The sequence below is a fragment of the Tinamus guttatus genome, unplaced genomic scaffold, assembly GCF_059628265.1.
Source record: "Tinamus guttatus ecotype Peru unplaced genomic scaffold, ASM5962826v1 Tinamus_guttatus_pri_ptg000104l, whole genome shotgun sequence".
Lineage (NCBI taxonomy): Eukaryota > Metazoa > Chordata > Aves > Tinamiformes > Tinamidae > Tinamus > Tinamus guttatus.
The window spans coordinates 4454901-4591294 of NW_028288638.1; the positions used below are offsets into that span (position 1 = coordinate 4454901).

General features: G+C 39.0%; 4 protein-coding genes and 1 pseudogene across 4 annotated transcripts; 1 reads left to right on the top strand and 4 right to left on the bottom strand.

Annotated features, from left to right (window-relative positions):
- Positions 1–617: 617 nt before the first annotated feature.
- GLB1 (galactosidase beta 1) lies at positions 618–39353 on the bottom strand. Its single transcript, XM_088520852.1, has 16 exons — positions 39297–39353; positions 29306–29475; positions 23216–23366; positions 22855–22915; positions 21659–21753; positions 20389–20569; positions 19413–19471; positions 18360–18481; positions 18214–18254; positions 17655–17767; positions 14839–14913; positions 10021–10110; positions 8526–8639; positions 7724–7855; positions 4780–5019; positions 618–881 (listed from the first exon to the last, which is right to left on the bottom strand). Exons 1-16 carry the CDS (start codon positions 39348–39350, stop codon positions 618–620), a joined length of 1962 nt encoding a protein of 653 aa, XP_088376978.1. The 5' UTR covers positions 39351–39353.
- Positions 35551–39359, bottom strand: TMPPE (transmembrane protein with metallophosphoesterase domain). Its single transcript, XM_088520865.1, has 2 exons — positions 39297–39359; positions 35551–37174 (listed from the first exon to the last, which is right to left on the bottom strand). Exon 2 carries the CDS (start codon positions 37094–37096, stop codon positions 35777–35779), a length of 1320 nt encoding a protein of 439 aa, XP_088376991.1. The 5' UTR covers positions 37097–37174; positions 39297–39359; the 3' UTR covers positions 35551–35776.
- A 282-nt stretch (positions 39360–39641) lies between these two features.
- LOC148595416 (5S ribosomal RNA) lies at positions 39642–39759 on the bottom strand (annotated as a pseudogene).
- Positions 39760–41191: 1432 nt separating this feature from the next.
- Positions 41192–63153, top strand: CRTAP (cartilage associated protein). Its single transcript, XM_010211615.2, has 7 exons — positions 41192–41644; positions 44709–44858; positions 45504–45675; positions 47831–47959; positions 49298–49443; positions 52291–52374; positions 62460–63153. Exons 1-7 carry the CDS (start codon positions 41192–41194, stop codon positions 62517–62519), a joined length of 1194 nt encoding a protein of 397 aa, XP_010209917.2. The 3' UTR covers positions 62520–63153.
- A 7612-nt stretch (positions 63154–70765) lies between these two features.
- Positions 70766–112023, bottom strand: SUSD5 (sushi domain containing 5). Its single transcript, XM_010211611.2, has 5 exons — positions 111915–112023; positions 102834–103011; positions 90041–90159; positions 82975–83163; positions 70766–72086 (listed from the first exon to the last, which is right to left on the bottom strand). Exons 1-5 carry the CDS (start codon positions 112006–112008, stop codon positions 70807–70809), a joined length of 1860 nt encoding a protein of 619 aa, XP_010209913.2. The 5' UTR covers positions 112009–112023; the 3' UTR covers positions 70766–70806.
- Positions 112024–136394: the final 24371 nt, after the last annotated feature.

Below are 136394 nucleotides of genomic sequence, written 5' to 3' on the forward strand. Positions count from 1 at the left end.
CTCAGGAAGGGCTGCACAACTGTGACCACAGGCCCCAATATCCACATTGCTGCTGTTTAGACCAGCTTGCACGTGAGTGCTCTCCCCCTCAGAAGTAACTGACTCAAAATTTTCAATGGTCACTCGCACAGCAGCCCAAAAGAGATGAGATCCACTCAACATTAGCAGCAAGTCAGTGCAGACTAAAACAACACTGACACTAACCAGATATTAGAAGCTGTCTGAAAACACTGGCTGCTCTAAGGCTGCAGGCATGAGCAAACTGCAAGGTAGCGGGGCTGTGCACCTCTTAGTACACTGCTCTCCAGTGCCAAAACAGGATCAATAAAGTGTGATGCAAGCACAGTATACGGGGCTACATTTTTAATAGACCTTGATGCCAACATTATCTTTCACCTGGGTTCTGTTTCACATTCCAAGGTCAACTTTAAATCTACAGCTTCAAATTTTTTTTAAGAGAATTTCTGTATTTAACTCTTGCTAGTTTAAAAACAAGGGAAAAAAAGGAAGTCTTTTATGAGTTTTAAAACCTTCTTCAGTGCAACAACTTACTGATTAATGCTGACTTTTTTAAAAAAGGGAAGCCCAGTTGGGGAAAGACCAAGGAAATACTCGCATCATTCTAGATGGTTCTGCCCCGCGTCTCTCACGAAGAGCAGCGGGGCATCGCTGGCACGCGGCGTGGTTGCGTTGAGAACAGGCGTCTCTACAAACTCTATCTCGCACACCCGCGTGCTGCAGGGAGACCGCTCCAGCTCCAACACCGTTATGTTGTTTGGCTCCGAGGAAACAAGGATATTGCTTGGAACAAAAAGGGTTAACTGAGGACCACGGGCAGGCCAGTAGCGACCGAGATTAAAGCCATTGATCCAAATCTGCCCCTGTTAAAAGAAGAAAATAAAAACATAATCAAGTTTTAATAATTTGACAGTGATCTTTTGACCATATAGCTTTATCAAGTATAACACTCCTTGCAAAGTAACTGAATTTTCTTGATCTCTCAGTTTGACAGAAATAAACATCAGGCTCAAAAATACGTGCAAGAAAATAATACAAACCATCAAACAAATAAGAATTCTTTCATAAGCGAAAATCACTGTCAATATTTAGAACTGGCATGGCCAAATAAAGCAGTCATTTCAAATATGGCAATATTTAGGAAAATAAAATAGCAGGCTCCTGTCATTGAATTTTGCATTAAGTTTCAGAACAAACAAACCTGAACACTGTGGCAGCTTGAAGCTGATTGCTAAAAGAAGAAAGAAGACACAAAAACAGGGGCAAATCTTAAATCTGTGTTGTGTGGGGTTTTTTTTCTTTTTCTTTTTTGTAAAATTATAAGACCTCACTAGCTTGGTAGCCCCTTCCTATTTTACGACTTCATGAAAAAGATGCACTGCTTGTTGAAATGTGAAATGTGAATTTCAAGTGCTTATTGTAATCAGATGCTTGGACAACAAAAGAACTTGCAAAACTGCACTACAAGAGAGTACTGTATTTTGTTTTATTTACTTTTGGCTATTAAAATCCTGGGCTTTTCTGTCATGAATTTCAATAAAATTGTTGTTAACTTGAGATGCAAACTTTTAAAAATGACTTTTTATAATAGAGGTAGTGAGAATCTCTTAGTCCAAGACACTTATCAAACATTATAATAACATAGTTTAAAAATAAAGCAAAACTGGGCAAGTAAACAAACAAACAAAGTCATTTATAGACCAGAAAGTGGATACATTGAAGTGTCACAAGCATATACTTTCCCAACAGTCTTTAAACTGGTAACTGCAGGAATTTCGGAAGAAAATTGTAAATGAATTCATACCAAGTCAAGCTGAATCTTGGTTCATTAAACAAGGCTTAAGAGAGGATATATGGCTGGTTTGAACAAATAATTTGCTTATGCTCCTCACAAGCTTCCTTTCTACCACATGCCAGAAAGTTAAGATTTCATTAGACAAGTAAAGAGATGGGAACAAGAAAGTTCATCTATGTTTTCCTCTTGCTTTGTTCTTTAGTAATTCGATATAGAAGAAAAATAAACAAATTAGTGGCACTGACATACACTGGTACAGACGATAAAACTGTTTGAGTCACTGGAAAGTGAGAAATCTTACTGTATTCTTGATGACTTCTAAATTTGTCTAGGATAGCTAAAACTGCAATAATATTTTTAAGGACTTACAGAAGCACTGGTAGCATACTGAATATAACCTTTTAAGAGGTATGAAGGGCTTTTTTCTTGCCTTTTCAAGTATTTCAAAATACAAAATTTTAGGGAATTTGCAAGATAATTTTATAAAGAGTTGGTAAATTTGCAATGCAGGTGGTTATTATAGCTCTCTATCCACTTCCTTGCTGTAAGATCCTATCTTGCACAGTACACCAAGGTGTTAATAAACGTCAACCTCAAACTTTTTTGTAATCAAATTTATCTTGCTTTGTGGCTTGTTTTTGCAGGATTAAAAAGAAAAAAAGAACTGTTTATTCAACCTCACTATTCTGCACTAGTTTTAGGAGAAAAGATGACATTAATCCAAGATCCCTCCAACAAGTAAAATGAATAAGTGAGTGGACCATAAGTCCCAGCCCTACATAAAGTAGGAGTTTCGCATAGGAATTGGCTGTGTTACAGTTATAACGCAGGAGCCAAGATCAGTTAAGTGTCTACTTCTGATCTTAATCAGTCACTGGCTCATTTTTCTAAGAAAGCTATGAACTTAAATTCTCAAATCCAAACTGTCCTTACTGCAATTTCTAAACACTGCATACTTAAAAAATCACATGTCCAAAATCCAGCAAAACACATCCTACATACAGCCAATAAACCTACTTCAGACAACAACAAGAAGTTGTTTTCTTTATCAGGGTCTATCAAGATCAGCAAGTTAATCCATGATTCCAGAGGAGTCAAGAAAATAATAGTCAAAAATATCCAAAATAGTCAAAGAAAAAAAATCCAGTAAACCCAGCCAATAAACATAACTACACTTGCAAGGGCAGGCCCCCTTAAAGACACTGTGCTTCCTCAATGACAGTGGAAGACATTTTGTTAGTAATGAAGGCTTCAAAAACCCCTCATGTAAATAGTCTTCAACATAGCTCATGACTATTAATCCTGCACCCATGCTGTTGGCTCCAGCATATCACCTTCCTTGCCTTAACATGCTGAGGTAGGATCAACATTACAGCTGCACGTTTTTTTCTAATAAGTGTTGTTTCTTTACTTCTCCAAGTTCTCTGTTTTAACTCCAGTTAAGAGTTTCCTTCCTCACCTTGACATCAACAATTTATACAACAATTTATTCAATTTATACTCAAGGAATTAGGACCCAAATCCAATGGGATCTGAGTGGGATTTAAACTCTTACTGCCCTCTGGTTTACAGCTACTTATGCATTGGTGAAGTTATCTGGAAGTCTCATTTTCTGCTTGCCTCCCTGCCCTGTACCCAGCATCATGTCAGTCTTACCACTGTTGGGTATCTTGTTATTTAAAGTTGTGGTCCAGTCCACATCTCCATTATCTTTTAAGTCCTGAAGGATCACTCAGCAGTCTTACAGTATACCTGGAATCTCCTCACCTGGGCTTCTTTAGAGGGTCAGATAAAAGGTAAAATAGAGGTCATTATTTTCAACAGATCAAAGGAAGAGATTCCCATCTATACAGAAGACTTACTGGATTTATTTCCCCTTTCAAAGCAGACTTTGCCAGCAGGAAGGTATGCTCAATCTCTCCTGAAGGATGTCACTACTCAAAAAGAATTCGGGATTCACTGGATGAAATAATTTATTTCAGAAGTCCTAGATTCTGGTCTCTGTGCAAGGGACTATTTTTGGATTTTATTCAGTGACTGTATCAGATACGGGAACAAGGACCAAAACCTTCACTTCCTCATACTCACTGCTGGTAACACTGAATGCTAACAATGAATCAGGGTCTCCTTCATAATAGGAAGTGCTCTAAAGACTAGATATAGTTTATAGATCACCACCTCTTCCTTTGCCTCCTCTATTTTGATAACTATAAGCTGAAAAACTGCTTCAGAAAGGACTAGCTTAGCCCCGCAACTGCAACACAGGAACTTCCCTGAAGCCGAGAGCTGAATATCATTCCAAAAGGAGGGACACTTCAATGCATACGTTAGCCTCTCACAAACTAGTTGAGCTGGTTCAAACCTAGCACTGCAAAAACACACTCTCTCTTCTGCTCTAGTCATGCCAAAACTTTTTCAGAAGTTCCTACTAACAGAGATCTGCCTACAAGATTCTCATGACGAGCTTTTTGATGCTTTCAGTACACTTCTGGGTAACCTCCAGAAGAAAGGCAATAATATCTTCCAAACACTGCACCCACATTTAGAGGCACCACACTAGCACTTGTAGCTTAATTCTCCCTATGATTTGGAACAGGATCCATAGATCCTCATCCAGCCCTACCAATGTTTTCTTAATTACCTTTAAAAAACCTGCATAACCAGGAAAATGGCCTTTAGTATCTCACTTGTACCAGAATAAAAATTATTTTATCTTAAGACTAATCCTTGTGGCTCTCCCATTTCTAGATCAACACCATACACATTTCAAATGTATGTTTCCCTCTTAATGGATTATCTCCAGATTTACTTAAAACAAGTAACCCATTCTCCAGTCATTTAACTATTGTTGCACCTCAAAACTACAACCTGCTTCTGCTGATGCAAGAGGTATAGACTTCCACCCTTCACATGAGTTTCAGTAGCTTTTTGAGTGGAATTCATGTTTTTACCGCAAAAAGTTGTACCTTTGTCCAGCCAGGAAACTTGACGTAGGTATCTTGAGGCAAATCTGGAATCCCACCAGGAATTGAAAGTTTACCAGTGTAAAATGTGGGTGCTTCATAACTTGATGGATTACCAAGAGATCTCGGTAGTTGCTCAGACTGGCCATTGATGTCATGGTTCACTGCTCCATCTACGTCTAGAGGATAGATTTCCCATTCAACGAGTATATCTTGATCAAGAGTTAAATTTGAAACTAGACCCTAGGAGGAGGGGAAAAAGACACAAACAAATAAACAAAAAATAACTGTCCATCTGGGTATGAAAAACACAGAGCATCTGCTCTTCCCTAAAGTATAAAATTTGCTTAAGAAGGTAAGGTTTTATTTATTCTCTGTGAAAGATCTGCTCCTCTTCAAAGTTTCAGGTTTTTTGCTTATGTCCAAGTTTCTTTCTCAAACTTTTTTTTCTTATAGCTGTGAAGGTTTCTATTTTTCTTAAACCTGAAGACATGATACTAAAAGCTGAGGCTTAATAAAAAGCAGAAAAGACACTATATACCTTACGTCATGAGATACAATCAAAAGATTTGGTAATACTGAGTCACTAACCCAAGCCATTAACCTTCACAATAGCAGAGAAAGCAGCATTTACTTCCTAAAAATCTATTACAGCTAACACACAGTATCAAAAAATCAGGTCTTCAAGGCAAATACTTCATGGCTCAGATTAACCAAAATACTTTAAGTTTACAGTCAGTTGTAATTTTAGAGTCAGCCCACAGTCTTGTTTCATTTCTATGGAACTGTGTACACCCTTGAAGCACATCGGGGTACCCACACAGTGAGTTAAAGGCAAGATAAGGCCATGAACTAAAAATGAAAAAAAAAAACAAAAAGTCATTCTACAAGTAAGTGCAACAACAAGCAACATGTTTTCCATGGTCTTGGAGAGCTGACGCTGTGTCATACATCTCTCCTGTAACGTCTCATCCGAATTACACTGACTTCACGAGTCTGCTCAGCATGAGCTGGTGAGCGTGAGTGCTAACAGGAATTCTTCTTTTACCTAAATGCCCATTTCAAAGATAGGAACTTATTTTTCTTACATCAGATTGCAATATCTGCACAGAGTTTAAACAGTAAAATGTTCTTGCAGATCCTAAACTTCACTTTGCTTGGCAATCAGCTGAAGTAATGCAACCAAACTTTGACTAAAACTTGCTAACTCCCTCTCTATGCCTGTCTTTAAGAATGGCGTGATTTTCAAATGAGATCTCAAGTGCCTAATGACTATTCTTACTTGTATCTCTATCTGAATGCATGTTCAAAGGTGCCAATGCGGAGATGAATCTTCCAAATGACAGAAAGATACAGGTGGCAGTAAGTATGTTAAAAAGAAAAAAAAAAAAAGAATAAAAACCACATTCTTCCTTCCTTTGTGTCCCTCAACAACAAGACTTAGATCAGCAGTGTTTTAAAACCAAAAACCCTTTCAACATTCTTTCCCCAAAGCTAGATGGTCCATTTCAAACTTGAATAAAAAAGTGAGATAAAAAACAGTGAAAGAAAACCCAAACGAGCTATCATGCTTGATTAAGTAAGATACCAGCCCATACGAGCTTAAAAATGCAGCATTTCAAAAATAACTTTAGGGCAGAGTATCCTATCTTGCAAAGCTGCAACTTGTGTAAAAACTCTAAAAAACTAGTTATTTCTAGTTTCAAAGTCAACGCAAAGAATACCTGCCTTAAGGAAGAGCGCGAGACATTCAATGTAAAGGAGCCACACACATTTTCAGAAGCTACTTGAGAAAGACTCGCTCCTCTGTCTGCAGGGATCCTGCTTTAAGAGGGCTGTTCTCAGTGTGCACGAGCCTAACTAAACTTGCTTTCGTTCTTAATATTTACAGGCTGAATACTGGCGTAAGTGTGAATTTCAACTCAACCACAGCAACAACCAGCACCCACCTGATCCAACCTCGACCCTACTCATTTAGCACTCAGCACACATGTTTCCTTATCACCTGGGTGCTTCCTCCTACACATCACAAGATATATTTGAGCTGAATCTGAGGGCAAAATACTGCTGAACTAGGTGCACTCTCTCAACACTCAAGTAAAAGGCAAGGCTGTCTTGTAAAGACAGCACAGACAGCATCAGCATTAATGTTGTCCACTAGTTATATATGCCACAAGTACAGTGAAGACTCAGCTGCTGAGCAACTCATGAGCAGTGCTCCTCTTCCTCTTAAAAAAAAATACAGAGCACTCAGAATCCCAATATGTCTAAAATGAGCAAAATTTCCCTTTTGCCCCTGCCCTTCCCAGTGTTACTTTGCTGGCATTACCGCTTATGAGCATCGGTGACAGTTCCCAAGTGCAGTGTGGATTCAGAAGCGTCCAGAGGCTTCCTGTTAGCTATTCCTAATGTCTCAGCTAGGATCTTTGCACACTAGAGCACTTGTGAGACAGCCTGAAAATTTTGCAGGGGTACACTGCAGATAAATGAAATTGGATACAGAGGTATGTATGTTTGTGTATATGTGCATATACACAAACAAACAAATAAACCCCCAAGATTCACCCCCAAGCCTCAAAGTAAGGACAAGATATAAGTGGAGTTCCAGACTCTTTTTGAGTTTATTCTAGCAGCTTTGCACATCTTAAGATATTGGCTACATGTGCAATTCATCCTGAAAGTCTTGTGGGAGACACTCTGGCTGGCAGCACAAGCGAACCAACAAAAAGAAATTAGAAGACGTCTGTCTGTTTTTAATTCCACTTTGATTTCAGTGACTCAAATGAAACTAGTGAGTTGTTAGATATTGAAGTAAAGTTACAGCTGTGTAATCCTGATCCTTTTGCTCTTTCCATCCCAATACTTCCTTTTTAACCTGTCAAAGGAGAAAAGGAGGGCAGGGAGAGGCTGGGGAAAAGGTGTCTATGGCTTGACTGGCTTTACTTACCTTAAAGTCATTATTGAATCGACCAAAGTTCACTCGGCCCATATTCTCTACCAAGATGTCCAGATTGGCTCCAGCCTTCCCAGTGATATTTATCGTAAGTGATACACCCCTTTCAAGGACACCCTGAGGAACCTGAATGAATTATACCAAAAAGAAGAAAGCAGTAACCATTGAAAAATGACAACAACCTGCTCTTACTTTTCAACTTACATGAAGGTTTTACACACAGTTATGCAAATCTGCACAGATCAAAGAATAAAAGCTAGGCTATCAAAATCCGTGAACTGATACTGATTTTTATTAAGCAAGAACAAAACCTTGCTCAAGGAAAGAAAGGTAAAATTTCTTCTTTAATTTGTGGTCAGAAGCCAGTTTCATAAAGTAAGACGTAAGCTCAGGCTTCCACTTCCCCTTACTCTCAAAGGAAAAAAGAAAAAGAAAAAAAAAATCAATGGAAACATCGTAGAAAGTATCATAAACATATTTTATGAACCTGCAAGTAAGCCCTTCTTCTAGGTATTTTTCCACTGAAGTCACGAGCCTACATTAATATTCAAATATTTCAAAAGTGGAAACTATTACATTTTCCTTAGAAGTGATACATACTCTTATTTTCTGAAATACGTATTAACACGCTTAATATGACTCAGTTGTAGTTCCTTCATCTTTTTTAATGTGATCATTTAGTACAGCTATTTTGGTAAGCTGGAAAGAGGAGGAGAATCAAGAAAAAAAAGGCAGACTGCAACCATTTGGTGAAGACCGTCGGTGGCAGAAATGGATAGCAGAAGACAATGTTTACCCCATCCACAGAGATGTAGGCACGATCGTGGACTCCATTTAAAGGTGAAGCAAGTTGTGTTGGCTCTGTACAGTTTTTCGGAAGCACAGTTCTGTACAGTACAAACCCAAAATACTAGGAAAGAGGGTAAGAAATTAAAAAAAAAAAAAAAAAGAGAGAGAAGATTCATTAATCAGGTTAACCTGCAGCTTCAATTCAGGTCATGACTTAGAAATATTCTACATTCCTGCCTACATACTCTGACTGAAACATTAGCTTTCGTTCACTTCAGATAGCATTTATCAGAGATAGCAGTTTGAGATTAAATATTACTTTGACTTTTAGATGAGTGAAAATTTTCAAAAGTTCCATTTTTAAATCTTTCATCTGTACAACTACATGACCTTAAAAGATAAGGACATCGGCTAGGAAGGCATTTCCACAATGAAAGCAAAACAGTTAATTATCTGCAACACTGAGTTCTTCATTTAAAACATTGAAAGAAATACTTGGAAAATCCCTCCATAACTGAATTTATGTAATAAACTTAATAGTCACCCACTGCACCCAAACTGACATATTAGTCAGGTAGATTATCTCTTTTACAAACTAGCTGATTTACATCAGGAGAATTTTAGAAGATTTTTCACCAAGTTCCCCAGTAGGAAAAAAAAAAGATAAAAAGATAAAAAGATTTAGATTTGTTCTTATCACAAGTGAAACACAAATTAAAAACCAAGCAAAAAATGCACTGTCTCTTTCACCCAGTAGCCACAAAATCATTTATCTGTTAGATTTGGATTTTAGCATGGCCCTGACAGGAAGAAGTGAGAGTAAACTAGTTCCTGCCCTCTGTAATTACTAGCATCACTTGCAACAAGGTTCACGGAAAATGGAGGTGGGAGACAGTAGGGAGAAGGAAAAGTGCAAAGGTGCGGGAAGCTCCACTGGCTGCCCTCTTTTCTCAGGAGTTTTCCTACGCAAGATACTATAAAATGTGAAGGCCGCAGGATAACCAGTGAATTTTCTACTTGAAAAACACCTTGTAAAATATCTGGGGCATCAGCTCAACTGCTTCCCCCCTTTCTCCCTCCCCCAGCTACTGCCACTATCACGTCCCCTGGGAGTAGCTTATTTTAGCCACAGGCAAATAGCACCCATGCACCAGCCTGTGCTAAGCTGAGCACAGAGGTGGTCATGTGTCCTTAATGGAAAGAGTCACAGAGCCACAAAGGGAAGATCTTTCACTGCAAGGGAAGCTATTGAAAGTCACCACAACTGCCAAGAAATTGATGTGGAAAGAGAGGAGCAAAGACGGTAGAAGGGAATTCAGGGGAAGCCAGAGCAAAATGGAGAAAATGGCAAATGGAAAAAGTCCTGAAAACCTCCACAACACTATTACTACATGTGCAGAGATATGGTATGAGACACTGAACATGACAGGAGTCACACCATGGAGTGCTGTTCAAATGAACTTCACAAAATGACTGCAAAGGCCTACCCAAAGAATCCTTACCTGCTTTAGTTGAACAAAAGTCAACGGGTAAGTGCTTTTTACTGGTCCAGCAGATGAGAGTTTGTTAAGAACCTCCACCACAGTACCAACCTACAGCACAGAAAAAGCAGATGTGTAGGTCAGTAAACTCAGAAAGTAGCTTGCACATCAGGCCACCTGGACAGCTGGCTGTATTTGTCAAAAAGGAAAGCAAAGACAACTGAAGTCCTTAGGTCACCTTTATATACATTGAGATACTTCAATAATCTGCAATAATAATAGAGCACAGGGAACTGATGAAATCTGAAGAAAACATGCTGCCTATAGAGGAATGCTTTAAAAAACAAAACAAAACAAACCCAGATCTTTTAAGTTTGCTTTGCATTCATACATAATAAAGCATCACTTAATTTTTAATGAGAACAAACGCAGGAGTTTTTCACAAAAGTTCTACAAGAAAGCATTAGGAGCAATTAAGATAAAATAACTGTATTATCCAGATTCCACTCAGGCTACTTAAACCAAGCTAGTGAAAATTTCCATACTACTTTCACCTATTATATTTTCATCTGTTTCAGACTTCTTTATACTGTACTTAGATATATAAATATTTGGACTGGTTTTAGTGAGATGGACAGCATGATTTAGGCTATTTACAGGCTTAAATATCCTGCTGAATCAGGACTTACATATGGCTGTAAGAAGATTTCTCTTCACCTACAATTATTCCAGAAACTCAGTTATCAATTTTGTATGTTAATAAAGATGTGCACAATATGCACAGTACCCCCCAAGCTCAAAAATCAGCTGTATTTGTACTGTAAAACTTATTTAAGCTGTATTTTTCATGAAAGATCTTGATACTGCAAAACTTATTTAAACTGTATTTTTCATGAAAGATCTTGGCTTATTTCACAAAAAGTACTGCTGCTGCTCAGTGGTAATTACACAGGAGATGTTCAAAGTATCCCAAACCCAGACTGGCTTTTGAATACCTTCTTAGGAAAAAAACAAAGTAATAAAGAAGAAAACTATAGGCTTTTAAAAATAGCATAAAAACATATAATCCAAGAGCATTGTCAAACAAAATAACTTCCTCATCAGACTGCTTCAATAACGGAAGTATTGAGTTTTTGCACAACATACTCAAAAATGAGAAGTGCTGAAATATGAAGACAATCCCGTGTGAAATGCTTTCTATGGGTAACAGAAGCCATCAACAATCATCCATGTACACGCCATTTTTTCTTCAGCATGTACAAATAAAAGTCATGTTGTTTCTCTTGCAAGAGTATTATTTCAATAACTGTCCACTCTAAACAGAGAGCAAGGTACCGCATCATATCCACCAGAATCTCCTTTGCACAGCCTGCAAGCTCATGGAAGACCATGATAAACCCTTCCCTTCATCTACACAATTTTTTTTGAGCAAACATCCACTATATTCCACTACCAATATCCATGTAGCACTAGGTGGTCACTGTGCACCACCTGGTATAGTGGCCCACCTGTCCCCGAAACCCTTCCGTGATCAGGACAGGGCAGGACAGCATCCACTTACCGCCTGCTTCCATGGTACCAGGGGAAGAGCACACCCTTCCTTTCCCACAACAGCACTTATTTTGCCTCACCACCACGTGCAACTTTGCTCATCTGTCGTGCCGTTTGCAGATGTTGAGATCAACAGACCAAAACATGGCCCAGCATCTACCTCTCTTCCCATGCAGGATACCAAAGTCACTAAAAATTATTTGGGGTATTGGAAAAGCAGTAGGAAGTTCTTGGAGGAAACACAACCTACATTTTCAACGTAAGAACTACACGTAAAATAATTGCTTTTCAGAGAGTGAAATTTCCCAAGTGCTCTGGGCTGCTGCTCTGCTCCCTTCCTCATGCTCTGCTCCTCCAAAGGAGCTGGTAACGCTAAATTGCAGTGCAGGACTGCTAGCCCCTGGTAAGACCGAACTGCAGGGCCCTGTACTGCAGGCTGCAAAGCCAGAGATGAGCACCACAGACCCTGATGGAGCTTACCACTCTAAATTTGATAGCATGACTGACGTTTTTTCTTCATCATGTACATACAAAAAAAAAAAAAAAAAAAAAAGCACGCACACATCTCACATCTGTTCTTGCTGCAATTTCCTGTTTATTACTTAGTGGACAATTGTTATCACAACAAAAACCTTGCAGTAGATTTAAAAAATACAAATACAATAAAGAATTTTTCAAAACTATCTGTAAACAGCATGATCTGGTGACTACTTGCAAACAGTAACAAGGAAATCAAAGTATATGGTCCAGCCTCCTGTTTGCTGAAGCCCATTCTTGCCTCCACCTCTTCTTGCCCATATGGTTTCACAGATGAACATATGTCAAAATTGCCAGTCACTTGCTATTGCTGAAGCTCTCTACACCCCAAGAACTGATGACAGCTCCAGAATCTGCAGCTTACACTCATGATCAAGCAATCTTCAGGGTCCTCTAAGTGATGAGCTAAAACTACCACCTGGTCACAAGCCTGCACAGCCACATAAACATCCTGCAGACACCAAAACTCATTTGTTTGCCTCTGAAAAAGACGTTCCCTGCATTCTGGGCCTTAAACCCCATCCATTGTTCACATTTCTTGATCCAAACTATTGCTGTTCTGCCTTTGCCTGCCCCTTCAACACTTCTCTTTTGCATCTCTGCAACAAGATGCTTCCTTATGGCTTGCTTCCCTGGCCTCTGCTGGAGCAAGGTTAGTGTGCCTAGGCCAGTTTTAATGAATTCTCTCTCTTCCCCCTGCCACGCAGAGATTTCTCCTTTAAAATCATTCAATAACTCAAAATGAACCCCTGTTTGACCAGGGGACTGTTGTTTTTTTTTAACTATACTGGGTTCCCCAATTATACTCAAGTAGAGCGACTTGAGTTGGCCCCTGAGTGCACAGTGAAACTTCCTGGTACCTGTTATATACTATGTGCTATGGTAACTGTTATAGCCCTGTCACTGCAAATGTTACAGCTACGAAGATTATGATTACAGAAGGTGAGCTCTTGTAATATTTCCTCCCTAATATTCACTTACACACCTTTAGGTTTCTCCTAATAAAGTGCACAGGACAAACAAACGTTACCTTCTCACAACAGGGACCAAAATGCAATGTGGAGTTAGGAGAACTGTTCTGGCAGGAGCAGATAATACAAACCTCTGTGATTTTAGGTTACACTGCACTCATGATACAGAGCAATGAAGCAGAGCACCTGAAATAAACAACGGGTTCATAGAACAGAGAGCGGCTCTCTTCCCAGAAAATAATCTAGAGGCTTTTGGTGCAGATGGCAGTATCTGTACAGGCAAGGATAGGAAACTCACATCTGCCAGTATAGACAAGCCATCTCACTTGCTAAAGCTGCTGGGTACAGAGTAAAACATGTCCTCTCAAATAACAAGAAACCCTGCAGGAACAGGGTTTCCACTGTGATGACCACTCCAAAGCTGTTCTCACCTCTCCTTTCTGAAAAGCTTTCTGGGCCAGACATACTTCAGTTTTCATTTTTTGCAGGCATGAAGGTTCATCATTCCAGGGAAATGGCACAGCCCTATCTGAGAGGCATGAACTGCGAGAAAATGGAGAGTCAGAATCTGACTGCAAAGTCCCTGAGTGACTGCAACTCCCACCTGTGATAGCAGCAGAAACAGCAGGTGTACTGATAACGATGTATAATTAGTCACTACCAGATATAAACCAGTTCAGTGCAATTTCACACGGAAAGTTCTTGCCTGAAATGTCTGAAGGTCCTGAAGGATTGATGAAAATGATACAGATCTTTGTCATCTTCTGTGGTGAATCACCATTATGAAAAATTGATTCCTGCCCACCAGTTGAGTGGGATGGCTTAACGGCTGCAAAACCTTATCACTACCAAATTGTGCAACACTGGCTGCAGTGGCATGATAGATCAGATATACCACTGACTGAAAAGGTGGCTGGCTCAAAATGTAAAATACAACGTATAAATTAGAATACCCGGTACACTGCCTACAGCAATCCTCCACGTCAAGGCAACTCTGTGAGCAGCACGATGAATGAGGCTAAGTTCATACCAGCCTATCTCTTGCATCTCCTAAGCCTTCCTCTCTGCTCACTGCAATAATCTGGTTCTCAGCCATATATCACAGAAAACTCTCAATGGCCCTAAAATGACAGTGCTACAGACAGACCCCAGCTATTCATGTGCTGACCAGCTTATCTGACTGCTGCCAAACAGGCTGGATTCTGCATGCTTTTCCTTTCAGTAGGAAAGTCACTTAATTTCTCTCATCAGTTGCACATCTTCATAAATCCTGCAAGAAGCTACATCACTGAGACTTTATTTAAAATGATCCATATTCAAAACTTACAGCAGCTGGTACTATTTACTTAAAAGATACATGTCCTACGTGCCTTTTCCCTTTCAGAGGTACCACCAGCTACAGAAGCACTCTTTGCTCTTACCTCTTGTGCTAGAGTTCCCTGAGCTACATTATTTATACCTCAGTTACCTCAGTTATGCAAATGAATTTTAGCATTGTGAAAATACAGCATTTCCATTTAGTAAAACTTTGCAAACATACAGCATGTTGTAAAATTATCTTTTATTTCCAGATAACAAATATTTGCTTTTTTTCCATCATAGGCATGATCTTAGCTCTCAAACGCTATGGCCTCCTTCATGAACGTTTGCTTTCAAGCATTTCCCCTCTGTTTTGCGTGTCAGCTAGAGGCTGACACTACACCCTCAAATATTTCTTGCAAAAATCAAACATGCAACACTACAGAAAGATATGCCTATTAGATTACAAATGCTAATTTACCTTCTGCAAGCGAATCTTCCCATAAGCAAATTTGGGTGTTGTTGGAGGGATAAGGCCTTCTGGTAACTGGTTATACTAGAAAGGTAAGAAAGGAGAAAAAAAAAAAAACACGTGAAATAAATACAAACGTATTTGCAAATTCTCACTTTCTGCTTCACAACTTACAAAAGTTGAACTTTGGCTGAAAGTAGATACTCACACAATGTTAATCCGTTACACCAGTGCCTAGGCTCAGAAGCAGAGTGTAAGAAAGAAATCTGATTAGACTACATATGGTAAATGTAGATTTTAATAAATGCTTAACTCGAGTCCTTGGAGCCCTCCTGCGGCCGCAGTTTGCATTGCTGTCTGCCTGCAGCCTCCCAGCATCAGCCCTCAAGTCAGGGGAGCTTCAGCTCAACCACGCCAAGGGCAGGACTTCCATGTGACCCCCCCTACCCTGCCTTGGCCGCGCTTCCCTATGGGAATTATTAGCTTCTCATGCCTTCCTTCCCGGCCCAGGGCTACGGCTTGCTGCCTCCCCACAAAACCTGCTAATCCCTTGCTGCTGCCTAGGCTGGCTTCTTCTAGAAGCAGCTGGGAAAGCCTCCCAGTGAGGGGGAATAACTGAGGGGTGAAGGGTGTCCGTCAGCTCTTGGACACCTTCACGTTGAGTTTACGTAGGACCACCCTCGCTGAACTCCAAGCCCCTCATTCCCGAGCCTCCAACCTCCTTATCTTCTTGCCACACCAAACCCTCTCCTCTTTCCTCCCACTGCTGGTCCCCAGCTTTCAGCTCAGACTTCCCTTTGATCTTTCATTTCCTGCACATGGCCCTGTCTATGCACTATAGAGAAAAAGGTTTTGCAGGCAAGAAACCTATGTGATCGAGCTGTCTAAGGCTACTTTTGGATATATGTGCACAAGTGATCCCACCTGGTTATCTTAATCTGCACATTTGGTCACTTTAAATGATAAATTTGGTAATCCTTAAGGCTTTTTTTTTAATAAATTTGGGAGGTGCTGAAGGGCCATTTCTCTTGGGGGTTTTGTTGGACTTATCTGGCATAAAACTCATATTCAAAAGCTGCCTCTGCATCAGAAGATTTTTTTTTGGTTGGTTGGTTGGTTGGTTGGTCTCTATTTTATTTTTTAAACAGATTAGAGTAGTGCAATTTCCACTGCTTCTCTGTCAACTCTCAACCACAGGCTGAGAAAAACCTGATTCATATTTCTGGGTAACGAGTTCATTTGTATTTCTGCTTTTGAAAATACTCCATTTTTTGAAGAAGGCTTTAAAGAAAAAAAAGAAAAAGAAAAACTATATTCACCCAGTAGAAGAAATAAGAAGTAGAAAGTTTCAGCCCTCATAGTAGAAAACAGAAAATGCTGTGAGCACCTGAAAGAAGCTTTAGCCTGAAACTCTCCTTCTTCGTTATATTTATTAACTGAAAAAAGGAGAAAGCAGGATTATAACACATTAACCTTGTAGCAAAGCTAATATATTGAAAACAGTCATTAGCTACACGCCAACTTTACTTTCTTACAGCAGCTTCAGCTCAAACTGCATTTGAGTAGATAGATTATTATGGGTTTAGAACCCACAGCAGAGACAAGAAATCTTCACTGAGATCCTATGGATATGGAAGGTAAGAGATAAGCAAACCACACCATGAAAGCTGTACCATGGCCCAGCACACCTTAGTTGATGCAGAACATTTCAGATCTTATCAAGACTCCCTCAACTGCACCAGAACACTATTTAAAGTTCAGATAGGAATCTTGCCTTGAAGAAAACAACTTGAAAACAGGAAGTTTGGGAATTCATTTGGTGAGAAGCTCTGCGCCAAAATCATCGCATCCATACCAAGCTTTATTAGACAGGTGAGAAGATAACAGGCATACTTAATCCTAGAAACTGCATAATAAATTTCTGTGAGACCAACTCCCATCAAAAAGTGTCTTCTAGTGAAGAGTAATGTTTCTGGCATGCAACTGGATAGCGGGTACAGGCTTGAATCTTTGGTTTTCCAGGAAATTTGTCCTTAAGCCCAGTCTGAATGCCCTGAAATGTAAGCCCTGAAATATAAGCTTTTCAAAATCCTCACATAGATTCTGTACTTCAATCCAGTTTGTAGAGGTGCTACTCACTTCAATGCTTAAAAAAAATAAAAATAAATGAAACAAAGCAGCACCAATAGCCAAAGGCATGTGTGACGTGCACATGTGTGTGAGGCTCCACAGACCCAGAATGATAACATGGAGCTTAGCAGACAGGCTGTCAAATTTCCTAAGCTGCAGCACATATCAGGGTGAAGTGACCAGCCTGAACTGACTCAGTGGCTTCTCAGTGCTGAAAGGGGAAACCCCCTCCCCTGCTTCTCCCAGGCAAACCCCTCCTGCTCTCCCTCCGCTCCCCTCTTGCCAGGTCTGACTCTTGTTAGATGGAAGGAGTCAAGATGGGAGAAAACAAATCCAGGAAAAGAAAACAAACAAACAAACAAACAAAAACAGAACAACAACAACAAAACAGAAACAAAAAAAAAAGAAAAAAAAAACAGAGTTGAATCATCTCAGTGTGTCAGACCCACTCCCTTTTGAAAGGGAGTGACGGAGCCATCTACACAGTATGAGGGATAATTAGGGAGATGCAAGATCTTGCCCTTTTCGTAATAACAGGCAGTTCGATCGGCCTAATCACCTTGTTCACTTCCATTTTCTGCAGAGGACAAAAAGCCATGGAAGTAACTCACACCAACACAAAAGCAAGACGTACTTCAGCAAGCTAGCAGGGATGCTTCAGACAAGCATCCCAAACACCTCCAAGGGATACTCACCATACCAATGACTTCCCGCAAGGCAAAGTATTTTTCTGTGAGATCCCCTGCTTCGCTCAGTGGAGCATCGTAGTCATAACTAGTGGGCTGTGGCATATAGGGCATGTTAGCACCTAAGAGGCGTAGGAGGGTGAGGAGAAGGAACAGAAAATGTAAAGGAGTTGTTTCTTCCAAAGGGGAAAATTTTCAGATCTCTTTCCAATCACTGCCAGATTTTCAGGCTCTGGGATTTGGGATTAGGCACAGAGAAACTATTTTCTATAGAGGACATAGTCCTTCTAAGATCTCACTGCGCTATTATACAGTCTTCACAAAAATTCTGAAGAGAATCAGATTTACCCATGTTTCCAGTGTTTTACAGAACTGGGTGAAGTAAAGGCTGTACTTATTCCTCACCCTTTGCAAAGGCAAATACCACGTGGGTTTAGAACAACTAACACAGTTGTCTCTTGCCATTTGAAAGCATGCATGGCTCATTCTTTTACAGGGACTGGCACACTACTGCCTAACTCATAAGCAGCTCCACTGTATTATTAGAATCACTTATAGAGTTTCTTACCATTCCAATAGCCAAAGTTAGTCCCACCTATAAACATGTACCTGAAAGCAAAACAAAACACAATGCGCTTCAATCAGGTTTGACGTACCAACAAAACACTCCTCCACACCAGAAAAAAAACTAACTTCTACTGAGCACACACTTACAGGTTAACATTAGCACCACGTGCCAGGATTTCATTAAGGGTTTTAGCTATTGTTTGTGTGGGCACAACAGAATGACGGTGCCCCCAGTGATCCAGCCATCCAGTATAAAATTCAGAATTAACCTGAAAGAAGGGCAAAAGAGGAAGGGAAAATATGAAGAGGGAACAAGAATGCAATGTGATTTAGGTTACTAACTGTAAGAGGAAAGGAAAAAAACGCACCTTGACTCATATGAGCCATTTTTAAACTGCTGTAAATACAGCAAGGCATATATGAAATTCAGTCTTTTCCAGCAGACGACCAGTCAAAGAGATTAAAGGATTGGTTCAATAATTTTATATGGGCACTTTAGAATTGGTTCAATAATTTTATATGGACATTTTGAAAATGATTGCGTTAAGTGCCAAAATGAAAGATTTCCTTGGAACTTGCTAACCTGAATATGTTTCAGATACTTGGCATTAAAATAAATGCTAATACCAATATATTATATGCAGAATGACATAGGTGAATTAGATGTAATGAAAAATCAATCACTCAAACATTCTTAAGTTGTGTTCTAAACAATTTCATAGCACAGAGATGGCAAGGGACCCTCTCCCTTTGTCAAAATGGCTTCCAACGATCTCACATCCCATTACCACTTATGTAGAAACTCTGGGGTAGCTAAAAAACAGGAAGCAACTTCTAACCTGCCCTTTTAATTTTGGCTTTTAACTTCCACCCACACACGTACCTCACTAACTCATCTAATCATACTCAGTGTTTCCGCTGCTTTGTAAACATTTGTCTCAGCTAGGAAAAATACTGAAATAAAAATCAATTTCTTCTAAGACTAAATTAATATTTGCAGCACAGCAGTAAGTGTGGCATAGAAAAAAAAAAAAAACACATACCACACCACTCCTTGATTCAGCTTCTCTGACTGATTTGGAAATGATGTCCCCATAAACCTGTCCCTAAGGAAGTGTTCAGCACATTGCTGCCAAACCGTCTATTATTAACCACTGTAAGCTTAGGAGTGATACAAGAAATTTAAGCAAAAGGACATACCAAAGGGCCTGAAGGTTCACTGGCTCTTTGAGTTAAGAATGCTGCTGTGACATTGACACCTACAAACAAACAAAAGCGTAACTGAGTTGTAACATCCATGGCTTTTTCCTGTCCTTCCCTTCGCTGAAATATGTGTCTATGTCCATTCCAAGACCTAGCAAAAATCCACTTGAGAATGACATCCTCGTTCCATAAAGTCTGAGAAGTGTCAGAATTACTACAAACCTTGAGAAGTACAGGCCTGCATTTCAGTTGCCAAGACTATAGGAAAGAACTGATGCCAGGCAACCTGCAAATAGGAGTTTCAGTTTTGATCCCTCGAGGTGACTTAAGCCTCAGGGACTCTAAATAATAACAACTGCTCAAGAAACGATATACATAAAGGATTTTACAGTTTGAATCTCCTCAAAAAAAAAAAAAAAAAAAAAAGCATTCATCTTTGACTGTATAGAGAATGTTACAGAAAAGTGACCACAAGTCAAAAATAAAAAATATGAAAACACAACTATCTTGGAGTATGTTTCTTGTGCCTTAAGTTTATTTTGCCAGGCCTATGCAGCAAAAACATGCAGAGCATTAGTTCTCCTCTTTTATCAAATAGGCTCTTTCTGAAAACACTGTTTTGTCCTTAGCCATTCTTCAGGCCTACATTCCTACAAACTGCAGTGATGTACACATTTCCAATGATGGTTTTCAGCATCATTTTTCTCTCCAGTAACCATCAGCTTAAAGAAGTAAACTAGGAGGGCTGGATTCTGGAACAGGCATAGGTCATTAAAAAAAATAACAGCAACAACCAACAGGAAGTGATTATTTCTCTGTAATTGGGTACTTTGGGGTAATTCTTTTATGTTTAGTTATGTGTCAAATAGCCATTTATGTTTATTATCTCATTTAAGTGGTCAAGGAGACCACTTTTCCTGCCACCCACACACATACAATTTATTTTTTTAAGAAGCAAACAGTTATCTCCAACCTGGGGCGAAGTCCACTGTTGCATAAAGTCCCTGAAGGGCTCCACATCTCAAAAACGCCTTGCTTGCACCATCAGTTGTGAACAGCACCACCTCATCTCCAAGATACTGGCGGAAGAGCTTCTGAAGGAAACGCAGGTAGTCGTAGTCGCAAGCGAAGTAGCTTCCATATTCATTCTCTACCTACACGGTAAAAATAATTCATGTAAGCAGTAGCCAGTTTGGATTTGCATCTAAGACTGAAAATGGGTAGCCTAAATCTAGGCTTCCTCTTCCTTTGGTGACAACCATGAAAAAGTCAATTTAACTTCAGACTGAGTAGCAGCAGCAGAAGACAGTACTTCCAGGCCCTCACTAGAGCTATCATAGTCTGGAGATAAGCAATTCTCCTACAAAATCCTTTCAACTTCACATAAAAGTCTCTACCTTTATATTATGTTACTGTTACCCCAGCACCAATAATAAAAACATAGTCTCTATTTAAAAAGAAGAACTATAGCCCAGCTTCTAGCAAACCAGTAAAAAACATAGACCAGGTTGCAAAATCAAAATTGTTATGGAGTTGGCCTTCCAGAACAGATAGACCTATGAGGAAATAAGGATTTACATGAACAGTAAAGTCCTGCAATACACTTAATGGACTGGATAACCCACTACTTGAGATGTCTACTTCCTTTCCCCCTTTCCCAAGGGGCCAACTCTCAGCTCCTGATCCAATGCCAAGCATTTCTCAAGGCAACTTCTGGCAAACCTGTCCCAAATATCCTGTTTTTGCCCAAAAATATTTTAGCCCAATGCTTTTAATGAATACAGATAATGCATTGCTCATGAACAATGATCTTGGCTGATCTTTAAGAAGGGTCTCCCATCCTTTGGAAGGCAGGGAATTGCAGTTAGCATGCAGCTTTGGATATTGTCAAATGTTAATATGAAAAAGGAATAATCATGACTCTAAAAGGAGTTCAAGAAAGATAATACCCACTATGCATGCTCAGTATCAAATCCTGAAATATCTAAGATCTAAGAAGTTGCATAAGTTTGTTTAATTGCTTTCTACACTAGTAGGAAATAAATTGTATAAACCAGACAAGTGCACTCTAAATTCTGTAGGCAGCAGACAGCTCTCTTGGATGAGGGATCTCATCAGAACCCTTTAGTTACCAGAAACTGCTAAGGAGGGACTGTGTGCATTACCACCAAATGCAAGAAGTGTCAGCAACACCAATATAAGCATCCATGCTGCTTGAGCTCATTGGATTTTCAAAAAATTACCTGCACCATGATGATTGGACCTCCCTTTTGATAGAGGTGACGTCTCATCTTTGGCAAAAGGACACTCATCCATTTACCTACAGCTGCCAGGTAATCTGTGATACACAAAGTGAAAACTGAACAGCTCACAACTTCTCTGTTTTATACTTCTGATTTTTGTTTTAAATTATATATGTGTAGGAGTTTTTTTTCTAACTACATAAAATATATAAGAACAGCATTTAATGAACTGACATGCTCTTATGCTTGCTCATAATTTTCATCTTTCAGTATATGGGTGGAGTCATTAAAAAAAAACACTCAAACATAGTTGAACTTTGAAAATCACCGGAAATCTCAGACAAGTTGTCCTAATGCATTTCGGTGGAAAAACATACTTCAGTGTTGCTATCTGCACTTTTAAAATAATAATAATAACAATAATAAAAACAACAATAATAATTTATTGGATAATTGGATAATTTATCCAATGACCATCAGAATCAAAGACAGATACTATATGAATATATATCTTTGCCCCCTAACCTCCTCTCCAATAATTACATTAATCTTCTGTCTCATTTCACCTGTCCGTGCCATGTCCATGACCAAGTAAACACAACAGTGCTGCAACTAGTTCTGGAATTACATGCACAATGACAAGCCAAGAAAGGGTCCTACAATGAGTGGCCACTTGGCTGTTGTCAAACAGAAAATCTCAGAGGTGAAAACTACTTTCCTTTTTCTAGATGATACCAATAACTTGTCTCTCTTGGCACCAATTTTCATGAAACTTGTCATTACCTTTCAAACTTATGGTAAGTTTGAAACCTTGTTGAAATTGGTTGTTGCTGCAGAAATTGTTAAGAAAAGGCCTGGGAAGGGGTCATAATTTGCTCCCCTTTTTATAAAAAAAAAAATAAGACAACTTCAATCATTTCCTTAGAAAATGAATGGCTAAAAAGATCCACTAGCTCTAGGAATAACATCCACAACAGCCTGAAGGACTCAGTCCTACAATTCTCTAATCACAGAAATTGTATCATTTGTTACTGGGTTGTTTCCATACACTTCTTCAATGCATACATTTTAAGAATATTGAAGTTTTTACTCACTAAATAACTTAAACTGAGATATGAACTCCCTGAACCTAGTGTCACATGTCAAGTCCTCCTGCTGTTAAAACTAGCCATTACTAGCCCTTTTGACGTCCTTACCTAAATCAGAAGACCTGAGAACAATAGATTCCTTCTCCAGCAGCCATGCAGGCAAACCACCCTGGGAAAAGAAAGGAAAATACTTCAGTGATCTATTTACTGGAAATGAAAAAAAAATTTAGCCAGTTACTAACGTACTGAGACTGAATTAAAAAAAAAAGGTGCAACAACAAAAAATAAGGCAAGCAGTAATTCCCAATGAAAAGTAAGTAAACACAGAGTAAGCTTGTGCTTTAAAATGTCACTGGGGATGCTTAACAAGGAGCCTTTTCCAAGAAAACACCAAGCATATTTTCCTACTTTAGGAAGAAAAGAGCTGCATTAGATTGAGAAATGAGAGAGCTTTCAGAAAGAGCTGTACCATGTCCCATTCTGCACAGATGTAAGGTCCCGCTCTCAGGATCACCAATAAGCCAGTTTCATGAGCAAGCTGCAGGAAATACTCTAGATCTCTGTCACCAGAGAAATCATAAACGCCCGGTTTTGGTTCATGATAGTTCCATGGCACATACCTATAAAGAGAGAAAATTGCCTTTCATTAGGAAATTTAGACTAAGCCAGAACTTCAATTAACAAGTATTTGCACTACACTCCTAAGGATATGTAAAGATGAACTTGCATTCGAATTAGTAAAATACAAGAATAATTCTGGAGGCTTTCATCTGTGACTTACTTCCGATGACTAAAGAGTGTTGAAAATCAATTCTAAAGTAAGGGCTGGTACTTCAGGTTATATTTGTGGGAATCCTTATCAACCCAGGAACAAGTTCTGGTCTTGTTATTTTAAAACACTGATAGTTGTAAGGGTGCCAATGGGCAATTTGTGAAGAGATGAACACTGAAAACCACCCATGCAAGATAAGGTCAAGAACTTGCTTCCCAGAAACAGCAAACACCTGCCAAGAACAGACCGCCCCAGCTTGCACAGGGCGCACCACCTGGGCTGGCAAGTCCATGCTGCAGCCACCACAAAGATGCTAAAAATATCTAAGCCTCAGAAGATTTTACATCCAGGTCCTGAAAATCCTCTGTGACCAGAAGCAAAACAGGTTCTGAAAAAAAATAAATCGCATAGGAAGCATGGTTGTGGTATGCTAAGGTGTCTAGAAGCCTGGACAAATTAGTGCCTCATTTCAACCAAGTAATGGAAACGTCAAGCCAGCAAAACTATTTGATAAAGTACCCCTCTTCTTCCAAAGCTTTGCAAACCACAACCTGACCACAGAATATCTCATAGATTATACAAATTACACTTGATGGCAAGATAAGAAACACATATAAGAAATTCTACATACTGTGTTACAGCTTACACCCTTGTACAAGAAGCATGAGAGTTTTGGCTTGTGAGAGTATTAGGTAGGATGTTAAATTCCAGATCGGTAGAGCCTGAGCAAGGATTCAAGATAAAAGGAAAACTTATTTCCTATGCATTTATTTATTTATTTATTTTCAAATAATGCTTGTGCTCTAAGAGAACTGCTGCCACTGTTCCAGACTATAAATTCTGCACTAATTTGTAAAACAAAACTGTGATTAATCAACCAAAGAGCCTCTCAGACAAAACTTTTTGTTTTTACATTCAAGAGTTAGTTTTGTAAAAACTACTCAAGGTGGGGTAGGGAGTGCAAAAAAAAAATGTTTTCAATAGGCAAGAAAAACAGGAACCTTTACATGAGCACACTACTGAAACGGCCACGCTCAGAAACATGAATGCATGAACATCCAATGCAAGAATGACAATCCTTCAGCAACTTTAATAATATGCTAATATTTATTTCCTCCCAAATGTCCAAACTGTAAACCTCTGTTTGAAAAGATGATGTTTAGAATCTCAATAGCCAGATGGAATTTAAGCAATGCGTTCAGAAGTCAAAATGCAGATTTTCCCTTTATCAATCTCCTCTAAGTGTTCTAAAAACAGTGCATTTATTGAAGTTCTTTGGAAACAAAGTTCTTTGGAAACAAAGTAATTGCGAACTTAATGATGTTGAGACACGCATAAGTACATTCAACATTTATTTAGTTTTCTAAACTACTTTGCCTACTTGTCAATTGGCAGAGCAAGTTGATGGCCAATACTTAAGATCATAGTAGACATTTGTCTACTTCTGAATATTTATTTAGAACAAAATAAATAACCAACTAAATCAAAGAAACCAGTACTAAAGAGTACCATGAAGAAAAAAAAACAAAAGCATCTGCTACTCCCAAATTTGAAACAGCCCATGTACAAAGAAGAATATCAATATTATTGTTTTTATTACAATTAGTACATCACCATAGAGATGGTTTTCACTTTCTAAATTATGTCACTTCTTACTGAGACAATAGATTGAGAAAATAGCTGTGGAAACAGTGGCATCCAACTTTTGACACATTAAACCTGTTTTGTGGCTGCTTTTCCCGTTCCTTCTGCCATTATCCAGGTGATCACTATAATCTTATTTTGCTGTAAGCCATAAAATCTATGTTATTTTCAAAATTATTACCTAGACTTTTATACCTATATATATATATATATATATATATATATACACACATATATACATATATATATGTGACTGAAGATAGTATCAGTCTTCAAAAATAAAAATAAAACATGGGAGAAGGTATTCCAGAGAATTACATGCCAAACAGCTGAACTCCAAACCTAAAAAAGATGGTAGAAAAGCTACAGAACAATTAATGTGTAAAAACATACATGAGGTGAAAAACCTCAGTGATGTGAAAAATAAAACAACAATTGGTGTTTGTCAGGAAGATACAGATCTAACTCCATTCTTTCACAGAAAAACAAGCTTAAAGAATTAGGGCAAGGTAAGTCCCTCAACAAGGCTTTGGGTACTCTCCGGCATTCCTACAAGCAAACAAGAAAAATAAAGGCTAGCTGGTATAACCAAAACATAGAACAAAAATTAATCACAGAGTAACAACACACAATCTGCTAGGAAAGTAATGGGCTATTTCAAGATGTAATCAAGAGGCTACATCAGGTCTAACTATGCTCCAAGTTTTCACTGATGTAATACACATATTATTATTTGTATGCACACATAATAATACACGTATTATTATACATGTAATTAACATGTATGTAATACATATATTTAGCAAATGGGGAGTAATCGCAAGTCTACTGAAGAACAAAGTTGGGATTCTAAATGCTCTAATATCAGCTGACATCAAATCAATATTTAGCACTTTGCATTGTCTCTTGCAAAAGAAAAAGCAAAGGCAAAAATACAAAATCAGAAAAAAAGTTGTATGGCAGCGGTATTAATAGAAAAAAAAAAAAAGGTCCTGCAGGTCCTACTAAAATGGCACCATCTGACTATGAATTACCAACCTGACACTGCAGAAAAAGACAAATCTCTTTCCAGAATGAATTAACAGGCATATTTATGTAGCAAATCCTCCCCTACATCTTTTTGAGCTAAATAAAGATGACTAGGGAAGAACATCATAATACTGTCCATCACCTAACAGACTGTTACAGGGTGACAGCAATTGCTTAAGCTGCTTTTTCGTTATGTTACAGCAAGTACTTACTCCTGCTAAGTAAAGCACAGGTTATTATAAGAAAAGCATTCTAACTTTAAAGCTATTTTTTTCTTTAGACCTGTAAATATTTAGCCCCACCTAGTGGTTGTTGACCTCTTCCATAGGGAAAAAAAAAAACTGACTTTCAGTCTTGCACAGATGTTTTTCATTGTATTTATTTGTACTTGATAGACACAGCTGAGAAACTGAAAACAAAGACAATTGCAGTTGCATGACCACATATCTCTGTGTGCTACCTGAAGAGGCCGGGAAGAGAGTTTCTAGGTATCCCTCACCTTTTGAGACAGCACACCAAGCTCAGCATCAAACTTCAACCTGTTATTAGAAAGCTTAGCCCTTTGTATTTTGAATTTTAACATGACATGTGTTTTCTCATATTCTGTTATTAAGATGTTTCCAAGCAGAGACTGCTACAGATACATGCTGACTTCTCCCGTTCAGGAGTCCCATATCAGCTGCTGAGTCAAACCTCAGCTGAATGTTGGAGGCATAGGCAGTGTTTTGGGAACGAGACTGCAGAAAGAAAGAAGAAGAGCAGGTCTGATTAGCTCTGACAAAGCAGAATCCATTAGGACAATCCTGTAATAAAAGGATCCTGTTTCCTCTGCCATGGTAGGCCCCACTGAGATCACCCTGAGAAAAAACAGAATGGCTCCCATATATTAAACCCCAATGAGGACCTTTCCTGTCTCACGGGTGCAGCCCCAAGCAGCAAAAAATGGCAGTCTTCAAAGGTGTCCCCAGCACTGGTCCCAGAGCAATCTTCTGACAAAAGGTCTGATTTGCTGTTGCCCACCTTAGAACAACTTCACACAGTGTGCAGTTCAGTTCCTTGCTAATAATTTTACTGATGCAGGAAAGAACAGGGAAAAGAGAGGAGAAGACAAGAAGACAGAGAAAACAAAACCACAACCAAACAATAATACAGCCCGATGCCCATTTTTCCAAAAAGTACACAAAATAGAGTTACTTTGGGTAAAATGAAAAATTATTGGCTCATCTCAATAATCAGCAGCAGTAATGCCTTCATACAAAAGGTTTTTAGCATCTAGAGACATGCTAAAATGGAAAGATGCACATACTTGAATCTTTTAGAAAATGTAGAGCACTGCATTACCTTCTGTTGATAAGATACACATTTAGGAGTTATCGATCCCAATACTAGAATAAATCTGAAGAAAAGCAATGGTGGAGGAGAAAACTAAACTCTAGGCAGCTTTACAAAGAAAAGGAGGTTCAGGAAAAACCTGTTGTCTATCCTCTCTGATCCAGCAACACCTCAGATTCTGTGATTTGAGGCTGCAGCCTTAGGGCACAATTGCTAGCTCTAGCCTTCCTTTTTTGTTCATAAACACAGCTCACTTCTCTTCAGGCCAGCGGAGACCAATCAACAGCAGCAACACAAGCAACCTCTACTCCTTCCTGATTAGAAGTACAGTAATGTGGAACAGTAAAGTATAAGAGGCTGCAATAAGCAAAAGAAAGGGTAAAAAAAAGGTAAGCAATTGCATAAGGAGGAAGAAGAGGAACCAATGAATTACAAAGGGAGGAAAAAGAAAGCAACAGGAAAAAAAAAAGGTTCCTGTAGCAATTTCGCCATTTTGCCATTAAATAACAATGACAGAAGGAGAGTAGGAAAAAAAAAGCCTATTGAATAAGACCAGTAATGCAGCAAATAAAAGGCAAATTCAAAGAAACAAAGAGAGGACCACTTGAAAAAGTTGTATATGAACAGAAGGCACTAAATATGTATGTGCGTGTTCTGGGGGTGAGGGAAAGGAATATAAATCAGAGACATTAGTGAAGTATGAGGCACTACAGAATCATAGGAAAGTAACAGAGAGTGTTGAGCTCCAGAGTGATTTTCAAGAAGGACACCATGAAGATATAATTTTGTTAAAGAGATTTGTGTAATCTCTGTTTGAGATTACTTTTACTTCAGCAAAAATTACTACAACTACAACAACATAGGCACCTCTCAGAATTTTTTTCTGACAGTCTTCAACAAGTGTGTTGCTTAACCCCTTCATTCTCATGTAAGGAAAAGGCAAAATGTGCTCACTTGGTTCATCAGAAAACCAAAACAAAATGAGCAAACAAAAAGTCACTACAATATCACAGCACAGAGAAGAACCAGAACAAACAGTCCCAGCCTGCAGGATTATCTGTCCACTGCAGCCTCCAGAACCAATGCTGTCTGGCAGGTAATAGCATAAGAGACTGTTGCAAAGAGAAGCTCTAAGCCCTGTAACAATTCAGGAAAGAAGTCATGTAGGGCAATTGCAACACGTGCTTGAAAAGACTGTGCCGATTCATCTCTCTACAACTCTTCTTTCTTCATAAAAGAAACTTTGTCAAAAAAGCAGAGCAGGCTGCATTCTTTTATCTGCCCCTCACTGTAGCAAGGACACAAACTGATAGGAAAGACAAGAAAGATGGACAAGAGGTTTGGTACCTTCAAATTCCACATGCTTTTTTCCTATACCACCTCCACACAACTAATAGCTGCCTAAACTGTAATAAGAAGTTACATTGAGTCTGTCTTTTTACCAGAGATTGCAGTGCCCATGGCAGAGACAGAGCACAGAATGGGCCTGTTTCTCAGCTGCCAAAGTTCACCGTCTGAATGTTTGATTCAGGTCACATTTATACACCACAATGTGAAGCAAGGGGTGTTGCTTATCAGCAGAAAGGTAGACTGTTGGCTGTAACACGTCAAGCTGTCCCAATGTAAGTTGTCAGAGGTCATTTGGTACCACCCTTCACTTCTGCAGAGCTTTTCCACATGCTATTTAATAAATAAGCAGCAATGGTAGCATCCCACTTAACTGCTTTGTGTAGCAGTTAACACAAGGCCTACAAATCATTTTAAAAGTCACTGATTACTCACATTTGAATGGCATCAAGCCCTGCCATCTTCATCTTCACCAGGCGGTCTTTCCAGTAATAGCGGGGAATCCGCGAGTAGTGAATGCTGCCTGAGATGTAACGGAAAGGGCTCCCATCCTTGACAAAGCAGTTACAGTCATAATCGATACCAAAACTTCTCTGGGGTATATTCTGCACGCAAAAAAAAAAGAAAAGGTTACAAAACATAAGCTTCTTCTGCCATGAAAGACATGGAAAATCACCTATATAACAACAGCGCTAAGATGCCTTGAATAGGAGGTACAACGGGGTTAAAATAAGTGGTGTAGCATGGCTCTGCACTCTGTAAGTAGTGCACTGAGCCTAGTAGACCTTGGTCTAAACACAACACATTTGCAGGTAGGCAGCAAGGACAGGATTCAGTGTTATGCCAAAATATGCCACAGAGGTTCTCAACTTTTAGCAATTATATAGCAGCATCTTTCTACATTGACACATTTTGCAGTTGCTTATACCAGCACAAACGATGCTGAACTAAAAAGGACAGGTTTACTGATTTGGTGAAAGCCAGTTCTTGGCACCCAATGTATCAACTCCCTGAACTTATGGGAAACATAACCTTATTTCCCACTTAATGTCTCACTGAGGTCTAGACACGCTTGACAGCCAGATGCTTCTGAGGAACAAATACCATACTCCAAATGCTCCAGGGCACTGTTGGAAAGCTTATTTTCTAGTAAGTAAAGGATTATTGTCTGGGAAATTGCATATGTTTATGAGAATCACTAAAGATTACCCACTTCTGGAGATGCAGAAAAAGTGGTAAAGAAAAGAAGATTTAGTAAGACATCTGGCCAGAAAATATGTGAATCACCACTAAACAGGATGTATCATCTATGAAGATAAGAGTGTATTGTAAAGCACAAGCAATACCTGGTACTGCTTTCCATACTTTTCTAGCTAAATATGCCTAAAACATTTACAATAGTAAACTTAAAAAAGTAGGAAAATTAGGAATAAGGATCTGCATTTCCTACCCAAAGCAATACCTTAACTCCAGAAACATGGGATCACTCCTCAAATAAACCTGTGACTTTTAATAAGATTCAAACTGCTATGATCAATAGTAACACTTTTGCATCAAGTAACTTGCTAAATACAAGGACTTTAAAAAAAAAATCTTTTTTTGCCTTGTCCTATGCCTTCAAAAAGCATAAAAAACCTTAGCATCTCACATCTTACATTTCTCTCACATATTCCTGTCATTCTTACGACAAGAATTAGTTTTGTCCTCCACAAACTACATCAGACTATTGGCTAAAAATGGCTCCATGTTCTATGACTTTGCAGTTGCATTTTATTATTTTATTAGATTCAATATGGAGCACACGGGAGATAAAGAACTGTTCAGAAAAAAAAAGAAAGAAAAAAAGAACACACATGATCATTCAAGGTTACACTGCTCCAAGGGAAGCAATCCAAAAGCTACTGAAAGGCACTGGCTTGTCTTACCCTGGAGGAGAGGGGCCTGGGCTTGCCCCACACAGAGAAGGGAGCTTAGCAATAAGGAAACTGATTCACTGATGATGGTGCAAAGGGAGATGCAAGTCACCACACAGGCCCAGGTGGCCCCACTACACCTGAGGTATCCACCATCTGCGGAGCTCTGCCCAAGGATGATGAGTAGCGACCAACAGGCAGCAGAGCTGTGAGGAACCTACTCCATGAAGCCACTTTGTCCAGCTCACTGGTAAGCAATTCAGTTACAGCTGCGTGTACAACTACAGAAAAAGTAAAGAGAAAGGAATGGAAGGAGTGAAATACAGCAAGGAAATATAACCATAAGGCTCCAAGTCCTGAAACTTCTGTCCAACGCCACTACCTCCAACTGGGAAGAGACTTTTAGCGCGACACCGTAGCAAAAGGAGCCAGTGCCCTGCGAGGCAGTGTCACGGGTCAGAATAAAAAGAGCACGAAGTACAGGGCAGAGTACAAACCGCACTCCCCAGAGAGCTAGAGAAAGAAATTGCTGAGTAAATGTGACTATCCCTATGCTATCAGCAAAAGGAGCAACTGAATGAGGTGACACTTCAAAACATTTGAAGACTACGAGCTGCAAGGAGGAGGAAGCCTGCAGTGTGTTGCAACTATGGTATAAGCAATGTCTTAATAGAAAGCCTAAAATCAAGCCGTGGAGTGTGTCTTATATGTGCAAAACAATGTAAAATACTCTGCCAAAGCCAAACAAGTGCCATATAAAAACATGGCACGTGGTGACTGTATATATTAGATGGCAAAAGACTACTGCCCTCAGCACAGTTAAAAGAGCTGTGAGACTGAAAAGACTGCCAAATATCTGCATAGCGGAGGCTTTTTAAGCTTCAGTCGCACAAACACAGACCTATTCTTAACATTGCTTAACAAAAACGGTTTCACAGACATTGAGATAACTCTCCACAAAGATATGCACATACCCTGTGTCCATAAAATCAGGGCCTTACAGAGCTAAGAAATACAAACAACACATCACCCAATGCTCTGGGACAAAAGTAACTCAAATGTGGGCGTTCTCCCCAGGGAACTAGGTTGTTGTAATAATTCCAGCCTGTTAAATCTCAACTAAATTGCCACTGCAAACAATGCACCGATATATATGGGTCTGAGTATAAAAAAAAAAGGTGAAAAAAAGGAGAGTGATGGTGGGGAATGGCCAGGAGCCACTGTGTCAGCAATCTGTTCTTCTATTGTGGCATTTCTTGACTTTATATAGGGATTTTAATTTTGTCTTGCAGATGCAACTATGAAAAGATTTGGAAGTTCAAAAAAAAAGTCCAAAAAAACTGCTGCTGTTCCCCTCTCTAGCTCTGGCTCCCAGACTAACCGCATCAGAGGCCTGTGGAAGAGCCACTTGCTTCGTTGACAGCAAACGGCTGCTGAGAGGTGCTGAACGTTGACTCAGCAGGTTACCTAGCTCCACTCTGAGGACAGACATCTCTGGCACAGAAGCCAGAATTTCTTCAAACAGTTAATGGAAGTGATCATCACCGAACCAGTTAGCAGTTAAGGACAATGCTTTTAAGGCTGCAAACATATCTGTAAATGACCTTGCTTGTATGTAAACCTCATGGTACAGAATTTTTAACACACACACACACACTCTCTCAGATTCACCTCATTCACTGCCTGTAATGAGCAGGCCTCTCATTGTGCACAACTCTACCTGTTATTTACAGTGTGTAGTATAGGGCCCGCAGTGAGAAAAAAAACAAAAGACAAAGCGTTTCTCATCACAAATTTATGCCTGGATATGTCAATATTGTATATTTGTGACTGTGACCATACTGCAGGAATGAATTATCTCCATCTCTCTAGCAGATGAGGTAGTGAATCTACTGGTTTGCTAGGTGGATTTTACAGGTACAGCTTAACTGCACACTGCTGTCTCATCCATGCTTTATCAAACTGGTGCCTAGCTGGAAATTCAGACCCTGGGTACATAGGTACAGTGTTGCATCTCACATATTCCCATGGAAAAGTATAGAACTAAGGAATGGTCTTTCTTATAGCAAGTAAGTGATCTCTTTTGCAAACTTAATGCTCTGCATGGTATCTAATGCATACTTCTCTCAACTTAGAAAGCACAGTTTTAGCACAGTTTGTGTGTCGAAAATGTTCTGTATAAACTCCTACAACAAATACTGTTATAAAATAAAAGATCATAGAGGCATCTTTCTTGACAAGTGAATAAAGTTTTATTAAATCCCATTTTTTAAAGCATTTATTATACCACAATTAACAAATTTTCAAATCCACGCTCCATGATCATATATTGTAATAAATACAACTTTCTCAAGTTATTATTCTATTCTGTCATAATTCTGGCAGCGCTTAACATCCCCCCCCCCCAAATGAACTGGCCTTGTGGTAGGAAGATATATATATTCTTTTGGTTAAATTCTCCAAAGCATATACATTCCACACACACACAGACACAAAAAAAAAAAAAAACTAACTTGAAAATTACAAAATTAGCAGCACACCAAATTCCTTTATCTTCTTTCATATTGAAGATAGTTCTAAATCATAGACATCCAAGTCAAACTGGAACAAGTACAGAGGAAGACTTCAAAGACAATTAGGGATTGCTGTCTTAGATTTTGGAAAAGCTTAATTTTGTCTTTTTTGAAAAAAAGAAAAAAAGTATTATGTGATATTTTCCCATTTCTACTTTGAAAAAAAAAAAAAAAAAAAAGCGCTATGAAATGTCTAGTGTGCTTATCACAGCAATAACCCTAGGTATAACAAATGAAAAATACCTTACTGGATAACTGGAGGAAACGCTCTGCACTACTACATATGCAACACATTTATGAAGGCAGGCACTTTGGGAAGAAAAAGAGAGGCCACAGGACATCAAGCCTCTCCGAGCTCCATAAGGCCATTTGATGTCACTGATGGTAAAAAGCCAAAAGGATCCCCCAAAAAGGCAATGAACACTGTTACACACATACGGAAACTGAAATACTTAAGCACATAGTGTTGCAAAGCATAAAAACAGTTTACAGAATTACAGGCACTGTGAAACTGAAATGATCTGGTCTGACATGTAAACAGGCTGGCTGCTCAGGTATTAGATTTTCAGACTAAAAGCAGGCCGACTTCCCCTGCTTTTTAACCAGTCTTCCAATGCACATACTCTATTCGCTAGTATGCTCTTACAGTATTTCTCAATATTCCCATGAGCAAAAATGAAAGATGTTCTTAGTGAGCAGCAGGATACAAAAATCATTCAGCAGGTAGAAATTCAGGCTTGCGGGGCTGAAGGCAGCAGATGAGATGAAACTTCAGATTTGCCACTTACAGGAAAAATACACTTTTATAAAGCCTGTGGTCCTCCTCCCCCTTCCCCTCACAGCACAGGCTGAACAACAGAAGCGTCTGGTTCCGGATCACACCAGAAGGCAGAAGGACACTGAACAGCTTTGATGCTGCTGCCCTGGGGCTCCCGGATAAGCCCTAGGCCGTCACCCACTCAGCTCCAGCTGAGAGGAACCAGGGGCAGGAAGCAGCACACGAGCCCCTGCGGCTGCAGGATCAGAGGCAGGAGCAGGATTCCCAGGCTTACGGTGCCTCCGGCATTTCTTACTGCACTGCTGAGGTGGAAGGAGGAAGCAGAGCAAACTATTTCATCAGGCTGCATAACACCTACTCATTGACTTGCATGCTGGTTCTCTAACAAGGGCATAAAGTTTGGAAAGCAAGAAAGCAGGGGTTTTTTGTTTGTTTCTTTTTAGTCTATCACATGTCCCAGAATTACATCAATTTATGTTAGACTTTCTAGGAAGGGCAGAGAAATTCACCATTCCTCATTATCCTCTAACAGTTGTTCTGTTGTGTGTCTATCGGAGAACCAGGATGACGATATGCAAAGTTACCTTCTGTGAAGTGTGGTTTTCTTAAAAAGGACACCACATACTTGAAATGTAAAAACCTTAATTAAAAAAAAAATCACTTAACATGTATTGAATAATTATACTGAATATCATTTGCCTCATTTTCCAGTAGTTTCTTCTTACTTTTCTAAGAGAAAAATCAGCAAAAAGAGAAATTAAGCACAAACAAAAAACACTGAATGGGGCGCGGTGGGGGGGAAGAGGCTCTGCATTTCACCTTTGCAAACAAACAGCTCAGCTACTAAATGCTCAGACAGCAGTAGAATTAAGGGCTAATTAAGGATTTGGTTTCATATGCTTTTATTGGGGTAAATTTCAGTGAGTAATTAATAGGTACCAAGGCCTGCAGAAAGGCAGCTACTTCCACCCTCTCATGCCTGTCTGCACAGGTTTTTGACTGGAAAAATAACAAACCCAAGAACTGTGCAACACCACTACCTGGTACCTGATTTCACTGGCAAAGCCACTCAGACTGGGAGCTTCACTGCATGCTACAGAGAGACAGTGGAACAGATGATCTAAGGATGCCTGCCTCAGTCAAAGACACGTGTTCTTTTCCAGTAACACTTTTAACACAAGGCTTCTAGAGTTTAGATACTCAACAGACACTCTGCAATGCCCTCCACAAAACACACATGCCTAATTTCAATGCAAGAGCTTCACTCTCTGATATTTAACAAGGGGCAGCTGCCTACCACATAAGGTAAGCAGCAGAACATGAACTAGGAGCAGGATACAGATATTGCTAAACATGCACAGCACAGACATTATTTCCATGACATCAGTGTTATCCTTAAATGCAGAACCTCAAAAAAGTAACGAACATAAAGAATTAATTTCTTCAGCACTTCAACATGCCCCTGATTTGTCAAACAACCTAATACAGTTAGTGTTTTTTCCTCAAACTTAACCAGAAGTGCTGGATGCACCCATCCTAACACATCTTCCGTGACTTCCCTGAAAAAGGATTTGCTTCCAGAGCAAAAGAGCCAAAATACTGACCAACAAAGATGGCAGAAGTCTGTCAGCTGGGAGACTCCTCAAGGAGAACGCAGAATTATTTCTGTTATTTCAGCTCTGCTGCCCAGCCTCATGGGTATTCCAAAGTACATCGTCCCTGGGCTGACATAGACAAAGGTGTTCTGCCCAACTTTGTACAAGCCAACAAAGAAGGGGTTCAGAAAATAAGCCCCAGCATTTAGCGGGAACATCTGCCCTCCATGAGTATGGCCAGAGAGGATTAAATTTATGTCTGGCCTCTCCTGAAGGGCCCACTTTGCAGCAACTGGCTGATGAGCTAACAGTACTATGGCACGCTCACTGCCACAGTCACGGAGAGCTTTCTTTAAATCCATGCCATGGCCCGAGTAGCGTAACGTGTGTGCCTCAATATCATCAACACCAGCCAGGCAGAACCAGTCGTCGGTGCTCTTGGGTGAAACAATCTTCACATTCTCATTGTGGAGGGGCCTAATGTTGAATGATTTCAACAGTTCAAACCAGTTGCTGACATCTGATGTGTAATATTCATGGTTTCCTGTGACAAAGTAAGTCCCTAAAGGAGAATTAAGTTCTCCAAGAGGTTCAACAGCAGGTCGCATGATTTGCGCCTCGGAGTCCGTCAAGTCCCCCACAATCACCGTGATATCTGGTTTCAAGGCCTTAACCATTCTCACAATCATGGCAAGCTTGGTCTTCCCGACCGTGGGCCCCAGGTGGATGTCCGAGAGCAACACCACTTTCAGGTTATTCATTGTTGATGGCAGCTTGTGAACTGGAATCTCCACTGAATTCACAGCTGGAGGCTGGGAAGCATTTAACAGCCCAACAATGGTCAGCACAACAGTGAGCATGACTGACAAAATTGGCTTCATTGCTGTTCTGCTATTCTTATTGCCACTGCCTGCCTTAGCACTTCTCCCAGCCAAGAACTTAAAAGCCTGCTCTACAGAGCCTAGAGTGAAGAGAAAGAAGATAAGAAGAATATAGGCCCCTAGGCAGGTGTAGGCAGCTAAAGAAAAGAAATAGGGCTCTTCTGCAACAAGAAACAGCACCGTAAAGAAGCTCGAATGTGCCAAAGCTAGAAACATCAACACAGCTATTTTCCATGTCATGAAACATAAGGAGGTAGCAGCTGAAGACCTGGAGAACATGGTGACTGTGCTTCTCCATACATGACGAGATCCTATCAACATGAGCATGTTGACGAACAGTAGCATCTGCAACCTCACAAGCCGACGGCGTGTCTTGAGCTCCAGTTGTTCTGCTAGGTAGCTCCGCGATAGCATCGTGGAGAAGAAAACCACACCTGCAGCCACTGCAGCCTTCGCTTCAAAGGGCAGTTGCTTGAAGGAGATCATCTTTGCTTCCTTCTCTTCTGTGGGAGTCTCCAGCAGGCAATAATGTGGTTATGAAGGGATGCCTTGGGTCAACAAAGCCTGCAACCAGGAACCAGTATCAGCCTTTTTTAAAATATTACATGCACCCCCTCTTCCCAGACTACAACCAAGGGTATCACTGTGCGCGATCCACCCAAGAGACTGGATCATGCAGAATCACTATCATAAAGACAGGGAGGAGATGTACCAATGCAGAGTAAATCATATACCTGAAAACAAAGAATTCTGACAGATGGGTTCGAAGATTTCTGACTGCCTCCCTCAAGGGGCCCTCCCACCATTTTTATTCCTTTTTTTTTTTTTTTTTTAAATGATAGTGCCCCTTTAATGTTTCCTTAAAAGAGCTGGCAGCAGATCACAACAATGATACAGCAGGATCTGGAAATAATCACTAGAGCATTCCAAAGTCCTGGTCACGTTCTGTGACTAAGTCGCCTCTCCTGTTAACCCAGTGCATGAACTTCCTGTTCTTCTTATCAAGCAGTTGGCTCAATCTCAAAAGCAGTTATCAATGTACATCGCCCTTACTGAACACAAGGGCTTTTACTAACACATTCTACAGCAGCAGTGAAATCTCTACTGGAGTGACTATCAAAAGCAACTGCAGCCCTAGAAATTGCAGATATTAGGAAATATTCTTGTCTTCAATTCTGAGTTTTAGGAATTACCCAAAGTTCTCAAAATTGGTAGGAACAGTGAAATCCACATTTTATACTATTATTTAAAACAAATCCAGCTATTTTATTTTAATCAAAGATGAAATAAAATGGAACATCTTTCACTACCTGCAACAGGGATCAAGTTTAAGGTTTTGCAGCTAGCCTAGTTTAAGTCACACAGTAGCATGTGCTTACTTTCAAAACGCTTTCTGTCTCTCAGACCATACTCAACCAGAAGAAGAGCAAGCAATCATTACAGCCCAAAGTGCTGCAGAACTAGGACACGAAAGCAGCCCTGTGAGGTTCCGCAGTGAGCTCAGAAATTTGCAAACACAAGTGAGCCAGAATGCTCATCTGTAGCGTACATTTTCCCAAGCTAATTTAAAGAAACATTATTAGCATTAGCAATATTTTTAAGGACTAAGCCAGGATTTTGCTAGACTCTCTCCCTCACAGATTGTTCAGGGAGCTACAGGTTGACACAGTCTCATCTCCTCAAGCCTTCTTAGCTGTTACAAAAACATTCTTACAAAAAAATACTATTGTACATATTTGCTTTTACAGGAAATAAAGCTAGAAGGATAAGAGTACAAGAAACATCTTTCTCCAGACTCCTGCAGTAGCAAATTCCAGAAATTCACTATCTCCTTTATAAAGTGCTTTACCCATTTGCAACTTCTCTGTTAGTTATACCAAGTGCTTCTATCCCAACACTACTACATTTGGGATCAGTTTTCCATTGGTCTTATCCATCAGCTCAGTCATGACCCCAACCCTGCGAGATCACAACTTTTTAAATATTCCCTTTGATAAGTATCTCTCACAAAGCTCTGCTTTTTCACATCATTTTAACCACCAGTCAATGAAAAACATGCATCCAAATATCTCCTAACAGTTTGCTCCAAACTGAAATTCCGGGTGCCAAAGCATGGCTCTCTCAACACCGGTAAGGGTCAAGGATTTCCCTAGACCTCTAGCTAGACACTGGCACGCAAACAGAGAGGCAACCAAAACACAGCACAGGGGTGGACGTACCTCCTTCTTCCCACACACCCCAGAAGCAGCGAGGTTTCCTGTGCCATCACCTAATGGAGCGCAGCTATCTAGTAAGAGCAACTCCCTTCCCACTCCCCTGCTCCAAGGCCGGCCCAGTTAGACCCAATAACACAGCACTTGGAGAAGCAAAGTCCAAACAGCAGCAGGAGAAGTAGCAAGGCAGCAGCACGGCTTGAGGAACACCCTGAGCAGCAGTGTCTGAGGCCAGCGGTCACCTCCACGACCGAGGACGAACCTCTGCTGTAAGGGACCGACTTAATCCGCGAAAACGGAAAAAGGCCGCGAACGGACCCCCAGCTACCGGGGAGGCGGGACACGGGCAGCGCGGGCAGCACCGCGCCGGGACGCGGGCCCCGGCGTCCCCCACTGCTGCCAACGGCCGCCGCCCCCTGCAACGGCCGCTCCCGAGCGCGGCGCGGGGCGCCCAGGGACGCGCGGGCACTCACCGCGGCGCGGAGAAGCGCCGCCAGGGCGGCCAGCGGCAGCGCGAGCCGCAGCATCGCGGGCGGCGGCGGCAGGAAGCGGCGCTCCGCGGGCAGCCGTCCCGTGACAGGCGCAGGCGTCAGCTGACTGCCGGGCCGGGCCGAGCCGCGCCGAGCCGAGCCGCGCCGCCCCGGGCCCGCCCAGCGTGGCGGAAGGGCCGGCAGTTGGTGGCCGCGGTGCTCGTCGTGCTGCAGCTGCGGCGGGGAGCAGCGGAAGGAGAGGGGGGAAAAAAAAAAGAAAAAAAAAAAAAGGTGGGGAGGTGCTTTACAGAAGGACCACCCTGAGAAACGAGTAAAAAGGGGGAAAGATGCCTACAGCACCCACTATTCCCAGGCGGTCTCCCACCCAAGTGCTAAGCAAGCCCAACCCGCTTAGCTTCCGAAATTGGATGGGATCAGGTGCTTTCAGGGTGGTTTGGCCAAAGGCTGCTGTAGTTTTTATTTCTCTCCTGTTATGGATCACATTGCCGCGTCATGCTCCTGACATTACGTCCCTGATACTTCCTTTCTTGCTCTGCTGAATGGCAAGAGCTTCTTAACACATTAATTTTGCCTGCACTACCTCAATGGCTACCTCACCTATCTAACCTATTCCCCTTTGCTGGCCTCACACAAAATTGCCTTTTGGCTAAATTGCCTCTCAAGCACCATCAATTCAATGCAGATGCACCAGCCTCAGGCCTCCAGACTGCCTCACAGCCTCCCTCGCTGCTGTTGCAGGATCGGTGAGCTCAGCACCCTGCCACCTCCTGGGACACCAGCATATTCCCATGCTGCCCTGCTGCCTTCTTGCACCTCCTCCTTTTCCATGCCAAAGAAGTGGAAAAGGAGGCCCTCTGTTTCCATCCTGGCACAGGAGATGGCCAGCTACCTCTGAAAGTGGCCCAGGGCAGGGCCCACCTGGGAGCAGCACTGGAGGCCTCACCCTGCACCGCCTGGGATACTGTTTCCTCATTCCTGAGGTTCCAGTTTCCAAGCCCGGAGGAACAGCCTGTTGCTTGTACAGATGTCATGCCAGCACACCGTGTTGCTGGCAGGGAGAAGACAACCCCAACACGGCCACTTTCTGCTTCCTGCATGAGGCTTTGTAGGGAAATCGGCAAAAAAACGAGGGAGGGGGCAGGAAAAAGTAAAATAAAAGCACCATGTCCAGTGTATGACATGATCCTACAGATCCTACAGAGACATGACACCAGGGTTTGCCATGTCACCTACCTGCCTGAGCTTTCTTCTGCACACACTGCACACATTCTGCAGCACTATAGGGTACTCTGAAAAAATATAAATTATCCTATAGTTAAATAATATGAATAGTGCTACCCCGTCAGCACTAGTTTGAGAATTTTGTGTTTATTCATTTTCCAATTCAGTGCCTTTTGGTCAGTTCTCAGAAATCTTCAGATTAATTCTCCCTTCAGCTTCTTGGTGCGCTTTATTTTTTCTTGGGAAGACCCCTTCCTCCTTAGGCAGCGCTTGGCTTGATGTGGCACCGACCCGTTCTACCAGCAACACTGCTCTACCTCTGGGCTGCTACGACACAGTTTTAAAATAAAGTTTCCAGCTTGTCACCCTCTCCCCCAGGCTCCACTTGATGAGGGGGAAAAGTCCCAAACCCCGTAAAGTAATATAAAATAAAATAATATAAAGTAATATAACAAAACAGAACAGAACAGAACGCGTTATCGCGCCGCTCTGGAGCACTCTCGTTATGCCGGCAGCGGCTCCCGCAGGCCGGCGCTGCCCGGGCCCGGCCGCGCCCCTGGGCCCGCGGCGGGGCCGCCCCGTCCCGCCCGCGGCGCCGCCCCGTCCCGCCCGCGAAGGCGACGTGGTGGCGGCGGCGGCGGGCCCGGGCCGGCGGGATGTGGCGGGCGCTGCTGGCGGCGCTGCTGGCGGCGGCGGCGGCGCAGTACGAGCGCTACAGCTTCCGCAGCTTCCCGCGCGACGAGCTCATGCCGCTCGAGTCCGCCTACCGCTACGGCCTCGACCAGTACAGCACCGAGAACTGGCCCGAGAGCGTCAGCTACCTCGAGGTCAGCATGCGGCTCTACCGCCTGCTGCGCGACAGCGAGGCCTTCTGCCACCGCAACTGCACCGCGGCCGCCGCCGAGGCGACGCCGACCGAGGCGCAGGGCGATGGCGTTGGGGCGCTGGCGGAGCTGCGGCTGCTGGCCGGCGTGCTGCGGCGGGCGCAGTGCCTGCGGCGCTGCAAGCAGGGGCTGCCCGCCTTCCGGCAGGCGCAGCCCACCCGGGAGCTCCTCGACGAATTCCAGCGCCGCGAGCCCTACAAGTACCTGCAGTTCGCCTACTTCAAGGTACGGCCCAGCGCTCCTTCACCTTCCTCCATCCCTTCCCTCCTTACATCTTCCTTGCGCCTCTGGCCATTGTACTCAGCCCTGGTGATGTCTCACCATGTCCTTGGTGGGGCTGTGCAACCAACCTGGGAGGCAAGCGAAGCTGCTCGTGTGACGCAGAGGCATCACAGCAGGGATGGAGGGCATGGTGTGGCCCAGTGCGCCATCCGTCGCCTTGTGTGGCCTGTGGGGATGCTTGAGAAATGCCTCATCCTGCCTATTTGCAGTCTGGCCTTCACAGCAGGTTCTCCTAGGCTGTTTCATTCCCCACCACGTCTTCCAGACCGCCTTGTTCTCGAACACCTAGCTGTCCTGCTTTGCTTCTCCTTCTTGCCCCTGCTCTGTCCTATCCCCAGCCATGTCTCCCTCCCTCCCTCCATCCCTCCTGGGAGGCCGATCCCATGCACCTTCATCTACCCAGCAAATCTTTCAGCCTGTTCCTTCCACTCGCCTGTGCATGACCCATCATGGATCAGCTGGTGCTTTGTCTTTCCCCCTATTTGCCTACATGGTGCCAGCATGAACTTTCTTCACCTTTTCCTCCCTGCCTCGCCCACAACTTATCCAGCAAATCACCTAAGCTAGTGTCCCGTTCTTCCACAGTTTCCAGCCACCAGATCCTGCAGTTCATACCCCAGTCCTTCTTACCTTTGCATTTGCCTTAATTTCTCCAAACCATTCTTTAAAACCTATTCACACTTACTGTCGTTCTCCACTGCTTCCTCTCCCTCAGCTTTTCCAACCACCTCACTTGCTCTCTTCTTTTCCAGTTCTTTCAAGTACAGAGTTAAAATCAGTCCTGAAATATGACAGTCGCGCTAACTGGAATAGTATTTACTTTTTGCTCTAAGGTCAGTCAAGGTTGGGGGCATCTCTTTTATGAGATTTCATCACGTATTTCTAACTTCTCATCCTCCCGCCCAAGATGCAGTTCTGTTTTCTCACTCCTTCCTCATTTTCATCTTTTGTCACTCTCTAAATGATGGTCCATCCCTCACTCACTCCATCCTTCAGCTACTACAGTTACTTCAATTTCAAATAAATAGGACAGCTGGAGACTTGGAGAGGGGTCTGTCAAACTGTACTGCAAAACTTACCTAAAGCCTCTGCACAGAGGTTAGGGAACAGACTGTATTAATCCAGGACATTTCTTCTGGCTAATGGAATGGGCAGTCCCTCTCCTATTTCCCAGATCAATATACTAGTCCCAAGATGACATCATCACAAATGTTTCCATTTATTGCTGCACTTATTTTACAATTAGTACAATTCAGTAACTGGCAGATATGAATGCAAAAGGGAAATTGGAGAAATCCCCTCTCCCTCTTGTTTGATCATATTTTTTGCTCACATTTGCAGTAGACTTGTGAGGTGCAGTTTGCTGTTTCTCTTTCCAAATCTCCATTGCTGAGCTCTTACCTCTCGCTTGGAGAGTTCTGAATGGGTTCAGCATACTCGGGATTTTTCACAGATACCCGCTACTACGTACACAGGGATTTGCCTGGCCGGTGGTTTGCTGAAGAAGGAATGTCTTTTTTCTCTCTCTCTCTCTTTTTTTTTTTTTTTTTTTTTTCCCATGACATCATTTAAATGTAGGGAAAAGGGGATGGGAAAGGGGGTGCTGTATGTAATATTTTTAGAGTGATTTTGTATTTATTCAGGTGTGTTCAATAGTGAAATTTTGCCACGTCTTAGATCCTGGGAGCAGATGTTTCTGTGCTGCTGCATGCTCCTCTGGAGGACTGTCTTTCTCAAGGCTGCTGAGTTTACTTAAGAATGTGTTTCTACATTTTTTTTTTTTTTAAAGTGGTGAAAGTTGAAACCAAGGGTAAATCACGGACTAAGCAAAAACATAGTATCTGTCAGCCTACCAGCAAAGAACATTAAAGCATAAGGCACAAGAGATCATAGACATTTGACGAAAGTGCAGCTGAGATTTGCATTTAACAGCGTGGAGGCTGCCTGGAAGTGCCTGGTTTTGGGACAGGCAGGAAGTGCAGCTGGCATCCTTCCAGCGCCCTGACGCTTGGAGCAGCACAGCAGCAAGAGCAATGTTAGGACTGGAATGTATCTGTGGTGTAGGAGTCTCTCAGATTTCTTTCTGAAATGAAAGAGTACTTTTTATGGATGCAAATGGAGGAGTGCGCACACATGCTTGTGATTCTTGCTCCTAGCTTTGTATGTACTTTTTCCATAAGCTGTTTCAGCAGCTAGGTGAAACTCTGTATTGTCATGTGCATGTACACATTTTGGAAATGTTGATTTGGATCTTTTCTAACAAGAGAAAAGGTTTTAATACTTGACAAATACTTAAAACTTTTTCACTCTCTCTACATAAATATATGTAGTATATACTTATGTATATTTATAGGCATACAAATACTATAAATGCACAGAACATATTTGGCATATACCTAGTTGCAAATGAGGAACACATACTTGACAAAGTATCTGTAATTTAAAGTTTGCAACATGGTTAGTTTAAAAATGTGTAATAGATGCAGTTTGTAAGTTTACACCATCATTAAGAAGGTACATTATTGTGATATTTTCCCCTATTCTGCTACACAAATAAGCCATGAAATGCCATGAAAACGTGGTAAGTGATGACTCCTTCCCAGTGTCTATGGGTTAACATCAGTAATTGATGTGTGATTTATCCTGCACAGGAACAACAGGATGGTATTGTACCTTGACACCTTTATCAGCAACGGAGACGGGAGAGGAAAGAAGTGTGGGTCTTTTTTGTTTGTTTGTTTGTTTTCAGGGATAATAGGCTTTTAAAATGAAAAAGAGAATGAAATGTTCACAGTGGTGTATGTAGTAGCAGTACTGAGAGGCAGAGTATCAGATTTATGATACTTTGTATCCACCAGGACTCTGGTTTCAGTAAAAGTGTGGGAAAACAGAGACTGAAGGAAAGTTTATTGACAAACACTGGGAAACTCTGAGGCTGCTTTTTCAATTAGCCTTTTTTTTTTCCTCTTCCTTCCCCCTTCCCCCTCTGCCTCCAATCCCTGTTTAGGCTAATAACCTTCCAAAAGCTATTGCAGCAGCTCACACATTTCTTATGAAGCATCCGGATGATGAAATGATGCAGAGAAATATGGCCTACTATAAGACTATGCCTGATGCTGAGGAGCATATTAAGGACTTGGAAACAAAGCCTTATGAGGTATGCTTTTTATTCATATCTGGTCTTTGGGAACTTTTTTATTACTTATCTTACAGTGTGAGATTCAATGATCTAGTTTGCCTACATATTCTAAGGTCTTATGCTACTTTCCTTCTCATTTTTCTCAGTCACCTCTGTTCTGCCTTCTTCACACATTCAGTATTTCCCACCTCTTGTGCTTTTCACTGCTCTATAAGTCTCAGCAAATCACATACAGCTAAGGAGGTTACACACATACAGTATGGGGTTATTCAAATGTGTGAGTGCTGCAGCAGCACAGCTTAAAATATTTAAGATACTTAGTGCTCAGACTGCATGGAAAATCTTCATCAAAATCCTTGCTTTAGAATCACACAGTTACCTCTGTCTAGCAGTTTTTTTCCATTAATCTGAAATGGAATTACATACCCTACCAGTAAATATGTGGGAAAATCCCTTAATCATCTGTGTTTGTTGTCCTCATGTAAACTGAATAACAGCTTGTTAATTACTTATATAGTAATTCAGAAATACAGCCATCTCTTTTACTGTGTTTGAATTCTCGTAATTCAAAGGAAAAGACATTTGGTACTCGATGTTCCAACATTTCCACACAGCTTTTCACAGATAACTTCCCACTAGTTGACACTCCTGCCCTTTTTTCAGAATCTCTTTGTGAGGGCTGTGAGAGCATACAACGGTGACAACTGGAGAACGTCCATCTCGGACATGGAGCTGGCTCTTCCTGAATTCTTCAAAGCCTACGACGACTGCACAGCAGCTTGTGAAGGTTCCCGGGAGATCAAAGATTTTAAAGAGTTCTATCTCTCCATTGCAGGTGAGTGGGTAGGTGAGAATGGTAAGAAAAGAAAATGTGCTGAAAGTGCATTTCAGTTTATCCTTAGATTGAGTTATCAGGACCCCCTGCTCAGTGTAGGCCAATATGAATGTATTAGAGCTACTAAAAACTGATTGAATTCTTGTTTACTTTTTTTTTTTTTAATGTAACATATATGAGGAGGATGTCAGAAGATTAAATGGAATTTAATGTGTGTAAAAATAAAATGGATGTATAAATAGTAACAACTATTCCATCCAGTCAAATCTCTAGACCATAATTTCATTATCAGTTTGAAGCTCAGTGTTTAGCTTGCCTGCCAAAAAAAGCATCTGATTGCAGCATCACTGGTGTCAATATCTCCTTTCTGGTAAATATGACAAATTTCTGTTGCTCCTTTTTTAATCTGTCCTGCAGTACAGTTTTGCTCACAGATATGTAACTTCAGAAAATTCACTGTGTTGCAAAGGAAGAGGGATATCGCCTTTCATGATTGTTGTCAAAATGGCATGTATGCATTTCCCGTGCTTTTCAGTAGCAAAAGAAACAGGTTATTTTCTCAAAGCTCTGGGCTTAGTGTTGTTTGCAATATTTGTGTGGAGAATGCATGGGTTTTTTTTCATTACATTTTAAAGCATGAAAAATGCAACAGAATTTCCAAGTTGACAAGATCGAAACAAGCCCAAGGTTTTGCCCTAAAGGGAAGGAACTTTTGTCAAATAAGTCAACATAAGAACAGCTCTTCAATATCTCAGTGTACAGCCTTTGTCCACCTGTATAGGTAACATGGAATGACTACTGCAGGCTATTCCCTAAGCCTTGATTTGTTGTAGGCAAAGCAGGCAGGTGTTTAAGACACCAGAAGAGGGATGGAGGTTGCATCACAGGCAGGAAAGCATGAACACAAGCTTTCTCCCTAAGTAGCCCAGAGCGCTGCCATCCAGATAATTCCCAAGTTCCTGTAAAGAGTAACCATGGGTCCTCTGCTGTGTCCATGTCCAGCTGTGCAATGTTGCTTACCATCACCCTTCGTCTTCTGGCTTGGAATGAAAGGACAATTCTAGCAATAATGGTGGGAAGATGTGGCAGTACCACATGGTATCCTCAGGGCCATGTTTATTTTAAGTATTTTAGCCTCATCTGTGAGGTAAGAAAATTCAAATTTACTTGCAGTGATAAAAAGCTTCAGTGCTAGCTGGAAGCACACACTACTGTGTTTGGAGATTCCAATGCTCTTGTAAAATCCTAGCAATTTAATTTGGCCAAACACTCAGTTAGCTTCAAAGTTCTTCATGCTAGTATTTGCCAGAGATCAAAACAGGGGAAGGAGCCTTTGTTCTTCCACTGTTTTTGCCAGTGGCTTGCTGCAAACCTTAGTATAACTTGCTTAACCTACCACATGTGGCAAATAGGGAAACCCAGGGTTCAAAATGTATATTAGGTGTTGTTGCTTAAAGTTACTCATCCTGGGGAGTCTTGGAAGCTCTCCCACGGAAGATTTTCTAGGAATGTATTTTCTCGAAGGTAAGATCACCTATCCTATTATACCAAGCTTTTGTAGGCTGGGTAAGTGTGTGAGCTTGATGTTCAAAGCTTTCTGGTTGAGAGTTGCTCTGTATTGAGCAGCATCTTTGTGTCTGTCTTCCCCTTCAAAACATACAAACTGGGACAAATGCTGCCATCTCTGGAGGGTTACAAGATGATTATCTTGTATCTTTCTCTGTGAGAGTGTTGTACTCAGCAGTGTGTAGACCTTACTTATGCAACAATTTAATGAAATTACAAAGACTGTCAAACATCAAAAGATAGCCCCGCTAAGTTCACATGAAATAATGCAGTACTCTGTAACACTTTATAAAAAACCTACAAGGCGAACTGCCTGTAGGTGTCAGTGAAGCATAGCTATTAGTTCTCTTGGTTTGCAGCTTTGATACGTTTGAAATCCAAACCCTAATGACTTCTACAGAAGGGCTGAGTAGCAGCACTTGATATGTGCTTCAGATGGAACTGTAGATGTTCGGTACTTCCAGGCAGCTGCCTCAGCTGCATAGGACCCAGGAGAGCTTTTAAAGGCCAAAGCTTAATGTGTAGCTAGTGGGAGGGAATATAATAATTCATTGTGCTCCATCCATTTCCTGTGTTTTCTTCCTTCTAGATCATTATATTGAAGTCCTTGGATGCAAAATTCAGTGTGAGAGCAATCTGACACCCATTATAGGAGGCTTTGTTGTCGAGAAATTTGTGGCAACCATGTACCATTACTTACAGTTTGCTTATTATAAATGTGAGTAGTGATTTTATGGGCTTAAATAACATTTGAGAGTCCTTGAGAGTCTTTTCTCTCTAGTTACAATGCTTTGGAATGTAAATAATAGCCTCCGAAATCTGTATTTTAACCTTTCCTGGGACTTTCATGAGATATCTGGGGTCTTTTTCTTGCTGTATAGCTGCAGTTAACAGACATGTGAGAGAAACTTATGTATTCCTCCCTTGCTCATAAAATTATCAATGACAAATTAAATTGCTGAATATGGTCGCATAAAGGCTGGATACTGCTCAGGCCCAAGTCCCTCCATTTTCATATGTGTTTGTGACTGGTCTCACTTGGAAAAATGAAATGGTTACAGAATAAGTGTGATAGGGTGTAACATGTTGCCCATCATTCTTTACGATAGCCACTGGAAGAACAAGTTACTTTTCCCTTTCAGAGCTTCATATAACTGATGAAATTTCATCATGTCTGTTTTAGGTACTGAAATGAGCTCTTCTGGCATTTTGAAGTAGTTCATTATGTGACACCCTAGGGTAAAGATTATCAGCCACTTCCTACTCATTGAAATACACCCATGCAATAACACAAGCTCACTGGAATACACCCGTGCAATAACACAGGCTCATTTTGTAGCCACTAAGTGGTGACACTGTTACTAAAAACAAACAAACAAAAAAAACACCACCATGGTGGTCAAGGTTTTAGGCCCGCATGGTTATTAAACAGCTGAATGTATAGTTCTAACAAGAACTTTTTTAGCTTCCATGATTCAGCTGCGAAGAAGGAAAAACTGATTTCAAGGCAACACCTTGAACACAACACCAGCCATTGAATGAATATTCAGTTCTTGATTTACTAGTGAGATTTTTTTTCCACAGAGGAGCTCATGAGAGTTTCTCATAGCATCGCCTCTTTTCCTAGTGAATTATTGTAATCATGTTTGAATGGAGGCACATGGGGCTAGATGGGTTTTGAAGAAAGAGGGAACTGAAGGAAAATTATAGTGTGCTAGTGTACAGTGATTGTATATTTGATAGATAAAACATTCAATGAATTATGTAGTTTCATGAGGAGATACTTGCACTGTGAAGAACACATATTGCCCTTACTGCCATTACAGGCTTGTAAGCAGTCCTCACTTTCAAATCTGTGGCCTTTCATGGTTTGGAACAGAAAAATAGCGTATTCTTTCTGGGAAGCAATTGCTTGTTTATTTTTTTAGTGAAGCTGGTGAGGAGGTGAAGAATTGGTCCTATTTCCATCAGAGGTTTTCTGGGCAAAGTTTTTCTGCCCTTTTTATTCATTTACCTTGTCTGTTTTTGTTTGTTTGTTTCTCCTTTCCTTCATTAGTGAATGACATGAAGAATGCAGCCTCCTGTGCTGCTAGTTACCTTCTGTTTGACCAAAAAGATGAAGTAATGAAACAGAACATGGTCTATTATCAATACCATAAAGACAAATGGGGACTCAAGGAAGAAGATTTTCAGCCCAGATCGGTAGGTGAATGATTCAAAATGCCTTCTGGGCACATGCCCTGGAAACCAGTGGGTAGTAAAAAAGTTATCTAGAGGTTCTGGTGTTAAAAGCAACTGTTTTATTAAAACCATGTGGAGAGTGTGCACAGAAATATACTGTGTAATGTTATTATAGTTTTTCCCTTTATGCTGAAATAAGATACAATAGAAGGAGCAAATTCTCACTGACCCTTGTCTACCACACATGGTAGACACATGGTATGTCTGTGTCCTTATCAACCCAGATTAGTAAAATAGCTGGTCACTGCAATCTCCTGATGAAAAGTTCACTCCAGTCGCTCGTGATATCAATCATTTGTTATTTGCCAAGGTGCAGTTGCTTGCCTATTTGTTATTTCAGGTTCTGCTGGCATTGGAATTGTCTGGGTAAGATAACCCTAACTGAACCCACTTTCCACTTACTCAGTTTAGAACAAAGCTGGGTGGCCATATTGCATCCAGTTATCCAAGTTAGAAGAGTCATTTGAGGACTGCACATTGCTTCCTCTCGGGACAGCCATCTCAAGACAAAAATACTGCTCCTTTTGAGTGCTTTTTGCTTGTGGACAGTTGCTGACTTAGGTGCAAGACTCGCCATATCTGCATACAGGAAATCCCCATCTGCCTCAGAGGCAGAATGCAATGAAAATTCATTTGGTACTTTCAGGCAGTAGTAGGGGGTCTGCACTTGCATGGGAAAGGGACCACTTGGATGCCACTACTCTTCAGAATAAAACTGCACTTTGTAGTCATACTGGAGACAATGCTTGACCTCACTGGTGAGAAGGAGGGATTTAGCAACAGTATAAAACATCAAAACACAAGCGGATTTGGCACACGTGTGCAGAAAAGACACAACAAGAATGACAGAACAGAACAACATTCATTAACTCTGAATGTTTCATCAATAATTTCTCAGGATTTGGGGATTACAGATAATTTAATTTTTAAATATAAAATATTAAATGCACACATCTGTATTTTCTTGTACTTTGATCTGTCTAAATAGAAACAGAAGTCACTTGCTCCGGAAGTGTGGGATAGATGAGTGCACAGTGAGATGGATTAGGAACTGGCTGGATGGCAGGGCCCAGAGAGTGGTGATCAGCGGTGCAGAGTCTAGTTGGAGGCCTGTGGCTAGTGGGGTCCCCCAGGGGTCAGTCCTTGGTCCAGTCCTGTTCAATTTATTCATCAATGACCTGGATGAAGGCACAGAGTGCTCCCTCAGCAAGTTTGCTGATGATACCAAACTGGGAGGAGTAGCCGATACCCCAGAGGGCTGTGCTGCCATCCAGAGGGACCTGGACAGACTGGACAACTGGGCGGTGAAAAACCTCATGCAATTCAACAAGGCCAAGTGCAAGGTCCTGCACCTGGGGAGGAATAACCCCAGACACCAGTACAGGCTGGGAACCGACCTTCTGGAGAGCAGCTCTGCGGAGAAAGACCTGGGTGTCATGGTGGACGACAAGTTGACCATGAGGCAGCAGTGTGCCCTCGTGGCCAAGAAGGCCAATGGGATCCTGGGCTGCATTAAGAAGAGCGTCTCCAGCAGGTCGAGGGAGGTGATCCTGCCCCTCTACTCAGCCCTGGTGAGGCCGCATCTGGAGTACTGTGTCCAGTTCTGGGCTCCACAGTACAAGAGGGATGTGGAGCTGCTGGAGAGTGTCCAGCGCAGGGCTACAAGGATGATCAGGGGCCTGGAACATCTGCCCTATGAGGAGAGGCTGAGGGAGCTGGGCCTGTTCAGCCTGGAGAAGAGAAGGCTGAGAGGGGATCTAATCAGTGTATATAAATACCTCAAGGGAGGGAGTGCAGAGGACGGGGATGGTCTCTTTTCAGTGGTGGCCACTGATAGGACTAGAGGAAATGGCCGGAAACTGAAACATCAAAAATTCCATAGGAACTTAAGGAAAAATTTCTTAACAGTGAGGGTGACAGAGCACTGGAACAGGCTGCCCAGAGAGGTTGTGGAGTCTCCTTCTCTGGAGATCTTCAAAACCCGCTTGGATGCAGTCCTGTGCCACGTGCTCTAGGTGTCCCTGCGTATGCAGGGGGGTTGGACTAGATGATCTCTAGAGGTCCCTTCCAACCCTAAGCATTCTATGATTCTATGATTCTATGATTCTGTCCTGGTCACCAGAGAAAGCATAATGCCTCTCACTTAATTTCAGAAAAGCCTTTGGTTCTGGCCCTAAGGGTGTCCTTGTGGAAGAGTCTCCTGGTTTTAGCCCTGAAAGAGGATAAGCAAAGGGGATAAGCAAAGTAGATGGGCAGTGCTTACAAATATAGGGGTAGCTGACTCTGAGTTAGACTACGCTGCCCAGACAAACAACCTGAGGCAGAGAGCAGGGACAGACGGATGGTGCAGGCTAGTCAGGCTGGAAGAGTGAATCGGTGTCATGCAGAATAGTTCAGTGCCCCTTTTCCCGGACTGCCCGCTGCCGTACAGCAGCACGCAGGGAGACCGAGGCCTCCTCACTGCCTGGGCCCGCTGGAACGCAGGCTCGGGCTGCTGCTGGGCTCTCGCAGCCTCATTCCTTTTTTTTTCCATGCTAGCCAACGCTTTGAAACACGAGAAAGAGGAGAGTGCTTTGTTCTTCTCACACCACTGGTGCTTATGGTTAGAAGCATCCACGGAAGATCTTGGATAAACTGCTTGCTGTTCTGCTGTTTCCTTTCCCAAATGTTTTAACCCTCCATCCCCAGGATGTACTTTCTACTGAGTCTGGATCTAGTTTCACTGGAATTGTTTCAAGCACATGTGATGACACTCCTCTCTCTCTCTGTAAAATAAGACAGCAATTTGTTTGTTTGTTTGTTTTATAGGATGCAGTTCGATACCACAACATAACCACACTCCAGTTGGAAATGTATGAATTTGCAAAGCAGAATTTGATGGATGATGATGAGGTGAGTTTTCTAGAGAAAAAGCTGTAATCAAAAAACCTAACAGTCATTATTAAAGTGAAGATGATTACATATAGGTAGAATTATAGAACACACCTAATATGGAAAATCTCCTTGTAGTCTTGACCAGTTTACCTTTTATTTTTTTTTAAATTTTGTGAAATCAATATAAGAAGCAAATCCAATGACCTTTAGATCACTCATATACCATTTAAAAGAATGCGGGGCAGTATTACTATTAACACAACAGTAAATATAGTCTGCCAAGACCAAAAAAACACTTTGCAAGCTACAACACCAGGGGGCACAAAAGTTGTGCGTGTGTGTGTGTGTATATATATGAATCAAACTTCTTTTGTTCCCCCCCGCCAAAAGTAAAGAATAGTTTAAACCAGATTGAAAAATCTGTGTAATTTTGTCCAGAAGTAACCACCTAAATTATAAGTTTTATCAAAGGGAAGTCCTGTTATCTGTTATTTTTTTCTGCACAGCAACATTATAATCACCCAGTCTTGCTTTTTAACTGCTGGAATTCATGGCCAAATGGCATATAATGACTACTATTAGATGTGAAATATGTAATGTGGGTTTTCTGTGCAGGAAAAATAGTTAAATTGTTGAAAGGATATTTCTTTGTCCTCCATAGTGGAAATTAAAGTATAAATCTTAGAGGCTTTGGGTTGTTTTTTGTTTTGTCTTCAGACCTTTCATTTAAAGGTTTAAGAAATCTTCAGATGTGGGAATAGTTCACTCCTGGCGCTGACAAAGAGTTATGCTGAATTACAGTGTAGGGCTCTACACTAGTAACGAGCACTGCTGAGGTGTTTTTAGTTATAACAGAAAAGAGAAAGATGTTTTATGCTATAAAATGAAATCACCTTTGCAATTTTTACATAATCCAGCACAGAGGGAAAGAGCATTTTTTATAGTGGAGAAATAGTAATATGTTTGTGCAGCCTTTCAGTATGCTAGTGACCTGAAAACAACTCTAGACATAAAATTCCATTGCGAGATTACTAGACGTTACGAAGGTTGAGAAGTCTTTCCATTGTGTTAAAACTTTGTGCAAGACAGTTTAATAGGCTTATTATAAAGTTAAGTTTAATGAAGACTAGTCTTTTTTTTTTTGACTTCCACCAGAGTGTGTAAATACTTGCACACTTTTTTATATTCCCCAGTTGATTTGTGTAAACACTATGCTTTATTCATAGTGTTTTCTTATGTTAGGCATAAACGTCATTTATCTTTTTTTTTCCTTCTTTCACAACTGCACCTGTGAAACAAAGGGATGAGTAATTTAGGAAGGAGGGAAGCAGTTCATTGTGAGGGCCTTCCCCATATGTGATTATAAGACATTATGGAAACAATCTTTAGACTCAAGCTCTGTATATAGAATAGACAAGTGTTCATGTGTTCGCCACCATTCCAGTAGTCTATTTCACAAATTCAGCAACAAATGGCCTTGGTTTCTGCAGGAGAGAAGCAAACGGAAAGTAAGGTAAAACTTTGGGAGAAGTGTCAGAGAAGCAGCATTACAGTGGATAACATATTTGAGTTCAACAGTCCAGTGGGTTCACATATATTCTATAGCCCACAATATCATTGTAGTTTCTGTTCTCTCTCAGGGAAAGGCTTCTGTGTCCCCACTTACTAGGGCTGAAGAACCTGGGAAGGATGGAGGCAGTCCATGATTCTGGCTTGAATCCGGCTTTTGCTAGGGAACTCATAAATCCCTGGCTAGCAGAATTTCTCCTTGGCTGTAGGAACCTTCCAATGTGTCCAGACAGAGCAGGAATAGCACCAAGATAAAATAGTTACCTTCCAGTTCCTGCTGTCCGGGGCAGGACCTGGTAGTATAAGTGTATTTTTTTTTTTTAATATTTCTCCTGGCACGAATAGAAAACTTTATCGGAATGCAGAAAACTGATGAAAAACCCAGATAAGGTGTTACAGTAAAAGCTTTATTAAAAATTGTTAAGTATGGAGACAACCTCTTTTTAGTGCACTCTGCTTATTTAAACCATGTGCTTCTTGGGCCACAGATCATGCCATTCGTGAGTTTTTGTGGTCCCTGTTTGCTGTCTGTGTAGTTGCTTGGGGCCAAAAATCCTATAATATAATCTGAGCAAAAAAATAGTTTTCAATCCTTGAGAGAACTGTGGCAAAGCAAAAGGATTGGTGTGGCAGATCTCTTCCTAGGTGAATATGTGCTCATTCCCAAATAGTTCCACTCTGTTTAGAATTTTCATTCCCATGTCCCCGATCATCCGTGTGTCTTTTAAATCCCATTAGCAAAGCAAGTGAGAACATGTGGCTTCTTCCAGTAATACATGGAACATGTAGTAATGATTTTTGCATATGTCACTGCAAGAAATACTGTCTTGTTCACATTATTAATGTTTTTCCACAAGGAAATGAAAAACTTTAGTTCAAACATTTAACATAGTAGAGGTGACAAAGAATATTAGTGCCAACTTGCTACAAATTACTTTTTCTTAAAAGTAATTATTATCATATAACCCTGTAGAATTTTCCACAGTGACATTAAAAGAACATTACACATGTTGTCATCTTAGCTAGTCATGGATAATCATGTGCCTTGATTCCAGTTTAGATGTGTAACACATAAAGGCTTTAATAGATATAACTTCTAGTATTTCATGGGTTTAAATAGCAAAGTTAAATGAAGTTAAAAGCACAGTATTCAGCTAGTGCAGATATAACTTCAGCACTACACTAATTATATAAGACAAGTTTCTGGCCCTAAATTCAGTGTTCTTGAAGATTTTTTTCAAGGATAGCTTTACTTAGCTGCTCTAAAATGTAGACGACCCGCAAGTATTCAGCTGTGATGATGCTACAATGTGAATTTTCTTTCAGTGCTGAATCAGTAGGTGAAAAACTGTTGGCAGCTTTGACCCTCTTCTTGTTTTTTTTTTTGTTTTTTTTTTGTTTTGTTTTTTGAATCCTGTTTTTTTTTGTTTGTGTACAATGTGCATATTGATCTGTATAATAGCTGAGATTTAAGTGCTTCATTCCTGAGCATGATGCAAAAGAGAATAAGTGTTGAACTAATGACTGGTGGAAAGAGAAAACGTGAAATAGAATCAAGGCATGATGGCCCAGTAGATTGTTGATAACAAATAATAATTTGAATTCAGTGTATTTTTCTGTTCATAATTGCAAACAACATATTTTCAGCTTTATTAGCTCGCTTTATATATGTTCGCTTGATTTATACAAATGCATTTCTGACTGAAAGTTGTAAAAGCAGACCTATAAACACTGTCCTGGCAATGACCTCAGACCAATACAGCTACAATAGCACCATTACACTGAAAACAACTGTTGTCAGCTGTTTAAGAGCTAGCTGTTAGTGTAAGGCTTTCTGTTCAATGCAGGAAAAAAAAGGAGATATTTTTATCATCACCTTTTCCTAGTGGAGATACTGCCCATGTGGCTGCCTCTCTTCAGAAGCATCCATGCTTTTCCCGCTTCCTTTTTTACCACTGTCATTACGTGATGGTCAAAACTGTTGGTCCTTCCCTATAAACCACTTGCCACCACCAATGGCAGGATGTCCCTGAGTTGCAGGTACTGAAATTAGGAGGATTTTTACCTTTCCGGATTTCTTAACCTTCTATGTACAGTAAAAAGCAACAAAGAGAGCATAAGTAGAGCTTAAAAATAAACCCACTTGAAGGCTTCCCATTTCAGTGCAATGGGAGCAATATTTAAGCCGCTCTGAAAATAGACTGACTCATGCTTTAGAGGCATTGCAAAACTGTTAAGAGGAAAGCATGTTTATTCGACTACTGTAAAATGTGGTTGTAATCACTGCAATATACGGTGAACTCCCATGGTGTTTGGGAAAGTAATTTGTATTTTCAGAATATACAATGTTAAAAAAATGGAAATATATTAGAGAAAAGTAATTTACCATACATGCAAAGAAAAATTAAGCTTTCCTTAATGTTGGGGGTGGGGGGAACTAAAAGCATGTGACAGAGGGGCACACTGCAGTCTAAGTATGTGAAAAATAAACAAGATAACGGCCAAATAGTTTTTCTCCACAAAGAATTGAGGGATTTTTTTTTTCCCCTGCTAGAATGTGAGGAATGTCAAGCCTGGTCTTTACTGCTCATGAAGGATTCTAAGATGGCTTTGAGGTGGTCACAGTGAACTCTCATATTCTCATTGAAATTTAGATCAAGGAACTTTTCCTTGATCGACGGCTGAATAAACTTTTGGCCATCATGTCTGAGACACTCATTGACACAAATCTTACCATTACCGTAAAATAATATCCCCTCAAACTATCACTGGTCAATGGACTGTATGGTGTTGGTTTGTGGGCTGTATCATGCCTACAGAGGACATGTTCTCCACAGTGTGTCATATCAAACACTGTCATGTCAAACATTTGTCTTCTTCCATGCTAAATAGCTATTAGTCCTTGAAGCTAGGTGCACATTAGAAAAACAAACAAAATACAGCGTTTTTCATGAATCTAGCTCCATGTTGCCACTCCAACTAGTTACACAAATTTAAGGGAATCAAATTTGTCAGTGCCACTGTTGAACAAGTTTCCAATCTTCATGATATCCCAGCTTTGGCAAAATCCAATTTTTTGCTGTGAAGAACACCCAGGAGACATTTTGTGGGATAAATATTTTCCTTTTGGGTCATAGATCACAAGGAAACAAACAATGATCCTGTCTCTATGTATTGTCTGTAAAAGCTCAGTTTCTTGGATCAGTCAGGATAAGGCTTTTAATTCATTCACTAATAATCGATCATGCTTTAAACATGTTGCTAAAAATCTTTTTCTGTAGATCTTAATTCACTGTAGAACATTATTATTAAATATTCTCTGATACTTCCCTGCAGAACAGACTGTTACACTCCAGTGCATATGGAATCCCTATACAAAATGCCATCAGCAAATCTGCATGGAAAGTATGGGTTATTGCAAGAGAAATATTTTTTTCCAGAGCTTTTCCTGTCCACAGTGAGAAAGGGCAGAACAGATTGCAGTTGGAGGCAAGGACCTAGGAATGATTAATATTTGCCAAGCAGAAGGCAGTGCTGAGTTTTAGCAAGCAAAGGAGAAGCGTCTGGTTCTGTTAGGGAGCAGTTCAACTGCTGCTGATTGCTACCATGTCCAAATGCTGCTGGCTGAACAAAAGTTGGTGGCGGACCATCAGTTTCAAGTGGACAGTAACTGAGCTGGTGTATTGTAGGTTGCTAATTTCTCTCTTTTTTTTTAATAGCTGGCTAATCTCCAAAGTTTTTCAGGTTTTTTTTCCTGTGTTTTTTTGTTTGTTTGTTTTTGTTTTTGTTTTTGTTTTTTTTTGTCCAAGAGGTTATGTTTCTGTGTGTGAATGCAGTATTTAATACTGCATAAGGAAAGGTCAGTAACAATTTTTGGCCTATTGTGACATTCAACTTGGGGCAATAAGTGAGGAGGTCTGTATTTTTCCTCCTTCTTAGGGCTTCTTTTTTTTCCTAATGTCCTAGCTTCACTTATAATAGCTGGTGTACTTGTTGCACTAGAGTGGGTTAGGTTATACAGAGTTGATCAAGAACTCTGTTTTAAAATTTCTTATAATAAGAACTTACTCTAAGGCCTTCTTGAACTACTAACTGAGGTACAAACCCCATTCTTTCTTTTTGTGCCTTTGTTCAGGTGTCAATCTAAGCCAATGTGCCCACCCTGAATATCTGACAGATGATTAAAGACACTGGGTGATCAGATCAGCTTCACTATTTCTTCCTACCACTTGCACTGGTCTGGGATCCTTCTCCTGCTGGCATATGATATCCTACTTCCCGTATTTCAGTCTATCCCTGTTTTGTCTTTTCCACATATCCTTCCTGTCCCTCCCACCTTCTGCTGACCATCCCAGGACTGGGACAGGGCAGAGTGTGCGGTGCCAGGCTGTGTGTCGTCGGGCTGCTGGCAGACCTGGTGTTCCTGCAGCACATGCACTTGGCCTCCAGCAGAATCCAGGAGGCAGTGACTGTGGACCGTGGGGCAACATGCCAGCCACGAGGTGTTTCCCAGCAGCTGGCCACGACATCTGCATGCATGTACTTACTTTCCCGCTGTCAGCTGCTTAGCTGTCAGGCGTGTACTAGCCTTGCCATACACCCTCCTCTTCCCCAGGCTTAGTCAGATGTCTCATACTGAATTATTAGCTGCTAGCCAACCTCCTAAATTGTGCTGTGAGCCATATATTGCACAACCCTAATTCAAATCAGCACTGTGTCTGAGCAGCATATTTATGTAACCTGTATTAACAGTGGGTGGCTGTTGGTCCCTCTAGCAGAAAGAGTTATGGCTCTACAGCTGTCTTTCTTTGTATGTAAAACTTCCCAGAATCACAGAATCATGGAATGATTGAGGATGGAGATGAAACTTCCTGTGTTTCAATTTGTACCCACTACCCCTTGTTCTATCGCTGGCCACCACCAAGAAGAGTTTGGCCACATCCTCTTTATATTCCCCCTCTTCAGTATTTGTACATGTTGACAAGATCCCCTCTTGATCTTCTCCAGGCTAAACAGGCCCAGCTCGCTTAGTCTTTCCTCATACAATAGATGCTCCAGTCCCTTAATCATCTTCATGGCTCTACACTGGAACTTCTCTAAAGATCCACGTCCCTCCTGTGCTGGGGAGCCCAGAACTGCACCCTATGCTCCAGGTGCGGCCTCACCAGAGGTGAGAAGAGGGGCAGGATCCCCTCCCTCAACCTGCTGGCATCGCTCCTCCTGATGCAGCCAGGATCCCATTGGCCTTCTTGGCCATGAGGGCACATTGCTGCCTTGTAGTTAACTTGTTGTCAACCAGGACTCCCAACTTGCTGTTCTTCCTATTAACATAGGACCTGCAGAACTTGGAAGACAACAGGAGGAGCCAGGTCTCACTTGGTGCTTGTATTACATCTCAGACTTGGGAAAGGATGGTTTTCAGGCTCCAGGTCTATGGTCCAGCACATAGATACCTGTGAGCAGGAGGCTTTTTCCCTGGAATTAAATATTTGCTGACTTCAGTCAGGAAAAATGCCTGATGCTGTGTCAAGTGAGTGCTAATGGGGCAAGGACAGTGATCGATGTACTCTGTTAGTACTGTTAGTACTGTTAGTATGACAATGTGATCATCTCTTCTGACATAGCATTATCACGTTTTTATTAGGATGCCAGTCACAATATCAACAACATGCAAATGTTTTACATTTTGATAGTGAGGCACAGGCAAGAATGTTTTAACTAGGGTTTCTGTGTGTCTTTAACTATAATCTGGTATTTCTGCCTTTTTAAAAACAACCAAAATCCAAGCAATTATTCAGTTGAATTCAGTTATTGTTTCAGCAAGAATTTTTATATTTTTGCCACATTTCAGCCTCTCTTACTCCACAGTGCTTCTCATTAGGCCAGAAAAGCTTTGTCATATCCACCTTTAGAGATTAGTTCCAGACCATGGAGATTTCAGTCAGGGTTTTATTTCGGACTGTTGCTTCTAAACATTCTTTTCCATTTAAAATTTGTGGGTTCGGGTTTTTTTTTTTTTTCACCTGTTTCTGGATTTGCAAACATGTCAAAGTAAAACACATGAACTCTGTCTTTCTGATGAACATGAAAATAATATGAAGTCAACTAAGTTCCTAGGTGGTTTACTTATCAAAGGCACAATATTGAAACAGCTCTCTTCATCATACTTCATTTTAGGCCATGTTATCAAATGTTTCTTCCCTGACCTTGCTTTTCAGCCTGTTACCACTTGAGGTACACTGAAAACAGGCATCCTTCTTAATATCTGTTACTGTTTTATTAAAATATGTCCTTGAAAAATAAAGAGTCTATCTAAATTAGATCTGAGGCCCCCTAAATAGATGACTTTATTCTTAGTTTCTTAACTCAGAACCGAGTTTGAGACCTGCCTTTTTGTAGTTCTTCAAAATGTAGTTCTTCAACCTAAATGCTTAGGCATGCAGATTTAGGAGCTATGCTAGAATACCTGGACCTTACATTCTTTTTCGGATCTGTCTTTGTAATTTTAAAAAGACATATGGCTTACATAGTGGCTGTTGTACCTAGTGGGTTGCTATGTGTTTCTGTAGTGGTATTGAATTCTTCTCACCATTGGGTTCCTCCAGCAATCAAAATACATATAACAAAGAAAAACGTGCAGAAATGTTGAATTCCTGTTTTCCAATTGCCAGACTTCCTGCAACCAGGAGGACAAGGAGAGAATATGAAAATGCTGGCACTTTTTCTTGCTTTTTTATTGAATTGGATACTTAGATGTTTTGAACAAATTCAAAGCAAAATAAATTGCTGTACTTCTGGACTCCCTAAAACCACTTCACAGTAACAAGAACTCAACAGTTCTTAAAGAAGGAACTGTGAATCAGGGAACAAGAACACCAGTTATTTCAGCCAGCTGTCCTCCCACCTTTATTTTTGTTTCATTCTCCTTATTTCTCTTCTTGCTATTCACACTTCTGAAGAATGTAAAGTTAATGCTTTAATCTTGCTGAATTCAAAATAAAAATATGTTTCTTATTTCTTCATATTATTTTCACTGATCAAAAACTTTTTATGCCCTTTTCTCATCAGATCAGAAAATTTTGAAAAATTTTGAGTCTCAAACTGCTTATGTCTTGAAGCTGCAGTCCTCCTAATATATGCTTTCCTAGAAGGAAGATTGGCATCCAAGCAAAGATTATTTGCTTTCAACACAGGTGTTACAAGTTCTCATTATTTTAAACTTAAGAGGGAATAAGAGCTGATCACATTTTCCAGCAGAATATTTTTCTATCAGAAGGTGTTGATTCATTTGGGAAGAAAAGCTAAATGACATTTTTTGACCTTTCTGGAACATAAGTTTATGTGGAAAAAGGATGGGCAGGAAATTGAGAAAAAGAGCAGTTAAATTAAAACAGGTTAACAGAACACAGTAGTAATTAGAATAAGAGGTTGGAAATTTAAAGCTAGGCGTCTTCAATGACTCTGCGCCTCTTATGGTTCAGTATTTGAGTTGCATCAAAAAGTGAAAATGTGCAGAGGCATTCCAGCAGCCTCCCTTCTCTCAGGCAGTGTTGTTTCTGAACTGTGCCTGGAGGGCAAATGGGAAAATCTGAGTATTTCTGAGTGTGCAGGCAGATGTGTTGCTACATACAATTTCAAATAGTTTGAGATGTTGTCTTTTCACCTAAGCTGCCATGTGTTACTTTGAAAAGCATTATGAGAGGTTGCAGCCCAGTTACTTGTAAAGAGGCAGTAAATCCAGCTGGTGGGGCAGTAACAACTCAAAATATTCAAGCTTCATTGCAGGAACGCATTTGATTATCATATATGAAATATGACTAAGTCAAGAGTTGTTTAAAAAATGAGAGTTACATTGTTATCTTGTGTTGGCAGCCCATATTAGCAGGGTGGAGTTTATAAAATTACATCATAGGTCCACATATATGTGTATATATATGTATGTATTTTTTCTAGTTTGAATTTAAAACAAAAGCATTTGTTTCCAGTATGGAAAACATTCTAGCATTTCTTTTTCTTTGTATTTTTGCATTGCACATGAAGATTTGTGGTCGACAAGAGAGGTGTATGTTGAATGGTGTAAGTGAAGTCATAGTTCAGACATGACCGGACAGAGATACAAAGTTAGTCCTTTACAAAGCACTTCTGCTTTGAATTTTGAAACTTTCTAAAGGTCTTTATTATTTTACCATATTCTAACCATTTCCTAATTTAACAGGCTTTTTAATCATTTATACCTCTACTTCTAAATTTGAGACTTTCATTGTCTATTTAAATACCTGAAAAGTGCAAGATTTGCTGTAAATTGTAACATTTTCTTCCCCAAAGATCTGTATGTTGTTACAAGAATGTGGTCAACCCCTGTATGGCCATTTAATAGCAGTTTATAAACTTGTGCTAGCTTCTATATGAAGGGTGTTACATAAAGCCAGTTAGTTCTGTCGTTTATTACAGTTTATGTTTTGATTAAACTAGTAATTTTTCCATTCATTTTTCAGTAGAGAGTTAACCTATCTTGTTAACTTAATCCTTTTTAGGGTGAAGTTGTGGAATTCCTTGATGAGCTGTTAGAAGTGGAGGAAAAGAATGAATCCTGATGAGCGAAGATGTCATGAAGTATTTCACAAAAGTGCTCCCTCCTGTTGTTTTTGGTTGCCTGTAGTTTCAGTTAGATATACCTCAAAGCTGCTCCTTTAGGTGCCATCGTGTGTCACAAGATCCACTCCTGAAAGATCACTGCCATGCTGCACTGACTCTTTCACGAGCGTGGCTTTTCACTGTGTGTGCTCACAGTTTATGCATATGGGTTTTCACCTCGAACTTTCCTTCCTCACACAAACACAACTAAACAGACTATTCATATTTTCCGGGCTAACAACTAAGATTCCTCATTTCAATGTCGTTCTAATAAGTTATAACAGTGCAGATAATTCTGAAGAACTTTCATCAGAGCATAAACTGTGAAAGATACAACAGTTCCTCCAAACTTTCTGAGCTATGTAATTGCATTATTTATGTATAACTTTTTTTTCTATGATAAAGTGTAACAAATAAGAACTTTTATGTTATTGAAAGAAGATGATTCACAAAGCACAACTAGTGATCTAAAAATTGCTTTGAGAATTCTGTATGTAGTTTTGATCTTTCATAAAAACTATGTAAAATTCCATGATGTGAAACTGAAGTCACCTAGAAATGACGCAATAAATAAATCCTTCTCCCTCCTTCCAATTCTTACCCTGTCTGCAGAAACAATTTGTGGTTCCTAGGTATGTGAGGTGGGGCAAATCATCTATAAAAAAAAGATGATTGGTGTATTTATTATTCTGTCTGGTGGGACAATATGCATAGTTTTCATCCCCAGAATAAATTTAGCGGGGAAGTCTGAAACAATTCTAAGTGGAATAATGACAAATATTTACATGCCAGTTACTGACATTTTTATTCATCACAGGGTCCTATGCAGAAATATTTTTGGTCCCAAAGGCAGTGCGTTAGAGATGAACAGTGAATGAATACACAAGTGTACTGAAAAGCAGAAATCCCATGGATCTCAGAGGATCCATAATTTCATCTTCTGCTTTCTTATCTTTCCTGTCTAAGGACCAAGTCCTACAAGTGTTTTCATTCTGCTTACATCAAGGAGAGACAGAAGTATTCCATGCCTCTTTTTTTGTTCACTAATTCAGCCAAATAGAAGTTAAAATCAAATGCTCAGATAACTTCATCTTTGATACATCTTTGTCTATCCTTTTTTTCCAGGAATTCCCACCACTGAAGGGTGTGGAGCTGCTTGGGGGAGGTTATTCCCATCTGCATTGTTTTGGTTCTATAATACTTTTAGTTTATTTTTCTTCTTGTTATGATTTACCAAACTGACTTACAAGCTCTGCCAAGAAGAGACTGTTTTCTGGCCATTATTTTCAGTGGTGCCTGAACTCTTTGTGTCTGTAACGCAAAACCAAGATGCCTTTAAGACTCTTAAAACTCTTATAGTGTTATTTATAATACAGATTGTTGGGCCTGATGTTTTCTGTAACTATAGCTGTTGCATGGAAATACTGGGTATGTGCAAGGCTTCTAAATAGGTTTTGCCTGTTCATAAAGCAAGTGGAATATACTGCTGTGGGTGCAAGACAACAGAAAATCCGTTCAGGATGTTTGTAGGATGCCGTTCACAATTATTTCTTTCCAGTTAAATGACTCCCTAACCCTCTTTCCAGTGTTAATTTACAGTAACAGAGACCACTATATATGTTTTTTTTTTTTTTAAATATGTGGCATGTGGTAAAACATTGTAGTAATTTCAGAGCACTGGAAGACACTGATCAGAGTTAATATGTGGGGTTACACCAGGGGTACATTTAGGGCTATGAACCCTTATTTTTCCTCTTGATCAAACAGTTGTTTAACCATTGCGAGCCTCTTGGGCATTATCATCTTTCGTCTAAGTTTGTGATTCTAGCTTTAAGGCTTCCTTAAATTATATCTTCTTATGTTCAGTCATTTTCTCAGCTCTCAGCTGCACAGCTAAAATCTCCAGCCATTTTGCATTCTCAGGTGGGCATTTCATGACTTAATATGATTTCCATTAGACAGTGATTTATTTTTTATTAAGCCTACATTAGGTTTGATATCCTCTACCGTTCCTTTGAACTTGTGGAAGCAACAGATATTTTTGTGGCATTCTGAAATGGCATTATGATCCCTTTTTTAAGTGTCTGTGGATTTTTCTGGCTTTCTTAATTTCCACTACATATGGTCCCAAACCAGTTCAATCTTAATAAGTACAAGTAGTTCTCAAATCCTTGTTCTTTCATAATGAGAAATAGCTCCTCTTCCAGTTCTTTAGTATTTATTGTGGCTTTTTTCAGCATTCTCAGGTTCTTTTAACTGATTTTTCTTTTGCTGCTGCTAATGTTAAATGCCAACACTTACATGTGACTGCAGTAAATTATTTTCTTTTCTTCCTTTTCTCTGTTCCTGCCAGCTCTTCTTGGGAGGCTGCAGGAATATGGTTCTTGCCTCCCTTCTGCCACCCCAAATTCCTGCAATTGTGAGTTGTCTGCCTTAACTATAGCAGTTTCTGCCTAACCAAATAGGCCATTCAGAATTCATCCCCATTTCTTTATTTAGACAAGGCTAAAGGGAAGTTTTATTTTGTTGAAGCCCCTGTGTTTGTGTGATTCACATGCAGCATCGGTACTATTTGTCTGCTGGCTCTAGGCTGATCCTGGAGGTGACATTCGTATCGGCGTCATTGCTAATATTGCCTGTTGTGGAGCAGCCCAATTATGTTTTTCAGTTACTGCTCACATTTCTGCTGGCTATTTGCATAGCTGCTGTTGGCCTTTCTTATCTTCCTCAGCTGCCTGCACTGAGCAACAAATAAAAATTCAGTCAGCGTTTTTAGGTGAACACTGCTTTAATTCATCTTCTGGCCGATGGCTAGCGCAAGGTCCAACACAATCTGAGTCCTGTATTTGATCTTTTGTTGGATGGAATCCTGCATGATGAGGAATTTCTTGAAAGCTTAAGATTACACTGAGTCACAAGTGCTGGTGTACTCAGTCTGGTTCCAAGTGGATATTTGGTTATGTGAAAAACAAGACTGCTGGCTGTTGGGAGCATCTTTCTTATGTAAGAAGCAAAGCTTGGGCAAGAAAAGAGAATTGCAGGTTGGAAATGAGTGCATTTGACAGACTGTGCTGGGCATGTGATCTTTTTCAAATTAGTGTCTGCTCTTACTGCTAGTAATTCTTCACATATTAATGCCTTTTGCTCTTTTATCCTTATGATTATCAATACTCACTTACAAAAGGAAGAAGAAAGTACTCGTTCTGCTCAAAGGTTAGTTTAATTCCATTCTCGTAAAAGAGCATCACAGACTCCGTACTGCTGTGTCTCAGTGATTCCAATAGCCAATAAAGTCAGTTTTGAACAACAAATATTTTTAGAATAATCAGTTCTGGCAAATTCAACGGGAAATCAAATGTCATGCTGGGTTCCTTCATTCATAGTAATGATTCTCAGTTAATTCTGTTGACAATGCATCAGCCAAAAGAGAATTTAAATTGCTTCTTTTTTCCAGAGTTTTATTGCTTTGGAATGCTAAAATATAAACTTAAAAGTTAGTCGGATGCTGTTCTGAATTGAGTTGGAAAGCCTGTCTGACCAAGGAGGCGTCATTTTTTTCATACATCCCAGAAAAATCCTAGATAGACTTATATGTGTGTCTTCAAGATAAAATGTGTGTCTTCAAGATAATCTGAAGACAACCTATGCCTCTTTAAAATGATATAGCATGTCATGTTTTCAAAGCTTCTTCTTAATACATTGTTGTAATTAATACCCACTGTATATTTCCACATTTGCTACAATTAATTATTGGTTGATATTGACAGAGAAGACAGACTTAGAAAAACTGATTTTGCAGAAAGTCTTCATTAAAAATGGTTTAAATTTCATGCAAATTTTACAACTCTGAAAACTGAGTTGTGATTAGACAAAGATTTGTTGGATTATAAAAGTACAAGTGTTTATTATGGCTGGTACTGAGAATAAACAGTTGCCTGCATATGCCAGCTACTATGGAAATATGTTTTTAAGTTCTAATGTGAGCTGTAAACCAAAGCTACTTCAGTTAAAAAAATTCAATACTTAAACTGTGGGGAGAAGTAGTTGGTGCCAGAGAAAACATTCCCGTTTAATAATGTTTGAACATAGAGCTGTGATGCAGTTTGTAGCAAGGCAGTGAGAAAAACCCACAACTAATCCTTCATTGCAGCTGTCTGAACTTTTGGTTGTCTGCCATACTTTGAACAGCGACTTCTTTTTTTCTGGTGACTCAAGATTTGAATGACCTAGTGTGGAGAGTTTAAGCTATATACAAAAAAGAAGCTAAGCAAGAAATAGCCAAAGTAAGTCGGGTTGCACACCCCAGCAAATCAGGGTTTTGTATCTTAAGCCCTCTTCGGTGCCTAGAAAAAAAATAAAGTAAATAGATGCCTTTTTATTTATTTATTTTTGGCAAGGAAATATTCAGTGGTTTAGACCCATTTCTACTCTCACCCTGCTTCTCTTTCCTTAAAGTACTGGTCGTATATGGAAACTGAATTCTGTAGAGAGTCCTGATTTTTTTAAGCTTATAAATGCTAACCTTTTTTTGGAGAGTGACTTCCTAAGTCTTCTTTGATTATTTTTAACTTTTTCTTCCCTTTGATGTAGCTTTTAGGTAGGGCTTTTAAATAGAATCAAGCAACAAATGTGCTTTTTTACTGATTAATTCTTTTGCAAAGTAATGGAACTTTGCCTACTTTAAAGTGGAAATGAGGTAGGTGGAGGTATAACTTTATGTGAATATCAACTTAAAAGAAAAAAAAAAACAGACTTTATGCCTTTGTCCCATTCTCACTATCACTTATATGAAAAGGGATCAAACATTTTATTATTTGAACTAGCGCTAACCCTGTAGTTGGACAAGTATTACCACTCTGGTCAGTTTTTGTCATGACTAATTTCAAAAGGGTCATTTGCAGCTACATTTTATGGTCTTTCATAGCTGCATACCTTGTTGCATCTCAGCATTACAAAATAATTAAAATGAAAAATTGAAAATTCTTTTAATTAAAAGAAAAAAAAAAACTTATCCTGACTTCAATGCCCATACCAACAAATGCCCAGTGTAATAGCTTACAAGATAAGGTATTCAATAAAGCTGTGCATTGTAATAAACCATGTATTGTCACCTACCTGGCAAATGAAAGCCAGGGAGGCCAGGGAGGAGCGGGATTTGGGACTGAGAAGTTGCTGGATACTTAAAATCAGTGATCCTAATGTTCCTGTATCTAGGGGAGCAAACAAACCTTGGTCTCAAGGGTTTGATCCCAAAAGCACTGGCAAGAGAAAGTCTGGCTGCCGTAGGGTCTCCCAATATCGTTAATGTGGCACCTTGAAGGATCACTTCTCCTCCTGTCTGGTAGCAAATTTATACAGATCTGCGCCCAGGTGCTGCAGGAAAAGAGTTATATAAAATGGTCACCCAGCTAATAGGTAGTTGTTGAAAAGGAGAGGAGGGTAAAGGGAGAATGTTTTAGTCATGTTTTCACCTACCAGTTCCCTTGATATACTGGTGACTTGACTTTGGCCAACCTATGTGACTTTCCTTGAAGAGGATAATACATGACTTCTATCACACGGCAATAGGCCATTCTCTTAAGGAATAAAGTCCATCATCACAAAACTGTTCCTGATATTTCCCCATTTTGGCCTTTTAATTTTCAGATTGTGTATTTATTGTTCTCTATGTATTGATGTGCCACCCTACTGTATTTAATAAGCCAAGTTTCACACACAAAAGTTTAAGTCAAATGTATCATTACAGACAGTTTATCCCCATTTTTTGATTAGCCTTCTCAGACTCCATGAATTACTCTGTTAAAGTAAAACTGCAGGAATGAACAGATTCTGCTTCAAGGGGACGTCTCCTAAGACATTTTTCTAAGCAGAACTGGACTTTTCAGCCAACTTTGTAATATTAAAGTGTTTTCTTCAAGAATTATCCAAGTGACAGACTTATCTTTTCTCAGTGAATATGTAGGCAAATAGGATAATTTGCACGAGAATATGCACAGTCACTTCTTTTCACATTTTTGTAACATGATTTTTATTTAAACACCTCCAAAGCATTATGTTAATGTACATTTTCTCCTGGTCATGAATAGCAAGTATTTCTAAATCTTAAACACAATCCCTGTACAGTTTCTGTTTGTAATTATATTTTGACTCTGATTTTTACATGTTCAGCTGCGGAGCCTAATAGTACTGACATTTCATTTTGAATGATGCTGCACAGAAGTGTAACACATATTTGCAGCTTTCACATAAACACTATTTTAAATGGATCTTCCTGTGTTTATTTGGAAGCGTATTTCCCCAAGATTACACATGGAATGTTTTAGTTGAGTTAACAGTCTCCATAAAGTTGCTTAGTGCTAAATCCTTTGCTTTTTCAGAAAAAAAAAAAAAGAATTGCTGCATAAAAAAATAGTTTACAACATAAATTCTAGGTTATTTCATATTCTAGAATGCATTAAAAGCATAAAGTCATGTGTATCTCAGAGAACACAATATTTACAAATCTGTACAGTTTCTGTTGATCTGTATTTACTGTCGCTCTAGCCAGGCAATTAGATCCAACTCTTACCACTCTAAGATCAAATTCTCCAAGATAAGGCATGGCTGTCATTGAAAAATACTTTATTTTCCTTACCAGCCTTAAAATTGATGAATATATGATGGGCCAAATTCCACACTCCATTTCATAAAGTCTATTTTCCATGGAGTTAGAGATAATTATCACTGTGACCTCAGGCAGAACGTGAAACGGTGTGAACTCCAGTGAGTCACTTTTTCTTACTTGAATATTTTGAACTGCTGAACTACTTCAGTATTTTGGCTAAGAGTGTGCAGTAGAGTGGCAGATTAATGCATTTCTGACCTGCAGATTATTCACAGTTGCCAGTTTTTCTCTTGTTCATTCTCAAAGGTAAGAAAGAACACTTGATATTAAATGCACCAGAACTATTAGAAAGGTTTCTAAAAACTCCTTCCTCTCTCTTCATGTTTATTCTTAAAAACTGTGTGAAATACAAATTGAAGTTGTGAAAATCTCTATGCTTTTGTACTAACACCAAGTCTAAAAGCCAAGTGTTTGCATTTTAGCAGACGGATACGATTTCTCTCTTTCCCAGGTTCGATTTTATCTTTAAAACCACAATAAGCAGTTTTCTAACTGGATACTCATCTTCCATAGCCAATTTTAGCCCCACCAGTTCAACCAATGAAAGAACAGGAGGGTGAAAACTGGTCATTGGTTCATACAGCAGAAATACTTTACACGGCTTCAGTTGTCCAAAGGTGCTTACTGGCTGTGAGTTGAACTTCAGCATCTTGATCAACTGGTATCAAGAGGGAGCACTTACTTATGCTCAGAAAAGCAACTGACTTCAGATAGGGTTGCAAAGTGCTTCATCATTGTCCAGCTCTTTAATAAGACGTTATTCATCATAACACCCGAGAACAAGGGTATTCTGACTCCTCTCTTGTTAATATTAAAAGAAGGATGGCACTTACAGTACTCTCAATTCAAGGGAGACATCATGACTTCTATAAAAAGATTAGTATAAGAATGGCACTTCTCTGCTAAGGCTAAAATAACACCTTACAAAAAAATACCATAATGACCCAACATTTTTGGCTTGTTAATTTTACAATGTTGAAAAAAGTACCTTAGTAATTATTGCAATATTACCCATTAGAGTATGGTAGCAAATAGTTTTTCTTTGTAAGACACATCAGGTAATAATTTGTTACTGTGGTTTATCCTGACTAGTTTGGCTGTTTCTAAAAGAAGGAACAAACAGCAAGTGTGTGGTTGCTCCAAAAACATCCTTTTCCCGTCCTCCCCTCCCTTTTTTCCCCTCCTTTTCCTGTTCCACTGAGAATAGACCAAACAGGCCTGACCAGCCCTGCCATTAGACTATAACCAGGTAACACAGAAATTAATCAATTAATTTATGATTAATAGGAGCAAAATGTAAAAGCGGAACAAACTGTAGATGTACTACTAAGCACATTGCGTCCTGCTGTTGTTTCCAAAAGACCCTTGTGACAAAAACGTACAGATTCTTTAGCTCTGAAAGGTCAGATATGCTAACCTGTGATTTCAAAACAGCTGAAATCTCTTCTATGTTCTTTAGGGTGTTTTTTTCTTCTGCTTTCTGCACTGCTGGATTTTAGTATCCATGAGTCATGTGATCCTTTTAGCGTCAATACATATATATTTTTCTCTGATTTCCAATCTCTCTCCCAAAACACTCCAGTTTAGACTTTCTGCATTTCAATGTGTTGTTGGTGGTAGTGGTGGTAGCAATGATGCCTGGGTTGACACCTTCCATTCAGTTTATAGACAGAATTTTTTTGCTGCCGCTTTTTGAAAAACCACACGGCCAGTACAGCTGCGGCCAGTAACAAGCATAGAAGAATTACAATTACTGCTATGATAGCGCCTTTGCTTGACTTGGGACAGTTCTCTCCCTCACATGGTTCAGAAGTGGGAAAAAGCTGTTCTTCAAGGGCTTGGGTGAGATTTTCGTGCTCACCTAACGCTTGGGACGACGTGTCACTAAAGATACTCGGAGCTGGTGCAGTGGTTGCTACTTGTGCTGGGGAAGCTGTTGTTTCTTTTGACTCTGAATACAGAGTGTGATCGAAGGGGCTGACCACCACAGAAGTTTCTGACACAGATGTCTTTATGCCAGTAACATCAAACAGCACTGTCGTAACAGGCTCCTGAGTTGTGAGTTCCAGTGATGTAGTTGCATGGTCCCCCAAAGTGTCCTCATAACCTGTGCTCATGCTTAGGTTCTCCAGGCCACTCAGTGATGTAACTGCTACTGGTGTCTCTTTGACCCCATCATCTGTCCTTGCTGTCACCGTCGCAATTTCTGTTAAACCTTCCCCTGGGGCTGGGCTACCATTGCCTGATTTTCTAACTTCAACATGATTTGGCTGGTCTGTTGTGAGAATGATGTCTTCTTCTGTTCCCATTGATCCATCAACTTTATCCCCCTCCTCTTCATCATCTTCTACCACTTCTTGTGTTACTGGATAACCGTCTAACCATGACTCATCAGTAATGGCAACTGTATCTATCTCTGCCTTTGTATCATTGGTTGTGAGAATGGGCCCAATAGGGAAATCCTCAGTGTCATAAAACATTTTGGCACTAGGTTCATTATAGACCGTCTTCACCCCAATGTGGTTATCACCCTCAGAAAACTGTGCTGTAGTAGAATCATCTGTTTCTTTCTGTGATTCAGGCTCACTAAAAGCCTCTGATGGAAACCAAAACAAGTTTTTTTGGCTTAGGAGTGAGACAGGGGATTCCGTTGGTGCCTTTCTTTCTTTTTCAGGACTATCTATGACCTTAGTAACATCTTTCACGCCTCCAGTTCTTCCATCCTCCATCCTTTTAGTAAAGGAAAGTTGATCTTGTTCCTGCTCAGTTTCTTCTTTGCCATTGCCATGTTTGTTCTCAACAATAGGTATTGATCTGTCATCAGGAAAATTATCTTCATAGTCGATGTGTGCCTCAGTCTCATCTAGAAAAATTTAAAAGAACAAAATAAAACATTCAGTTCCACCAAAAGAAAGGTAGTGTCATTTTTTATGATGGCTAAGATGAAAGGTATAATGAATATAGGTATACTAATTTGCAGACAGTACGTTTCATGAAGTGTTACGTTTTTTTTGAATGAAGATGATTCACAATGAGCTTCATAGGCAACATCAAATTTAAAAATAATGAGGGTAGATTACTGCTAATATCTTGTCTTCCTACATTAAAAAAAAAAAAAATCTACTGTCAGGAAGTAAAAGCTTCTTTCACTTCCTTATTATTTTCTCAAATATTTACTCTCCCTAAGGCGAGTATTTTTTCCAGACTTGAGGAAAGAAAAAGATCATTTTCAAGCAGGAAAGACATGTGGAAAGGAATGTATAAAAACTAGTAATGATAAAAAAAAAAACGAATAGAATCATAGAATCATAGAATCCTTTAAGATTGGAAGGGACCTTTAGAGATCACCTAGTCCAACCACCCCTGCACACGCAGGGTCACCTAGAACATGTGGCACAGGACTGCGTCCAAGCGGGGTTTGAAGATCTCCGGAGAAGGAGATTCCACAACCTCTCTGGGCAGCCTGTTCCAGTGCTCTGTCACCCTCACTGTTAAGAATTTTTTCCTTAAGTTCCTGTGGAACTTCTGGTGCTTCAGTTTGTGGCCGTTTCCTTTTGTCCTATCAATGGCCACCACTGAAAAGAGGACAGCCCCATCCTCCTCCCTCCCTTGAGGTTCTCCTATACACTGATCAGGTCCCCTCTCAGCCTTCTCTTCTCCAGGCTACACAGGCCCATCTCCTCATAGGGCAGATGGTCCAGGTCCCTGATCATCCTTCATAAAATAACCTCATCCCTGGAACATGATTGTCTTTCAGTGACAACTGAGACTTTTGAGTTGCCTTATTTATACTCAAAACTGTATGTTCACTTTTTATCATTACAGTATTTTTTTAAATGAACTTGATGTTGCAATGATACTCCACCTAGGGACAGGTGAATTGAACAGTATTTCTTTTCTTGTAAGCAGCTTTTTAGAGTTGTCCAAGGAAAAAGCCCTCACCAAAACTGACACAGAGTTCTGCATATCTTCATCTGAAAAATGAAGGTTTATTTCCTGTGGGTTGAAAACTCTGTTTCAAACACCTAAAGACTATAAAGACTAATGATTAGGTATTAACATAATGTCCACTGTAATCAATACTTGGGCTCCTTTTAAGAGATGAAATTTTACCAAAATAATCAGGTGAAAACAGAGGGAAAAAAATTGTGCAATAGATGCGCAGATTCATCACATTATCTGTTTGAATTAGAAGTACTCCTCATACCTCTCCAGACCTATCTCTCATAGCAAAACAGCCTTGACTTAGAGGACAAAAGTCAGTGTTTGATTTTGAACTAAATCACATAAATCATGCATTGTAATTTATATTTTCCCTGCTTTTAAAGCCTTAGCCCAATGAAGAGAATTTTTCAAACTAGACAGAGCAGCTCATTTTCAGCTCACACAAGTTTTACTTCATAGAAAATTGATGTAATTAATTGATGGGATTTATGCTGGCATAAAAAGTCCTAGAATATAGTGCCTTAGGATATGGAAAAGAAAACAAACTGAATCATGGTGAGAATTTTTCTTTTTTAAGAGAGTGTTTAGTCTTTAGTGAAGACAGTGAAGCAATAAATCTGCCTTGGCATGGGGAACAAGAAATTAATAGGAGAAGCCATATAGCAAATCAATACATTCAGAAATCCTTATCTTTTTGTCTGTTTACACTCCACCAAATTTGAATCACATTTTCATTTGGGGCCCACCTCCAAATCCAAATGAATCACATTCTCCTTGGAGGCTCTGTTCCAGGATTCTGGCACAGCCATATATATCTACTCTTAAAAAGGATTAGAAACAGTCTTACCAAAAAACACTTAGCAGTGATATGGCTCACACCAGCCTTTTTCTTTTTTCTTTTTTTTTTCTTTTTTTTTTGCCTTTGACAGAACAGATTAATTTGTGGACTAGAGTATTAGCAAAAGGTATTTTTCTTGTAGTAGCGTCTGCGTCTGAAGTAGTTGATGAACCAAAGTAGTAGATGCTGATGAAACTGAAATGTAGGGCATATCCTATAGAGAATTAGTGTCTTATGTTAAAATTATGCTTAAGAAATGGCTGATCTAAGCAGCTCTACTCTCAAATGAGAGCAAGGGTGTGCAATGAAAATGGTGCAAGATACAGCAATGCTAGCAATGGGTCTCTCTCCCTCCTGATCCTGGCCTTCTCCTCTCACTGAGTAAATCATTATATGTTCTTTGTCCTCTTCAAAGCAAGGAAGAAAAAACAAAATGAAACCGTTCCATCTTGTACAAAAGGGACTTAACTTATTATGGAATCTAGTTCTTGAAGTGGAAAGACTTGTGGTAGGACTCCCACTTTCCTAATTCATCTGAAAATCTCCTCCAACAGTATTCCAGACATTAATGAGTGGAAGGTAGCTCAGAGTACTAGATCACTTTAGCAAGATTTTTATGAAACTCAGTGTGGTAATGGCTATTGTTATGTAGCATATTGAATGCTAGTCTCACTTCATTCCCTTGTTTCACTCCCACTTAGGAAATTCTCTACTTGATGCTTTTTTTGAATGGAAACAGCATCTTAGCCATCTTGTCCTCTTATTATCCAGATCCCTTCTAAAAAGGGATCTGCCATGCCTATTTCGCTACAACCTACTGTCTCCAAAGGTAGTCTATAACTGGGTATTGAATATGCATGAAGTGTAAGATGATAAGAACTCACTATTTACCAAGTCTGATATTCATTGTTTTCTTTTTTTTGATAAGAATTATCAGTCCAGTCTGTCTTTACCTGTATGTCTTCTATACCTTTAACTAATTTTGTAACTCATTTATCTTTCAGATGCAGGATGAAATATTAATTTTTACATTATGGTGTTCTTGTGCATGTACATGTATCATTGCACAAAAATTGTACTGTAAGTCTGTGGTACTTCTTTCACATCTCTTCTTCAGAAAGTAAGAGGAAGAGCCAGCCAGTATTCATATTATTGACTGGTATGGCTTATTAGTCACTGCTTAACAACTACAATAATATGCTTTTTATAAAATTTGAAGTTATTCCTTCTTTTGTCTCTCTCCTGCAGTGTATTTTTAGCCTTTTTGAAGAAAGCCTGATAGAGACACATCAAGAAACAGCATATGCTCCAAGGAAAATACAAGTCCTCAGTCTATCAGAAAATGCTTGGGTTTGTTGAACCATCAATCAAGTTTCCTAAATTTGCCGTCTGTGGGCCCAATCCTGTATGGATAGAAATGAATTGGTGTTTTCTTAAAACTCATTTGAGGAAAGAAAAAGCCCATTGTGGATGAAAGAGAGACTGAGGTTGGAGTTCATTATGCCCTGCTTGTCACTGCATAAGGGAGTCTTGTTCCCTTTGACAATCAGACTGTAGCCTAAGTTGTAAAGCTGCTATAATGTATTTTCATATGCAAGCTCCTCTATTTGTACAGTTTTTAGCAAAGACTATCAACATAACTAATGTTAGCTTATGGGATGCCAGAATGAAAGCAACTATTGAGCTCTCTAACCATCAAAGGAAAAACAGAGCCCTTGCTCAGAAGCTTTGATTTATATGATCCTGAATCGACTTACACAGTAGTAATAGTCCATTCTTTCTTCTGTGCCTCAGACCTTCCAATGGAGCTTAGACTTAGTATTTAGTGAGTTTGTGTTACCATGACAACCTTTAAAATCAGCTGTAAGCTTGATTTTCCAGTATCAGATTGCACGAATTTTACACTTCTTTTTGCTCACCACCTCAGCACTTCCTTGAGCTTTCCAGGTGTCTTGAGATTTTGCCTCAGGACTGAAGATAACAGTAACAAAAACAACCAAGACATAGCTCCACCTCTTATTTAACAGTTGTCATATTTATTTACACTCTTTTTAAAACCAGCTTGCAATTGATTTAAAAGTGGTTTCATCTTCCTTTCTAGCCAGGCAGGTCTGGTTTTAGGAGTAGCGCACACTGAAAGTCATTGGTTCAAGACTAAATCTTTCTATTTTCAGTTACTGCTCCGTCTTATCTCTACTCTCCTCTGACAGACTGAAGGATCAGTGAGTACTGATTCACTATGTATCTGACAGATTACTCAGGCTAAAATGAACATTTTACAGCAACAGATGCTCAAATAGCATACTATAAAAGATGTGAAGTTCAATTTCCATTGGTAAAATCCTTTTAATTTAGCCTTATCCTCTTTAGGAAGCACCCAGTCTTAAACTGCTTTCAAGTCCTTCAAGTTTTGAAGCTAATTTGAAATTATTGACCAAGAATAGAGATAGACAAAAAAAAAGAGCCTGGTTTTCTAGACTCTAGCATCAGTTTAATTCTTCTCCTTAATAGTATATTAGCATCTGAGTTCTATTTTGAGTGCCACTATTTTGGACAACCGTGAAGCGTACTGCATGTTTTATTGAAGTATGTTTGAAGTGCAAGAAGCTGAAATTTGATTCTGTGTAGGCCGTCAACACAAACATTTCCAGGGCCTAAAAACATTTAAAAAAAAAAAAAAAAAAGAATGTCTAGGCAATTGCATTAAAAATTATCAAGTTGACACATGTCTCTAAATATGTACAGAACATTTAGACTTACTTGCCTAAATTCAGTCAAATCTTTGTACTACTGCATCTTGCAGATCCACCCATTTGAACTGGATCAGCCATATGCACATAACCATGACCATGTTTCTGCCAAAACCAACCAGAGTATGTTACAAAGAATTTATGTTGCCAGTGTGTACCAGCTACAAGATGGAGGGTGATTCTCATTCTAGGAGGAAACCCATCATAATTTTTCTAACTAATTTGATTTGGCAGATTCAGTTCAAGCCAGATTGATACTTTACATTAATCATACAGTTAAGTGACAGACCTGAGAAAAGAATCAAAGCTTGACATTTGCTTTTACAGACCATGGATATATTTTGCAGCTTATTTATTTTACTTGTCTGTTACAACTCTCCCCTTCTATTTAAAAAAAAAAAAAAACACCAAATAAAATAAAAACAAAAAGCATCCCCAAATACAAATAAAAGCTCCGTTTTGTTTTATCTTGCACATTTAAAAAGAAATAATAACTGGTGTTGGCTTCTCATGCTTACAGACAACTTGAATGCAAAACAACTGTATTCTTAAAAATTCAGCAGAACTATGTGTAATGAGGTACAAAGACTGAGAGTTGTAGATGAAGCTTTCAGAGGTGTTCAATGTCAGCTGAATCACCCTTACATTGAAGTCAAAAGAGCGGTCTCCAGTTAGACCAGCACTGAATACATTAGAAAAGCATCCGAGTATTCATACTGTTGCCACAAGCTTATAGTTGAAAAAGAAATCCAAAGCAGCCAAGAGGGAAGCTTAAAGTACATTTACAGGGCAGAGATATGACATGATTTCTCAGCCATCTAATCTGCCTTCTTTTTTTAGGAAGCGAACTGGAGGACATTTGATCTAGCCTAATACAGTACAGCCCTGATCCCTCCACTGAAATGCTAGTATTAACACTGCTGATCCTGAACCCAACAGTTCATTTCAGAAAAGAAGAAAGAATGTCCTTTAGCAACTGTTGGTTTAGTCCCTCTGCCTGTAGGACAACCACAAAATGTCACACAGTAACTGCTTTCAGACATTATTACAATGCCAATTTTCAGGATATATTTCGTGAAACAAATATGTTCTCTCCACAGAAATAGAAAAAATAATAAACTGTAAAAATATTTATTCCCCTGTTCTCTGCTTAAGGTTGCCTTCTTAAGTTGAATATTTCTGTGTTCTCAGTTAGAACACAACATCTTTTCATGATGAAAAATTACAAGAAATACTAACTGTACAGAGCCACTATTTTATTTAAAAGCATCTTCATTAAAAATTACAGCCCATTACCTCATGTGTGCCATTTGCAACATATTGTTTGCTCAATTTACAACATACTTTATTGTACCCAGAATCCACTTAGTATAATCCCAAAATGATTTTGTTCAGTTATGTTCACAGGAAAGTTTTGTCAGTATATTTTGAATTATGTAAGTATTGATGGATAATGTACTTTTCCATTTGATTTATGGCTTTGCCAACAATACCAACTACATTCACATCCCTGGCAGCAGAATGGGCTATTTCTATTCTAATTGACTCACAGCAGAGATGAAAGATGATCATAAAACCACTTCAATAAACACCTAAGTGCTATATTTAGACCCTGGTAAGATGATAGTTCCCTTATTCTAAATCTGCTCTTATTAAGCAACTGGAAATGTAAAGTAGGTCCTATAATTTTAACACAAAAGCAACAGAAATCTCATTACTGCTCTTTTGTCAGAGATTCTGCTTGGAAAGCTGGGCATTATGATGTGGCACTTAAAACATTGGACAGTAACATATAGTTGTAATATCTGTAAGTCTCAAAAAAATCATGAAGCTGGATAAAAATTATCCTTATTTCATGGACGAGGTGGAAAAAAGCAACAGAGAATAGCATAGTTGACTTGCCTACAGTCTCAAAGACATTGCCAGATTTAGGAATAGACCTTACATCTGACCAGAGTTTTTTCCACACAGCTCTGTTGTGTTTGCGTAAAAGCCATGGACATCACATTCCAGCTGCTCACTCAGAGCATATTCAGAGAATCAGAAGACTATCAGCTTGCAAACAGCTAAATATAGCCCTCAGATGCTCGCTGAAGTGGCTCTATGGTCATCTTCCCTCTGGCATGAGATAGTTAGAATAGAAATGGTCCATTCCGCCACCAGGGATGTAAATCCTGCCATTTACCAACAGTAAAGTTACTCCTTTGCCTCAAAGCATCTGAAAACTGGTGCGTGTATGTCTCTTCTGGGGTACTTAATTAATAATGATTCTCCTCTACACTATGACCCCAATATATCTGACAGTGTAAATAAGGCTTCTTTTATTTAAACTCCAGTTCTTGTTCTTTTTCACAATTTAATGTATTTATTTAAATAATCAACTCTAACATTAAAAATCAAACACATTTTGCTTTTCTTGTAAAGCATCCCTTCCTAAAGAACTGCGATTAGAAAGACTGAATATGTAATTAGTAATGATTCACTGAATACATGTAATAATTTCTATTACAAGTCCTTAAAGTGTTTTTAAAACAAGAATCACAGGAAGCTCCTCAGCATGAAATCTACATTTAAATCATTTTAAAAATTATAATCCACAATACCACATCTGCTCCAAAGCTCCAGTGCTGATGTTTGTGATTTTACAACTGCTCTTTCCTATTTCTTTTAAAAATATTTTTCTATCCCCTGCTGCTGTGTCAAAGGCTCCGGCAAAAGAGGGGAAATAGACTGTTTATGTAGGGAAAACAGTGAAACACACACAGCTTAAATGACCTGATTCTCTCTTTTCTTACTCTGGTGTAATGCAGTTTTATTTTTATGTTTGATAAAATTAGCATTTCCATTAAACCCAGTGAAGGAAAAGTATTTATCAATCTGGTGGAGGTTACAGGCAATTCAGACCCACTGCGTAATTGGATGTAGATACTCTTTTTTCCTTCTCTCCCTCCTTACTTCCTCCCCCACAACAGTATTTCACCTAGTCATCTGAGCTGCTGTTCGTAACAATAGTTTTGGAAGCTGAAGCAGTTCAGAAGGAAGTCAGAATATTCTGTTTTTTCTGGGCTACATTTATGCCACTTAGATGGTTTAAAATATTTAGTTCCCTGGCGCACAGACACAACTCATTTTTGCTAAGAACTCTTGTGACCTTTTCTCCTCATTATCCACCACCTGCTGGTATGTATACATGAATAAAAACATACTCCTAGCATGATCATAGGCGTTAAGGCATATATGTTCTGAAAGAGATATATGTGCCAACTGAAGCTAATAGAGATTACTTCACTCTGTTTCACCTTCCAAGAAGCCTGTCCTTTTCTGTCTGCCCAGTTGTGTAACACTCCACTACTTTGTTTAAAATATATAGGCTTTTTGCCAAGAAAATAATCATAAAGATGTGATACCTCTCTGGAAAAAAGAAAAGTAAGATTCTCTCAAAAATATTCTGAAATACTGGAAAAAATGAGCTTTACGCATTGAATAGAATAAAATGAGAATGAGAAAGTAACAGATTTCAGATTGCATTCAAATCTGTATTCATGGTACTGTTTAAGTTACATTTAAACAATAGGAAAAATAAAAGTTTGTTGCAGACTTAACTAACATAAAGGCATTTTTTTCTTGGTTTAAATTTAGTAAATGCTCTTGCTATCTCTTCCCAGAGCTTTTACTGAGTTTGCTTTGTTTGTTGTTTTTGTTGTTGTTTGTTTGTTTTTAAAGCCCCAGTTCCCTAAGTAAAGCTATTTGGTAAAAAAAAAAAAAGACTCCACATTCATTTTTTTATAGAAGGAAATATCTAGGTAGTTACCTTTTGTGTTTGCAGAGGAAATTTCTGAAAGCATAGTACATTATAAAATTTGTCTTTGCTTTTTAATAGATGACCTTAAAAATAATATGCTTCTTGTTTTAATTTTCACCCTAATTGATCTACAAGTGACCATTCTGTTACAGGCTTCCCTTCTGGCATGAGCACCTCTGTTGATTTATACATGTCCTGACTTTACTTTTTTACTTTTCCTGATTTACTATAGAAAGTGGCATTTATTCTACACGTAAGGCCAGTAGTTTATAACTGCTAATGCAACAAGTAGGAAAGGACTAGTTAAAGCTGTTGAGACAGATAGAGATTTTACAAACCAGTGGACAAATTCCAGGGCTTAAGAGAGGGAGAATTATTGTATCACTCTTTCATAATCCAAATAAAAATCCAAGAACACTTAAACGATGGTTGACTCTGTTCAACCTAGACCATGCAAAAGTAAAACTTCACAAAACTCAAATTCAGAGGTGTAAAACAAGGAATTTTAAAATGCTAGTAAGTGTGTTCTTTACAAATTTATACTATTCCTTTGGAGGGATGAGATGTGATCCCCCCAGCCCTGTCACGGGATCAGTCGGTGTGGGTGACAGGTCTGGGCGCTTTTGGTGTAAATCACTAAGATAGAGAAGCGACTGATAGGTGAGCATTGGCCAGGCCCTCGCATGATGGGGGCCCACACTGGGGGGCCCCCAGTGCCCACAGGATGGCCACTGCGTCCTCTGAGACCTTGTTGTCACCCATGAAACCCCATCTTCTCCCCTCACAGGGCGTTTCCAGCACCCTGCGGCCCATCCCTGCAGGGAGGATGAGTAGAGGAAGGTGAAGGGGAGTCCATGGTGCCCCTCTGAGGCGGAGGGAGAGGGAGGAGGCATCTTGTGGAAGGGGACTGGGCATACAAAATGGTGGCTTGACATACAAAATGTCTGCTCTCAAGCACAAGCATGAAGCTGCCATGGCGGGAGAGGGGTTGTGCCAGCAGGTAGCAGGGCAGGCAGAAGAAACAGACAAGACTAAAAAAGCAGAGAGAACTCCCCAAAAATGCTGTAAGGCACTTTTTCTTGACCATAAGGAGGATGCTCCCTTAGGAACCAAGACGTGCCAGTCAGCAGCACGCACTCACTCAAGGGGAAATCGCAAGGAGGAATATGTTGGGAAATGCTGTGGACATGTTTCTGGGCCACCCTCTAAGGCGAGATTCTGCTTAATACTGGCAGACCTCTGGAAAGAGGGATCTGGGGAAATTTAAAGCATCAGAGAGGCGAGAAGAGCGTTTATAAAAGGATCAGCTGCTGTACTAGTGGGTCTGAACTGGGAAGAGATGAGGTGCTTTGATGGGCTTGGGCCCCAGAAGAGCAGAAAGCTCCACTTTGTGCTAATGCCTGAAATTTTGCGGCAGGGGACCTCAGCATGTAGTAGCATGTGAAGATACTGAGACGGTGACAGGATGCTAAAGTCATGGACTACCTAAGAATGCCTGCAGTAAGGGGAGCCATTACTTGCACATGTTTGCCCCAGTTAGTGTGCTTCCACCAAAAAAAAAAAAAAGATACATTTTTTATTCTGTGCTTGCCTTAGGTTCCCAAAGGCAAGGACAAATACCAGGTTTTCATTTCAGTAGCTGGTCTGTAACAGCTCTGTGGCTTCATGTGAAAATAAACACAGCAGAAGACGCACAAAATCTGCATTATGCAGTCCATGTGGTAAACAATGTCTTTGGCTGACTAATGCTGCCTGGACATGACTCTTGGACTACTCTAAAAATACCTGTAATATTTGTTGTCCCATCAGTAGTAATCCCTTTTCTGGAGTAAACAGATAAGTACACTTTAAAAAAAAAAAAAAAGAATGAGCACATACAAAATTATAAACAGCCAGTTACCAGAAAGGGCTGGTTCTGATATTAAATAACTAGATGAAGGAACTTCCTAAAGGGCTTTTTTCCAGTTATTGAAAATTGTGTTTAGCACTAAAGAAAAAGTCTTCTGTGGGGAAAAAAAGAGGGAAGATGGTGTTGTGGAAGGCAAGAGTTGAATGATAACCTTGGGAAAAGACTCATAGTGACTCCCTAAATTGGCTTTAACAGATACAACAAAAATTATGGCATAAAATGTTACATTTTATTATTATTATTATTGTAAGTGGCTCATGCTTCCCAGAAAGAAACTCTTCACTCATAGATGCATGTGGTTCACTGTGATGGCTATTAATGGTATTGTAAAAGCCCTGTTAGGCCAGCTGCCATGTAAATACAGGAAGATACAGATGCTTTAACCATCAAGACTTCCAGCTGGAACTGAAAATACCCATGAGACACTCCATTAAGCCTGAAAGAGTCTCAGCTGGGAGGCCGGGCGTGCTTGGTGAGCTGATGTTTTTGTGTGCTGGGTGAGCTTACCTTTGACACAGGCCTGCACTTGGCCGTACCACTCGCCGCAGCTGTCGCAGAGCAGCGTGAAAGCGCTTTCCTTGTTGCCCATGATGTAGCCCTGCGCACAGACGTACAGGAGCTCATCCCCCATTTCAAAGCCAGTGTGACCGTGCAAGATGGTGTGCGGGAAGGACGGCGGGTCTCCACATGGTTTGTCTGAAAAGAGAAAGGAAATGAGCTCGCAGAGACACCTTGAATTGCAGTGCTAACTATAGTGCTAAAATCATAACCAGGAAGATAAATTCACAAAAAGAACTCATGCATTTCATCTAGTTCATGCCCTCATACTCTTTGATAAGTAAGTACAGTTGTGTTTGGGAAGTTATCTGCAAGGCTCTATTTGGGATGTGACATATATCTAGTGGGGCTTTGTTTTCTGTAAGTCAGCCAAGGAAATCAAGCTGTAGGTATCTGCTCTGCCTGCTTCTGCAACATGAATAAGGGCTTGTGTTGGTTGGAATTGAATAGCACAAACTTGAACACAGTCTTTTTTCATAACTGCAGAAAATGTTGTGAAATTGAAATTGTTTGAGAGTAGCACTTTAGTATCTACTTCACTGTAGTAAGCCGTGAGAGGCTAAGAAATGAACCATTTTTTCAAACCATCTCTAATCTGCTTTTATTTCTTACAATTAGAAGTTTCTTCCCAGATGCTCAAATTTTCCCCATAAGAGATGCCTAACCTATAAAAAAATGGCCAGGGGTAATATAGCTCTGATCTCTGTGAGAATCTAGAGAGAGCTAAATTTATCAGGATACAAAATCTAACAGGATGTTGTTTGACAGTATTTCTGCTTGCAGCACTAGGAATCAAAAAGTAAAAATGACTGCAAACAAGAATGAAATTGATTTCTTTGAACTTTCTTTTTCTGCATGGAAGAAGTGCATCAAACAGACAAATGTCAACATGAGTGTAAACTAAATTTTATCTCAATTTTTTCAGCTTTCAAAAATCTTGTCTATTGTTATTGATGTTGTTGCTGATCATCTAGGGAACTGCTAGGACACTGTGGGTTCTCTTCTCAGAGGTGTTCTTCCCCCAGTAGTGCTTGAGTAGGTTATTGCCATGTTGCCTTTTTCTCCAGACTTTTTAAAGCCCTTTCTGAAAGGGATATCTCTCAATTACGAAAATTGCAGTTGCATAACAAAGATTATGTTTCTTGGTAAGACTTTTGTTTTGAAGCTGAGAGCTGCCTTCAAGACTTCCAGAGTTTCTGATACAGTCTTTCCCACCATCTATCTGCTTATGAACCAGGCATAGGTAAATACATGCTTACTTTGTTAGTTGTTAGCCTTGTTATAAAATGAATATCTTATGATAGATATGAATTCTCTATGAGAGTTATTTTGGACCAGAATTTTAGAAATTGCCTGACAAACCTGGCTAGTCCCTTCTAATTGGGTGTGCTGAAAAACATCTGCCACTAATTTAAGGGACACATTACTGGAGTCAAAGCTTTGAAGTCTCTGTTCTGTACACATACCTATACTGTCTAACACCTTCTGGGGCTAGTGGGAGTTATGCACACACACTGACAGAAAAAAAACAAGCTCTTGTGGCTGCACAAGGCTCAGATTATGTACAGACTCATGCCGGCTTGGCATCCGAGGAAGTGAGGAGTAGTTAGCAACTAATGCGTTTCCTGTGAACTGGTAGGATGAATAGAGTTTGATGTGGATGAAAGGAATAAAAAATATTTTAAATGCTGCGGACCCCTGCATTTTGTGTACTTTATTTATGTTCTCACTTTCATCAGTACAAATGGGAGCTGTGTATCTACTCTGAGGAAGTATTGATTCCAAGGTTGTATGGGACAATTATTTGTCAGAGGGTATTCTTATCTACAGAGCCTTGCTTTTTAATCATGTGGCTGGAGGAAGCAGAAAATTAATGCTTACGGTGCTTAAATACATTTACCTTATAGCAAACACATTCAAAAAGAACATTATAACCTACCAGGAAAGAAAGAGAACTGAAGGGAGCTTTACTGTAGAATTTGGCAACAGAGATAATACCAGAGAATGAGGAGATCCTGAAAGAGCAGTTTGGATATGTAAATGGAAGGGGAAAGAGAGCTTCAGAGATGTTCACAAACGAACATTGTATGAGACTTTCTAAGGTTATGTCTCCACAGTGGAGCCCATTGAGGTGACTGAATGACAACACTAATTGAAAGCTGATAACCTGCAAGGGCATGCTTTGAGTTTCTGCATGCATTTTGCTGTTGCTGTGTTTTGTGGAAGATGTATGGGGATTTTTAGGATTGCATCTTATTTAGGTTCTTAGTGTTGCTGGAATCTCAGCTGGTAGGACAACTCGTCCTCAGGATTTTGTCATAGTTGTTCTCTCTGGCACGTGCACAGAAACGATACTGGCCCATTAAAATGAGGCATTTCTGGGGACACACTTCAGGTTTTTGTTTGCAGCCTTTGTACCAGGAGGTGGCAAAGCATGGTTTTGTTTGGAGTAACAGTCTGTGCTCAGTGTTGGCATTTGGGCAGTTTGCATGTTGGAACAGAGGAGGCAGATATGGGCCATGAAGCGTGACAGAGGGTGTGTTGGCAGCAGCCTGTCATTAGGAGGAACAGCAGTGCTCTTTGTAAGGAGATTACAGAGGTTGCCTGCAGTGGTGACTGTGCTGGATGAGGACGCGATTCCTCCTCCTGTGCTGAGCAGGGTCTGAACTCTCCACGTGGAGCACTGCTTTTCTGCCTATTTAGTCTGCCGTAAATCTGGCACATTCTGTTGATGCTTGCTAAAAGGTGAGCCCAATGCCCACTTCCCAGTAGAAGAGCTCAATGTCCTTGAGTGTTTTCGCTCTGCACTCAGGCCCCCTCCAGGGGATCCCATGCTCTGCCTGCTTGTGAGAGATCACATCCTTGAACTTGGAAACTCTGAATCCAGCTCTGAAAATTTTGATCCTTCCTAAGTTTACTGCAGGGAATTCTGGTGTCCTAACATTAGCTGCAAGCAGTGGAGTTGGCAGGGGACCTTCTGAATGCTCTTTTACAAAGAAGAGATTTTGCAAATACAGTGATCCAAATATTGATTGTGAGGTCAAATAGAGTATAATAGAGTCAAAAATCTCATAGAGCTCCACTCATTGATAGCGGATCTCTAGTAAACAAGGATGGGTTAGGCTATGTAGCAAAAAGCATATCACAGATAAATGGAAATGTAGAATTACATAGCAGATCCTCCTGCCAGCATTAATTTGGCATAGACCCTGGTGAAAATCACTAACACAGTCAATAAACAGCTAAATATATATAGGTAGAATTCAGGATAGAGGCAGAACATAAAATCTGAATAAATGCCACAGTGAAGGTAAAAGAGTGCTTAGCACAGATATATTAATTTAGTGATGATTCTGGTTACAAATCTCATGGAGAACCTATAGCTTTTCTTTAAAAGGAATTTAAGATAGATCTTGTTAGTACAGTTAGCATATTCAGTCTTGACTGGCTTTTAGGAATTATGGTCCCTCTGAAGAGTAACTTTAACTCCAAACCATATGTGGAAAGGAGTTTGTGACAGATGATTTTTGGCAAAGAGTTGACACAACACACTTTAAAGAAACAACATTCCCCCTCTCCAATCTAGTTTCCTCCAGAAGTGTTTTCTTAACTTAAACTAGAAGCACATTATAAGCTTGTAAGGGTTTTTCGAGACAGCTTGATAAAATATTGTTTACAGAAATGACATCAATGGAAAAAAATATCAACACAAAAAAGAAGCAAATTTCCACCCCATTTGATAGAACTGAGAAGCTACCGAAACATGAAAATCCAGAATGTCCACTTTAACTGGGCACTATGATCTGTAAGCTCACTTGAAACATCCTCTTTGACATAAAATATTCCTTTTACAACAGTTGAATTCAAGAATATTTTTCCAGAGAGACCACTGGAATTTGTAGGATATCGTCTTGTCATTAGGCAATTAGGAAAAGCAACTCGTAATACTCAACCCTATGAAAGATAAGCATGGATGTTTACTTTAATTCTTGACTATATGGATTTTTTTTTGTTGGGGGGAAAGGGAGATAAAAATACTGAGTTGAAAGGGAGATAAAAATACTGAGTACAAAGAACTAAAACTTAAACAGCCAATATAAGCGTTGCTTGAAAGCTGCTGATGTTAGGATGCCAATACCTCTTTCATCAGATAGAGCTGGTAAGAATAACTTCATTTATTAGTTTAAATGACATCACCAGGTAGCTGGAAATTCACTGTCAGCTATATGCAAAGCTGTGGAAAAGAAAACTGTAGCAATGAAAAAAAAAAGAAAAACCTCATATTCATAGCAAAGTATGACAAGAAATGGTTTAAATATTACATATAGCAAATTGTAGTTTGATGGCTCTTTTAAAGTACATTCTGTCATAAAGAATATCTTCATTTCTTTTCTTTTTTCTTACTGTTGAAAAAGGCAAAAAGAAATAGATACATGATCCACCAACTTCTGATGAGTTCCTGGACCCAGCAGTTATGTTTAAAAAATTTGATTTGCATTTATGCTGTGTGCTACAACAAATTGCTGCCTGTTGAGTTTTTTTATGATGGCAGCAAATCAAAGCCATATGGAGTAGAGATCTTTCTTGTTGTCTGTGAATATCAGTGGATTACAGAAAGAAAGAACCTTTAAACTTAGGAGCTATTAACCAAGATCTTTCCATTGTTGCATTTTAAAAAATACCAGAAAGACAACCAAGATGATTGTCTACATATGAAATGAATTGTTTTTTAAAAAATAAAAAGGCCTGGTAATAAAATTCTAGGTTAATAGTTTTCTTGTTTTATCTCTTTTATATTTAGAAACATTTTCTTATGAGCTTAGGTGGAGTACAGTTAAATATGTACCCTGTGGGCCAGGTCTGGCTTACACATGATACTTCATTTTAAAAATAGGCAGAATTGAATATATTTTTAGGTAATTTTTGGTCCTCAGGGTGAAGAGAAAGCTCTTCTGATCTCCATGAATTCTAAGTTCATGCAGAATTGTCCTCCTGAGTGAGTGATGACTCCATAAAACATTTTTCCCAAGAAATTGAGAAGACATGCAGTTATCCATACTATGCAAAGTGCAGCTATACACACAGCAATCATAAAATATTTCAGCTACATCCTGCCCCGTAAACTATAACTCTTATTATTAAAGACTTGCATGATTCTTCTGTGTATCAAACAAAAACTACTTTAGAAACACGAAAAGGTATATAGATGGCTTATATGGCCATATATGGCTTAGATGGATCTCTACAGACACACACACCATCACTGTGGGAATTCTGAATGGGAGGATCTCATTTTACAAAATTCTGGACACTTCCTTAACTCACCAATAATATTCAATATCCATCTACCTCACTAGACATGCAGGGCTGTTTCCTTCAGTGACTTTGTTCTTTTCTCGTACCAGCTATAGACGAGCCTCATTGCCTTTGTTTATGCCTTTTATTCAAACATCTACTATACATCCTTTTTTTCTTTTTTTTTCTTCTTTTTTTTTTTTTGCATATTCAGGAAGGAGGGGACCTTATTTTCATCCAAAAATCAAAAATATTTCTGTGTTTAAGTACTATTTGATGAGTTTTGTTGTCATGGTCATCCCATTCTATCATCAGGAAACTCCCTGCCTTGTACAAAATAAGTTTTTAAAAAATTGTCTCTTCTTTGTAACCAATATAAATTTTCCCCTGACTTTTAACTGCACAGCTTCTAAGTATTGTGCAATACTCCTTTTCAAAAAGACATTGTCAGCCTATTTTCTTATGCGCACCAGTGCCCCTCGACTGTGAACAGTGAACAAATGGAAAATGCCAACATGGTTCCTTCCCAGAGACCCAGCATCTACGTGTGGGCTAAGAGAGAGCAGGTGGAGGGAGACAGGGGAGCACAATGGAGCAATAGTGGTCAGAGCTATGATTTCAGCCCACCACAGCTGCCTGACCCCCAGCGAGCTTTCCCTTTATGGGGGGTTGTGACAAAAGCGAGATTTGAAGGAACACAATGAGATAGTTTTGCAGATGTTTACACGGAGCCGTTCCTATATGTGAGAAGCAGCATGGAAGAAAGCACAAAGGTGCTTGTGTGACACCATTACCAAGTGGGTGATGAAGCTGGCATCACTCAGAGCAGCACGGAGCCTAGAGCTAGCAGCATGAAAGTTAGTCAAGAGGATGGTCAGCCAAACTCTACAATATGTGACTGGCTAGGTGTCCACCAAGCATGCATCAACCTGTCACATTTTTACAGTAAAGCATTATTTTCATTTTCCCTGCTACCACAAATGCTTTATTAAAATGTCCCATTTTGTTGTGAGCTTACTGTTTCCCAGCAAACACCATCTGCTTCCCTTGCTTTCCTTTGAAGTCAGATGAAAAACAGTAATGAGGTTATCAACAATCTCAGAGATTTCTAATCTTCCTTATAAAGTCTGCCTATCAGTGACATTTTTTTTGGCCCTTAGACTCCCATCTTTTCTTGTGGGTTCCTGCATTTGGACATCAAGAAGATTAATCATTTACTTAAGTTAGGAACAATTCAGTTTTCATAATCAACCTTAATATCTCCAGTGGACTGGTCTATATTTATTAATAAAGAGAAAAAAAAATATGGCTAACTGTATACAGATATTGTATATTGATACATATGCAACCATGCCATGCTTTGTGGTTAGAAGCCTGACTTGTGAGTTACAGTGAGCTCAGTACTGAGTGTGGGGGATGCTTCTGGTATCTCAGATATACTTATGCTTTTTTTACCATAAGGTATATTCTGCGAATACCAGAATGGATTCTTCCAAATCAGTAGTGCTGCTTGAGCTTCCTAAACTGCAGCAAAGAAGATAGCACCATTTATTTCCTTCAACCAGTGTTTTTGTAGCGGTTGACTCCTTTAACTAGGGATTACTATAAGACTTTGTTAATGTTCCTCTTTGCCACTCATCAGCAGAAAAATTGAAGGCAAAACTTCTAATGTTGCAAGACAGTGATAACTGCATTATTTCAATAGTATATCAGTGCTGACCTTCATCCTTTACACAAAAAGCATCATATTGGTCATTCTCAAAGGGATCGGTTTCAATTTTAACATCAATGGCTTTCACGCTCTGCTGTTTGCTGCCCGTCTTTCTGCATATAATTGTCCTAAAATAAAGAAGAAGAAGAAGAAAAAAAATCAGAAATCTTCAGGAGTTGTACACGGAGGTCAGATTTGGGGATTTTTTTTATCACAGTAGTCAGGGAATTGCATTGCCTCAGCTTATCTGTTTAAGAGTTGGCACATAAGGCATTAGTGTGGGATGGCCTATGAAAGAAAGCTATGGAAAGATTAGTAATTTAAAAAATAAGATAAAAAATAAGATAAGTAATTTAAAAAATGCTAGCCATAAATGAGTTCAAGGCATAGGAAACAATAAAGTATGTTTACTTTATTATGCTCTATTATACTTACAAATATCAGACCAAATACCTAAGTATTTTAGGCCACATTCTCCTTTTATGTAACAGCAATACAGATTCTTACCAATGACATGAGGAGATTGCCTGGATGAAAAATGATTAAAAATCTCTGGATTTGGTCTGAAGGACTTGTTTGCAGAAAGACTTTTAGTAGTTTAGCATATATAATCATATTTGTTATTTTAATCTGCTACATGGCTGTGACCTTTTTGTGTTTCAGTTTCTCTCTTTGTAAAACAGGAATAGTAATAATACTCGATCTTCTACCTGACGACAGCACCCAGGTTTATTGCACTTAGGACAGTGTAAATCCATAGCCCAAATATGGCGCTATATATCAAAATGCTTTCAAACACATTTTCAAAATGCTTTCAAATGCATTTGTGCTATGAAAAGTAACTCTCAGAAATTGTCAAGGCAGTAATGTATTTACAGTCTCTTTGTGATTTCAAATCAAGTCTGTTCGTATTACATGTTAAACCCCCCTGTTATTTGCAATCTTAGAAAAATTATCCTGAGATTTTGGGGGAATAATGGTGCCTTTTATATTTATATGTATATATATGTATGTAATTATTCCATAGGCACCAAGACAAGCTATTCTGGTTCTGGAGGTCAACCTGTGTTCTCTCCTATTTCCTTTAGTTTGGTCCTCAGTGGCATCTAACCCATCCTGTCCTTAATACACTTGAACAAATGAAATAAATTGATATTGGTTTTATGGCTTTGCAGGTGCTGAACATAAAGGAAGAGATTACAGATTATCTCCTTTCGGTATTGGGTTCTTAAAATCCATGGCAATAAAAGACAAGCTTATTATAGAGGAAACTGGTTTTACTTTTATGCTGTAGGTTACAAAGGCTGGACAAGTGAATTCAGCCCAAATTTCTGCCGCTATTAATTGTGTGGGTTTTGTATTTTTGTGTGTGTGTGATCACTGGGTTTGTAGTTGCATAATCAACTATTCTGTTGAAAGCAAGACAAAAATGCTTTCCACGGAGGAATCCCTCCACTGGAGGAAATTTATCATTTTTGTATTGTGCAATAGTTGAACTAATTTTGCCAACAGTCCCATAGTCAAATTGGAGAACACAGTAAATGTTGAGTAACTGCTTATTCAGTGAATGTGAAAAAGGTCTAGCGGAAAAACAGTATACTATATAACAGTTGATTTACAGAAGTCGACTGTGTTACGGTTGTACTGATCGTCTTAATTCTGGCATATGTTAGCTTTTGAGTGGTTAAATACGAAACTCTAATGCTCTTTAAATGTAAATAAACAAAAACAGCATGAAAAAGCCATATGGTGCTAGCCACGCATAGGTATCAGAAGGATTTTCTGATTTCTGATTTGCAAGCACATTTCCTCTCGCAAAAGTTGACGAAATGCAATGCCCAGCTTAGAGTTTCTTCATGGATTCAAATCAAAGATGTTTCCTCTGCAAGAAAAATATCACTTGCTTTTTTTTTGGTGTCCGTATACTGACTACATAGGATTCGGAATACACACAAAGATGGGATCTCATATAGGAAGGAAGTGCAGACTTCTTACAAGCCTGTCTTTGCATCAGTTAAAGGTTTAAATCAAGTTTACCTAAAATTTTAATGGCAGTTTTTAAAGTTCAAGGGCCTAAAGCTAATCTTCTAGTCAGTTATCAGGCCCAAAGCAAGAAGTGACCTGTTTAGCCAAAGTGAGTTCAGATGACCAGCAGAATCAGACCATCAAATAGCAAATGTTTATGTGTATTCACACACTGTTCCACTAGACCTTACAAGGCCTAAGTGAATGTAACAATATTGTCTCCTCTGGAAAAGTGACTTAGCAACTTAAAGCTTTCCTATAATCTCTCAGACCCTTAGGTATCTAGACCACCTAAGCTTTGTAACATTGAAAATTGTTACCATCATAAAATTCTGGTCAACTTTGCCTCTGAGAATCAGTCCACATTTCTCTGTATGCTCAGTCAAGGATTCATGTTCCTGATCCTTGGAAACCAATTTTGAAAATCTTAGCTCAAATTTTCTAATTTCCATGTCTAATTTCCATTTCTAACTGTTATATTTTGCTACTGCCAAAAGCATCATATATTCTATTTTAGTTGTGAGAGCTGCTATCCTGTGAGATCAAACTTATTAAAGGTATATCATTCATATAATTATGTTTTAGACATGTAAAAAGGTTTAAACATCATTTAGATTTTTATAATGCATTTCTTGTTAAACATTTTCCTACATGAAGTTTAAAAATTGTTCTTCCAGTCTATTTCTTTCCTCTTGCACTAGACTAGACCTTGATTAATCCTCTACTTAGGAATTTAATTTGGATTTTGTCATATTGAAATTCTTCTGTTTAAAACTGAAGACATTCTAACATAATTCTTCTGAGATGAAGGCAATCATGTCCTGCACCCATAAAAAATAATAAGAAAAAAAAAAGAGAAAAATCTATTTTCTCTCTCCCACTCCTTCCTTTTCAGTAGAGTTCCTACCATGAGCTCAATCCTGCAGGCTTTGGGCTTCTTCAGTAGGCTGCTATTATCACTGCTTCCAGTAGCTTCAAGAGCACTCATCATTTTTGAGTAGTGGGTCTAATGATGCCTTGTAATGCCTTTGTCATAGCAACATTCTCTTTGCAGTCAATAGGACTCCAGGAAAGACTAAAAATATAAAATTCTAGGCTCTCCTCTCTGCTCTCTGTTTTAAAGGCACGTATGTGTCTGCCCAAGGTGTAAAATGGGTGGCTTTGCACAGACATTATAGATGAAATCTGCAGGTACACTTTTGTCTCTATTTTAAAAAGTATGTTTTGATGTCTGACACTTCGCTAAGCTTTTCATTTGAGCAGTAAAAAATGGCTAGTGCCTTCTCACTTCAGAGTTCAATATATTTTCAAATTTGTTTAGTAATACCTTAGCTGTGCTGAAATAGAAAACAAAAAAAATACATTTTTCTTATTCATTCTTATATCCATTTTTTATAGTTTGAGCATCTTGGTGAGAGGTTGTAGAAAATGTGTAGCCTAGTATTCTCTTTACTGTTTTGCAGTATTACTGAACCGAAGCATACATGACAGTTGAGAGGATGCCACAAAGTTTATGCTTTGTTCAGAAGTATATCTAAGTACTCAGTTGATTAGAAGAATGTAATCATATAGGAGATTTTAATTCTATTTACTGCTAATGTCATTTAATAGTTAACTAGAAATTGTACAGAATTATTCATCCTTTCAGTATGTATTGACAGCTGTTACTTAGAGTAATGTCATGCATGAGTCTGTACTTGTTATTTAATAAATAGATGCAATTTTATTTTTCCTCCTATGAAGGTCTCGGATGATAACAGAATTTTACACATGCTCAGAACAAGCATATTGATTTTAAATACATATAATCTATAATTATCCTCTGTAATTAATACACCTTTGCTTGCAACACATCAGTGAAAATTACTTAGGCTACTGTGAACTCTGAAAAACTCTCCCCCAAAATCACAGCATGAAAATCAATTCCACATATGATTGCTGTAGATCAGGTACAGCTATCTCTGAGGTTAAAGTCCCGATATGGACTTCTTCACTGCTTCACAAGGCTTTCTTCACTGCTGTGATCTTCTCAGATAGTTTCCCTGGCTCCCATTGTTTAACAGATAAAAATATGAAATAAATTGTGTTTCCTTTACTTTGCAATTATATATTACTTTTCTTGACAAGTCAACCCAAAAACTATTGAGAATTTTCTCAGTCCATTACTAACCAACCTAGAGGAAAAATCAGCTTTGTAATGACTTTCTTTCCTCTCAAGTGAAAGAGCAGAGGGGAGCTGAGACTGTAGAGTAAGAAAGTAAGAAAAATTAAGTTTCCTCAGGATCCATTTTGAAAGAGGGATCAGAGGTTATTAAAGCTGTGCAATTGCATTATTTTCCCAAGTCATATAGGATACTGCATTTACCATCGGTGTGCATGAAGATAAAATGTAATATATAGCATAATAAAGTATTAACCAGGCTTCCTAGTAGTCATCTATTTAGTCTTGGCATATTATGCATTTCTCCAAATTCCTCTGTTCAAAGAAGGAAATAACAGAAAAAAATGCAGCATGAGTAGTATTTATTTCACTATGTGATAGAATAGGCCATAATATGATATAAAAAAAAGTATGTATATTATGAAATATATCCTATCATAATTGAGTCATGTTAATATGAACATGTTTATGTAATTTATATGCATATGAAATAAAGATGAATATTATAAACACTTGTTATTTTTAAATAAATTATAAAGTATTTTTATCCACTGCTACTTCTGCTTTCTATGATAATTACATAGGAATTTATGTAAGTGAACACACATGGAGGTAGTGACTGAGTTTACATGATTTTACAGTTTGATTTATTCTAGCATCAGCACTGAAACAAGTAGGTGGGACTGGGATGTTTGTGACCGTACGTTATCTGCCAACCAATTGTAGGTATCACAGTTTTAGTTAATAGAGTGCCTGAAGTGAGTCAGAATAGTCTTATGACATTTATTCATAGTAGTATGAGCTTGAATGTGAATATAGTCAGCTTATAGAAAATCATCAACAAAGTGCTAGCTGAGGCACCGTGAAAGTTCGGTTCGTAACTTCATATAACTATAACAAATGATCCCCTAATTAGAAAGTTAAAAACTTCATCACTTTTCTTAGTCAAGATAAATCTTTAACATCCTGAGCTAATATTTTTTGTGGGCCAGCCTTACCTCTTGTGTTTCAGGAACTAGGCGAGAGAAAAAAATCTGTACAGTCTGGAAGCCAAACTAAGGGATTTTTATTCTTAGTCCTTTCCTCCTGTAGTTTGGGAAACTGCTAATTATAAGGCTGGCTCTGATGAGGAATAAAATATAAATGACATGTTCATGATTATTGAAGGGAAGAAAGTTTCCCCGAAAAGTCATGAAGGAGAGCACAGGTGGGCTTTGGAAAGTCTATTGACTAGGAACTATAGTGGCTAATTTTGGCTGGATGTGGCCCAAGGAAAGCAGCAGCTAAGTGTGACATGAAGACATTCCAACAGCAATACTGCCATTGAAAATGTCAAAAAGAGGTCTGACCAAGGCAGAACCAATATCCTTTAGATTCTTAAAAATATATTCCAAAATGCAGTCTTTTGTGCTTAAAAGCGTATATATGACTACTGAAATAGTAAGCCTTCTGTTCATTAAATAAATATGGTCCATTCATGCAGATTTTCATACTGTAGCCTAGTGTGAAAGGTTTTATATGTCCATTCTACTGTAATATGACTATATGCACATAACTTGAGCATTCTTAGTGTATGAACAAGAGATTCAGATTGCTTCCGGGCCTGAACTAGTTGGGTGCTTAGAGTCATAGCAGGTTTCACTAGAAAGCTGGTTTTATCCAATTTCATTTTATGTACTCAGCTTTAATCTGTGCCTTTCATAACAAATGGTATTAATTAATTACCAAAATGTAACTGGAAAAAAAAAAAAAAGATTCACTGAATGCTGTTAATTAATGAAGAAGCTCAATTCTCAGACAAAAGACTTTCAGCTAGAATTAAGCATTATATTGACTGTAAAAAGGGCAAAATATTACCATATGTTCTCTTGCTTATGTTCTCTTGAAAATTAGAAAATCAACACATCAGAAGTAACTGGCAAGTTAAAATCTTTGTATTAGCTATTCTTGTATATTTGCAGAGAGTAAGCATATCCCCTTTACACCTTCATTTTGCTAAGCTAAGCAAGCTGAATTTCTTTATTCACTTCTAATAAAACATGCATTTTGTTGGAGTAATCCTAGTCTAAATTCATCCCTTTTGAGCTTGAATGTCAAGAATTATGTCGCAGTATTTTGGATGCTGTCTTACCAGGACCTTTTTCAAGTCCTTTGGTACTTCCCTATCGCTACTGGAAGTGATGTTGGATGTCTTTTAGGAGTCTATTTTCCTGTTTCACAAGTGTACTTTATGTCCGGCTCACTGTCACTCTGTGTTTAGTGAAGATACTCAGCTTTTTTTTCTGGTCTCCCTTTCTCAATTGAACTTCTGGTTTAGAGCAGAAATTTCAACTGGTCTTCATGTGATACTGCCACTATTTCATCCAATTTCTATTACTCTGTCTCTGAAGTAAGGGTTACCTTTCTGTTTAATATTCTGATTGTCCTTAGTTCTAACACTGAGTCCTAACCTTACGACATTGCCTAATTCCACTAGCATACACTTACTTTTTGTGCCAGAATCCTTACAGATTGCTAAAAAAAACCACCACAAAGTAAAAATAAAACTAAAAATACAAGTCCCAGCTTGCACTTGAAAACTATCAAGATCAAGTTTAGGAGATGTGTTTTGCTATCAAGGGTACCTTCTCTGCATGGGTGCTTCTCCTAGAAATATTTTTTTCTTTTGTATAATGCCTTTTCTGAAAAAGTACCTTTTCCAAAAAAATGTCCTCAGTTATTGGCCTCTCTGTTTTACTTTACCCATACTGTCTTCCCAGACCGTGCCAAGCAAAGATTAGTTGCTCTGTGATAGTACTTATTTCTCATAGTAGACTGGCCATGTCCACACAAATTGACCCAAGCGTCTTGACTGATCTCCATGCAGCAGCCTGTATTCCTGAAATACAGTTACTTTTTTTCCTTTTATGTGAGCTTTTAAGACTGACCAGAAATAACGAGAAGATGAAGCTATGTTATGCCAGCGCATGACACTAACTGTGGCTTGTAGCACTAGATTTGGTGACATGAGAGCATTTGAGAGTGCAAAATCTCCTCAGACAGTTTTGGAACCAAATTTGGTGTAAACTTTGTCTATGTTACCTCTTTCAGTTGGACCATGGGATGAAGTTTCCTGTAATCTATGCCTGGATTTTCTCTTGAAGGGAATAAATAGGTCCAGATCATACAAAAGTCTGGAAATTAATTTATATTCATTATTACTAAGCAGTAGACCCTGATATGAAACAGACAGCTTGCCAAGGTGACTTATCATTTCAACTGTTTTTCTCTGGGTAAGCAAGTGGTCCAGTCATAGCATGTGCACCTGGATAGACTGAATAGAAACATGGATGAGAGAACTGTCGAAGGCCAGTAATTGACCCCTATTTTATTTTTTGGAGTGGGGATATTGCTTTTTTCTTTCATAGAAAATATTTTGGTATTACCGTACTGCCGGGTGCTAGGAAAGTCATAAGCAGTAGGTAGAAAAGGAAGTAGATAGTCCTGTGTGGTTATATTTTTGAGTCTTAATACTGTATTTTTCCTGGCATCATCTGCAGTGAGAGTCCTGTTGTGTTAGACACTGCAGAAGCATTCAATAGGAGTCAGCCCCAAACCCTAAGAGCTAACAAAGAAAGGAAAAATAGAGATGAAGTAATTTTCCTAGCAGCAAACATCTGGTCTGTGGTCAGCCGAGAAAAGAGCCCTAGTCTTCTGACTCCAACAGCAGGGCTTATTCTAGTTGACTGTGTTTCCTTGCTCCAGAATTATCCCTCTGAGATAAATCCCTCAGGAACTGGGTAGGAACCAGCCCAGGGCCATTTCACGCAAAGACACAAGTCAACAGCCCTGGTGTATTATAGCACAGAAGGTATGAACAGAGCTTCAAAGTTGCAAATTTTAGAATGGCTATATGGAGTTTTAGAGGCTTCATTCTTCTGTAGAAAAAGTAAAGAACAGGACAGGAAATAGGAGAGCTTCAGCTTTTCAGTCCTAGAAAAGTGATGGAAAATGATTAAATTTGCTATGAGCATCTTAACATAAGCCATTGAGGATGTTTACTTTTTCTATAAATAATAGCTGCTTTCCAATAGTCTGTGCAAAATTAGAAGTGCTGATTGTAAGAAAAATTGTGTCATGTAAAGTTTCCAAATATATAAAAAAACATGGAAAATGAACATAACACTGAAATCCTACAGAATATGCTACCCAGTGCTGGAGGATTTGACACAGAGCTTTCCAATTTGACAATTCCAATTTCCAATTCAAAAGATAGCAGTGAAAGTCTTTCAAACAACTCTACAGCCTTTTTTCATTTATCTTTTAGCAGTCCACTTGCTGGTTTTACTGACTCACTTGTCTGATATGTAAATAAATACTAAAAACATCATTTCTGTTATAAATAGCTATTAGAGTTCATTCTAATTTGACAAATGAGATGTCTAACATTTAATTTCCTGAAATGTAACATTGTGTAGTACTTTATATGTTACATATTTCAAAACTGACATGTAAACTTAACTTCTAGGCTGGTGGAAGAAGTGACCATTTAACCTCTATCCCAATTCATTCATCAATGGCTCTTTTCTCAAAGTTTCCAAACCCTAGGACCTGCTAGCAGACTTACTTGTGTGAACAGCCCCGAGGTCTGAATAGGGTTGGTCTGAACTTTTGAAAGTGGCACAAAAGATATCAGCTTATGTCCCTGAAAGAGGTTCTGTCCCAAGCCGCTCAAATCATATCATTACTGAGTTTATTGCCTCTTCAGATTTGCTGTCAGGGAACTGTTTGCTTAAGCAGTATCTGCCCCACATCATTTGAAGTGAATCATGTTGACAGTCAAGTCCTGCTGTGTAACTAACTCAGTCTGTGGAGACTGAAATGGGTTAGAGAATTTCTGTGAGCAGCTCCACCAGCAGACTGGTATCTTCTTCCACTGCCATAATTCCCTGCAGAAATACGTCTTTTAACACCATAACCCGCCATGTTCACTTCTAAGTGAAAACAGCCAAGAGAAAAGCAGCTCCACCAGCACAGTTGAGGCAACAGTAGTCACTACCGTGGGTCAGTAAAGAGTGGGCTGTGTTGTCACAAACCTGTCTGGATCCAAAAGAGGATGTCCCATTATAATCTCATAATCTTTACATATTTACATCACAAATGTAATTTAGAGATACCTCAGGAATGTCAGTTCTTCAGACCAAATTCTTCTCTTTGTTCACGTTAGATATGGAGCCCAAAGAGCAGACGGTATAAGTAAGCTCACACTCACTCAGTAATGTGTCTCAGTCATAACAGCGGAACTTCCAAGGGTGTACAGTCCCTGATTTGGCTGCAGAAGTGATAGTAAGGACATAACAGCCAAATATGATGGATACATTTACTAGAAGTGAGGTTGTAATTATTCACTAAGACCACAAAATAGCCATCAGAAGTGAACAAATTCTGGCTGCCAAAGATACAATCTTGCCAGCAGTGCAAACCACACACACAAAAAATCATCTAGATATGGAAAAAATACAAGATAGAGTTTGTGTTCAGTTTTGAGTCTATGTGGTGGAAGAGGTGAAATGTGTCAGAAAATCTGAAAGACTAGAATGAATTCCCTCATGTTGTTTGTTCCTGTTTACATCTACTGCCAATATCTAATCCATTTTTCCTCAAGGGAAAGATTAGGATATTGGCCAGGCACCAAATAAATAAAATAAACTGCATTCTTCCTGAAATTAGGGACTTCTTTTATCGCATTCCCTCTTATTCATCTCTCTAATATAAACAATCCAAGAGGATATGGAAGAATATTAGACAAAAGCTCTGTGATCTGCATGGGATTCCATTAAGCTTCTGGATGGAATTCAAGGTATTAGTTCTAACTTAGAAATCCCTAAGTGGTTTGAGATCTGGTTGATGGGGGAGGGCACTTCCCTCCCTGGGCCATGCCACAGTTAAGAGCTGGAGTTCCGTCAAGATAAATAAGACAAGGGATGCCCAGTAAAGAGTCCTTTAATGTGGAAGTATTTGGGGAGTTTTTGTAATCTTCTGAGCATGCTGTGAAGCCCGTCTACCCCTCTCCTTGTTAAATCAGTTGAGGGGAGCGTAGATTGAGGTGTGTGTATTTACAGGCTACCCTTTATCCTTGCAGTTACTTTACATTTATCCAATAAATGCCAAAAGGATTGAACAGACACCTGTAGAAATATTAAAAAAATAAAAAACTAATTCAATAAAATATTTTGAGCCTTATCTGATTAGCTTTTTCCATGCATTTAATTGTTTTTGATCCCCTTTTTGAGCCTGCTTTAGTACTTTTTTCCAAGGTGTGTTAACTGTAATATGTAACACTAACCTATACATATCTTTGTATTATCTTTGTATTTCCCATTCAATGCCTTTTTTTTTTAACTATAGCTGCAGATTGACAGAAGTTTTCTTTGTATTGTCTATAGTGATGTTCTCATTCCTTTCCTGGGTAGATAGCAGTAAACATATTGTCAAATAGAATGCATATTCCTCCTGAGCGTGATTAATATTGATCTCCATTTGTCATCATTTTGCCCATTACTCTGAATCCCTCTGGAAATCTTCCTATTATATTTAGGCTTGTCCAACTTGAATAACTTTATCTCATTTAAATATTTTGCACTCCACTGTGCAAATACCTTCTCCAGATATTCAATAACAGCATTAACTAATACTTAAACCACTATAGATCTTTCTAGGCATTATGCATGTCCTTTTTTTTTTCCCCTCAGTGTCAGAAATATCCAGCTCAGTGAGACAAGTAACATACATTCTTGTGTTTGCTCAGCCATGGGTAAAATAGTCCCAGAGAAGAGAGTATCAGATTCCAGCCTGCTAGGGCTCTGAAACACACCATATTGTCTAGTAAGGTTCTCTAGTGAACTTCAGATGTGTTGGCCACACAGAAAATGGTCGCTGAGGTTCCACCACAATGTCCTATCTCTTAAATAGTTTTGAGTCTTAGATATGAATGCCAGATTTATTACAAAGATAGGTTTTTAGAGCTTCTTTTCATCTAGGAAAAAAAGGAGGTCCAACGGAAATAATTGCTTAAGCTTGAAATTGTTAAAATGTCAGCTTTCATTAATAGTAGCAACTCTCTGTTCTTTGGAAACTGTATTTTATCTCTAAACATACACAAACCCCAGTGTTTTCTTAAAATAATTAGTAACTGACACCAAACCTAATAATGTTCTAAATTTTGGGAACTTGGGATAAAAAAATCTTCTCTACATTGACAATAGATTTTATGCTCTCCTTGGTTCCTGAAATTTGGTAAAACACATCAAGGGAATGAATAAATGGATTGTGCTAAGGTTGAACAGCTGGAAAGTCTGCCAAAGGAAAGATCCAACAGTGAAGGCTGTGGACTTTAGCTCCTTCTGCCCCTTCTGGGGGATTTCTGAATAGCTCCAGCTTCAGTGGCACAAGATACTTACGTCTAGAGGAAGAACCCTCAACTCCTTCATTTTCTTGTATTAACTTTTTGGTGATTATGTTTCTGTCTGTGAAATGTGAAGCACCTGTATCTGTACCTTAGGCAAGCTGAAACATACTTTATTTTGAAAGAGATTGGGCAGTTGGGGTGCACTATGTAGCACTACATGAGCTGGCCTGGAACGAGTTAGCTTGAGTTCTGGAAGCCTTCTTCACTGTCAAAGGAGAATGTATTAGCCAAGGCATACTGCTATGATAATTTCACCATGCTGCTTCTTGACACACAGCTACCACAAATGTAAACATATGTTCTTAAAAGCTTAAATTTCATTGAAAGTCGTTGAGACAATTGGAATGTTTGTGAAGGCTAACTCAAGCCTACTGAAGTAGCCTATTGAAGCTAATGAGCTTAGCCTATTGAAAGGCTACTTTAGCTTACTTTATTATCAACAGAGGAAAAACATTTCCATCAATTTCCACCATTTCCAATTTGAATAAACAGCATTCCTGCTATTAGCTGGCCTCTAAAGAAGCAACAGTGCTTCCTGGAAAGACTTCGTCAGGACGGTGGAATGAAGTTAAAGTTAGGCATGATGGATACCCTCTCTGAGTCTCCTGAGACCGCAGTATTTCTCCAGGGAAAAACAAAACAGCAAATTCCCCTGTGGAGTTACCTGAGATGGCTTGAGTAACACAGTTCAACATGTCACATCATAACATTAGCTCTCTGGTGAGCCTTCTCAACAAAATCTCACATTTGTACTATCACACCTAAATATGTGTAAAAACCTGTTTAAGCATACCTACTTAGTCACGCTTAAACATCTGAGACAGATAAGAGGTTTCTGTGAAAAGCTCAGCATAATGAGTCTGAAATAACAGTCATTGGAAGCACTGATACACACTTCAGTGCAATGTTCATAGGCTGCAAGGCTTTTTAGGGTACAAAATAGGCCAGGAAAAAAAGAAACTGAGACAATATAATTCAGATGGAAAGAGAAAGAGGAAATTCTTGGGTCTATGCACTACATGGTCTGAGACTGATACATATTTGTTTCCCTATGATATTAGCTGTACATTGTAATTGATTTGGTGGAGGCAGTATCTTAGTGAAGGAAGAAAACTTTTTTGACAACAATCATCCGTATTTGTTAGAGAGTATTATACTGTTCTCCTTACCCAGTGGAGCCATCAGCCAGCCATCCTGTGGTGCAGCCAGCAAAAGAACAGTCCAGAACAGCCCTTTTCAGTTCTTCTGCAATTGCTAAGCGAGCACCCAGGTCCACACAGGCTTTCTCAGCCTCAGCTAGGTCCAGACCCTGAGAGTTGTTCTTGGACTCAAGTGCAAACACCTTCCCTACAGCATCAAGAAAGGACATGTCACTCATCGTGGTACTGTACTCAAAACACACACGATAAATAAATTGCAGATTATCAACAAATAAGATCTTGCTTTTGGTAAGTCCATTTTAAAGGACTACCTATTTCTTGGAATTAACAACTCTTTTAACACTGTAAATACCTCTATCTTAGCTTTTCTTTTAGTTGCATTAATCGACAGAAAAGTAAGTATGGCTAAAGTGCCTGTTCTTTCCTAGTTCATGTAAGAAACTTGGCTTGTCTCAGTAGATCTGTACATAAGAACTGGAGAAAGAAAACAAGGACATTCTCTTTTATATGTACTTATATAGTCAAAGTCAGAACATATCCTTTAGGATATGACATCGGAATTTGTTACTAGATATGTTGTAGTTACATTTATAAAAACAACTATGTATAAAATAAGCACAAATGTGAAAGCCAGCATTGCAATTCATTCTCCTGCATCAGAAATAGATTTATTCTCATTCTCTAAAATCAAAGTCATGTAATTCTAGCAACATTTACCTAAACTCTACTGCAAAGCCACTTTCTTTTCATATCTTTCTGGAAAGATAGAAATTTTTCTCAATGAAAGGCGCTTTTTTTTTGAATGATCATGAGAACAGATTGAGCATAACAATTTCTTGTGTTTTTTTTTTAATTCAGTTCAGTTTATTTTACTTTAGTTTATTTAACATTGTGAAAGTTGTAAGGGTGAAACTTAGAGGTTTTGGCAACTGGAAACAGGGTAGCTAGGGTTTTGGCAAAAAAGCTTCAGAAGTTACTGGGTTGTGGAATAAACATACTCACTGCATGTCTCCAAAAAAAGCAATAAACAATGAGATAGCTTACAGCGTTGACATTTAAATTGCCATAAGTAGTTTTGGAAGATAAGACCGCTCAGAATGCTTCCTAAAAAGCTAGAAATTTATTTCAAAGTTACAGAGCTATGTTGCTTGCAGGTCCCTAAAGATTTGTTTTAAGCAGTGATCATTCAGCAAATGTCTGTTCATTCAATAAATGTCTGGAAGCTCTTATTATGTATTATTTTGAAAGTAGATTAGTGACAGTGGTTGCATGGTTGCACAGGTTCTAACACCTAGCAAATGTTTATTATGTAGCTAGCTCAACATTCATAGGACATAATGACTAATGTCATAGAATTATAGAATTGTTATGGCTGGAAAAGACTTTCAAGATCATCAAGTCCAATCATAAACCCTTCAATACCCTGCCTGCTAACCCATGTCCCTGAGGGCCTCATCTACATGTTTCTTGAACACTGGCATGGATGGTGATGCCACCATTTCCCTGGGCAGCCTGTTCCAATGCTTCACCACTCTTTCTGTGTAGAAGTTTCTCCTAATATCTAACCTGAACCTTCCCAGGTGCCCTCAGCCTGATTCAGCCTGATTCTCTGCCAAGGTCCATTTCCACCACATATAATTTCAATAAATTGATAAAACTAAAACTAATCCTAAATATAGGAAAAAGGGGGTATGACTGTATATTAAGACCAGGGAGTAGGTCTGTAGCTGACCCCACACTTTAACCCACTGAAAAAAACACAAATCATTATAGTGAGAAATGCAAAAGTTGTCTTTCAAGTATGTGATCTGTATTTGCATTTAGCTAACTATCACAAATGCTGGTAAAAATTCCTCTTTTGGTGGGAATTATAAATATGCACAGTAAGAATCAGTCCTAGCTTAGGAGGATAGCAATCTAAATAAGAAGAACAAACAGTGATGAGAAGGAACACAAAATCCCCAAAGCAATTTGACAGTAGTTGATCTAAGAATGCATCCCAGAAACATAGACCAGTTGCATCATCATTCGACTATGTTTTTTCTTGCTACCTTATGAGCTGTATTAATACCATGAATAATAATTAGAATAGGGGGAGTATATGCACAGCAGTGAAAAAAAACAAGCTTATATTCTCCTAAGTACCAAAGCTCCTAGGTTGTTTGCAAATGTCCCAATAAAAGCACATGACCTTAATCCAGTCTGTTGTTTTTAAAGCCATGAATATTTTGTAGTAAAATATGAATGGGTTATGAAGAGAGATAATACAAGCAGACCACTTTAAACAACTATTTGGAAGTTGTGTAACAACTTCCATTTGTATAGACAAGCAAGGTTTATGTAAAACATTTAACTGGGGCTTGTTTTCCAGATAGATATTTGTCCACATTCAACGTTGCATAGTTTGGGAGTCAGGCCTGAAATGCATCTGATTTAACTCATAAAATCTGTTAGCTTTTTTTTTCATGGCAGGAATGCCTGTTTTCCAACTGTTAGTATTTTAGCTAGAAAACTTAGAGAAAAATAAATCATTAAAGGACCAAGTTCTATTATGATATAGTTAGAAGAAATGAAGTTAATCATTTATTCTTTTTACCAGTGAGGGCCAATTACTTTTTTACAGAAGTTTAGCTAGCCAAGACTGAGGCTGAGAAAACATTTCTTATCTACTGTTATGCATTTGCTGGCACTTAAGGCAAACTTTTTACTAGAAATGATGAAAATGCTGGTTCCAAACCTTCAAAAAGGTTTCTGAGATGTCCAAACTATGCAGACAAATGGGTTTTAGGTTAAGCTAGGAAAGACTTTTTGGTTGGGAAAATTACAGTAAACTGCTTTTTAGGAAATTCTGGTTAGCCAGAAGTGGATAAAGAAGGCTGACCTGCTTCCCACACTGACCTATGAATCTTCCCCAAAATTTTAGAAATTTTATGGTTATCTGCCCATTTTTTAACATGTTTGTTTCTTAAAAAATATAATTTCAAGTAAGGGTGACTTCTCTGACACTTAACCAATTAAACCGTTGAATCCCCAGCATTCGGAGTAGTGACTCATTACTCAGAGGTATTTAGAGAATAGAGGAGACTTACTAGATCAACAGTAGGAATAATACAGAAACAGATCAAAATAGGAAATTCCCTAATATAAATGAGAACCACAGCTCTGAATTCTGCATCTTAAATGTCATTGCTAACACACTTGAGGTATTCACACATAGGACTTTTTCCACTTTTACCACAAAAGTGCTACCATCTTCAAGCCGGAGTCCTAAGGCTCCTGGTTGAGTAGTCCGAACTTTTAAACATTACTAGTTGCAATGAAAAATACAGGAAAATATAAAAGATTGTCTGAAATACTTTATGATATCACAGTCAATTCTAGTAATGGGGTTGTAAAAAATTCCAATGTTATCACTCCTCTATAGCCCATTATGGCAGTGTAGAGTCGTTGAGATCAGTTTTTTTTTTTGCAATAACATCAACAGATGTATTGTCATTCTGTTTTAAGTATGAGACTGAACTATATTTCCATAAGACACTAATAGCAGTATTACATCTGTTTATTTTTCAAAAAATGTGTTATGCTTTTGTTTGTGGTGGCTTTGAACTGCCACGATGTTCGAGCTCCCTCTCAGTTCTCTTCTTCTGCTTATACCCCATAACATTTGCTTCCTGTGGCTTGATGGCAAGAGAGGTTGTGTGGCAATTTGTTCCCAAAATTGCACATACTTCACTGGAACATTTTCAAACAAATCTGGTCTCTGTGGCATCAAGATGAAGCCAGAAATCCATGGAAAGTGGCCTTTCCATGGCCACTCCAGTGGCTAGGAGACTTCATGCACTTCTTGAGCTTATCAGGTTCGGAATGAAAAATATTCTTGTCATAGTAACTTTCTTCAGGTTTCTCTTTGAAACCAGTGAACAATTTTAAGTTCAATGTGAGGCATAAATGAAAATGTATGAAGAGAGATGATGTCTAAATTCCTTGCAGCTTTGGAAAAACTTAGCTGATTCTCTGAGTGGTGTGTGGTAATTCTTCCGACTGTTGAGTAAAAGTTGGACTCATAGTTATCAAGCAAAATGCGTGAAACCAAAGATAGTCTTTCTTTAGCAAGTAGTGACAGACTTCTTAATACACGTAGCCTCTACTGATCATTGTTACTATAGGATTTTAATTATATTTTTGATGCATTGTCAAAAGAAAGACTATTATTACTGTTTGGCCCCAAAACTGTCAACAAGCAATAGCTAAGTATAGTTTGCTTGTTTGTTTTTTAAAGCAAGGAATACAATATGATTTAAAATGTATTCACAGAAGAGTATGTCCCAAGGCCACTAAGACTGGTTTTTATCTCCTTGTTTGAATTCCTGCATAACATACACTGAGGATTTTCCTTGGTAATCACAGGACCTAATCCCAAAATTTGTGGTTGAACTGGAGTAGGTCTTTTAGAAAGGCATATAGTCAACGACTCCAAGTCATGGAGAATTTACAGCACAATGCATAGTGACCTATTGCAGTGGTTCATTACTCTCGCCCCACCTTATTTTGAGTTTCAAATTTCACTAACGTCAGCTTTTAACAACTGCACCTTATTATGCTTTTGTGATTGAAGAGCTATCTACAATCAGATATATGCAAATTTAAAATGGATGCTCTTAAAATAAAAGCAGGCCAAAATCTGTTGCTTTTTACTGTTACTGTTACCGAATGGAATTAGCAGGATTATCTTGGATACCAATTAGACAGAGTTTGGCTAATTTATTTGAATACAATAACAGATACAACCCAAGTTCTTTTGCAGAATATAGGCAGGGTTCAAAACCCATTGAAGTGAGTTCAAAGACTTCAATGTCTTTAGCAAGATTTGCATCATGCTCAAAGAAGGAACATAAAGCTTCATAGCCAAATATGCTTTAAAATAAAAATTTCCCTCACAAATAATATAAAATGAAAGCACTTCAAGAGGTACACCCAGTGTGCTGAGCTGATGACGCGATACTTCGTGGTTCAAATGATAAAACATAATTGGTTTCAGTATAATAAACTTGGTGTAGAAGTTGCCTTTTTGGACTCTGTTTTACTTTTCCTTAAATATTAAAATCTTCAAATTTTAATATTGAAAAACAGGGTAGAGGAAGGGAAGATCAATTTTGTATAAGACCTATTTAATTTCTGTTTCTATGGAAGTGTGTAGCAATTGCTTGGATTGTAGTACTAGTAAGCAAGGTGAATTCATTAAAACTGCAATTATAGACAAAAACTTGGGTAATGACCAGCTTTACTTAGTGTTCATGAATGTGGAATTTATTTCTGTGAGGAACAAAAATGAATGATATCTTATTTAATTCTAATTGTTTAAAATATGACATCATGAGAAAAATAGCAAGATTGGGAAAACACCTTTTAGTTCTCCTCAGAGAGGAGAACTCCTCAGCTAACTTCATTTTGACCTGAAATTTTAATTTGCATAAAGAATCAAACAGTTGGGATTGTTTATATGTGTACTTTTGCAGCACATAAACGTTTTTGCTCTGCTTTATAAGTGGGAAACAGAAATACTTACACCTGCTACTCTAATGCAAGTGTATGCAAGAGATATGAGAAAAGCATACATTTTCTTTCTCTTCTTTCATCTGGATTTACACCATTTTTTGTAAAGAAGGAGTATAGTAGGCTTTTCTTCCCTTCCCCCAAAACTATTAATTTTTTATTAATTCCCTAGTTCCCTATCAGTTCCCTATCTGAAGTATTGAATCTAGCCTTCCTTCTGCAGATGCATGTGTGCCGTAACAGGAGTTGTGTGCACATTAAAGTGGTGACAAGACCATGATACGTTTAGAAATACTATCATCCCAGCAAAATTCAAATTTGAAATCAGTCATATGTGGTTCTGGGTCAGAACTAGGCAGCTCAGCTCATCATGTAAATGTGCTGAGCTCTCAAGATTTGGGATGCTTTGACCGGCAGCCTCTGTAGTCACTATGTATGGTCACTACCAAACAACTGGTTCAAGCAACGAGTCTTGCATGTAACAGAGTTTAGCCAATAGAATAACTTCACTCTGGAACAATTTGCAAAGTTTTGCAATTACTAAGTTGATTTTTTCACTTCAAGAGCGTATTAATATGATAGATTAATTTCCATCATTCCCTACTGCCTTGCTCTTCTGCAGAACAAGTATTCTGCAGAAAGTTATAGTCAAAAAATAAGGATAATTTAGCTGCAGTGAAAAGAAAAAAAAAGGAGGGAGTAAAGCAAAGGCAGCTCCTTTAGGAAGCCAGATTTTTGCCTTATTCCAGTGCAACGGCAAAGAAGTTTCAAAAACTGTGCATTGATACTGCCATAACTGAAAACTGTTAATATAAGAATCAGACAAACATAATTAAAAGCTTTATTTTTGAAGGAGTGAAGCTGAAAGCTCATTCTGATAGACAGAAAGTTACCCAGAAATGCTGCTACTTAGCTGCGTGAATCCTGTGCGCAGAAATAAGGCTCTCTATGCCTCCCGTTCACAAGACTGGAATTGCCTGGTCACTGCCAGGGCTGTACAATTTTTGAATTTTGGGCTGCCTTTCCTGACTCGCTTCGCTAACATATTCTATTCTCCTGCAGCTCCACTAATCGTGATAGCGTTGTGTCTATACGCCAGACTAAGTTAAAGCAGGAACGGGCTGCGGAGGAACCTTCTATCTGCCTGATGCCAACCGCTAAAGCTATTAACAAGAAATTTTCAACTGTTAAAAATGGCAGAGCAAAACAAAGCTAGATTTTATTTCAGCATCTACCTTTGCCTTTATGGATTCTATCTACACTATGGCATATATGTGTTGTGGCAAATATTAGCCAAAAGAGATCAATTAAGGTTCAAGGCTTTACACCTTCACCAGACTGCGATGGTTTCCAGTTTTATTGTCTGCCCTATGTCATTATTTGTGTGTGAGATAATAAAGTGAATGTTTTCCTTAGGGAAATATAACCTAACCAGTTTCAGAGGTTTGCCTGTAATAGGGGCCAGTCAGAATTTCACAGAGTTTTTACAAGGTGAATTCAGAATCCCTTCAGCTGTTCGCAAAACATTCAGTTACTTGTAGTTATGTGTTATCCAGAATTGTCCCTTGTCAGTTTAGTGATATTTGCAGATATTAAAAAGTAGCACATTGGTATTTTCCGCTAAAACTTATATAAATGAAAAGATGGTTTATTGTTTGGGTCAAGTCAGTATCTGTTACAAAAGAAAATATTATTCCTGTTTTGTACTCTCAGATTTTCTTAATACGTAAGCCTACATGTAGTGGTAAAGTTTAATGTTGACATAAAGTGTTTTTTTCTGCACGAACATATATAATGCGACCAGGTAGTTTATAGGACAGTGTTATATTTGTTTTCTTGAATATTATTATTAGGACAACACACGGAACAGCATGTTAGCAGAGGACTTCTCATTTTTATTTAATTTCTAGGTATCATTATGAAAAATGACTACCTACAGTATTATCATAATGCTCTAAACTACCATATTATAATGCTCTACAATTGTAATATATTTTGGGTCTTCTACCATACAATTCTTATGATAACTTTACCACATGAAAGGTAGATTAGACAAACTGTTGAATGACAATTAAAATCAGTCATGAACTCTCCCTTAAAATGATCTGCAATATTTTTTCCCTTTCTCTTCCACAGAACGTCTGTTTAGGAAGAAAGAAGATGCAGCTAATTTTATACAAGCAATACGAACTGGGAGGTGCCCTTGGGCAGATAAGGGAATCCTTAAGCTGAAGCCTTTTTAACAAAGGAAAACTAATTCCTTCTCTCTTGTCACCTTTTCTAATGTCTGCAGAGGAGCCTCTTTCACAGGGAGGCATTTTTTTCATGTTTCAGTGATTTTGCTAGTAAAGGGGTATTTCCTAAAGCTGTAATTACAGTTTTGCCCATTATAATACAACAGAACTGCCTGACACCTTTCTTCTTCTCCATTCTTAATGAAAAGTATTTCTCTCAGATTTACAAGATGGGGTTCTGCTGTATAAATGATATTCTATAAACTGGGAAAAAACGCACAGGCAGGATTTCTTTGCCTCCTTTCCTTTGACTCATTTTGTAATCAGCTGAAATAAATTTAGTCTAGAGAGGAAACACACCATATGAACAAAAAGAAGAGTTTTTTATTGCCCTATAATTTTAAGGACTGTTCTCTGGAATAAGGTTGCAAAATGACGGTAAGGGATTAATGTACTGAAAAAAAAAAATCCTTAGATCAAGCATAAATCTATCACAGCTGTGAAAGTGGAAAGAAAAAAAAAAGGTGGCTATTCAGCATTGCTCTCCCAGGAAAAGACACAGTTGTTTTAAAAATAAATCCCATTTTTGCTAAGGCAATTTGATCGTCATTACCACAAGCTCATTCATTAAACGGGAACAGGCTACTGGAAACTTGCAAAAGCACACAGCCGTTCAGGATTATCGTCAGTGAGGAAAACTTCCCATTTCAAAGTAACTGGTAGATGGGGTTTCATCCACACTTGAGCTCTGCTCAGACCACTGAGCACTGAAGTGAGGATGAAATTCGTACACAGTAAGGTGAGCAGTTGCCTTGAGTGCATGTGGTACTGCGTGAAAATGTTACAAGGAAAAGCCTTTGACATCTTGTCTTCCCTTTTTCAAGTACCTGCCCATGCTAAGCAAGGTCTGGGGAGGGGGGGGCTCAGAAACAGACAGATGGGGAAGCTGTCTGGAGAAAACATATTTTTAATTAGAAGGAAAGCTCTCCTGAAATATAACCGATTCTTCTTATTCATGTTCTGGCTTTACTTTATTATTCTTATTTCCCCTGGAAAAGTTCACTATCCTGTCTTGTTGTTCTAATAAAATAATCTTAGCCTTCTGGGATCCTATTTCCTTTCTCTGCTTAACCCCAGGATATTTGTAAAGTCTCAAAACTCTGAATCAGACATTTCCTAACCCAAACTGGGGCGTGTATTTAAGTTTCTTAGTTAAAAAAAAAAAAAAAATTCCAGTAACACATTTCAACATACAGCTCTCATTGCAGTCATAATAACCCAGCCCAAACTGAATGGGACTCACCATCAGCCTGAACAGAGATGATCTGAAGGATGAAGAAGACAGATCCCATGCCCTGGACAAAGGTGAGCGACAATCTCTGGGAGCCTGAAGCCATTGCCCTGCTATTAAGCCCTCAGCCGCAGGAGGTTGGCTACAGAGGCTTTTTCTCTCTCCTCCTCTGCACTTCAGCAGCAGGGGCTGTGGTGATGATTTCAAGGAGCCCTTTCCCTCGGCAGGATCCTGTGTCTTGGGTCTGCACTGAAGGCGGGAGGGATGGAAAAAGAGAGAGAGGGAGAGAGAGAGGAATCCTTCGCTTGGCTAGTGTGAAGGGGAGGGGAAGGGGGGGGAAGTGTCCAGCCAGCTGGGGTTGGGGAGCGGTTTTATCCAGCCCAGTTTGCAGGGCAGTGTACAGGGAGAGCTGGTGTGAAAAGTCACATCACCCTGTCAGTAAATAGCTAGTGGATCACAGTGGAAGAAATGTAAAAGCCAGGAGGGAGAGAGAGGGGGAAAATGACAAGCAACAAGCAGAAGAAATCCTGACTGAAAGGAGAGGGGCAGCTAGATAGCTGGTGCTCGTGAGCGGTGAGTTTATGGACTTAGCTTTACGTGTCTGGAGAAATGGGTTCTTATGTGTGGAGTCTTTTCTCTCTACAACGTGAAATACACTGCTTAGATTTGCAGGTTAGAGTCTACTGCAGCAAGAGCGAAGTTCTTCAGGTATAGGGTGAGGAAAGGTGACAAACGATGTGGGACTCCAATGATAGAGTCTTACTGAAGATCAGAACTGAGATGGGTTACTCCTACTATATCTAATCCCAAGCCTGGAATGTATATGAGGAGCTGAAGCTAGAAACAGAAGTCCATGAGCTGGTGCTTGTCAGTCTTCCTGATTGAGATGAATGGGTTGGTGCTCATCAAGAACTGAATTCTTGAAGGAGGTAGATGAGGAAAGCTTCCAGCTCCCATTAGCATTTACAGCAGTGACATCTGTCCCTTATTCTCATTTGCCCTACATGAGATGTCCTAAATTTGTTCAAACACAACTGGAAAGAAACCCCCACAAAAGAGGAAATACACTGGTAGTGATGCCAGGATCTATTTCACTAAATACATAAATGGAATAGTTTTGTGTTGCTGTTGGAACTGAGCAGAGCTCAGAAATGTTGTTTTCATATTCCCATCTTATTTTGCTTTTATTTCAGCTTCTTAAGATTTTTTCCCTTAGAATTCAAAGCTGGGCAAAAATGTTAAGTCTGCTAGAAACTCTGAGCCATCAAGAAGAGAAATCAGAACCTGACCATCCCTTCTCAGCACCAAAGGCACCACATTCCTAAAGGGCAAGGTGCTCCTAGACGGTTACAGACATATTCTGATACCGATGAACTTTCAGAATATTAATTTCCGTCTGACCGATATGACTCAAGCTGAGGAACTTGTGTGTGATACTCAAGCAAGTGACACTGTGGTGCTGGAAGCTTTAAAGATTCTTACATTGAATGAAACTGGGTAGGAAACACCCCAATTCTGTTGACTTTTGAAGATTCTTACCCTTCCTCCCCTTCTTTATGCATATGTGTGACAGGCTGAGAGCTTTCAGACTAATAACTTTTAATCTTCTGTTTTTCCAGAAAATACAGATGGCAGCAGGTTTCTCTACATTGCCCTGCCAATGTAACTTGGAAGGAACATCACCAAAATTAGAAGGAAGGGCAGTTTCTTGCATATTCTTATTGTTAACCTACAATGGTTGGCCTAATGTAATTCCATAATACTTTCATGAAAATTTTATGCTATGTACAACAGAAATTACCATAAAATATAACAGAAAAGGAAGTAGAAAATTGTGGAATACTTTTAATTTATTTATGTATTCCTTTCACTGGTTACAGTGGTGACACAACTAATGGAATAAAATACAAATTTAACCTTCTTATATTCCTTATAGATTTATACCTATTTTGAAAATCAGTGAACATAAGAAAGAGAGAGATGTTGAATCTACACAGCTTAAGTGAGAAAACAAAGGATTTCCATGAAAATGTATAAGCAGTTGCAGCAGTACACAGAGATATTAGCAGAGACTTAGCATGGCCACAGCAATCGTTCTAGGTTTCCTTGACACTTGTCACAGGGCTGATGATTTTGTTGGACCTTTTGTTGGACCCTGTTAGTTTGGTCAAAGCTGTTATGGGAAAGAACATTGTCATCTGTATTTCCACCTAAAATTCCAAAGGTCTGTTAGATTCCTAACGTTTTGCTATAACTGGATTGTTTTCTTGTGTTGATATATGTAAAGGCAGGTTGCCACTCTGGCTTCTGTCTTGGAAAATCTCAGTTTGTATTCTTGAGTAGAACACCTTACTGCTTTTAAAGAATTACAGCAGAGCATGGGATCTTTTCCCTTTTGAAAACATGAAGCTAGTACAGTGATCTGGCTGCTTCTTCCTGTCCCATTTCAGTTGTAAAGTGAATCTCTAAGTTACTTCAGGGCTTTGAAAAAGGATCCTTAGCAATTGTTAACTCCTGGATGGTAAGTACCCTATTGCCAATCAGTTATTCTTAAAACCGAATATTTTTATAGACAAAATCCCTCCTTCCTAGTGTATTTTCAAAAATCTATATAAAGCTGGAGAAATTAGGTTTTGTATTGAAACTAATGTTAATAAGGTAAAAATCCTCAATTAATCTTAATCCTAATTAATTAATCCTTAATCCTTTTTGGTCTCATTTAAACCAAAAAAATAAAATAGATAGAAAGAAGGGTAACCTTTTGCTCAAAAACTGTGACATTCATGGCACTGTAGTAACACATTGGTTAGGCTATTCAGTATATGACGTGCAATGTGTTATGATACATTACAAAAGATTAATTGTACGTGTAACTTTACACAACTCATAGATCATGCCTGCCTCGGGAGCAGTGAATGTGCCAATGGTGATATATTATAAAACCCTGTTTCACTGCATGCAGGCTTTTGGAGAGGGAGTGAGACATGTGAAAGCACTGGGCCATTAAGTATGTACATGTGAATGTATGCACACAGACTACTCGTGCACTGTGAAGCACACAATAATGCTTTGGACCTTTAGCACCTGAGAAGCATTTATATCTACATTTACACCTGGGATATGTAATTCAAATAAAAGAATATTTTTTAACATTAAAAAAATGCATAAAATTAATATAAGTGCACTTGAGTCGTATTTCAACAAAGATACTTTTAAAGAGAGCAGTATGTGGTTTACAATAGAGATGATTATTTTTATTATATTTGGTCTCTTAATATCTATTACTAGCAATATTTATTTTCTGTTATTAAAACTTCATAAATTATAAACATTACAGATGTAAAGTCCCCAACTCTGCAAATTCTTACACATGATCTTGAGTCTTTGCAAGATCAAGGGTCTAAGAACCTAAGGCTTCAAGCAAACACTTGCTATTTCAAGTCAACCTGGGCAGATTTTGGCAGATTTTTCAAGTGCTGCCACTGGCAAAGAATATGATCCTTGAAGAATGTTGGAAAGTCATAGGAAAGGTCACTTTTCATATCAGAATAAAGCTCAATTGAAGTAAAGTTTCAGTTCAGAAAAAGATACCTGTCTCTATCCCTTAATTGTGATGTTCTGTTTCACTTGTGTCCCTGCATAATGCAGTAGCTTCAGATGTTGATAATCTGCATAATTTACTTTGCAGAACTAAATGTAAATCTCTTTTAGGCTTTAGGTTTACTTATCATCCTATTTTTTTAAGAGAGCACTGAATTAATATTAGAGTAAGGTGCTGACTGAATTGCTGTATCCAGTATGACTGTTAGATTTTATCACCCAATCTGAAATTTCTGAAGTAGTCTCCAGATGAAGCTGAAAGGACTTAAATAAAGAACTCATTGAAGAATATTTCTTGCTATGTGCCATATACTCAGCTACAGAGCCTGCATAAAATGATAGCTTTAAATAGGGTACTGGATAACTTTGTAACCATTTGTCATTATCAGGTGAAGTCAAAAGTTATCATAACCAATTTTTAAAATATGAATCTGTATATGTTATTGTCACAAAGAAATTGATTTCCCACACTGGTGCTAATTGTAGGAATCAAGGAGATTTGGGTTCTATAGCTTATCAACATGACAATTTGTAAGTCTGAACAACCTCTTTAGATTCTATCTCTTCACATATAAATGGACATAACAAACTTTACACACTGTTCTGAGATACTCACAGTAAACTAATACAAATTTCTTTACAGATACCTTTGTAGGTATCTGATGAGAGATCATTATTATGGGGTGTGTTTACTTTCCAAAGTCTATGATTTCAGCTGCAGCCAGAAACAGGTTGTAAAGAGTTGTGCCCCAGCCCCAGGCTAACAAATCCCATGAAAAGGGATCTCATATATCTACTGGACAATATAGTATTTACATACAAGTATTGCAATAACTGACATGTCCTAAAGGATATGGAGTACGTGTGACTGAGAGGCAGCTGGGAAACCCTGGCAGTACTGTACACCTATTGTATTCATTGATAGTTCACCTACTGTACACCAGGATTCAAAGTTATTCTGCAGCTGTATCCAGGGTTCTAACCCCTAAAAGCCTGGGCAAGGGAGAGAAAAAAATAAGACGGAGAGAAAGATTTCTTTGTTTATAAAATGTGAATTATTAAGCACCAGTAACGGAGACAAACATTTTTCAATGTCTGGCAGTCTGCAACAGTCTACTAGCTGCAGGGAGCTTTTTATTTTATTTATACAGAGTGTTTGCACCTAATTAAATGAAAAAGTAGAAACATGCAGAACTACCTGAAAGTAATTCAGGGAGTTGGAAAAAAAAAAAAAAAAGAAGAAAAGAAAAAGGCATAGCCCCCCACTCTGGGTGGTGTGTTGAACACTGGGACTCGCGTCGTGGTTCTACTGACCCTGAGAAAAAGTGTGATTCTTACACTTACATCATGTTATGTGGGGTCACGGTTTGTCATGTGACAGGCCGTGACCCTCATATAAATCATTGCCATGTAAACTGTAAAAATCACACTTCATTTCTTGAAGACTAAGTAGTCTCAAGAAAAGAATGAAGATATCTGGTCATAAAACACCACCTTCAATATTAGCGATATACAAAATGAACTCATTTTTTTTCTGATGAACAAAAGTAGACCAAATGTCTGTGTGAGTTTTGGTTGTCTTTATCGGATCAGAGTTTTTACTTTCTTTTTTGTACTTTTTGTAAAGTCTTGCAGCAATTTGATGCATGAAAGTCATGTAGCAGCAAAAAAAGTACATAGGTTTAGTCAAATTGTTTCTCTTGGGTCTCTCTGGGCACCTGTAAAACTCTGGGTAAAGGTAGAATCTAGGATCTTTTCCTGTATTTCCCACTTGATTTTGCAGATGATCCATTTCCATGTCGTAGTTTCACTTTTGTCACACCCTCTAGACTTGATGCTAGCAATGGTCTCCATTTTGATGAGAGATCAATTAAATCAAAAGCTCCCTGCATCTAATCGATAGTTGCTGTCTGTCCTCACTGGCAATGTGTTGGAGAACAATCCAACCAAGAAAGGTGTGCCTCATCTTTCTTTCCTTGATCCGATGCAAAAATCAGAGGAAAGACAACACATTTTCAGGAAGCCTCACTAATTCTGGGAGTCTCTTCTGAAGCAGCATACCCACATTAGCACCCAGCTGGAATTACCCTGAGATGTGTTTGACTGGATATGCAAGGTCAACATGAAGGTACTGAATTCCTCTGCAGATGCATAAACATCTTGCTTTTTTCTTCAGAATAAATTTGCAAGCTGGAGATGGACCTCTTGACTCGTCCCACAATGCTCATGAATCTCTCCTTCCTCCTCTAGTGTAACTGGAAGAAATTTCTTCAAGGCCATCTCAAAGCATCTCCCTTTAGTTTAATCTTCTGCTGCAGACTTTCCTGTAGCCAGATATAATATGGCCAGGATTGCTAATTTCAAAGCAGCATTTTATTGTCATTATAAAATGGAGCAAGAAGTCTCTGAGCTTGTGTTCTCATCTCTGAGATGAGACTTCTAATGACTCATAGTCTTTTTTTGCTTTACATGCAGAAGGCCTCTCAATAGGGCAAGCTATCCTTAGCTTCTGTGATAAAGGTATGAAATGGTGCGTAACTCAGAGGCTACCTGCATTTCTGGACCAATGGCAACTGTTGGTCTTCATCATTTATCACAGATGCCCATACACCAGCATCCACTTTGGTCTTCAGTACTTCCAGTTGTCTGTAAACATCACCACATTGAGCCCTTGTAATACGGCAGTGCAGAACTTTTGTGGCAGGAAGAACTCTGCCCAACCCTAACAAACTTATAAGATGCTGCTTCTCCTGGCACTTCTTCTAGTGTGAGGAATGTGCCAGGAAGTTCACTTCCTGCTGCAGAACTGTGCTCCAAAATTGCAGTTTTACTTTTCAAAGTGAGATACTTAGTCCTTCCGTTTGCAAACAGAACCTTGTAAATATGCAAGAAATGAGTATGCAGGAGGCTGGAAACAGTGTCTATCAGAACTGCAAACACTCGCAACTAGGGCCTTGGGGACTATGCAAGGCCATGGTTGTAGTATTTGTCACATTTCCAGCATAGCAATTAATTTGCCATTTATTTTACCAGTCACCTAATATTTTGGCTTTTGTGTCTCAGCCTGGTTCTCCAGGTATTTCCTAAAAGTTTATTTAACTGCATTATAATATATGTTCCCTGACTTGAACCTTAAGGCATCCTTAATTTCTCATTAGCTATTAGCTCTGCTCTCTAGTGCTGCGTGCAACATGGGAAATGGATATCATGTTATAGAGCAGTGACTTTGCCATAAAGCCAAGCTAGTATTTGGAAGCTAATTATGCTAAATGGTCAAAAATTTACATGTTGACTAAACTAACTTAACATTTCTTTTGCCTCCTGAGAGGGGGTTACTGGTTCATTTGTGGTCATCTAAACAGCAGATCTCTGAAATACAACCCACTTAAAAAATGGCATCTTACAGTATCTGCTGGTTCAACTAAAGTTTATTTATTGCATGCTTATAAGGCTTGACCTATGGGTTTGATCCACCTCACCTGGTTTTCAGCTGCTGGAGATTTGACCAAGTGCCCCTTTGAGAGAAGTGCAACTGAAGAAGTTATTTACTTCAGTAGGGGAACATGAGGTCAAGGTGGAAGGAACTGCTGAGTCAAAGAGAGCATACAGAGCTGTTGAAGGTAAAGGCGTTTCTGGCAGTCTGTCACAGCAAGCACATGTCCCAAAGGGCATTGTGTAGTTAACGATACGTAAGCTGTACCTAGACAGTGAGTTTCAGCCTGAACACTTTGTAATTTGCAGAGCATGCGCAACAACTTCTGTTAGTGACTTGCCCTTTAACTGCAGTGTCTTAAAACAGAGTTTTATGCAGAGTTTTATGTTTTCCTAATTTCACTTGAGAAAAATAACATCACTCTGGCGGACAGAAGCAGTTAGGATAATATAGTCATGTTTCCTAAACAGGGGAACCGAGTACAGCGAAGTGAAGGCACGGTTGACATGGCACCTTTGAAATGCTTTCCCTCCTTGCAGAAGCTGGTCACGCCACTATTAATGTCACTGTAACTCCTCTGGTAAGACAATAGAGAATATGGGAAGGACAAATGCTGACAAAGGTCCAAGTCTTTCTTCCTATACACATTTGTTCTTATTTGGGAAGGAAACACCCTGACACACTCCTACCTTCCCTGCCTCCAGTTAGCACCCATAGCTTTCACAGACCCACTTCTTTCTCACATCCCTATTGTCTATCCAAGTTGTACGGCTTCTTCATGAGAGTAGAGCATTCAGGAGCATAAAGATGAAGAACTTTATGTATAGGGTCTTATTCAAAGTTGGCTGGAGGAATGAGCATGCCAGAGAGCAGACTGGAAAAGCCAGGGCAGATATGGAGGTTCCAAGTAATTGGGGACAGTCTGGAACACTAAAGCATGGAGTGAAGAAAGGGTTAGGGGGAAAGAAAAAAAAAAAAAAAAAAGATCAAGCTTCTTGACTCTGGCTGGTGCTAGAAATCTTGATTTCCTTTTTCTCAAGCCTCCGCCAATATCCCTGCCCACAGTGTGCCTTTCCATCCCTTTAAAAAATGTGTTCAGGATCCTCTTAGCCTCTTCTGCATATCTTCTCCGGCTCTTCAGCTTATGAGTCTCATGCTGACATAGCTCTTCTGGATTGGGAAGGTGAAGAAGTAAAGCCACCTCTGCTGGATGGAAACAAGGCCAAAAAAAATAAGCAGTTGATTCAAAGCCAGTGTCAGGGTCCTGTGTTGGTTGGCAGAGATTAAGAGGTATTAGAAGGGGAGAGATGTATTGGACTATATGATGGTCCCAGGAATGTTGTTTTAAAGGAAAACAAATGCCTAAGCAACTTACACTAGCAGACCTATCTGCTATCAGTTTTATAATGGCTGTGCTACATTTTGGGAACACAGTGTTCCATTTTCTCTTTTTCAAGGCAACACTTGAGTCTGTGTCAGGTTTGCATATGCTATATGCAAACTATATTCACATTACCCCACAGATACCATTCACAACATGTAAACTGTACCACACTTCAGTCTTGCTGTAAGCTCAGTCCTCGAAATTGGACTAATAATTAAACCACTGTTTAAAGCACTTTGTACAAGCCATAATGACCACTGAGGTTAGACAAAGAATATAATTTTGTATCAAAATACCAGTAGCAAGTATTAACAGTCTGTGAGCTAATGTCAGTCCCTTGAACAGAAAGAACTCTTGCGAATGGGTTTGATTTTAGCAATGTGAGAAATCATAATTGGCATATCCACATGTGCAGGGTACTAATATTGCAAACATGAATTTTTATTACCATCTATGGAAATAGTAATGAGAATACTGTTAGCTAAAAAACACTGTAAATAAATAAGTAAATAAATAAAGTTACTTTAAACTTTAAACTGACATCAGAACACACATTTTGAGGAATGGAATTAGTGGGATATATTTGATAGTAAAATAATCATTAAAAAAAAAAGTATTCTTCCTGATCTAGGAAAACAAAAATATATTTGTGTGCTCAAAAAACAAAAAGTTAATTTTAGCTCTAGAAGTATGAAGGAAATTTATAATACCTCTGGATTCTTGGACCTGCAGAGGGATGGAATGTTGCTACTGAGGATATGGCTAAAATTTCAAGGCTTTTTCTTATAAATAATAAATTTCATTTGCAAATGAAATTGGACTCGGCCCTGAAGTTTGGAACATCTGCAATTTGTAATTGTACAAAGGAGCTGGGAAGAACTGAATTGAAACAGAAGCTTTTTGTGCGTACGTGCATGTGAGCATGCATATGTGTGGGTGAGTGTGCTTCTGTGGATGTATGAGAAAGAAAGAAGGAGAGAAAAAACAGGAGAAAAAAATACCTTATTGCTTTATTTTTACAACTAAGGACCAGGCAAAAGGCAGGCTCCAGACATGGATCTAATGTTGCAGATCTCATCATATACTGATACCTCCAAAATTAGATCTACAGCCAAGGCTTTTCATTGGGAGATATTCAGTATTTTTTTCAGTGTGTTTTGTGCACATTATAAGTTTTAGTAACTTTAATAATAGAGACCTAAAATATGAAATGAAGCAATTTTAAAAGTTCAAAATTTGCCAAAAACAATTACGCAGTAAGAAAGTTATTAAATAAAGGTCTAATAAATTATTTGAATAAATAAAACAATATTTAATTACACAAGAAATATTATATAATTTCAGTAGCCACGGCACTGCAGTCCATGTTACTGTACTGAAGCATATTTTTAAATCAGCAGTGAATTATTGGCCAATAAATAGTGCCTAAAACAAGATTTTCTCATTCTGCTTTGGTCAGTGATCATATGTATATTTATTGATCCATCTTTTCTCTTGATCTCATTGATCTTTTTCAGTCTCTCCCAAAGTCTGTCTGTTTCTCTTGATACTTCTTCTGATCAGCCAATGCTCAGAGCACAACCAATATTGACTCCAAAGACAAGCATTCTTCATAGAATCATAGAATGCTTAAGGATTCTTAGAGGAAGAGACATGAATGCAGGAGATCTTTGCATGCAAATGCAAATGCAAATGCAAATGTTCTGCTCTATGAAAACAATAGAAAGTTATTTTTTCAGTATTCAATCTCCTTTTACCAATTAGATTTGTACTCTTAAAGCAATCTAAGCTTCCTGTCAAGCCACAGTATCAGAGCTTCTACAGTTATCCTTGTCATGTCTCCCTTTTGTATTCAGTCTTAATGAAAGCACTTCTGTCCAAGGAGATTGCCCAAGCAGACCATCCTTTTGTTTGGGCTTTAGGATTGAAAGACGGAAAAAAATAATCCTTAACATCCATCTCCATATGGTTAACACATCTCAACAGAGGTTCATCCAGCCTCCTGTATAATATTAGATAGTAAATGTTCTTAGCCCCATAAGGAGAGACCTTTCATAAAACAGAATAGAATAGAATGCTTAAGGTTGGAAGGGACCTCTAGAGGTCATCTAGTCCAACCCCCCTGCACACGCAGGGTCACCTAGAGCACGTGGCACAGGACTGCGTCCAAGCGGGTTTTGAAGATCTCCAGAGAAGGAGACTCCACAACCTCTCTGGGCAGCCTGTTCCAGTGCTCTGTCACCCTCACTGTTAAGATTTTTCTCCTTAAGTTCTTGTGGAACTTTTGGTGCTTCAGTTTGTGGCTGTTTCCTCTAGAGAGAATACAGGAGATAGGATAGATGAAATGGTCAAAGAGAGACTAAATATGAAACAGCTAATCTGTAAGCTCTAAGACTAAGTAGATGGACACAAAGAAAGGATGTTATAGCCAGAAGCTTTTGCAAATTAAATGAGAGATTTAAAAGGAGATGGGAGGCAATTAAATACACTAAGTAGTATGTAAGTCTCAGACTTTCAGAACAGAGACATAAATCTTAAAAGTCTAGTAAGAATAATAGAAACAGAGCAATGAAAAGAAAATGCTACATCAATTAAAAGAGATGGGAATGCTACAATAGACATGCTAGCAAAACATACATAGAGGGGTAAAAAAGGAAGAAATTATTAAAATTACAACAATCTTCAGCTTTGGAGAAATAGCCAAACTTCAGTATGTTTTACTGAACTATACTATTAAGCCTTCTGAAAGCCAGGTATCACAAATACTGAGGCTACAGAAAAGCAGACTGTGACCAAAAAATCCTCAACAGATTAACCTTGTAGATTTAATTTCAGATCTAAGAATGTTAAGTGTCCTCTATCTCAACTTTCTTAAGAATCTTCAAATTTTAAGTAACATTGCTCTCCCCAAGAAACATAAACACAGAATCCCATGAGTGTGCAGTATCAAAAGCTTGAGAGCACCTAGTCTCTAGAGATCCACATGGTGTTGCCCATTTACTTTGGCGGGGCTATTATGTGGTTAAATATTGGCACAATTTCAAATGATTAATTGCAAATTGCAGATACATATCCTTTCATAGCTTTCATAGTCTTGAAGCAGCTACTGTACTGTATAGGTATATACATAATGATATTTCCTGGCCATTTCATTTCTGTGTTGGCTGTCACTTTCCTTCCCCTATTCTCTATTTCCTCTATAATGACCCTTTTTCCTTAACTTTGCTTTATTTATTTGTTTATTTATTGGTATTCATGTTAACTCTTCCACTTACTCTTTCATCCTACCCTAGATCTCATATTACACTACAAAAGAAAGAAACTGCCTCTTGCATCACACAAAACATCATATGAAGGAAAAAGAAGTATTGCAAATCTAATAAGCTTTTCATACTTTTACTATATACTTATACTATATATGTCGAGACTTACCATATGGCTAGGGCTTGACTTGAGGAGAAGAGAAAGCAGCTTTCCAGCCCATGTGGTTTCTGAGAAAACATTATCTGAGAGTACCCTGAAGGCTAAGAAACCAAAGAGAAATAAAAAGAACCTCAAAATGATTATTTTTAAGCCAGAAGGCAAATAAAAAGGAACTCCAAATTGATTATTTTTAAGCCACCCTCATCACATATGATTTTGGAACACTTACTGTTGGCAATACTGCAACATGATCAAGTGTAAAATTGGCCAAAAATCAGTCTGAGCTTTTTCTATATATGTTTGTTTCCTCTTCCACTCTTACCTGTAGGCAGTGCAGGATTTTTGAAGACTGACTGTTAAAAACGGATTGCCTGGATACAGGCAAAACAGGAGTGTGTCACTGTTGAAAAAAAAAGATGGAAATGCGGAAGAGAAGAATTTCATGACTGCCATTTTCCCTCTCTATTCCTGAAGAAGCCTGGGCTTTGAGTCTGGCCCTTAAAGAACCTCACTCATCTGCCTTATGTCTAGGATGGGTGACTAGGCCTTCAAGCTTCCTTGGATGTCCTCTTGTAAGCACAGATATCAAATAATGACAAAAATGAGTGTCAGTTTGGTAACACAGACAAGTAATGAGCAACACTTTCCCTCAGATCTTCAGAGGTGAGAAGGGAGCATGTTAAGTTACGGTATCATCTTCTTGAGTTTAGGTTTGCATTGCTTTGAATAGCTTTAAATATGTCTGATTAATAGCTCATCTTGAGTAAGAAATTCTCCAGGGTTTATCATATTCTTTTGATGGGTGAAAAACTGTAACTCTCATCAGTTTTCCAGTCTATTTTGTTTTGCTAAGAGAGGGAGCAGAAGCATCCAAAAACTACCAAAGTGTGATGGTATTCCCTGTTTTCAATTGTTTCCTGCAATATGTCTGTTGCTCTGCTAAATATCATCATATTTCTGATTTGATTAGAATCAAAGAATCACAGAATCATAGAATCCTTAAGGTTGGAAGGGACCTCTAGAGATCATCTAGTCCAACCCCCCTGCACACACAGGGTCACCTAGAGCACGTGGCACAGGACTGCGTCCAAGCGGGTTTTGAAGATCTCCAGAGAAGGAGACTCCACAACCTCTCTGGGCAGCCTGTTCCAGTGCTCTGTCACCCTCACTGTCAAGAAATTTTTCCTTAAGTTCCTGTGGAACTTTTGGTGCTTCAGTTTGTGGCCATTACCTCTAGTTCTGTCAATGGCCACCACTGAAAAGAGGCCAGCACCATCCTCCTCACTGCCTCTTTTGAGGTACTTATAGACACTGATTAGATCCCCTCTCAGCCTTCTCTTCTCCAGGCTGAACAGGCCCAGCTCCCTCAATCTCTCCTCACAGGGCAGATGTTTCAGGCCCCTGATCATCCTTGTGGCCCTGTGCTGAACTCTCTCCAGTAGCTCCACATCCCTCTTGTTCTGTGGGGCCCAGAACTGGACACTCCAGATGCAGCCTCACCAGGGCTGAATAGAGGGGCAGGATCACCTCCCTCGACCTGCTGGAGACGCTCTTCTTAATGCACCCCAGGATCCCATTGGCCTTCTTGGCCACGAGAGCACACTGCTGCCTCATGGTCGACTTGCCATCCACAATGACACCCAGGTCCCTCTCTGCAGAGCTGCTCTCCAGAAGGTCGGTCCCCAGCCTGTACTGGTGTCTGGGGTTATTCCTCCCCAGGTGCAGAACCTTGCACTTGGCCTTGTTGAATTGCATGAGGTTTTTCACCGCCCAGTTGTCCAGCCTGCCCAGGTCCCTCTGGATGGCAGTGCAGCCCTCTGGGGTTTCAGCTACTCCTCCCAGTTTCGTGTCATCAGCAAACTTGCTGAGGGAGCACTCTGTCATTGATGAATAAATTGAACAGGAGTGGACTGAGGACTGAGCCCTGGGGGACACCGCTAACTACAGGCCTCCAAGTAGGCTCTGCGCCGCTGATCACCACCCTCTGGGCTCTGCCATCCAGCCAGTTCTTCATCCACCTCGGCGTCCACTCATCTAACCCACACTTCCGGAGCTTGCCCAGGAGGATGCTGGTGAGGGACAGTTTCAAAAGTCTTTTAACAGACTAACACAAGTAGTGCTAGAAAAAAACACATGACATGGTCCTCTCTGTGCAGTGCAACACTACCTTATTTTGCAGTTGCTTTTAGGCAAGATTCCATCTATTTCTAGGCTGATACAAAGCTTGGAAATCAGCAACTGTGGAATCCACAGAGGAAATAGCACACAAAGAAGAAAACCAGCTATTTACATTTATAGTGACTGGGGTTTTTCCAAGAAATTTTGATTTTTTGTATTCCATTGCCCATGATGGTTCAGTTTCTGCAGTAGATTGATGGATCTGAACTGGCATGATGTTCAACACATAAGAAACAAAAACAAATGCAGAAATCTTGGCAGCACTGCTGTTGGCTGTTTGCTGGTCGCAAAGATACTAAGATTAATTGACAGTGTAGCACAGGACACAGTGAGTTAGGACCTAACTCTTGAGGGTGAGCCATGGAAAGGATTCACTAATTTATGCCCAAACTGAGATTAATGCAAGAGTTTTATAGGTATATTGCAGAGATGAATATCCACTGTGAATATATCCTCTTGAGAGAAGTGAATGTTTCTAGACCCTCAGCGGTCCTAGGTGAACATAGATTCAAGCTAACCTTTTCAAAGTCACCTTTTTGAAGTCCATCACGCTCTTTCTGCACACTAAGATCACTTCGTTCCTCCACTAAGTGCAGGCACACTTGTATCTTCCCTGACCCTTCTTGCCATTTTGAAGTTGTGGTGTTACTGTGGTGTGGAAGATAAAACAGACTCCAAATTTATTCTGGTTTTTGCAGGAATTGCACAGGAAGATAAGGTGCTAAAATCAGTGGTAATATGCTGCATGAATGGTGCATTTAGGAGTTGGCAAAAAACTTTTTTTTTGAAGCAGCATCTTTTTGAAAATCTTACAGATAGAGCCAAAATTATTAGAAAAATTCCTAACTATAACGCTCATTTGTCCAGTTCATAAATCTGCCTCTCTGTTCTTCAAAGTGCCAAAATCTATCTAGCCAGACATCCAGCTTTTATAAGACAGTCTAACAAGCTGTCTGGCTCAATTAGTTGAACTCTGATGGTGCTCCAGATTTTCAGTCAGCAGACCACATTGTAAGGAAAATATCTACTCACAAACCCTATTCCTTTCCCGTACCAGTAGCTTAATGTACCATGTTATAGTTCTAAAATGTTTTTTTCAGTGAACCACAAGAAAGAGCTCTGCAGTCCATCCACACACCACAGTTTTAGATTCTTGAATCCACAGCCTTTTTTCTTGGCTTTCTTCACTGTAAATGGTAGAAGTGATACTTTGTATGGTCTGGTTATGCATAACATGATGTAAAAAAAGCTGCATACTTGGTATGACTGAGAAATTCTGTGTACAAAAGCAAATTTTTGAATTTCTTCAGCCTGAGCTCACTCTGTACTTGAATAATCCTGCAGCAGGCTGCTCTATATGATCATAGATGTAAATGGCCCTACAGAAGCTGGAGCATGGGACTGTACCAAGTTAGACAGTATATGGTTACACTAATTTCTGTTTCCATTATAATGTCTTTAAAAAGCTGGTATGGCTTAGTTTAACCAAAGTGGTTACTATAAAAGCACAGTTAGGGTTATTAATCTGTAAAGAGTAAAATAACCACTAGAATTACAGACTTGTCCTGATGCTTCTTAAGTCATTTAGCTTAAGGCTTCAGACACCTTTTTCTTTTCCAGGTGCCCAATAAGCCTAATTCTTAAATTTTGTTCTCAGCAGTATAAATACAAAGAGACTCTCTTTCTTTTCTAGAAGAAAAGGGACAGACAACTTTTTCATGTTTCTGCTTTTGACCATAACTTCAGCAATGTTCCCATCAGTGCTCCCAAGAACCTCGTTGCTTTGCTGATGGAGAAGCATGTTCTTCACTAGTAAGGTAGGTTAGTAACACAGACAGCCTGCCCGGAAAAATGAAATTATTCTCTACCTGTCACTGAAAACTAACAGTGGCAAAATTCTCAATCAGGCAAAATGCAGAGAAAAAGTGCAAATACCCAAAGGGAATGCAATTATGCTTTCAAGACTTACGACATTTCAGCAAGAAAATTTAACAAAACTGTATAGGTTCATTTTTGTCTGTGTTTAACTTTTGGATTTTGAACAAACTCTAGCAATGAATCCAGGTAAGATGCTACTTTTTATGTAAACTTTATTATATGGTTACTTCTGTAAAAAAATTCAGTTACCTACATGCCTAGGGCATAACCAAACAACTAACTAACCTTCTGATATGGAGCAAAAGCAGAGGAAAACAGCTATTTGAAAGCTAGTTCCATTGGCTTCAATATGCTTTAGAGCAGGTCCTATTTTCATAAACTTTACAAGTGAATATGCTATTTTTATGAGAGATAATTTTCAGGATTATGTGGAAAGATTTTGGCAGAGTTAGATGTATAGCAAAAGAGTTCTCAAAATACTAGTCAGTATTCTCAATTATGTTTTCTATTTGATTGCTAAAAGGCAATCTTCTTGACCCAGCAATATACACTTGGCTTTGCAGCCACCATTGCTGCTTAGTAATGCCTTGGGAAATCCTGTACCTTTGAAACTCTGTGCAAATAGTCTAAGGGGAACCAACTTTAACACTCGGGTTGAATTAGAAAATAGGAAAATACTTTACACCAAGCAAGAAGTTTAAGGACAAAGTTGTCTCTGGCTAAAATTAAGCACCAATTCACAGCGACATTATCAAAACACTAAACTCAGCATTAAAGTTCTTAAACATCATTGCTATTCACAACAAGCCAATGCTAACATTGTTATTTCTGTGTCTAAAAATGAGTTGGTAAGTTGGGAAAATGATGTCAGTATATAAGAATTCAAAACTAATTTTATCTGATTGGCGAGTGAATTCAAGTACTGAGATACTAAATAAATATTTGACAGCCCCATTCCATGGTACAATTTATTTCACATATGCAGTGAATTAAAATGAAAGTTTTTCTAAATTGCAAGCAATTTCCAGGCAAACCACTAAGTAGGATGATGGTGATGGATGCCACTGTGTCATGGTAAGGAACCTTCTCACCCTTTCAAAGGTCATGCTCATTTTGAACAAATAATCAAAACCACAAGGCAGAGAATGGTAAAATAGTTACAGTTCTGTCACACTAATGACATGGAATTTAAATATATACCACTAAACATTTTTACTAATGGAGAAGGAGGAAACAATGTTGAATGCCTGACCTTGTATTTGCACCAGGAAAGACTATGAGTATTGAGACGAAGTTCATGGTTCTGCCTAGCAATGGGCAATGCAGGGAATATTCATTTCAGCATGATTATGCTTGCTGGATGCTCCTATTTAGCTATGTGATGTATCCCAGTGTCTGTGTGGAAATGTTTTCCTAAGGCAATGACCAATACACACTGGCACACAGAGGTATGTTAGAACCATTAGATCTGTTGCACGTACAGACCCAGTGCTTAGAAATCCTTTCAAAGAGGGATCTGAGATAAAGTATGCACCACTCCGTATTACATGCTGAAGTGGTAGCTGCAGAGGGACAGTCCTTGGTCCACTTTAAAGTCCTTGATCTCCCCACAGTTTTGGGGGAGCTAGATCTATTCATTAGTTTCTACCTAAGCAGAGTTTTCATGAAAAGCTCACTTATTTAAGATTCAGGGGAGGAACAGTTTCACACCATCGTAAGCATACAGAGCAGTATTTTTTACACTATAAATACAGTGATCAAATCAAACTCTTTTAGACCTTACTGGAAAGCTAGGGTCAAAATTAGAACCTCTCGAGTTGCGGGACTCTAATGCAGAATTTTAATCTAAACACTCATGGGGACAATAAAAAGTTGCAAAGCATATCAGAGGATTAATCAAGGGTAAAGTTAATATAAAACTAGGGAAAAAACAGGTAATATTTATCTGGACTACAAGACTTACCTTGCTTGCTTTATAGCTATTGCTATATTAGAATTTTTAAAAATACTACAACATACATACTACTACAAAGTTTGGGAGGTTAAATGCAAAAAGCATTGAAAAGTATTCAGTGATAGTTTCACTTACAAGACAACAAACAAAAAAAATCATTTTTATACCTCCTGCTACAGAAGAAGTAGGAGAGCTGTGGACAACTATTTAACAAAAAACAAAGAAAGTGAAATAGAAACGAAAACAGAATTTGATTTATATGGTGATGGTAAATTCTGAATTACATTTTTTTCAGTATTTTTGTAGTACATTTTATGCTATATTTTCTTCCATGACTTAAAGATACATGGAAAATCATAAAATCATGAAACCTTAAGTAACATGACACTAAAATACTTGACCTATTAAAAGGAAAATTAGTACAGACTATATTGGAGATCCTGCATTAATCTTGACTATTGATATAACAGTTTATATTGTGTGTGAATATATAAGCTCTACTCTTCCTGACATTCACTGTAATGTACACAGGGCCCTTCTCTTTCTGGACAATGTTAATACAAATAAATGCATTTGTTGTGAAGCTTCATTCTAATACAATACAGACTCTGTATGGTACTTTGGCATTGTTCTAGATGAAAAGCATTACATGCACGTAAGCTGTGTCATTAAAACAACAATTAAAGACAATTAGAAAGGGTGACAGAAAAAAACAGTAGCTCCGGAAAGAAAACAGCTGTATTGAGAAATAAGCATTTCATATTCTTAGATGTACAATATCACAATTATCAGTGTAAAGTAAGATGTTTGTTTTATTTGACATTTCAAAATGAACCTGCTTTGTGTGTGGGGATGTTCTGTTGCACTTTAGAATTAAATATAACTCATGGGTGCTGAAATTCCAGCAGTAATCCATTTTCTAGTAACATGCAAGTAGAGTCACAAGGTTAACTCACAAATCCATATCTATTCATTTAATTATTTAATCAAACTATTAATAATTAAATAATAATGTTATTTATTTATTTATTTATTTATTTAAGGCCACCTTATTTAACTGATAGCCTTATTTTCAAAGTTCTTAAGCCTCAATACCCTCTTGTGAAAGAGTACTATCTTGTGAAATTTTTCCTGTTTTAAAATGAGAAACAAAGGGGAAAAAAAAGACAAAAACTGTCATTCCTGAACACTGCTGTGCTGAATGACAGATTACTGTCCCCACTTCCTGGACAGTTCATGCTTTGAACTGCATTTGCCAGAATTTACTGTATTGCTGTGAGTAAAGGTGTCACCAAAATAACTTATTGTTTGCAATGTATTTTTGAATATATTAAAAATATATTCAAATATGTATTTTTATTAGGTGAAAAACCTTAACAGTGGATCTAAAGGCAATCGCATGTTGACTCTTTCCTCCAGCTTTACTTCTAGGTCCCGCAGTGCTATGTTGCCCGTCAAACTGTAATAGCTTTTCCCCTGTCCTTTTACTTACTGTAGGTTTCAGTTTCTCACTGACCTGTACCGTGCCTGGAGAACTGGTTTATTTAGAAATGAAGCTGGTTTACCACCCTGTGTTGCAAATGCCACTCTAAACAGTGCAAACGCATGCGTTGGCTTGGCATGTTCATGTCTCTCAAATCCCCAATGTTATGCTCCAATAAATTTTACCACAGGATATTTGCAACAGGTACATTCCACTCACCCAAGGCTTAATCTTTTACAAATATGCTCATGCAAATGTCTTGCTCTTTGGTATCACTTTCAGGTCTATTTCTGTATCACACAGTGGTCATTCTTGCTGTCAAATGCAATTTTCATCTGGAAAAGGCTAAAAGACAAGTAAATAAAAATAGGTAGGTCTGTATAAAAATTAAGATGGATAAAGCCTGGAACTGATAACATGACTTAGTAATTTCAGATACCATGCTGTATAACGAAGGCGTAAGCTTAAGATATTTTAGACTTTTCCTCAGCTGATGAAGAGCAAATAACTGCAATAAAGTGATTGCTGATGTGAATGTATGGTTAAGATATTCTTTGCCACGAACCTGACTCACTGAACTATGGATAACTCCAGTGCAACCATGAAATACCACAGACAAAGCATTGGGAAGGGATGCTGCTGCAGAACGTTGGAAAAAGAACATTTGCAAGCAAAGCAACTTGACCGGCATCCGCAAACCTTTGTCTTCTTCACATAATTTTATTTTGTTTGCTACCACTTCAGGACTGCTACTTTTGCTTACAATAGGATAAAAAAGCATACTGCATAACATCACAGTATACATTATCAGTAGTAATAGCAGTAATAACACAGGAATTAAACTGAGCCTTAATGTGTTCCTATTAAACGCCATAGTAAAACAGATTTCAATGATATGCTTCAATAAGAAGCAAAGGCCACACTTCAGTGATTCTTTATTACGGCAGCTGTTCAGAACTGTAGTATTAAAATATATGTTTAATTCATGGGTCATTTGGGCTGGGGATCTCCAAGATTTAACAGCATAACTATAAGCAGCCCAGTACTGCTAGATTCCCAAAACTCTGTATCCTGCCTTATTTTCCATCAATCTCATATTTAAAAGATAACTCTCTTGACACTCACCATTGCCTCACCCAGTTGTCACCATTCCTCTGGATGATATTTGTTTTTCACCCATCCTCATTTCCCTCCAAATTCTAACTTTTCTACTCGGAGCTTCAGAAATCTTCAGCCTGCTCATTTTCTACTTGGTTTCTGCCTTCAGTGTTACCTAAACTGTGACTGATAGGAAGAGAAAACACCTAATGCAAGTCACGTTGCTGCAGAAACATATAATACGGATGCAGAAATAAACCAGCTTGGTGATAGTGCTGCAGATGAAAAATACAGGCTGTAAGCCACGCTCCAGCAAATAAGGCCTTAATTAAAGTACCAGTCAATATAAGACAGGAGACATTACACTTGCTTTGGCTGGCCCCGGGAACAGCCTGAAATCCAGAATGTTTGCAAGCCCTGGCCTCTAACATCCAACTTGCCCATGGAGGCCACCTGTATGTTTCCCTTAGTGGCATGCGACGTCCAGGCTCTTTTAGGAAGGACCTGGCGGGTTTCTGCTCTCTGTCACGGGACGGAGGGACAGATGGGGCACAGAGCAGCTACGCAAGAGCACAGGACGTGTATCCTCAGGGGTGCTTGGCCTCGGGAACACCAGCCGGGCTGCTTCGGCACAAGCGGGTGCCTGTTTCCTGCGTAGAGTCAGTCACTGAGGGCAATTCAGACTGTATAAAGGCAGTTCTGTTTCTAGACCCTGAATAAAAGCCTACGGAGCACCCTGAGGGCTTGCCTGAAGCATGAGGCACTTAAGGGGTTATTACATCATTTTTATGTAAAAAAAATATTTTATGTTATCAGTATAACCAAGTTTTACATAGTAAGAACATACTACAAAAACACAGAAAACTCTCCTCTGCTTTAGAGTTAATAAGAAAATCATTAGTATAATAACACAGTGGCTATGTGTTTTGTTTAAAATAAGAATTTTATGGGAACATCCTCTAAAAATTGTCTTCCACCCAAAAACACTACAGGCATGCCTACATGCAGATGCAGCGATTTGCATAAAGTTAATACTGCTTTTCCTGTATTTTACCACAATTTAGTCCCTTGTAATAGAATGAAATTGCTGACATTTGTCAGATGCCTCAATAGTTAATAGATACAATGTACTGTATATACAGTAAAAAATAAAATACATGCCTTCTGCATTTCTGTTAATCCTACCTTTTGCATGCTGTAAAACAGATAGAAGAGATATCTGTTAATACAGATCTTAACCATGACTTAATCAAGCCAACTGAAATTGTCAAATTTTGTATTTGTTTTTAAGAGAACAAAGAAAGATATCTTAATACTTCACATGAGGAAGTATAAAAATAAAAAATTCCCTTCCTGTGCTTGAAATTTATTTGAAAGGGACAACTTAGAAAACATCTAGATAGCCCCAAGACATTCTAACAGCAAGATGTGCTCCACATAATCCTACGGTGTGTCTTAAGAAACTTAAGAGATGGTATGGAGAAACGCATGCCTGTGGATCTTATGAGCTCTGCAGAGCACTTGTTTTAGTCCATGTTATTAATTGCTTATATACTGTTCATGTTCTGGAAAACATAAACAGTATATACATTTTTTTTGCTCAAAAACATTAATGTTAATACGTATTCTAGGTCAATTTTTCTTTATATATTCCCTACCTGCGTTTTTTGAACTTTTATACCTCGTTAGGTATGCAGTGTATGCAAAATCTCATTGACTTCCAAAGAAATCTTTCACTAAGCAAAATCTTGACCCGGTGAAGTCAGTGTCATCTTTCCCAGAGACCTTACCCTGAGAGAAACTGAAGTATTTGTCCTATTGTGTATCCTTGAAAGATTTTCTCTATTTCGATATATACTGTATATACATAAGTTTTAATTCTGGGGAACCTTCATTCCTACAAAGAGCACATTTTTCAGAATTTTAGAACAGAATCATAATACAGTCATAAGACATGGACAAAAATAGTATGAATTGCAACTGATAACCTCTGCAAAAGCAAATGGCATTTCACTGAGTTTCTAGAAATCCCTTGAGATTGCTTTTTTACTACTATTTTTCCACATAGAGCATGATTAAAAGAAACATTTTAGAAGCAAAAATCATGGTGCAAATTCTTGAATTAATTCCACTGATGCCAGTTACAATTACAGAGATTAAGTTACAGTAACTGTCAAGGAAAGAAGCTGTTAAAGCAAACTCATGGTTATTTTTGTGTCTTTTTGTGTGTCTTTATTTTTCTTATAACTAAAGGACACAAAAACATACTAATTTTGGATCCAGAAATTGGCATAGTAATATATCCAGTCTGAAATAAATATACTTTATTATACTCTTCATTAATATCCTTATTACAACAGATATCTGGAGAACCATCATTAGTTTTTTCATCATTTAATGTAAAATATAATGAAAGTTATTTTTAGATCTCATGTGTTCAATATTCAGAATGTGTTTCCTATATAAAAATGCAGAGATCATGGAAATTCTTTAGAAATACGGTCTTGGCTTTGTTTTTGCATGTTTTTCTTTGGTATTGCACACTTTTTGGATATGTCACAGTATTTCCAATCAGCCGTTAGTAATAGGTTTAGCAGTTGTTTGAACCTCCTTCACAATTCTTGTTCTCATTTTTATTCCATAGAAGGGAATTTAAGGATCCATTTGCAAACACTTGCTATTCAAGGCAGTGCTTGCTACCATTAATAGCTTTGTGAAATCACAGTAGCAAGTTCTTTACCTAGGAATGGCAGTGTGGAGGATTGGGGCTTAGGTTGCAAGCATTTGTTTAATTTGGGAAGGACATTTAGACTTCCTATGTTTCACACTACAAATGTATATTGTGTCCTGCAAGCCCTGCTTTCGATTTCTGACACTGCCTCTGACCAGCTATATGTCCTTGAACATGTGCCATACGCCCGCCATACTTACATTTACCCAGATGTAGAACAGAAATAAAAATGGTCTATGGGCATTTGTGGATGTAGCGCCTCACTGGGCAATTAGAGGGCTAACAGTGCTAGTGACAAAAATGCACATAGCTCATCAGTAGAGGTGCACCCTGAAGAGTCTGTGAAAGGAAAATTTTCAAAAAGATCTCCTCCAACTCTTCATTTGTATGCGGACACCACATCTGTAATTATCACTTTTTTCTGTAGCAGCAGTATCTAGTGGTCCCACCCATTACACTAAAGAAGAAGGTCCCTGACCTCATGACAGTGCTACATCTTGCAGATGTAGCAATAGTATTAATGTTTGTGCATCATGTTGTCCATATAACTGTGCTGCTCTCTTTAGGTTCCCGATATAGCCAATAGGGAGCAGGTGGATTCTTAATTTCTCAGAGGTCTTTATAAGTATGTTCTTCTAATTTAAGCATGCAATTTGGATACCTAAAACTGAACTTGGTCCAAATTTGTGTGTTCAGGCAGTTGAATACAAACAAACCAAAAGCCTTAGGCAACCAGTTCAAGGAGGTAATCTGGACAAGAATCATCACTGAAATCATCAATGACTCTGAACCAACCAGAAGACTGTAGAAAGGAAGTATATCTGCAATCTCTTCCTCTAAGCTTCCTACCATGTTCCAACTTTTTGCTGATGAGCCACATGAGAAGAACCTCCCTTCATTTAAGCCTCATTCAAAGTCCAATGTTTCACAACATTTGCTTCTTCATAAAATCAAGCACATTTTTTATATTTAAGAAATCATAAATAAAAAAGGATGATAATGGAAATGGCAGAAGCATAAAATATATTTTTTGATAAAACAACTGTATGTATTCCAAGTTCAGACAAAGCGGACACACTGCTAAGGCACATGGCCACCGTCATTTTAATTCCCCATTTAGAATTCTAGTCTTTATCTGCATCTTTGCATTTACAAAACTATATCCTGCTTTCCATTTTATAGACAACACACAAGCATGTTTACCTGAACAACAACTCCATTAAAAAATCTTGTTTCACTGCCACAAACTAACATTAGAAAATTCTAAGATCAAGTATACAGCAAAGAATGGGCTTACCAAATGGCATTTTCAAATTGTAAAATTGTTGGA

What these genes read in the sequence shown, in the direction of transcription:
- TMPPE (XM_088520865.1), bottom strand. Translation starts at nt 37,096, where the DNA reads ATGATCTCCTTCAAGCAACTGCCCTTTGAAGCGAAGGCTGCAGTGGCT.
- GLB1 (XM_088520852.1), bottom strand. Translation starts at nt 39,350, where the DNA reads ATGCTGCGGCTCGCGCTGCCGCTGGCCGCCCTGGCGGCGCTTCTCCGC. An exon ending in AACAGTGGACTTCGCCCCAG is followed by an intron (nt 19,472 to 20,388) that starts GTTGGAGATAAC and finishes GTTTGTTTGTAG; the next exon opens with GTGTCAATGTCACAGCAGCA. An exon ending in CCTACATCTCTGTGGATGGG is followed by an intron (nt 7,856 to 8,525) that starts GTAAACATTGTC and finishes TAATTCATTCAG; the next exon opens with GTTCCTCAGGGTGTCCTTGA.
- CRTAP (XM_010211615.2), top strand. Translation starts at nt 41,192, where the DNA reads ATGTGGCGGGCGCTGCTGGCGGCGCTGCTGGCGGCGGCGGCGGCGCAG. An exon ending in ACAGTTTGCTTATTATAAAT is followed by an intron (nt 47,960 to 49,297) that starts GTGAGTAGTGAT and finishes TTCCTTCATTAG; the next exon opens with TGAATGACATGAAGAATGCA. An exon ending in AAGATTTTCAGCCCAGATCG is followed by an intron (nt 49,444 to 52,290) that starts GTAGGTGAATGA and finishes TTTGTTTTATAG; the next exon opens with GATGCAGTTCGATACCACAA.
- SUSD5 (XM_010211611.2), bottom strand. Translation starts at nt 112,008, where the DNA reads ATGGCTTCAGGCTCCCAGAGATTGTCGCTCACCTTTGTCCAGGGCATG. An exon ending in CATCTCTGTTCAGGCTGATG is followed by an intron (nt 103,012 to 111,914) that starts GTGAGTCCCATT and finishes TTGATGCTGTAG; the next exon opens with GGAAGGTGTTTGCACTTGAG. An exon ending in CTGGCTGATGGCTCCACTGG is followed by an intron (nt 90,160 to 102,833) that starts GTAAGGAGAACA and finishes TCTTTATTTTAG; the next exon opens with GACAATTATATGCAGAAAGA.